At 38.5% G+C, this 137593-nt stretch overlaps 18 protein-coding genes, 1 long non-coding RNA gene and 1 other non-coding gene across 36 annotated transcripts; 11 read left to right on the top strand and 9 right to left on the bottom strand.

Annotated features, from left to right (window-relative positions):
* Positions 1-9306: 9306 nt before the first annotated feature.
* LOC131335277 (uncharacterized) lies at positions 9307-15500 on the top strand. Of its 3 annotated transcripts, none has more exons than XM_058370562.1 (12): positions 9307-9608; positions 11033-11140; positions 11238-11462; positions 11570-11652; positions 11738-11838; positions 11993-12116; positions 12209-12363; positions 12560-12696; positions 12809-12979; positions 13084-13308; positions 14685-14918; positions 15086-15500. In XM_058370562.1, exons 1-12 carry the CDS (start codon positions 9435-9437, stop codon positions 15221-15223), a joined length of 1875 nt encoding a protein of 624 aa, XP_058226545.1. In that variant the 5' UTR covers positions 9307-9434; the 3' UTR covers positions 15224-15500. The 3 variants fall into 3 exon arrangements, with proteins under 3 accessions (XP_058226545.1, XP_058226544.1, XP_058226546.1); XM_058370561.1 differs by having other exon boundaries at positions 9308-9608; positions 11024-11140; XM_058370563.1 differs by having other exon boundaries at positions 9497-9608; positions 11029-11140.
* Positions 15501-17844: 2344 nt separating this feature from the next.
* Positions 17845-28379, top strand: LOC131335276 (ribonuclease TUDOR 1). 2 transcript variants are annotated; one of them, XM_058370558.1, is made up of 18 exons: positions 17845-17987; positions 18145-18233; positions 19301-19465; positions 19563-19637; positions 19750-19857; positions 19945-20049; positions 21066-21272; positions 21382-21588; positions 21664-21771; positions 23020-23190; positions 23279-23476; positions 23732-24082; positions 24172-24399; positions 24476-24664; positions 24738-24815; positions 24910-25104; positions 25797-26174; positions 27854-28379. In XM_058370558.1, exons 3-18 carry the CDS (start codon positions 19316-19318, stop codon positions 28040-28042), a joined length of 2937 nt encoding a protein of 978 aa, XP_058226541.1. In that variant the 5' UTR covers positions 17845-17987; positions 18145-18233; positions 19301-19315; the 3' UTR covers positions 28043-28379. The 2 variants fall into 2 exon arrangements, with proteins under 2 accessions (XP_058226541.1, XP_058226543.1); XM_058370560.1 differs by having other exon boundaries at positions 19290-19465.
* A 2657-nt stretch (positions 28380-31036) lies between these two features.
* Positions 31037-35285, bottom strand: LOC131335275 (calnexin homolog). 2 transcript variants are annotated; one of them, XM_058370556.1, is made up of 6 exons: positions 34855-35285; positions 34363-34432; positions 31926-33055; positions 31767-31838; positions 31535-31648; positions 31037-31427 (listed from the first exon to the last, which is right to left on the bottom strand). In XM_058370556.1, the coding sequence occupies exons 1-6, from the start codon at positions 34948-34950 to the stop codon at positions 31284-31286; spliced, it is 1626 nt and encodes a 541-aa protein (XP_058226539.1). In that variant the 5' UTR covers positions 34951-35285; the 3' UTR covers positions 31037-31283. The 2 variants fall into 2 exon arrangements, with proteins under 2 accessions (XP_058226539.1, XP_058226540.1); XM_058370557.1 differs by lacking the exons at positions 34363-34432; positions 34855-35285 and adding an exon at positions 33264-33309 and having other exon boundaries at positions 31926-33145.
* A 5569-nt stretch (positions 35286-40854) lies between these two features.
* LOC131335274 (pentatricopeptide repeat-containing protein At5g61800) lies at positions 40855-42790 on the bottom strand. The gene has a single exon (XM_058370555.1). The coding sequence runs from the start codon at positions 42545-42547 to the stop codon at positions 40961-40963; it is 1587 nt and encodes a 528-aa protein (XP_058226538.1). The 5' UTR covers positions 42548-42790; the 3' UTR covers positions 40855-40960.
* Positions 42787-42868, bottom strand: TRNAS-AGA (transfer RNA serine (anticodon AGA)). Its single transcript has one exon. It is a non-coding gene; the product is annotated as a tRNA-Ser (tRNA).
* A 4537-nt stretch (positions 42869-47405) lies between these two features.
* On the bottom strand, positions 47406-55207 carry LOC131335272 (calcium-dependent mitochondrial ATP-magnesium/phosphate carrier protein 2-like). 2 transcript variants are annotated; one of them, XM_058370553.1, is made up of 4 exons: positions 54276-55207; positions 48293-49078; positions 48088-48178; positions 47406-47986 (listed from the first exon to the last, which is right to left on the bottom strand). In XM_058370553.1, the coding sequence occupies exons 1-4, from the start codon at positions 54703-54705 to the stop codon at positions 47794-47796; spliced, it is 1500 nt and encodes a 499-aa protein (XP_058226536.1). In that variant the 5' UTR covers positions 54706-55207; the 3' UTR covers positions 47406-47793. The 2 variants fall into 2 exon arrangements, with proteins under 2 accessions (XP_058226536.1, XP_058226537.1); XM_058370554.1 differs by having other exon boundaries at positions 48293-49091; positions 54276-54673.
* Positions 55208-56509: 1302 nt separating this feature from the next.
* On the top strand, positions 56510-58929 carry LOC131298763 (uncharacterized). Its single transcript, XM_058324235.1, has 2 exons — positions 56510-56864; positions 57089-58929. Exons 1-2 carry the CDS (start codon positions 56510-56512, stop codon positions 58927-58929), a joined length of 2196 nt encoding a protein of 731 aa, XP_058180218.1.
* Positions 58930-60491: 1562 nt separating this feature from the next.
* Positions 60492-64899, bottom strand: LOC131335271 (uncharacterized). 4 transcript variants are annotated; one of them, XM_058370552.1, is made up of 5 exons: positions 64574-64899; positions 61996-62858; positions 61403-61561; positions 61056-61286; positions 60492-60838 (listed from the first exon to the last, which is right to left on the bottom strand). In XM_058370552.1, the coding sequence occupies exons 2-5, from the start codon at positions 62827-62829 to the stop codon at positions 60698-60700; spliced, it is 1365 nt and encodes a 454-aa protein (XP_058226535.1). In that variant the 5' UTR covers positions 62830-62858; positions 64574-64899; the 3' UTR covers positions 60492-60697. The 4 variants fall into 4 exon arrangements, with proteins under 4 accessions (XP_058226535.1, XP_058226533.1, XP_058226534.1 ...); XM_058370550.1 differs by lacking the exon at positions 64574-64899 and adding an exon at positions 64038-64502; XM_058370551.1 differs by lacking the exon at positions 64574-64899 and adding an exon at positions 64038-64502 and having other exon boundaries at positions 61996-62855.
* Positions 64900-65679: 780 nt separating this feature from the next.
* Positions 65680-77376, bottom strand: LOC131335270 (uncharacterized). Of its 7 annotated transcripts, XM_058370544.1 has the most exons (6): positions 77034-77290; positions 76875-76936; positions 74544-75400; positions 73945-74103; positions 72776-73030; positions 71788-72067 (listed from the first exon to the last, which is right to left on the bottom strand). In XM_058370544.1, exons 3-6 carry the CDS (start codon positions 75393-75395, stop codon positions 71933-71935), a joined length of 1401 nt encoding a protein of 466 aa, XP_058226527.1. In that variant the 5' UTR covers positions 75396-75400; positions 76875-76936; positions 77034-77290; the 3' UTR covers positions 71788-71932. The 7 variants fall into 7 exon arrangements, with proteins under 7 accessions (XP_058226529.1, XP_058226530.1, XP_058226531.1 ...); XM_058370546.1 differs by lacking the exons at positions 71788-72067; positions 76875-76936 and adding an exon at positions 65680-65939 and having other exon boundaries at positions 74544-75421; positions 77034-77293; XM_058370547.1 differs by lacking the exons at positions 71788-72067; positions 72776-73030; positions 73945-74103; positions 74544-75400; positions 76875-76936 and adding exons at positions 65680-65939; positions 66295-66543; positions 67382-67540; positions 68036-68910 and having other exon boundaries at positions 77034-77282.
* A 2640-nt stretch (positions 77377-80016) lies between these two features.
* Positions 80017-84067, top strand: LOC131335268 (uncharacterized). The gene is made up of 4 exons (XM_058370540.1): positions 80017-80316; positions 81529-81787; positions 82228-82422; positions 83149-84067. The coding sequence occupies exons 1-4, from the start codon at positions 80120-80122 to the stop codon at positions 83542-83544; spliced, it is 1047 nt and encodes a 348-aa protein (XP_058226523.1). The 5' UTR covers positions 80017-80119; the 3' UTR covers positions 83545-84067.
* A 1231-nt stretch (positions 84068-85298) lies between these two features.
* Positions 85299-88433, top strand: LOC131298762 (succinate dehydrogenase assembly factor 2, mitochondrial-like). The gene is made up of 5 exons (XM_058324234.1): positions 85299-85555; positions 85632-85726; positions 85971-86097; positions 87870-87938; positions 88056-88433. The coding sequence occupies exons 1-5, from the start codon at positions 85412-85414 to the stop codon at positions 88200-88202; spliced, it is 582 nt and encodes a 193-aa protein (XP_058180217.1). The 5' UTR covers positions 85299-85411; the 3' UTR covers positions 88203-88433.
* A 4288-nt stretch (positions 88434-92721) lies between these two features.
* LOC131335267 (uncharacterized protein At4g14100-like) lies at positions 92722-95680 on the top strand. Its single transcript, XM_058370539.1, has 2 exons — positions 92722-93296; positions 95181-95680. The coding sequence occupies exons 1-2, from the start codon at positions 92816-92818 to the stop codon at positions 95363-95365; spliced, it is 666 nt and encodes a 221-aa protein (XP_058226522.1). The 5' UTR covers positions 92722-92815; the 3' UTR covers positions 95366-95680.
* A 1375-nt stretch (positions 95681-97055) lies between these two features.
* On the top strand, positions 97056-101559 carry LOC131335264 (chromophore lyase CRL, chloroplastic-like). 2 transcript variants are annotated; one of them, XM_058370537.1, is made up of 9 exons: positions 97079-97659; positions 97791-97840; positions 98453-98513; positions 98611-98646; positions 99067-99117; positions 99756-99848; positions 100659-100763; positions 100903-100995; positions 101107-101559. In XM_058370537.1, exons 1-9 carry the CDS (start codon positions 97477-97479, stop codon positions 101239-101241), a joined length of 807 nt encoding a protein of 268 aa, XP_058226520.1. In that variant the 5' UTR covers positions 97079-97476; the 3' UTR covers positions 101242-101559. The 2 variants fall into 2 exon arrangements, with proteins under 2 accessions (XP_058226519.1, XP_058226520.1); XM_058370536.1 differs by lacking the exon at positions 98453-98513 and having other exon boundaries at positions 97056-97659; positions 98611-98731.
* A 125-nt stretch (positions 101560-101684) lies between these two features.
* Positions 101685-103172, bottom strand: LOC131335265 (uncharacterized). The gene is made up of 4 exons (XM_058370538.1): positions 102776-103172; positions 102566-102624; positions 102024-102141; positions 101685-101931 (listed from the first exon to the last, which is right to left on the bottom strand). The coding sequence occupies exons 1-4, from the start codon at positions 102988-102990 to the stop codon at positions 101853-101855; spliced, it is 471 nt and encodes a 156-aa protein (XP_058226521.1). The 5' UTR covers positions 102991-103172; the 3' UTR covers positions 101685-101852.
* LOC131335266 (uncharacterized) lies at positions 102070-102560 on the top strand. Its single transcript, XR_009202484.1, has 2 exons — positions 102070-102212; positions 102412-102560. It is a non-coding gene; the product is annotated as an uncharacterized LOC131335266 (long non-coding RNA).
* Positions 103173-108011: 4839 nt separating the features above from the next.
* On the top strand, positions 108012-111750 carry LOC131335262 (uncharacterized). Of its 2 annotated transcripts, XR_009202483.1 has the most exons (7): positions 108296-108554; positions 110199-110457; positions 110689-110725; positions 110875-110980; positions 111076-111186; positions 111333-111542; positions 111677-111750. XR_009202483.1 is itself a non-coding variant. In XM_058370533.1 (6 exons), the coding sequence occupies exons 1-6, from the start codon at positions 108369-108371 to the stop codon at positions 111447-111449; spliced, it is 816 nt and encodes a 271-aa protein (XP_058226516.1). In that variant the 5' UTR covers positions 108012-108368; the 3' UTR covers positions 111450-111748. The 2 variants fall into 2 exon arrangements, 1 of the variants encoding a protein (XP_058226516.1); XM_058370533.1 differs by having other exon boundaries at positions 108012-108554; positions 111333-111748.
* Positions 111751-112309: 559 nt separating this feature from the next.
* LOC131335263 (uncharacterized) lies at positions 112310-119687 on the top strand. The gene is made up of 6 exons (XM_058370535.1): positions 112310-116581; positions 118213-118471; positions 118701-118737; positions 118867-118972; positions 119065-119175; positions 119322-119687. The coding sequence occupies exons 1-6, from the start codon at positions 116402-116404 to the stop codon at positions 119436-119438; spliced, it is 810 nt and encodes a 269-aa protein (XP_058226518.1). The 5' UTR covers positions 112310-116401; the 3' UTR covers positions 119439-119687.
* On the bottom strand, positions 119320-123940 carry LOC131335261 (pentatricopeptide repeat-containing protein At5g50990). Its single transcript, XM_058370532.1, has 2 exons — positions 123694-123940; positions 119320-122676 (listed from the first exon to the last, which is right to left on the bottom strand). Exons 1-2 carry the CDS (start codon positions 123827-123829, stop codon positions 121433-121435), a joined length of 1380 nt encoding a protein of 459 aa, XP_058226515.1. The 5' UTR covers positions 123830-123940; the 3' UTR covers positions 119320-121432.
* A 192-nt stretch (positions 123941-124132) lies between these two features.
* On the top strand, positions 124133-126877 carry LOC131298761 (protein MAIN-LIKE 1-like). Its single transcript, XM_058324233.1, has 2 exons — positions 124133-124361; positions 125812-126877. The coding sequence occupies exon 2, from the start codon at positions 125816-125818 to the stop codon at positions 126875-126877; it is 1062 nt and encodes a 353-aa protein (XP_058180216.1). The 5' UTR covers positions 124133-124361; positions 125812-125815.
* Positions 126878-129149: 2272 nt separating this feature from the next.
* On the bottom strand, positions 129150-130005 carry LOC131298760 (protein FAR-RED ELONGATED HYPOCOTYL 3-like). Its single transcript, XM_058324232.1, has 2 exons — positions 129988-130005; positions 129150-129872 (listed from the first exon to the last, which is right to left on the bottom strand). Exons 1-2 carry the CDS (start codon positions 130003-130005, stop codon positions 129150-129152), a joined length of 741 nt encoding a protein of 246 aa, XP_058180215.1.
* Between the last annotated feature and the right edge of the window lie 7588 nt (positions 130006-137593).

The raw sequence follows: 137593 nt of genomic DNA, 5'->3' as shown, positions 1-137593 counted from the left end.
TAGGGTTAGTAGGTCAACTGGCGGAGATCGTTACATCTTCCATATGGGTTACTAAGCTGAGTTTCTCTGGGCTTTTTGAGTTTTTTCTTGTTTTGTCTGTGTTTGAATTTTTTTCTAAATTTTTAGTTTTGTGTCAATTTTTTTTGACTTTTTGATCTTTTACCCAAATATTTTGAATAAGGACCACTTTTAATCTTAAAAAGTCGACTTTTTGAGATTAACTTTTTGAGATTAAAAGTGGTCCTTGATCAAAATATTTGGGAAAAAAAATTAAAAAAAACACTTTTTCAATTCGTTTCGTCGAGACGAATCAAAAAGTCAAAAAAAATTAGTGCAAACCAAACAAGTGCGAAAAAAATTTAAATAAGAATAAAATATTAACTTTTATAAAAAGTTAAGCAGAATGGAGCCTACTGAATAGACAAATAGTCCAACTTTATTCGGTCCAAATTTTAATCCCGGATGCACATAAAGAAAAAAGGAGAACTAGTGGACAATTGAAAACATGTGGCTCATTGTGGTATCCTTATCCTAAGAGCAACTCCAACACACTGTTCAAAAGATTTAACCAAAATGTACATTATTGAGCTATGTGGTCTTTTGGGGTAATGAGTGAAGAGAAATAAGAAGAGATAAAATTTACTAGGAACCGTGCGCAGAGATAGAGTCCAAAATCCAAATCCTAAAACGAACAAGACAGTAACTATATTTGGAGAGACAGAATGGCCCTTCAATTCTTGGTGCTAGCTATTTTTTGTGTGTGCGTGGATAGGAGCAATTTTCATAAACACGACTCTTCAAAATATATATATAAAAAAAAAAAAGGTATTTGATGAATGGGTCGCCCCTTTATAGTCTAGCAATCAAACGAGCCTCCGAAACAATTGAGTTTTAGAATATTATAAGGGAGCACTGTACGACAAGACACGATTAATATAAGAAGATTTGGCTAAACATGACATATTGCACTTCAAGCACGAAAACAAAATCGACTAGGCAATTAATGTGATTCGTTTGTTGACAGAAGGGAGAGCTAGCAGTTGGGAAGTCCAAACACTGATTGAAGAGGTTAAGGTGCGTTTAGTAACCTTTTCAGTTTTTTGTTTTTAAAAAATTAGAAGCAGAAACAGATTTATATTTTTATAAAAATAAAAATAAGAAACATGTTTGGTAATATTTTGTGTTTCTAAAAAAAAAAAAAAAAACACGGGGGAAAACACTTTTTTATAGTTTCCATAGTTTACAAAAAACTTTAAAAATTTTTATGAAAAACAAAAAAGTAGAAACTTGTTACCAAACAAGTTTTCTTCATTAGTTTTCAAAAAAGTAAAAACAAAAATCAAAAATTGAAAACAAAATGGTTACCAAACGCCCCCTAGTACATAACTAGCGACAAGGATGTTTGTATAGTATGGTGGAATCGTAATGCGAATTGTTGTCCCAATTGGGTATCAGAAAATACTGGTAGGATATATATATATATATATATATATATATATATATATATATATATATATATATATAGGATCCATTAATTCCCCCTCCACCTATAGCTGTATTTTCCTCAGACTTTTTGTAATTAAGTTGATTCAATCTGATTAATTTGCATGATACATGTGATATCCCCTCATTTCAACAAAGAAAAAGTTCGGCACATGCATTATCTCAAACACAAATAATTAAGATCAGAAGACAAAATACAAAACGGCTAACGAAATGTTACATGCATCACAAGATGAGGCATAATTTGCATTCCTAATGAAGACGAACACACGAAACTAGGAAGCGAAGGTGCCTAAAATAAAATGTAAAATTGGGTTGACAAGTCCCCTTTTTTTCAGTGCTTTCACCACAAAAAAAACGTTGATGGTCGACACTATGAGCCGGATCCGGAAAAAAAAAAATTTGGGGGAAAAAAAAAAAACCAAGAGCCCATTGAGCGATAGTTCAGTCTTTGTTTCATTGTTTTCAGTCTTTGTTTCATTGTATGCATATATTCTGTATAATCAATTGAAGATAATATCTTATAAATGTTACCGAACACACCTAAATAAATCGATAATATATAGTATTAGCTAGTAGAGTTCAATTTCTTACCGGCCGAGCCACCAACCCACCATTAACACAATTGAAAGTTTGTGCACATGCACAAATTGATATTCACAGATGTGGACACTGTGTTCAAAATTGTTTGATGAGTACGAGTCTCAAAAAACAATAAGGGATCCACGTACATCAAACGATCATAAATACATCGTTTGAATTTGTGTACATAAAGTTATGTACATACCATTGCAGGTTGTTGGGAAAAATATGCGGAATTTCCCATAAGTAAATCACGAAGGAAATAAATAAATGCAGCGAATATAATCCGAAATGCGCAAACCGCAAACCACAAACCAAACGAACACAAGAAATTTTTACGTGGTTCCCCCAAAGTGTGAGGTACGTCTATGAGACTGGAGTCCGATTCCACTATTAACAAATGTTCTTACAAATGGGTTTACAAAGAGATTCAAGATCTCACAAACAGCCTAAGGTGTATCCAACAATCACCAATAACAAAGAGGAAAGACCTCACCAAATAGATGAATAAAACCCTCCAATAGTTGCTAGAAATGGAGAGCGGGAAACAGAGCACAAACCAGCCCCAAATGTTGACGGAGATGATTGCTGAATATTGCTTCAAGAGAAAGAGAGAATGGCTGCCCCAATTGGTTCTCTTACCCACCGAAACACTAACACACAGTGCACTGACGGCCTGTTTGGATGCCGAATTTGGCCCTGGATTTGCTATGCGCCCGGACTACATCTCCCTCCCCTCCTCTAATCCAGTCTTTGGCTTTAAAAAAACCAACCCGAATTTGCCCCCTGATTTGGGGACTTTGGATTCGTAATCCACCCGCGGCCGGATTTGCTAACGACAAGGGTACCCCTGTGTTATGCGGGGCTGTGTAATGACCATTTTTGCCCTTGCTCTTTGTACTCCATCACGCGTGTGGAGTAGTGACAGAAACCAGACTGAAGAAGATTCGTGGAAAACAAGTCCAAATGGAGAAGATGATCGACGAAGAGAGAGAAAGAGAGAGAGAGAGTTATGGCCCGAAAACTCAGTAGATGAAAACTCAGCAGATGGATAATCGGCGGCGGCAGACGAAGAAGACGAGGGGGTTGCAGAGGTCGCTGGACGGAGAAGACGCCTTGGATCTGCAGGTGGGTTCTTTGGAAATGGAGAACTATGGCGGTGAACTGTTCTTGGGTAATGGGGAATTGTACATTTACCTATACGGGAATGACTTCGGTGTCCCCGGTCATTTTGAGGACACCATAACTTTTGGCATAACAAAACTATTATGAGTATAACCAAAACCTATTATGAGCCTAACCAAAACCATTATGAGCATAACAAAACCATAGCAAAACATAACTTGTTTGTTATGCCTTGGTTGGGTTTGGTTATGCCTCGGTTGGTTTTTTGGATATTCCTTGGTTATACATTGTTTGGGTTTGATTATGCTTGTAATGGGTTTTAGTTATACTCATAATGGTGAAATTATGCCAAAAATTACAGTGTTCCCAAAATGACCGGGGACACCATAGCATCATCCTTCATATACTGATGTAGTGACGTACATTTCTTTACATATATACACAGCTTCCCATTTTTTCACTTTTAAATTACATTTTTTAATTTTTCCGAAAAATAATATTTATCTCTAATGAAAAACATTCTAGAATGAAATTATTTTTATCTTTAAAATTAAATACAAATATCAATTTATTCTAATTTAAAATAAACCAATTTTGAGCAATAAAAAATCAAAGTGGGGTAATTTAGTCTTTTGACTTCTAATCCCATCATATCCACCCTCTAAATGCACCTTCTCAAAAAATCATCCAAACACTGGATTACAAATCCGCCCTTCTTAGGAGGTGTGTCCATCATTCTTATTTATCTACCCTCATTAGAGCATCTGCAATGGTACTAATCAAAATCAATAATCAAAATGTGCCACGTCAGCATTTGATTATCTATGTAGTCCATAATCAAACTTAACAACCTCTACCTCCACATTGGTTATTTTTGTATCCCTAACCAAAAAAAACTCCACAATACACAATGCACATTTGTCCAATCGCAAACGAGTTTTAATCACGCACCCGAACACACCAAATTATTCGTCTCGATGAGACGATTCCAATATGGGATGTTTTTTAGTTTTTGAGTTTTGAGTTTAATTGTTGAGTTTGGTTATTGAGTTTTGGTTATTGGTAAAAGTTGTTAGATTTGGTTATGGAATGGGTGAAATTTGGTTATTTACTAAAAGACTTGTAACTTTGGTTATTACAATGTGGGGTGTTTTTTAAGCATTGTTGTTAAATCTGCTTATTCACATCCATTTGCTTATTACAATGCGGATGCTCTTATATATCCATCCTCAAATCCACCCTCCTTCTATATTCATCCAAAATCAAATCTTCCATCCAAACGGGCCGTGAGCGTCTGAGCTTTTCTTTTTCTTTCCAAAGGCTACTAATAACTTTTTCTGATGGATTTTCCCCACGAAAACAAATTGAGGAACAAATTAGCTTATAGGAGAAGCTTTTCTGATCCCAAGAAATCATGTGCCAAACATGTGCTTCAAGGTGTGTAAAATATTCCATCAAAAACTAGCCCACAAAAATATAATTCATTTGGGCCAAACACAAATTGTTATTGGGCTAGAAAAACATTAGACGTCCACTAAGGAAGGAAGGGGTTCACGACAATAACACGGTATAGAGCAATGCTCGACGAATATAGAAAAACTAATTGGGGGGCTAATCCAATGCTAGCCCTGAGGGCAATTAGAAAATAGGGGAATTTTTAGGCCGGCCCGAAAAATTAGGTTTGGACTTAATTTAGTCCTGCACAATTATTTGTATTTTTTATTCCAATCATGCCCCTTCACGCGCATTAGCGCATGGAACTAAAGAGCATCTAGTATAGAAAAATTATCCAATGCTCCATGAACATTGGTGTATCATTAAAACATTGTTTAAATTTCAAAAAGTCATATCTTTTGTTGTAGATATTCATTTTTAAAAAAATTTATATTTTTGGAACCTATTCGACGATATCTACTAAACAAGATCCATATTGAATATGAAATTATGGAAGATTAAAACAATATCATTTACTATGAGAACTATTTATGAGAACTGTTTTTATGAGAATTGTCTCTATGAGAAGTGTTTATGATAACTATTTCTATGAAAACTATTCCTATGAGAATTATCTTTATGAGAACTATTTCGGACAAAAATATCCTTGGCTCTGTGAACTGGTTATGAGAACTGTCAATTCTCATAGTTAATTCTATGAGAACTATGTAAAATGACTATGTGAATGAAAAATACACAGTTCAAATAGTCTCAACACACACTAAACTATACAGTTCTCATAGAAAATACGTAATTGTCATAGAAAATACACAGTTCTCATAGACAATACTCAATTTTCAAGGAAAATACATAGTTTTCATAGATAGTTGTCATGGACAATACACAGTTCTCATAAAAAATACACAATTCTCTTAGAAAAATACATGGTTCTTATAGACAGTTCTCATAGAAAATACTCAATTCTCATAGAAAAATACATGGTTCCCATAGAAAATACACAGTTCTCATATATAATACACAGTTCTCATAGAAAATACACAGTTCTCATATAAAATACATTATTCTCATATACAGTTCTCATAGAAAAATACACAAAATTTCATAGAAAATACACAGTTCTCATGGATAAATACACAAATCTCCTAGAAAGTACTCATGAACTATGGTTACGAGAACTGAGACTATGAGAGCTATATTTTTAGAATCAATTCCTGAATTATATTATTTCGGACAAAAGTACCATTGGATATGTGAACTGGCTATGAAAACTGCCAAGTCTCATAATCAGTTCTATGAGAACTACTCAGTTCTCATAGAGAACTGGTCTTGTGAGCTGAGCTATGAGAACTGGCTATATGAATTGCCAATTCTCATAGTCAATTCTATGAGAACTGCTAGTTTTCATAGTCAATTCTATGAGAATTGACTATGAGAAGTAATTGTTCTCATAGAGAGGCTTTGTAAACTGGTTATGAAAATTAGACTATGTGAACTGGCTATATGAACTAAAAAATATATATTTCACATAGTTTTACGATATACTAAAATACACAGTTCTCATAAAAAATATATAGTTCTCATAGAAAACATATGGTTCTAATAGACAATTTTCATGGACAATACACAGTTCTCATAAAAAAATACGCAATTTTTATTGTCAGTTCTCATGAACAACACACAGTTCTCATAGAAAAATGCACAGTTCTCATAAAAAATATACACACGAATAAAAATTGAACAAAAATAAAAAGGTAATCAAATCAAATATAGTTATAAATGTTCTCACCGTCATGTCTTCAAAAAAGTAATCAAAGTAAAAAAAAGTAATAGTTCACATAGGAAATAAATTGATTTAGAATTGAATTTTTAACTGTCAAGTCTCATAGAAAAATATACAGTTCTCATAGAAAATACACTTATTTACATAGTCTCACCACACACTAAAATACATACTTTTCATAGAAAATACATAGTTCTCATAAAAAAATATACAATTCTCATAGACAGTTCTCATGGATAATACACAGTTCTCATAGAAAATACATAATTCTTATAAACAATTTTCAAAGAAAATACACAGTTCTCATAGACAATACACAATTATCATAGAAAAATACATAAATTTCATAGACAAATACACAATTCTTGTGGACAATATATAGTTCTCATAGAAAATACATAATTCTTATAAATAATTTTCAAAGAAAATACACAGTTCTCATAGACAATACACAATTCTCATAGAAAAATATATAATTCTCATAGACAAATACACAATTCTTGTGGACAATATATAGTTCTCATAGAAAATACACAGTTCTCATAGACTGTTCTCAAAGACAAATACACAGTTCTCATAAAAAAATATACAGTTCTCATAAAAAATACAAACAAAGAAAAATTGAACCAAAAATAATAATAATCAAAATCAAATATGAGAGGTTGAAAATACATAAATTTGACATTTAACAAAAAAAACATCTACAAAAAATTGACTGCTATTGACGGATGGTCCAGCATTCAACAAAAAAATCGATTGACATTCAATAAAATATTTAATCAACAAAGATTTATACCCTTGCTCCGGCGCCTCCAGCGTGGATCTCAAAAAATTTGTGTTCTGAAATTCGGATCTCATAGACAATCATCACGGACAATAACAATCATCACGGACAATAACAGTTCTCATAGAAAAAAAACACAGTTCTTATAAAAAATATACCGTTCTTATATAAAATATACAGTTCTCATAGGGAATCTCACAAAAAATACACAGTTTTCATATAAAATACACAATTCTCATAGACAATTCTTATAGAAAAATATACATTTCTCATTGAAAATACATATTTCTCAAAATTCAGAGCTTAACTTTCTACGGCTTTGTTTAGTTGTGAGTTTAGTTTAGTTTTGGTAGTGGGTGAAGAGAGAAATAGGGTAATGATTGAAGAGAGGGGTAATGATTAGAGAAAGATAGAGAGAGATGAGAAAGTAATGATTGGAGAAATAGGGTAATGATTGGAGAAAGAAATAGGGTAATAATTAAAATCTAAACTAAAACTAAAAATGAAATGGCAACTGAACACTACCTACATCATTATGAAAATTAGAACCATGTCTTCCAAACACGTGGTACGTACCAGTAATAGATAGGAAAGACATGATTATGGAGATGATGAGATGTTCCATCTTCGATCTCCTCGCACCAGTGTGAATTCGATCATATCTCGAAATTAATTAAAGACGGTAAAGACTGAATTAATTAATTAATTAACAACTCTCAGCAAATTGAATCCGCCATTGGCCTCAATTCTCTAACTCGTTGCCGCTCATGCGTTCGTCGTCTTGTTTATAGGAGTAGCTCCATCGAGTGGAAGCCGTCGCCGGTGCTAGTCCTGGCGAACATCGTTGACGATTCTCAAGTTGTCGCCGCTCGTGCAGTCATCGGTGTCATCCTCGGTGAAGGAGAGGAGCTGGCGCTGCTTGATGTAGTGGGCCTCGCCTGGTGATCGCCGCCTATGATGTTCACCGGTGATGTGGCAGAGGAGGACCGTGGTGGTGGCAGCGCAACAGTGATATTGTCGGAGAGGAGATGACAGCAGCGGCGGTCGTCGGCTCTGCTCCGTCATGGAGGGAGAGTGACAAAGAGAGGTGTTGCCGTGCTGGGTCTGGTTTGGGGGGGAGAGGAAGAGATGGGGGAAGGAGTTCAGCTTTTACTCGTGTTGGATCTTTGTGGGCAAAAAAGACATTAAGCAACATAACCGAGGCTATTTAGCTTTGACAAGAATATTCAGGGTTGGGATCAAACTGAACCTAAAACAAGGGATCGGCCTCTAATTTTCTATAGAAAATAAGACCTTCAGACAAATAAAGCTTTTATTACCTATCACCCGTTTGTATAATATTCTACTTGCGTCTGTCTTGTCCGGTCGATACATGGGGATGAAAAAGATATCAATAAGAACCTTCTTTTTTTTTTTGTCTTGTACATCAGTGGATCGGTGTGTATGGATTTAGGAATTTACTCCCTTTATTCGCAAAAAAAAGAAAAAGAAAAAGAAAAATTCACAACAATAAAAAAACAAAGAATTGAAGAAAAAGACATGATTAATTAAAGGACAAGAAGTATTTGTTATGTTATTGATTGAACTTAGTTTTCTTTACAAACAAAATAAAGTACTCCTAGTACTTATATGTTTTACATTTTGTAAAAAACATGTAAAATAATGAATAAAAAGAGACAAAATTTCTTGTAGGAGAGAGAGAGAGAAAGTTAAGGAGCGAGTTTTGTTTTATTCTATATATAACTACATTATTTTATAGATATAATATAGATTGATTTGGAACCTCCTGCACATGCAATCCACCATATATATGCAAAAATGAAAACACCTAAATTTCATCCTCGTGTCCTGATCAGCTTACGATGGACTAAATACTCCGTCTAATTACATACTTATAAGAGTTTGATTAAAGTCAGGAAAATCTCTCCGAATAAACAAGTATATCTTTTTGCGAGCAGGAAGTCAACTATTCACGTGACAAATCAACCAACTGTGTGTACTTTTATATTGTGTGTACTTTTATATTCGTAGAGGTAGCAATAGCATAGCATAAAACCATCATCCTATTTTAGTCTATTATTACCATTGCACTGCAAAACAAAGACATTCTCAGCCTTCAACCGAAACAGAACTCAACGAATTTCAGCCAGTCAGTCAGCAACCAAATAAAGATAATCCGACGACGCGGCGGTGAAGCCCGTCGACATGTGTCGTCGGAATCCCCTCTGCCAGCTGAAACGTCAATTGATGTCGTCGTTGTGCCTGTCGTTGCTTCTCCTAACGATCTTCGCATTCTCTGTTTCTACGTGTACCGGCGGCATTACCTCCCAAACTGCACCACCATCCCACCGTCTTCTCTCCGGAACCCCCCACAACGTGGTATACTCTCTCTCTCTCTCTCTCTCTCTCTCTCCGTATATATTTGTTCAGTATGCAAGCATACTTGGTCTCTGTTTCATTGAATTTTTTTTAATTTTTTTTTGGTTGAGCTTTTTTGGAAATTGATGTGGGTTGCCTCAGGGAGTCAGGGCCAAGCATGTTACTAGTTCTTTGGAGTATTAATTTGGTAAAAAAATGTTTTTTTTTTCCCTTTTATTTGCGAGATATTTGATGAACCAGTTAAAAGTTATTCGTTGTAGATCCGTTTCAAATTTCTCTTCCTGCAAGTATGGAAGGTCAACCGATGGATTGTCATTGCACGCTTTGGAATTTTCTTTGTGTTTCAAGTATGAAAGCTTAGACAAATTGTCTGGACCAGAAGTCTTTATTGTTAACAATGCTTGTGGTTCTAAGTTGTTTTTAGGCACGACTCCACTAATTTCGGGATCCAAAAATTAACGATTGAGCAAATCCCCTATGACCGTAATTTTTCTTTTAGGTAACAGTGAGATCTAATGTTCGAGCTCGGGAGCGTACGCATCTTATTAGTTGTTTTATGTTCTCACTCGGCCAACCTCATACTTTGTTAAGCTTTAGGCGTTGATAGGAAAAGGTTGAAAGCTACCGAGTAGGACCAGGTTGAATTTACATTACTGGTCCCCAAAATCTTAGCAGTGTTGTGCATTGGTTCCATAGTTTCAGTTTGAACAATGAACTGCCATTTTGCTTCATTGTGCTCCCTCCATCAATGTTCACGGACTCGGCTCTGGTTCAGTTCTTCCCCTCCAATCTGCTGTCCAGTTTCAACAATTTGTGGGTGGGGACAATGATCAGAACTGTTCGCTTTTTAGAGCTTATCAAGAACACTGGCCACGTCAAACTAATACCGTTTGATAGGATTTTTAAAAGCGTTAAGCTTCCAATAAATGTGTTAAATAGGTTGCAATCCAGTATTGCACACATTTTTTATTACTACAAGATTAATGTATTCGAAGTCATATCAAACGGTATCCGATCTATGTAACTTTTACATGGCTGATGCTTTCGACGAGCTCTAAAAAAGTGAACGGTTTCGATCATTATTGTGGATACTAGAAAGACCCACAAATTGTCAAAACTCGACAACGAACGGGAGGGGAACAACTGGACCTGAGCCGAGTCCAATGTTCACTAGTTTCAAGTGAAAAAGAAAACATTGACACTAACGTATTCAACTCTCGAATTTGTTTCACTTTTCATGACAACTACGCCACCTCATAAAGAGAACTGATAGCAAAATGCTCCCTTTATTTTCCATCGTATTCTACTTCAACCCATCTTCTTGTATCATTTGCCTTAACATCCATCAAAGTCAAGTTTAATCAATATCATTTGCCTTAAAAACTCCCTTTTGATTTCCTTGATTCTTAAATCAGGACAGTGAGAAGTTTGAATCCAAGAACTCCACTAAATGCTCGGAAAGGATTCACCGCACTTCACTCCTTGACAGAGCATTTGAATTACTCGATGTCACATTCTTCAACCAAACTGAGGTAAAAAAAAATAATAATAATTCAACTTTTAGATTAAGCCACTTGTGATCACTTGCTACACTTCTTTTGATCATCCTTGTGTCCATTCTATTTTTAGATGGTGGAAATTGAGATGGGTGTAAAAGAGTTCAATCAACCAATAGTCACAGCCAACAGGAAACTGGTTGCTTCTGAAAATGGAGGGTTGCATAATCCATCTTATTTGGTTTTCAATGGACATTGGAGTAGCGAACCAGCTCAAGATATGAGGAAGAAGTTTAGTTATCCTTCTTTATCTGGCGTACGTAGGCCTGAAAGTGAAGAAGACATAGCTTTCATGAGTGTAAGCACATTGCTCTCTGCTGGAATTTTGAATTTGGCAAAACTATGGACTGTCGTTGCGTTTCTTTTTGTCTACTCTTGTAAACATGAGTTTTGGGTGGTCATTAGGTCCTTGAACTGGGGCAACTCATTAGGACAAAACAAATCTCTTCGGAGGAGCTTACAGGGATTTTCTTAAGGAGATTAAAGAGGTAACAGTTTACCAAATACTAACTATTCCTTATCAATGTTAGGTTTTGTTTACTGCTCCGTGATTATGTCTTGGTAAACTTACAGGTACAATCCTGTTCTTGAAGCTGTGATCACGTACACTGAAGAATTGGCATATAAGCAGGCAAAAGAGGCTGATGATTTGCTCGCGAAAGGAGTATACTTGGGTAACTCGCGGTTCTAATCATCATAGTACCATTGTGGATTAACTTAGCCGTTTATTTTTCTTAGTTCTTCTCTCTTGTCGGTGGACTGCAACTTAATGTAACATGAGTCTTTAACAAACTTGATTTCCGATTTTTTGGTGTAATTAACTAATAGGTCCTCTCCATGGAATTCCATATGGATTGAAGGATATAATTGCAGTACCCCATTACACGACAACGTGGGGTTCAAGAACTTTCAAAGATCAAGTTCTAAATATTGAAGCTTGGGTCTACAAGAGGTACTATATTTGCCCGAGAACAGATATAAATGCAGTAAGAGTTCATATCTTGGTTGACATGAAGGTCCATGGTTTGCAACTACTTGATACAGGTTGAAGTCTGCAGGGGCAGTTCTGGTGGCAAAGCTCGTTTCAGGATCATTGGCCTACGACGACATCTGGTTTGGGGGCCGGACGAGGAACCCGTGGAATATTGAGGAGTACTCTACTGGTTCATCAGCTGGGCCTGCTGCCTGCACCTCAGCAGGTAATCTTTTTTTTTTGGCCTCATTGCCCCTGGAGGAGCTGCAAGAAAATTTATCCAAGAGGGCCGAAAATAGCTTGAAACAAGTGTGGCTCGTAAACTTGAGAGGGGGCAGGTGCTTCGCCTCTGGCTTCCAATCTTCTTGGTGGAGGGGGTGGGGGAGGGTTGAGCATACATTGAAACTGTTGGTTTATTGCAGGAATGGTTCCGTTTGCAATTGGTTCCGAAACAGCTGGATCGATCACCTTTCCTGCTGCTAGGTGTGGCGTAACTGCATTGCGTCCAACATTTGGTACTGTAGGTCGAACCGGTGTAATGAGCATATCTGAGAGCTTGGTATGTATCATCATTATCTTTATGTTGTGTCATCTTATCAGATAGCTGTTCTTAGCCTCTTCGGATGATTTTGTTTCTACAGTCTGTCATCTTATCGGGAACTTTTTAACAGGATAAGCTCGGCCCTTTCTGTAGAGGTGCTGCAGATTGCACGGTTGTTCTTGATGCCATTCGAGGCCAAGATCCAGACGATCTATCATCGAGAAATACATCCCTTGATGATCCATTTTTAGTCGACATTGCAAAATTAACCGTCGGATATCTTGGTGATGCTGAGATGGAGGTAAGTAACGTTATGGACAAAAAAAACAAAGAGTCTGCCAGGGGATTGCAAGTTAGGTTTGAAGTCCAGAAAATAAAATATTCTTGTGGTGATCGAAATTCCAGGTTGTTAGCGTGCTTCGGTCCAAGGGTGTTAATATGGTTCCCTTCGAACTGAATTACACTGTTGAATCCGTTCAAGGTATCTTGAATTTCACGATGGACGTGGATATGTTGGCTCACTTTGATGAGTGGCAGCGATCTAGCCAGGACGATGACTACGAAGCACAAGATCAATGGCCAGTTGAGCTTCGTCGTGCACGCTTGATTCCTGCGGTGGACTATGTTCAGGTAGGTTATCTAGCATCCAATAGTCACCGCTGCACAGAAATGTTTTTTACTGCAGAAAAGCAAAATCTGAAATTTCTAGGTTCTATAATGAGAATACGAGAAATTAAAATAAGGGTCTGTTTGGTTAATACTAATTTGACTATTTTGTGTCTGAATTTATTTGTTATAGACATGGGTCGTACTATGTTGATTCTATTTTCCTAAATTCAAAATTTCTGGAAGAGAAAATTTCTTTTATATCCCTTCGACTTTGACCAAAAATTTATTTTGGTCCTTCACCTTTTAATTTCGGCATAAAAATACTTCGACTTTCCAATTTTTTTCAATGTTATCCTTTAGAGATATATACATATATACACAAAAAAATAGAGTATTTAGATCAAGCACCCTACACACATCTGATAACGTTGATTCCCGTGTAGGCTCCTTCGTTTTTTTTTGTTATAGAATTTTTGGACTGCTCGGATCGGCCGTCAGATGGCCGGAGACAGCTCGGTGTAGGACTCAAAAAAAAAAAGGATTCCTTCTAAAGGATGACATTGAAAAAAATTGAAAAGTCGAAGTATTTTTATGCCGAAATTGAAAGGTGAATGACCAAAATGATTTTTTGGTCAAAGTAGAAGGGATATAAAAGAAATTTTCCCATTCGGGAACTTGTCAAATTTTAAGCAGTTTTAGACTTGTAACAGTTATACTGGCTAAAGGTTACGAGGTACGTGATTGCTAGGATATTGGATACCTGTTTTGATTGTTTCAAAATGTCATTACCATTAGGATGCACAACAAATTCAGGGAAGGCCACTGTAAAGTCTGTCCTAAAGAAGTTCCTCGTTCACCTTTTTTTTTTATAACTCAGGTGTTCGGGTCATCTTACTCGCACTTCGACTAAACCTGAAGTTCTCCATTCACGTTTGCAGTCAAACAAGGATGGAAGGGGTAACGGTAGAGTTAGTTGGTTGATTGCGTAGGAGACTTCGATTTTCTTCGGGCGAGGGTTCCTTTCTTATAGTGCTTTTTGTGCCCTCGCGGGGCGTTAATGGTCCACGTGCACGCATGTTTTTTTTTTTTTGGGCAAGTCTTGTTTATTCTCAAATTTGTCTATTCTTTGGAGTTGGCTCTTTCCCATGTCCTTGGCCAAATCTAGGATATTTATTCTAGACCCGTTCCATAAAGATAGTCTGAAACCAGTCAGGCAACCAATTTCAAATAAGCAGTCAAATATTGGTCCACAATGACTGCAGTTTTGTCAAATTGATTTATTCACACCCTGTTTTAAATTGTTCATTAGTTGTGAAGTCATTGTTGAATCTTTACGTAATGTGAGATAGTACGAATACGGTTATTCGATTTTTGTTATTCGGGTGATTGTCCAATAGGCGCAGAGAGCGCGAGGAAAACTAATTCGGGAGGTAAAGGAGAGCTTCAAAGTTGATGCATTTGTTGGCAATGCAACTGACTGGGAGAGAGTTTGTATGGGAAACCTTGTTGGCATGCCCGTAATCGTTATTCCAACAGGATTCAAAAACATATCGAATCCCCCTTCGAGCGGTACTCGTCGAAGAACTACCATCACGACCGGGATTTACGCTCTTCCGGAGCATGATCACATTGTAAGTCCATTTCATTCACAAAACATGTTATTCAACGGAATACGTAAATAAAAAAAAACGTGTCGAAATTGAATTAGTTTATTTTTGTTCAAAGAACAAAAGAATTATAGTTCATCCGAGATGTTGAGCCTTTTTTTTTAATTCCATTTTTGTTTGTCAATGTGAAGGCTTTAGCTTTGGCCATGGCTTATCAGTCGGTCACCGATCATCATAAACGACGACCACCTATCGATGATCTCGGACCAAATGACTCGATACCAAATCCTCCAACGGTGACCATCCCTCCTAGACAATTGCGCGGTTGAAGCCTCCATTTATGATACATATTGTGGGTCTATTCGATTGTTTTGCAGTTATATCTAGACTTGTAAATTTCATGTATTTTCCCCAGAAAAAAAGGGGGAAAGTGGAAAAGAAAATAAAAAGAAACTGTGCTTTTCATGTGTGGGATAGTACCTTATGTTATCTCCTTTTCACTTTTTGGACAAAGGATATGAGATCACTCTCTTCCCCATCTTTCCTTGTAATATCTAACCAAATCCCAATATTAAAGCTTCAGGCGGTTTTGCCGCCATAACGAAATTTAGTATCCTATTTATACAGAATTTCATCAGAATTTTGCAAAAGAGTCCAGCTGCCATAACATAATTTAGTATGGAGTTGAGAAAAATAACACTGAGAATTTGGAGTGGAAAAAAAATAAAAAATTTCTCTTTAGTTTCATTACCATCTTTTTTTTGACAAATCTCTTTCGGAAATTTATGATCTACACCCAATAAATATATAACCATCAAATCTATAGGGAAATGATTTTGTCACTCCATTTTTTTTGTTAACGCCACTCCTCTGCAAGTGTATTTTTGCACCAAAAATACACTTGCAGAGGAGTGGCATTAACAAAAAAAGGGAGTGGCAAAATTAGCGGCCAATCTATAACTCCATATTTCCCTTTCAACTCGGGCAATAAATATAAAAAAAAAATATGGGTCAATGTCTTAAAGTGCCACAATTTGAAAAGGGTCAAAACAAATTAATGGTTTTAATTGCCTGGTCAAACTATTAATAAGCGGGATAATCCATTCAAATTACAGCTAATATTTTCTTAAACTTGATCCAATGAGATGATGGTTTTATATTGCAGTTTTATCCATAATAAGAAGATAGATATTGAGAGAGAAAAAATGGTGAGTCCAATAAAATTCTGATATGTTGGCTTTATGGATTTTGACTTAATTTAACATTTGGATGAGATAATTTTAGATATTTTGTAAATATATATACTATAAGATTCTTACCATCCACTTTATATCCTTTTGCAGTTCACCCTTCACAATAACTACTAATAAAAAAAAAATTCAGTGCTTTTTAATATGACGAGAAAATAACATTTCATTATAACTTATGCAATATTTCTTACATCTGACGACTACATGGCATTTGGTTGATGTGGTAAATAGAGTAATCAATCAAGAGATAAAAGAGGCATTTTCGCATTTGGCAATTTTAGTTTCCCCCCTCTAAAGAGTATCCACAGTAGTATAATTAAAACCAAAAGGTTGCTAAAGTTAACAACATTTGTTCAAAAAAGAGCTCATATTGGAGTAACCAAATTTAACAACCTCTTAGCAACTCATCAAATTTTAGCCATTGGATAGTTAAAACTATCAATCTTTTGCCAATAATCAAATTTAGTTGTTCTCATATTTCCTCAATCAAGTACATTATCATAACACAAAAATCTTCTCTTTTTTCCATTTTCAACATGTTTTTAAGAAAAATACTTTTAAAAACAGTTTTTATTTTTTTGCAAAAACAGCTTTTTTCAATAACAATTTTTTATTAAAACTTTTTATTCAAAAAACTGTTCTTTTGAAAAAAAAACTTTTTTTATTCAAAAACTAATTTTTTAAAACTTTTTTCCCGAAAACTTTTTTTTATAAATCAAAGTTTTCATAAAACTATTTTTTCTTTTTCTAATAACCTATTTTATTAGTTTGAAAAAACTATTTTCTATGTCACAATTTCTAGATTTTTAATTATTTATTTTTGATTATTCCACTGTGCATGCTCTAATAATCTCAATTGCACGATGACAACAGTATACAACTCTATACCCGTTGTCTCATCGAAACACTACATAAACACGTCCCATTCTTGATCTAAATCACCGTCTGATTTTACAACACGACACCACATGACTAACGAGAAACCTCACAAAATTAATTACCTTCCAACATCGATCCAGATAGATTTCATTGGCTAAAAATAGTAAACGGTAAGTTCCTCTATAGACCAATCACAAATTCGTACCCAACCTTATATATTTTTAGCAAAGAGATCACACAAAAGTTGTGACGTGCAGAAGCAGTACGCACATAGGTGTTCGGACAAATAAACCACTTTGACTTATTTTTTGTTTTTATTCAAATTTTTTTCGTATCACTTGGCTTATTGTCATTTTTTTTGGGATTATTGTATCCTTACGTCAAGAGGAATCTAAAAAGTAAAGTTTTTTGACCGAAATTCAATTTTTTTTGGAATAAAGATGAAAAAAAATCAATAAGCCAATTTTTTCGTCTTTATTCAAAAAATATTGGATTTCAGTCAAAATTTTTAATTTTTTATATTCCTTTTGTCGTGAGGATGCAATAACCCCCAAAAAAATGACAATAAGTCAAGTGATACGAAAAAAATTTAAATAAAAATAAAAAATAAGCCATTATAACTTATTTGTCCGAACGGGCAAGTCTAATACTCTCTCTCTCTCCACACTAAATTCCCGCTGTCATAAAAAACGGAGCCAAATTTAAACCTGTCCATTTTTCACCGTTCCCATGGAAAGTAATTTTCGATGGTTTTGAGGTGGACTGAAAGAAGAGAGTTTATTGGCGTTTTCGGTAATTTTCCACAAATAGAAGGGCATATCTCTCTCTCCTCCCTCCCCTCTCTCCCCCAACTATATATACACCCACCCCTTATATATACACACATACATCAGCTCCAACTATTTCCCGATTCGCTCCCCCCTCTGCTCCGCCGTCCCTCTCCCTCTCGGACCATATCTCCTCGGTACTCTCTCTCTCTCTCTCTCTCTCTCTCTCTCTCTACACACACACATAAGCATATGATATATCTATACAACACATATACATCTATGCACGTATAAATTAGTGTATCAAATTTTGTATCAGCAGTGCAATCTAATTCTCTATTGGCTCGAATTCAGATAAAGTTGATACGATCGGATCGACTTGGTTTTTCTCTTATTCGGATCGATCCAGAGCAGGCGCCCTTCTCTTTGCACTGATCGACCAGGTAACCATTTTTTTTTTTCCTCTCCAGATCTCGCTCCCTACGCGTGCATGCACGTGCGCGTAGCTGTTGAATTTCAGCTCCTTTAAATCTCTCCGTGTATGCTACATTAAGTTGATTCGCTATTTCCAGATTTGCATGTGTGAATTGTTGAGAGGCATTTGTTCTTGATGTAGACCGGTGATGTTCTCTGCCTTCGCGTTGTTTTGTGAGTCTTTGAGTGTGGAAATGACGTGTACACATCGAATCTCCGTTGGAAGATGTACTTATAGGCCGTGGATGTCGTTTTTCGAGGTTTTGATTGTTTTATTGTGTGTTATGTGTTGCGCATCTGAGATTCGTTCGAGCGGATTTTTTCGTGAAGATATAGGTATTAATGAAGCTATAGAGAATGTTCGACTGCGTTTTTGGAGAATGTTTTACTTCGTTATTTCCATTGGACAACGCCGTGTTGGTCGTTTTCTTGTGTTCGCGTACCCTAGTTTTGTCGTGTGATAGTTAAATAGTTGACTTTTTCTAGGCCGGTTTAGGTTTTTGACTTAGAGCGGTAATTATGTTTACTCTGGTTTTGTCAGGTGATAGTTAAAGATTCGATTTTTTTTTAAGCTGGTTTAGGTTTTTGAGGGAGTGTGGTAATTATGTTTGTCCCGTTGCGGCGAATAAATTGTGTATTTTCTGTCCAGGTCTTTGACTTGGGTACTTGTGATTGGAGCATATTCAATGTGTTAAATGTGATAAAAAAAAACTTATTAAGTGAAGAGGCCAACAAAGAATGCTCTATACAAACGCTTAAGTGGGACTCATCTACCTAGTAAAAATCCTGATAATTCCGGGTCCTAGGAGGCCCGAAGAAAAGAATAGATCCAAACATAACTTGTTCCATAAATTGGTAGTGTGTTATCTTAATGCTTTGATACTGTTGTCTTAGTATGTAGCTCTTCATGAGCTCCAAATGAGCTTGTGTCATGCAGTTTTACTTTCCTCATTTAGGTGTGGTATCTTATAGATTTGAGAACTAAGAAATTTTGCTACCATTGGAGGATGTTGACATGGATATAGTTTTTCTTCAGATCTGAGCTGTTGCGATGACGTCAACAGCTGGAGCCACAGGATGGTTGAGAGGAAAGGTGAAAGCCGTTCCTTCTGGGGATAGTTTGGTGATAATGGGGAGCAGCAAGGCTGAAATTCCCCCTGAGAAGACGATTACTTTGTCATCCCTTATAGCCCCAAAATTGGTAAGTAAATTTAACTTGCATTACATGTTTCATATTCAGCCTTTTGTATATCAATTTGTTTGTTTCTATATTTATCCTTCTCTCCATTACATTATAGGCGCGTAAAGGCGGTGTGGATGAGCCATTTGCGTGGGAAAGCAGGGAGTATTTAAGGAAGCTTTGTATAGGAAAGGTGCTAATGTAATTGCATGTAGCTATGATGGCTATTTGTCATCTTTCTGACTGATGCGTGTGTAGGTATTGCTGCAATTTTCCAATCTGTTTCGATTGTTGTTTTCCCACAGGATGTCACTTTCAGAGTGGATTATGCTCTACCATCACGGGAATTTGGGTCTGTCTTCCTTGGAGAAAAGAATGTTTCGTTGATGGTTGTTGCTGATGGCTGGGCAAAGGTTTATATCGCTTTTGTATTTGTTATACATCTCTAACAGCGTATTTTGTTTCTATACGTGGGCATAAACTGAATCTGGCTGGCGCAGGTTAGGGAGCAGAGTCAACAGAAGGGAGATGCTAGTCCTTTCTTAGCAGAACTGCTACGCCTTGAGGAGCAAGCCAAGCAACAAGGGCTAGGGCGTTGGAGCAAGGTTAGTCTATGTTCATTACTTTTGTTTGTTTCGTTATATCCTGTTATCCTGTTCTTTTCTAGGACATTCGAGCAGTTATCTGTTTTTGTCATTCAGGGAAATATTTTTATCTTTTTTTGACCGGCTAGAAGTGCTTCCCATAAATAATGGCAGCTACTTTCGGCAGTTACTCTCAACTCATTGATTTTGGCATGCAAATCACGTGTAGAAAATTTGTTTAATGTATGATTTTTTTCCTAGTAAGAAAACTTTGATTACACACGGCAATTACCCTCCATAAATGTAGGAGAAACCACATCCATTGAAAGCAATATTCAAAAGAAGGAAAACTTTTATGTTGACAGACATGAGCTGTTGAATTTGGTTTGTTTCACTTGGCTAGACCATAGTGGTCATGAGTTGGAAGTCATTTGATTTAAGGGTCTTGTTTCATAGTTTCAGTTAGCGGCTTACTGTATAAATGTTTCATGTGGAAATTTTCAACTGAAAGTGAGCAGTATTCCGTTGAGAAAGCATCCCTTTATTCTATTTAGGAGGAACGTTTATGCCCCAGTTGTAACTGTAAGATGCTGGATAATTTTCATGTTTCTCTTATCATTCCGTCCTATAATTCGTTAATAAACATCATTATCCATTTCTATTTTTTTTTATATTGGTAATATAAGAAACTATTTTATATATCAAAGAGAAGGATGCATGTTATTCAGGGCTCAAACCTCGCATTGGTTTTGTACTGCCAGGATGAACTTCGTCTTTGTACATATTATGGTCTTCTTGTGTGCACAAATTGACGTTGTAGTCGTCATGTTTGTGAAGCTTTAAAAACCTGAACAAGGTTTAGGGTGATTTATATTCTTTTTCAACTTTATCTGGAATAACTTGATTTTCCGTCTTATGCTAAACGCATGCCTTCATGTCCTATCCTTGGGTTTGTTCAAACTTATTAGGTGAAATTAACCATGACTATTTAGTAATGGATAGTGTTAATGCCTGTTTTTTCTAACTGCTTCTGGCAGGCACCAGGTGCTTCTGAGGCAGCCATAAGGAACTTACCTCCCTCGGCCATTGGTGATGACAGCAACTTTGATGCAATGGGCCTCTTAAATTCTAACAAGGGCAGCCCCATGCAAGCTATTGTGGAGCACGTTCGTGATGGAAGCTCTCTTCGTGTTTACTTGCTTCCAGAATTTCAGTTTGTCCAAGTGTTTGTTGCAGGGATCCAGGTACGAATTTGAACCTAATCTGTATTTCCTTTCCGAAGGGTTTTAATTGGTATTAGCATTCATGGTTTCTACTCTTATCCTTTTTCATTATTCTTTCATTTCTAACCAGGCACCATCAATGGGAAGAAGGGCAGCACCAGAAACTTTTGTCAGAACTGAAATGAGCTCTGATGACCTAAATGGGGAATCTTCTGCTGAATCTCATACCCCCTTGACATCAGCACAGAGACTTGCAGGGTCCTCAACTGAAGTGTCCCCAGATTCATTTGGAAGGGAAGCCAAGCATTTTACAGAGATTCGTGTATTAAATAGAGAGGTGAGGTAATGTTTTTTATTCGTCACTTTATCCATTGCCTCTTCTTAGATGACTCAAATGATTTACCCCATACAGGTTCGCATCGTCCTTGAGGGTGTTGACAAATTCAGCAATTTGATTGGTTCGGTGTATTATCCTGATGGTGAATCAGCAAAGGACCTGGCGCTGGAGCTCATTGAAAATGTAGGTCAATATGGTGCTATTATGTTCAAATTAGAATGTCCTTGAAGCATAGTTTTCTGATGATATCAGTAAATTTATCATTTTGATCCCAATTACTACCATTCATTCCCTTTCTTTTGTCAATTATGTCATTCTGTTTTGTTCTGGATTATCTCTTCGATGCAGTGTTATGGCTTCCTCCACTGGAAAGACTTGGGTGTCTTAATTTTGCAGCGTGACGGTGGTAGATATGATTTTTAACCCAACTTGGCAGACTCTTGGATCTATTGACTTGTCGGCCACGTAATCCTTAGTTTTCAAGCTTTCTCTAGACATGAGAAATGGTTGACGACCATTTCTTAAATTTCCCTGCAGCTTATGTGGAGTATCAACTTCTTTTAAGAAATTTCTTTCACTTAACAATTGTATTACTGTCCATGAAGTCCAGTATGCCACGGAGGAAAATAGATGCCTTCTTTTCTATTTAGGCCTTGGATAAGGCTCTTTTTCCCTTTTTCCCCTCCAAAGGTGTCCTGAGCAACTTGGAAAGATGGCCACTAATCTTTTATTTTGATCATTTAAGAGTTATGTTTCTGATTCCTTCAAGATGGTTATGTGATTTAGTTGTTAGAAGCAACTTGAAGTGCCGAGACAAGATTTGATATGATTTTTGGAATTCTGTGTAGTTCTGTCTTTCTGGTTGCAATTCTCATCTATGGACCATTCTGATTTGTTGAGCGCCTTATGCCTTACTTGTTGATTTCTTCTGTGGTTGGCTGGTTGCTCATTGAAAGTTTCTATTTCAAAGACTAATCATTTATGTCATGTCTTGTTGTTTTGCGGAAATGGGATGGCCCCATTACATTTTATAGAACAATAAGTTGAAAAAGATGTCATCTGTCGAGAATGATTTGGTAACATGAAATCTGTCTTTTAAATGATTGCAAAATGGGTTCTTAGTTGTATAAATTCCATGATAATATGTCAAAAGCCACATTGTTATTTGATCAGCATCCCAGACAATCTCCTCACTTGCACCATGTGGTGCTTAAGCTACTCCATTGTCCCCAGGTCAAGTCTGGTGCTAGTATCTCCTACTTAAAATGGAATATCAGTGCTCTGATTATCTGTTCATTTCTCTTGCCTTTTGAATTACGTTCTCCCCTTATTATAGTATTTGTTTAATCGGCCCTGTTCATATTCTCACGGACTCTCAGTATCTTAACACTTCCAACTTCCTCTCATTTCTGTATATTTTTTGTTTTGTAGGGTTTAGCTAAATATGTTGAGTGGAGCGCAAGCATGATGGAGGAGGATGCCAAGCGGCGGCTAAAATCTGCAGAACTTGAGGCAAAGAAGACCCGGTTGAGATTGTGGACAAACTATATTCCTCCTGCTACAAATTCCAAGGCAATTCATGACCAGAATTTCACAGGAAAGGTTTGTTACTTGTTCCAGCATATGCACTTTTGAAGTCTTGATGTTTGAATTCTCTTACACTTGGCTATTTACATTTTTTTTTCTCTAGGTTGTTGAGGTCGTAAGTGGGGATTGCATCATTGTAGCTGATGATTCTGTCCCGTATGGCAGTCCATTAGCAGAGCGACGAGTCAATCTCTCAAGTATCAGGTGTCCCAAAATGGGAAACCCTCGTAGAGATGAAAAACCTGCTGCCTACGCCCGTGAAGCTAAAGAATTACTTCGAACGCGTCTCATTGGTCGTCAGGTATATAGACATTGCCTTTTTCCACTGGTTTTTTGTTTTTGTTTTTCGTTTTCATTTTTATTTTTATTGGCAAATGAGATGTTATAGAATAGTAAACAAACAGTGTAAAAGAAGGGGAAAGCCCTCAACTATTACAACAAAAGACGATAAAACCACTAAACCAAGCAAAAATAAGGAAAAGCCTTGCAGTGCTAAACTTATGGTGGGAATCTCATAGGATGGGAGTAGTTATAATGTGGTGATGTATTCTTTCAGGTGAATGTTTCAATGGAGTATTCCAGGAAGGTTGGCATGCCAGATGGACCTGGTGCTGCAGATTCAAGGGTTATGGATTTTGGATCAGTCTTCCTTGCATCTCCAGTTAAGGTCGAAGGTGATGATGTTTCAACACCTCTGCCTACTGGAGGCAGTCAACAGCCAGGAGCAAATGTTGCTGAGCTGTTGGTTGCCCGTGGCTATGCGAATGTGATAAGACATCGTGATTTTGAGGAAAGGTCAAACTATTATGACGCCCTTCTCTCAGCTGAATCTCGTGCCATTGCTGGGAAAAAGGCGATCCATTCTTCCAAGGACTCTCCAGTAATGCATGTAGCAGACTTGACGACGGTTAGAAGCTAACTTGTTGCTAGCCTTTTCCTGTTGTGAATATCCAGGTCATCAAATTTGACTTTCTGGATTGAAAATGTCTTTTTTAGGCGTCAGCAAAGAAAACCAAAGACTTCTTGCCATATCTTCAACGGAAAAGGATGCCTGCTGTTGTTGAATATGTCCTCAGTGGTCATCGGTTTAAACTATTGATTCCCAAGGAGACGTGCAGCATTGCTTTCTCTTTATCCGGTGTCAGATGCCCCGGACGTAATGAGCCTTTTTCCGATGAAGCAATTGCACTAATGAGGCGAAAGATAATGCAGAGAGATGTTGAGGTACTGTGACCCTTTCAAACCTTTGATTCGTTAATTACTTTCTGCTGTTGTTTGATCCTTTTTCGTTCATGTTCAGATTGAAGTAGAAACTGTTGATAGAACTGGAACTTTCTTGGGATCTTTGTGGGAGTCCAGAACTAATATGGCAGTGACACTCCTGGAAGCTGGCTTGGCAAAGCTTCAAACTTCCTTTGGCACGGATAGGATTCAGGATGCTCATCTTCTTGCGCAGGCTGAGCAGTCTGCTAAAAGGCAGAAGTTAAAAGTAAGAATCAGACTGTATTTCATATGACAATTGCTCTTCAGTGTACTAACGAGGCTGTGAATTTCTTCGGCAGATATGGGAGAACTTTGTGGAAGGGGAGGAAGTTCCTAATGGTTCTACTGCTGAAAGAAAACATAAAGAAGAGCTGAAGGTGCTTATAATAGGATTATCATTGAATATCCCTGCTGAATGTGTTACAACTTATAATTGATTACTAGAGGTACTAATGTAAAAATCATTTTCAGGTTACTGTAACCGACGTTTTGGGTGGTGGCAAATTTTATGTCCAGATAGTTGGAGATCAGAAAGTGGCATCCATTCAGCAGCAGTTAGCATCTCTTAGCCTTAAAGAAGCTCCTATCATTGGTGCTTTTAATCCTAAGAAGGGTGACATTGTCCTTGCACAGTTTAGTGAAGATAATTCCTGGAATCGGGCTATGGTAAGGTGTCTAAATAAAATCTTACACTTCTGAGCAGACACTTGTATACCCAGTAGCAGAAAGAAAAGTTGGCATGAAGGGGACGCTTAGTTATTATAATATAACAGACATGACTCAAAGTTTCGGACATTACTCAAAATTTTGGACATGGCAACGCAGTGACTTGAACACTTAGTAAAATTGTGCAAGTAAATATATATTGCCATTGAAAGAGGGGTCAATAGATATTAACATTCTGAAGCCATTATACTTGCACTCAATGAAGGTTCGGTTTTGTGAACAGAGAAATATTTGGGCAGGTTTGTTTGGCCGGGTATGCGGATTGGATTGGACTATATATCGAAGGATACCACATATCCGGTTTTGTCTTAACTTTTTAGGTCCAGATTAGATGGGATTATAGATCCATTCACTACTTGTCCAGTCACAAAAATAGGCCCTTTGCTAATTTGATAACTTATCAATACCAAAGGAAAAACGTTTGATTTGTGCAATCTTGAGTGGTAGTGATGATTCAAACTTAAACATGTCCCTGGGGAAACCAAGACTTTTGTTTAGTGATTCATTAGTGTTCTCCTTCCTTTCGTTAACCTGAAGATCTAGAATCCTCTTCTTTTGAATATTCTTCAAGAAAACAAAAGTATACATTCAATTCTTATGGTCTTTCTTTATATGCCATTTGATTTGTGAAGATTGTAAATGCACCTCGAGGAGTTGTCGAATCACCAAAGGACAAATTTGAAGTGTTCTACATTGATTATGGAAATCAAGAGGTGGTTACTTACAGTCAGCTGCGACCAATTGATCCTTCAATGGCCTCTGCCCCTGGACTTGCTCAGTTGTGCAGCCTTGCGTACATGAAGGTTCCAAGCTTGGAGGAGGATTATGGGCAAGAAGCAGCTGAGCGACTCAGTGACCACACACTACGTGGAAAAAATGAACTCAAGGCCATAATTGAGGACAAGGATACCTCTGGAGGGAAAGTGAAAGGGCAGGGTACCGGGACTATCCTCATGGTCACTTTGATTGATACACACACTAATTCCAATATTAATGCTGCCCTGCTGAAGGTTTGCACCCTTTCTTGACTTTGTTTGAGAAGTTTCTTCTTTCTGCCTGCCTTGACCCATAAGTGTCTCCGTATTATTGAAAATTTATTATACCAATAAATATAGCTGATAATTGATTTGTCTTCTGCAGCAGAAGAAGTATATAGTACATGGGTTTTGTTTTTTTCCTGCAGCAGAAGTTGATCCTTTGTGTGTCTGTAAATGTTTCTTCTAACTTTATGACTGGTTTTGGGCCTTTTGGCCATGTACTTGTTCCAATTTTCTTGTTGTTGCATCATGTATGACTGCATGTATATGGTTAAAGGAGTTGTGGTAGGTAGGCACCCCACACAAAATGCATTTGTTTATGCGTACGAATCTTGAAAACAGAAGTAGTAATAGGTGGGTCAGATGGGCAAATGGATTTATGCATCTAACTTTAAGTAGTTCGATTAAATCTGCATCCCTATGACCTTTGAGCAGAATGCATTTCATTGTTTCCAAATGCTTCCTTCCCCCTGTGCTAATTTAGCTTGTTTATGCTGCTTCTGTTGCTTGAAATACTAACTTTTCAAATTTGGTGTTCCATAATAGATATCTCCTGCATCGGCTTCATATAACTAGCCTGACATAAGAGAATTTGATTGTGGCATTCTCAATTATCTCATGATTTAAGATTTTAGAAGTTTTGTGAAAACTGGTTCATTTACTTGCCAATTTGTGCACCCAGTGTCTTCCCCCCCAAACCTCTGTTTTCCTCCTGAAGAACAACATAGAGGTTGTACATTAGTTGCAATTTAGTATTTATAGCATTCTACTCCATCGTCGTCTCAATATGTATTTGATGTCCTTTCAGCTTCCATAATGTCCTTGATCACCAAAGAATGAAGGAGTGTAGACTAATATTTTTTAGGGGAATTTGCACTTACACGCCTTGTACTTCAATTGTAAGCACTTACACCCCTGTAATTTGAAGTGAAAGAAGGGGAATTTGCACTTACACCCCCCCTGTATTTTTACATATATTTGAAGTGAAAGAAGGGGAATTTGCGCTTACACCCCCTGTATTTTTACATATAGGGGGTGTAAGTGCTTAAAATTGAAGTACAAGGGGTGTATCTTCAATTCGGTGATAGTAGAGGGGGTGTAAGTGCAAATTACTCTATTTTTTACCATTTGAATTTTGGAGATTGTAGAGTTCCCTCATTGACTTGGCCTATCAACGATGTGATGCTATCCAAAGCATGATGCACAAGTTTATTCCATAAGTATCTAATATTCGAATATTTTTCTTAGTCTACGGCCTATTAGAAATTGAAATTTTGAGTTTTTGGCTATTTGAAGACTGTCCCCATACAGGTTATTTTTTCCCATTACCCCTTCATATTGAAAATCCTAGTTCCATGATTGAACTTCATCTTGAAGTGGCTGCTCTTCTCATTGTCGCTTGTTTATTTGTAATGCGGTTGAACAAGCCTGCTTCTGTTGGTTCACTGCCTCGGCTATTTTTTGACCTACTAAGTACTAATTTCACTTGAGTTGTTGCTTAAATGCGCATTTCTCTGTGGTTGCCATTGCTAGAGGCCATGTTAAACATCTCTCTCTCTCTCTCTCTCTCTCTCTCTCTCTCTCTCTCTCTCTCTCTCTTGTGTTTCGGTCAGTGTATAGGTCAGCTAACCAAAACTTGTGAATTTCTGCAGGAAGGGCTAGCTAGGCTGGAAAAAAGGAAAAAGTGGGAGCGCCCGGAGAAACAAACAGTACTCGATGAGTTGGAAACATACCAGACGGAAGCACGGAAAGATAGGCTGGGGATGTGGGAATACGGAGACATCCAGTCAGACGAGGAGGATAATGCTCCACCTCTGAGAAAGGCTCTTGGAAAGAAATAAGCAAAAACCTTGGTAAGTTATCTTTGAGGATGAAAAAAGACCAATCTGGCAGCCTTAGAAGAGTTGAGCTATAGGCGTTTTGTTACATGCTTCTGGAGAAACAAACCCTAGGATCAAACATTGCGGCTTGAAGTTGCTTTAAGTTAATTTTGTTTGTTATAGTTTGTACTTTTTTCCTGTGAAATTGAGAGAATTTTCATCGGAAGTTGGGGGGATATTTTATTTTTTTATTTTTTTTCTATTTGTAGAACTCTTAATAAGGCAAAACTCCACCTTGATGTCGGAACCAATGTATTTCTAGAATAGCGAAAGGTTGATGTTCTTCAGATCATTTAAATTTGTGCGCTATGATAATCTGCTTCCTAGCCTGCTATGCTATTGAAATTTTGTACTGTACATGTTCTTTGTTTAGGTACAAGTTGCTTGAATCCGGGATATTGCAAAGCAGCTCCCTGTAGAGCACTGTAGGGCGCATCCGGATCGATCGTCCAAAAGTGTTTTCAGGAGTTCAAATTGAACAAACTCTTTTAAAGAAGAGTTAAGAGAGTTAGTTTTTAATCCGCACCATTGATTGTTGAGATGGACGGTCTGGATAGGCCTAGCAGGGCACTCTAAAAGTAGTTGTATTGCAACATCCCTGGGTCCCCAAGTTGCTCTCTGGGTAACTTATCCATGGGAGTATTGCAACATCCCTGGGTCACCAAGTTGCTCTCTGGGTAACTTATCTAAGGGAGTAGCTGTGCCCGTCACATTTCCGAAAAGCAGTTCAAATATTTTTGTTTTTAAAATTTGCATGTATCAATATTTGAATACGAATATTGAAATTATGATTCAAAAATTTAGTTGATTATACTAATTTTGTGCGGAAAAAATCAGTTGAGGAGGTAACTGAAACAGAGTTAAAAGGCTCAGTATCCAGTTTTTTTTTTTGAAATTGCAACCGTTAAAAGGCTCAGTTTGAACAAAAATGGGAATGGTTTGTGATTTGCACGGTAGAAAGTTAATCGTGATTACTTGCCCAAGAACATGAAAGACGATTCTTTAAAAAGAAATATACAACCGCCAAAGTTACTCAAGTTATTTGGATTCAATGTCTTGGGGCACCCCGTGTGGTGTTCCAAAATCTTTCTCAACTATATATTTCTGTCAATTTTGTGGGTCCCGGTACTATGTGTATGAACTCACAAAAATACAAAAAGTCTAGCTACACAACATTCCAAACATAACACTGTTCACAACCCCTCGCATACATGTGGGTCCACACACGCTTAACATTATTGACGAAAATATGTGGTGAAGAAGGGTGTCACGACACCATGTGGCGGTGCCCAAGACCACTGATAATATCTCGGTTATTTGGTGCAGAGGACTGAGAGGAATTAGGAGGACAAGTGATGAAGCCAATCTTGACTCATGCTTATTAACGGTGGCTCACTGATTTCTTGCCACGGACTCTGGATTGGCCTGGAGTTAAGTTACTGGAAAAAATTATTCAGTGTCCCTGGGATACCGACATACCGTCATGTGGTGCTTCAGATCCTTTAGTGTCCCTGGGACACCGTCAAGTGGTGCTTCAGATCCTTTTTCCACCACACATTATGCTGGGTCTAATATAAAGTATATAAAACCCCACCACCACGTGTGGTGAAAAGAGGCTCAGGACACTAAATAATCGTTGAATAGTCACTCAATTAAGAGTCTTATGACCCATATAGGAGTACATGTTAAAGAGCTTCAATCGTTCTCTCAACTCCAATGGTGGTAGTATATTTTGGGGGCCAAAGCCCAATTTTAGCTTGCTATAGTATTTTTTGGATATAGTTTGTCCAAACTGCTCCAGTAGTGACAAAGCTAAAATTTAGCTACCTTTTCCAACAGCCCTCTTCTACACATGGTTGATTTTACAAAGAGAGCCTTCATAACAACTAACACATTAGTGAGTATTTTGACAATCAATAATAAGGAACACAACCAATAATTGTACTAAAATTTTACCATGTCCAAATCAAGATTGCATGATCAATCCGTGGTGCACCGATTGCACATAAGCCGTATGCTTTTCGAAATGCTCTATCTTTTCTACTGTTCCGATAACATATAATGTTACCTCTGAGGTTTCTACTCCCCGCAGTTCATCCATATTGTTAACATATAAAGTTATTTCTGAAGTTCTATTCTCTGTTACTCCTATTTCATTCATACTGATAACATAGAATGATAGAAGTTATTTGTGAAGTTCTGAGAATTGTACTGCTAACAAACTCTCTTACTCATAAACATGACTTCAATCTCTCTCTCTCTCTCTCTCTCTCTCTCTCTCTCACTGCCAGGGACAATAGCAGAAACTCAAGGATCTCTCTGTCTCGTTGTCACACTCTACCATTAAACCAAGGCCCTTGTGATTTTCAATAACCAAACGGCGATTATAGCGACTTTGGCGATTGGAAGTTGAGATTTTCTCCTAATCTCTTTTTATCTTGTTTGATTTGTTGAAATTCGATCAGAAATTGTGAATTTAGGACAATATCAATTTGGGAGTTGATTTGTGTGTAAAATCTGTCTTTGAATTTTTGGAGAACTTTTCTATTCTTTTGGAGTTTTGCAGTTGTTTTGATTTGGATATTTGATGGTTGAAATTGGTGAAAAATCTAATGTGGCATAATGGCCAGAACCATTTTTGGCTTCTGCAGCCGAATTTGGCCAAAGAAATGGCTAAACCATGTTTTGGCTACCATTTTGATACCCATTGGAGCTATTTTTTTGACCTTCAAGTCAAAATACGACCTTAGCTTCAATATTGACTTGCCGTTGGAGATGCCATAACAAACTCGTGTTACGTTATATAACTAAGGGTGAATTTTACCTAAAAAAAACACGGGAAATTTCACTAAACATGTTCACAAGTTATATTATTAAGTTTCTAAAACAAATAATCAAAAATTTCAACTGATAAATAATAATACACAAACAGGACCAAACATGAAGCATAAAAAATCTTCAAATCCGCATAATACGTTTCCATTTAGTGCAGGAAAAGAAGTGACCTATTAGAATCCGATAGATCATCACATTTACAATCTCATTACATCCATTGTCTAAAACAAACCTGAATACCAAGAAGAAGAAAAAATTGCAGACCTTGTGATTTTGAGAGAAAAATTCAGCTTAGGAGACAATTTGAACAAATTCTACCAAAAGTGAAGCTAACGATACTATCAACTCTCTCCCTCTTTCTCTCTCTCTAAGTCTCACGCCTGGTGTTCCTTCGACGAGGAGGAGCAGCAGCGTCTTCGTTCTCATTCTGCTCTTGCTTGTCTTCGCTAATCCCTTGATTGTCAGAAGTCTCGGCTACTTCTGGGGTACTTGTCTTCTCACTCACTTTTGCCTGGAAACAGGAACCCACCAGATCATTAAAATTAGACAAAGCATCTACCTTTTATCAGCTAACGAAAAAGTGAGTAAAATAAGTCAATAATAGAATCAGAAACTCACTGGTTTCTTCCCACCAAAAAGAATCTTGAACAAAACCGTTAACACAACCACCACGATGGAGACAATGACGCCAATTGTGATGTTTGGTTGTTTCTCTGCCTTCTCGATGAGATCCTGGAAGGAAAAACTTAATATTAGAACAAAGCACCGATAAAAACAGAGTAATGGTAGGATAACAATCTTGACTTCCACAAAAAAATTCTAGTTAACCCGTCAAAGAATCCCGACTTACCAGAATTTTAGCCTTATGTTCACTCAAGAAAGGAACATCAGCAATCTTGTAGAGGGCATCAAACACTGCCTTCTGCAATAGTGAACTCCGAATGCTTAGTGTTTAATAGAAAAATTACGATGAACCAAAAACAATGAATAAAACAAGCCAACCAATTACCTGGAAGCCCTTGAGACCATCCGAAGCTCCAGCAGCTGCTTCCTCAGCCTTCTGCTTCTCTTTCTCAACTTCAAATTTTGGTTTCCAAGCAGTCACCCTGTATGACTCTGCAACTTTCTCATCACCAGCTATCAGAATATTATCAAACAAAATACCGTCTTGCATTGTCCAAATCTCAATGCCGATTGCAGCAATGGGCTCAAAATCAGGCGTGTCAAGTTCAAAGTAGTTGGGGTTTGGAATTTGCTGAGGTTTCCAAATACCCCTGTAGTTAGGGTTGTCAATAAGTGGTGCGTGCCATTTTCCCTTGTAAGCCGGATTACTCTTCATTGGTCTCTTCCACTCCCCACAACCAGGAGCTGTCTCACAGTTAGGGTTGTCAATCTTTGGTGCCTCCCATTCACCATCTTCCTCATCATCCCAATCTTCTGGTTTTGTTGCCTCAGGATCATCAATCTCTTCAGGCTCATCATCTAACCATCCTTCGGGTTTTACAGCTTCCACATCTTCAATCTCCATCGGGGCATCCTCATCCCAGTCATCTGGTTTCACTGCATCTGGATCTGGAATTTTTGCCCTCTCATCCCAATCCTCAGGCTTCTTGTCATCTGGGTCAGGGATCGTCTTAGCAGGAATAAGTGCTGGCTCAAAATCCTCTGAAGAGAGGAAACTAGCCTTCTTCTTCTCTTCACCATCGATGAGGATTCTCAACTCATTACTAGGCTTCAGAATAGCAGTGTAGACATGGGTTAACTTGTCAGATGGCACAGAGGGTGGATTCTTGAGGTGGTGTTCAACATACTCTCCACTCTTGGGGTTTTTATGCTTTAGAATAAAGTGAACCTTGTTTGTGATCCCACACTTATCAGGTCCAAACATGATGGAGTAAGGAGACTCGTTATCAAACCCCTTAGCTGTCCACCCAGCTTCCTGAGGTCGGAGATATTTCAAATATGCACCGCCGCACTCGAGTCCATTTTGGAGGCGAGTTTCGAACTGAAGGACAATAGTTCCATCCTTGAGCTTCACAGGCTCATCGAGCTCCTTCACTATCGCAAACTTCCTGGCCTTCTCACTCACAAGAAGTCCATAGTCATCATGTCCCTCGCTCTTTGCATGTTTCCATGTGCCTATTATCAGACAACACAATAATGTGAATTCACAACTTTCAAAACCACCCAGGCTATGCATCACTTCGATGTTCAACTTTTTTTTTTTTACTTTGAAAAATGGAGACAGAACAGATGAGACAACACAATAATGTGAATTCACAACTTTCAAAACCACCCAGGCTATGCATCACTTCGGTGTTCAACCTTATTCCTTTTCTTTTTTTACTTTGAAAAATGGAGACAGAACAGATGCCCATGGTGCTTCCCAAAATTTACAACTAACAAAATGAATGCCTTGACAGCTTCCTCTTTAACTACATTGGCGTCATATACATACAGCGCAACATACTAATACTATGACAAGACCACATAATTTTCCACATAAGGGCTTGCAGGATGAACACTTCAGTCTATTAAAGTAAAACTGGAAGAGATTGATCTTTAGTCAAGTTGCCTATTTGAAACGTAACCATGTTATGCCACTAAACCATGTTAAAGACAAAAGGCAATACCCGATGCTTATAAACGCAGAAACTTACTACTGGCAATATTTGTAAAATGCTGAAAGTTGTTTCAATCATGGATCATCTGTATAAGAAGCATAGAAACTACTAGGCAGTGTTGGAATGTCAGAAATATGTGATATCTAGTTTCTTTAATTTGAGAAATGGACAAGCTCCGAACAATTGAAGGACACCTGTGTCTGACACATGAAACACCTTGCAAGTTTGAGTTTTGGAGGAAGTAACTTGGACCAAAACCCTAAAATAAACACAGTGTAGACTTAAGCCTACTAAGCATTGGGGTCCTTGCATCTTTGTTTGTTTTAGACATTACAAAAGCTACATAAACATCTCACCCTTCTAATGCAGATTAAAGATTCTCCTAACGGTAGTGTACTACTTCGGTGAGTCTGTCTGCTTTAATGCTTGATACATTCCAACTTCAAACAATCATCATCCTTACAATCCCCATATCCATTAAAAACGCATTGTATTTCCAAGTTTCCAGGCAAAAATACCAACGTCAATGATAATTTCCCGAAATGGGCTTGTATGAGAGATGGTTATGCTTTATCCAACGCATCAGTGTTTCCAAAATTGAGGCAAAAATACCAACTTCACCTATATAACTTCCTGAAATGGGCTTGTATGAGAGATGGTTATGCTTTATCCAACGAAAACTGAACACGTTTCATCAGCAAAACAATCAAAAACAGACACGAAGAGAGCTACTAAAGGCTTTAGGAAACAAAAATTAACTACAACAACTCAAACAACACCCACAATATGAAAATACAAAACAACAGAATTTCCAAGAAATACCTTGGTAATCCCCCTTCTCAGACGCGATCCAGCTCCCCTCAAACGATTCATCAAACGACTCGTAAAATATCTACACCATCAAACACAAAACTCTCAGCAAAACATGTACACACATTTAATATTTTTACAGTCCATTATAAATCTACCATCATCATATCGTAAAGGGAACACCCCTCTCGGTGCAAACCGCTGTTACGAAGCGGGCTCACATTCCTAATTTCCAAACTACCCCTTCACCTATCCAAAGAAACTGCCAAGAAGACCCATTCTCTCCTCTCAAATCTCAGATTCCATTACGGATCAATCTCAACTCAATATTTTTCTTTTTTGATAAGCACGCGTCCGGGCCAGCTTGCCAAACTAAACTCTCTTTCACATAATACGATTCGGACACGCATCGCGACGCGCCTAACTGCATCGGAACACACAACTACACACGCATCTGAAGTAAACAAAATAGTACGAAACAAAAAAAAAAGAAGGGTCTCTCACCGGATCGGACGCAGCGCAGAGCTGGGCCGACGCGAAGAAACCGAACAGCAGCAGAATGCCAAATTGCAGGCCGACCCTCCGATTTCCTTCTCCCATCACTGAACTCCGACCCCCCACCGCTTCTGCTGCAGTAATCCGCGAGATCTGAGATCCGCACGACTGCGAATCGTCGAGCTGAAACCCTAATAAGTTTCGACGAACGAGAGAGTGGTTAATCAGATTTGGAGCTAATCTGGAGACTGAGGTATTTATAGATCTTGGGCCGGGTGGCGTCGAGTTGTTCTAACCAATAAAATCGTGTTCTACGTGCGTTGAGCCAATGGGAGAGAGCCACGTATGTGTTTCGTAAAACGACCTCCTCCTAGCGTGTAGCTGAAGCGCGGTGGGCGTGAAACTACATGGTACGAGGTCACGGCTCCGGTTCAGTTCCTTCCCCACAGGTCCGCTGTCTAGTTTCGACAATTTTTGGGTCCTTTCCGTGTCTGTGATAATGATCGGAACCGTTCGCTTTATGAAATTCATCGATAACACTAGCCATGTGAGAGATCATGTGGATCCGATACCGTTTAATAGGATTTTTAAATGCGTTAAGCTCCGATAAATGTGTTAAATATTTTGCAATCCAGTATTGCACACTTTTTTTATTACTACAAAATTAATACATTTTGAAATTGTATCAAATGGTATCCATTCTACATGAACTTTTAAATAGTCAGTTTTTTTAACAAGTTTCGAAAAATGAACGGTTTCGATTATTATTATTATTGGCCCAAGAAGAACCCACAACATTGTCAAAACTGGAAATTGGATAGGAGCTGAGTTCTTGTGTTGTCTTCGAAATATTAATTACTCCTTCCGTCCCAATTTATTTGCTTACTACGAAAAATTTATCAATTTAATGAGTCAATCGTGTGTAGGTTTTCAAATTTACCCTTCAAAAGTGAAAAGGAATACTTCAATTTGAGAAAGTAAAAAGGAGTGGAAAATGTAAAATTGGTAGTTTGCCAAGTCTTTGTGGCTAATTTTAGAAAGTGAGCAAACATTTTGAGACAATTCAAAATAAAATATTGAGCAAACATATTGGAACGGAGAGAGAGTGTGTGTGTGTGTGTGTGTATATATATATATATATATATATATATATATATATATATATATATATATCGGGATGGTTCAAGGGACACCCAAAAAAACACCTAAAAAAACACTCCAAATCTCAATCTCATAGTTCTCGATCAAATTTTTATGATCCGAACCGTTCAATGTGTGCAGAATGTGATTTTAAGGGTGCTTGCGACAAAATAGCAAAAAAAATGACCGGGAAAGGTTTAATTTGAGCAGTTTTTATTTGAACCATTCAAAAAAAACTGTTCGAAACTGTTCGGATCAAGCCCTTACCGGTCATTTTTTTTGCTGATTTCTCGCGAGTACCCTTAAAATCACGTTCTGATCACATTGAGCGGCTTGGATCATCAAAATTTGATCGGGAACTATGAGGTGTTTTTTTGGGTGTCCCCGGAACCGGCCCGTATATATATATATATATATATATATATATATATATATATATTAAAATTTCTTTTTAATTTCTTATCAAATTATTTAATTATTTAATTTATCTAACTAGATGAATTAATAAAATAAAAATATTTGAATAAACTCATATACTTATTTACTGTCCTCTCTATTAGAGGAAAAGAAAAAGTAAAAACATATGAACAAAGAATGCGTTAATAGTAAGTTATAATCATTGACGAGTTTTTAAAATTTTGATCATAATTAGTTAATTTTTATACTTTTCTCATCAATATTAATATTCAATCTTGAACATTAACAAAACTAATGAACTATCTATAAAATAAAATAAAATAAAAAAGAAGAAGGAAACAAAACAGAAAAGTTAGGCCAACGAAAGTTCTAGAAGCAATTTACTGTACCATTTTAGCTGACACCACACTAAAAGTAAAATCCATTTACTTACCCAAAAAAAAAGAGTAAAATCCATTTTACTGTATGTCTGAAAAGAATTGGAAATTACACGTGTGACCAAACAAAAGTACTTTTCATACGTTGACATAGAAAAGTATCCTTCTTCCCTACTAGGATTCCATTTTTCTTTGTACCCGTGCTTAATGCCAAAATTATGCTACTTATTGTCGATATCTTGGGTCAATTTCAAAGGGTAGAACACATTAGTTTTTGAGAGAATCAACAAGTGCAATTCTAGTACCAAGTTGTGTCGTATCTCCCCTAGAGAAAAAACTTATTCACGGAGGAGCCGTAAATAAATTTTACGGCGCTCAATCTCAATCCTCCAAAAGTATTTTGAACGATCTGAAATAGAAATAATCTATCAACGGCGCAGAACCGTGAATAAGTTTCTCTTTTCACCTAAGATCTTCAGTAGTTAATTTTGTTCGTGCTGTTCTTGTTGATAGGTGGTAGTTGTACAGATTTGTTTTAGGCCTTGGTGGTTGTTTTTCTGCCGGGGGGAAATGCCACCCCTACATCACAAAATCCTACGCCCTTGAAAATACATTTAGTGTCCTTGGGGCACCGTCACGTGGTGCCCCAAGTCTCTTCTCCACTACACAATTGTGATACGGTCTATACACTTTCTCTTGGCCCCACAATAATGTGTGGTGGAGAAAGAGCCTGAGGCACAACGTGACGATGCCCCAGGGGCATAGAATAATCTTTCGTCCTCCAGACTCAATCCTTGAAATTCGTCTCATTAGGAGTACACTGGACTGAGGGAAATAAATTTTTGTGTTGGAACAGAGGACCATGACCCTGCAACACTTGTGGAGAGAGCAAGGGAGGCCATAGTGGTAGAGGGAAAAAAGGAAAAGATGGAGAGTTAACAATGCCCCTATTTGTATGCACTTCATGGGCATATGAGACCAAGTTGTTATAGAAGAAGCATTTTCTTCAATGATTTCTACAGAAACTTCTGCCAAGCATCACAAGAAGTCAGAAGAACGAACCGGAAAAAAAAAGAAAAAGAACGAAAGAGCCAAGCTGGGATCTTCCAAATTTAGGTCATTTGCTTGTCCTAAAGCAGAAAAAACTCCACCTTCTCATCGATTGGTAGGCTAAAAATGAACAGCAACCAAAAAGCATTTCACCCAAAAGAAAAAGACAGAGCGAGGGGAAAAACACTATGTCAAGTACCAGAAACTTACCTCCAAGGACTTGATTTTCTGTGACCAAGGAATTTCAAGAAACAAAATCACAAAAGTTACTTCTGAGTTTTCTGATATAAAAGCTGTCATGAAGAATGGAATGTTATCCTAGTCGATAGTGATCGCCCGCTGGATGAGGGGCATCATTTCTCTTTGTTGCTTGGGTTGTCCAACAAAATTTTCCAAGCAAATACGAATAGCCAGCTGAATTTCCATTTTCTCGATGAGGATACCAAGGGTTGGCCATAACTGTCATTGTACTCGGAGGGTTTCCACTACCTTTCCATTATTGGTTTTTTAAGATCCCATAAACCCGGATATATCAAAAGAAGACATGAGTCGTCAACACCAGTATTCATGAAATGTTTGCATACATGTTAATAGATAAATTTAGACCAACACAGACCACTTAGATGGTCTAAGTTAATTTTGTTTGTGCCAACACAGACCACTCCTTCATTGTTTATGTACTATTTGTTTGCGCCAAGGTAGCGTTAGATAAAGGCAACTTTTGAATTTCTCCAGCATATGGATGCATATTTCACCGAAAATGCTAGAGACAAAAATAACTTACCTTTAAAGTGCCCTAAAAAGAGCAACTAGTGGTTGAGATTCACTTTGATGTGTGAGACCCAACCATATGCACTAGCAACTTTAGTTTGCCAAAACAAATGAAGGTACCTAAACAAGAAAATATATGGTACCTGAATATGGGAGACCGAAGATGTCAGAGGTACTCCTCTATCTGCACTCCATCATCGAAAGGATACTTTTAAGCCAGAAATCTTTCTGAAGTGCCATCAAGACTTCATTCTTCAACATCAGTGCAGCCGGTTAGTGTCGTTGTATATCACAAAGTCACTTAGAGAGCCTTCATTGTCCTCGCAGGCACAGTGAGACCAACTGTGTGGAATATTGGAAGCCTTTGAGGACTACTGTCAACTGGAAACTTCAAGCAGATGGTTTAATAAATGATCATTGACTTCTTCCTCACCGCCTTACCTTGAACAAATATGCAGGGATGATTTCCCTGACTCTGGTTGAAACTATTAGGATCCAACCTTTGTCACCTTCTTACATTAGTATATCTCATCTCTTCCGAATAATTTAGGCCATGTAATACCAAGCTAATAAAGTGGCTACTGCTCAAATTGCACTGCATTACTGGGAATACAGTGCTTTGTACAGTAACTTCCAGGACTGTAGCTTAACGCTTGATAAATAAGGAGCAACAATATTGGATGGTCTTAATCCCAATTTCAAATGTAAGAGAATGCAAGTTTAATAGCTTTTTCAAGATCAATCTTTCATAACCTGAAAGGGTCAGCCTGGTGGTTTGGGTAAGGAACTTAGGTTTGCTCATTTCTCGGTCTCAGGTTCGAAACCTCTAAGGTGCTAGCAACTTTTGTTGGGCCAGTCATACAGAGCTTCAAGTCAACTTTAATCCGGATTAGTTGAGGTGCGTGTAAGCTAGTTTGGACACCCTGAGTCACTAAACTCCCTCTTCACCATGGGCGTTCCACATAAGTCGGGAGGATTCAAATTATACACGTTGAAGAAGTGTCGGACATGCTTTTAGGAGCTTGAGCATTGGTGTCCAACACAACACGCCTTCTCTGACATAAAATTACACAAATCTCCATTTTTTGAAGCTCCAAAATAGCACAATATAGGATCAAATAGATTAATTCCAGTGGGTTAGGACTCTCTGGCTTTTCCGTAAGTGGTCCCCAAGTGGAATATTAACTAGGGCTGCACATACATCGGGCCGGACAGTGCCAGGTTCGGGCCGGGCTTGTACTTGATAATAACGAGACTTGTGCATGCCCAAGTCCGGTCCATTAGTAATTGGGCTTCATTTAGTAAAACCTAGCCCTCTTGAAACTTTCATTTCCCAAGCCCGTCCAACTAAGCCATTTATTTTTCTAAGTTGTAGTATATACAAGTATAAGTTAATGATCTCCACTCTTATAAATAAGAGTTTACAATCATAATAATTATAGTTACACGTAGACCAAAGAATGTGTACATGAATGTATTAGAAAAAGTGTATTGTGTATAAATGGATATAGTAGTAGTTTTTATTTTCCTTCTTAATATTTTTTGATAGTATAAATATATTATGCACATCATTGTTACTATTTTATTGGGCTGGGCTTGATTTTAAGAGATATTCCCAAGCCCATCCCATTAACTAAATGGGCTTAAAAACTCAACCCAATACAATGGGCCTATAAATACATCCCAAACCCGTAAAAAACAAGCTGGGTAGGGCAGATTGGCGGGATAGCGGGCCAGTGTGCACCCCTAATCTTAACTCTTAAGTGGGTTCTCTGTGTGTTGACTTTCTAACTGATATTAAGGAGAACAAAGGCTAAAGAGTAAAGGCAGTAAGGCACAAACCAACAAACTCCATAATCCATATTTATATCCACCCTTTTGACCTTGGAGTTGAGCAGGGGTCGATATCCAATACCTTTATTTCCACGTTTGCCAACTAAAGGCTGTGAAGCATGGTACTAACATGGAAGCAATCTCAGCATCAGTAAGAGGAAGCTAAGACTAAGCTTGCATGTTTCTATTACCAAGAACAATTTTAATTTTCTTCACAAGAATTAGAATTTCATTCATGATGGGGCTCTTTATGAAGATCAATTAGTAGTACAAGTACTGTTATGACTACATTTTTTCAGCTTGTCCAATTCATGCAATCTCTCATATGTAGCAGTCACTTCTTTATTACTTACTTTTGGGCTATTCATAAGCATTTTCTATAAACTTCCCCGACAGTTTTGAAACTTTTGAGGTCTCGACATAAGTGCGAATGAAGTTCATTTTTTTTACTATTCTTTTTCATAACACAATCATGAATGATACAACAACAAAAGTAACTAAAAGATATATATATATTCAAAATTTCCCTAAAGAGCTTCGAATTGATGCTGTCCAATACCATTTAAAACAAAGCATATCTCATCAGTTAGAGGATGCAAGCTATCTCCTGCAACAAATTCGTGTATGACCCCATTCAATTGAATCAAACTACAACCAGCATTCTTCTTGACCATAGTGGAATCCCTCAATCTCCTTATCTTTGCTAAGTCATCCCACCGCCCCTCATTGGCGTAAATGTTTGCCAAGACTGAATAAACTCCCCCATCTTCAGGTTTTATCTCCATCACATGCTCAGCTGCTTTCTCCGCAATTTCTACATTCCCATGTATCCTACATCCACTGAGCAAACCTCCCCACACGAACACATCGCCCCCCATTGGCATGTCCTCTATCATATCCATCGCTTCTCTAATCAAACCAGCTCGCCCAAGCAAATCAGCCATGCATCCATAGTGCTTGAGCTCTCTAGAAACCCCATAGACAGACTCCATCTCTTCAAAAAACTGTCTGGCTTCAGTAATAAGACCCGCATGGCTACAACCAACCAAAACAGCCAAGAAGGTCACCCCATCGGATTGAACTCTGGCCTTCACCATTCTTGAAAAGTAATCAAGTAATAGCTGGCCGTGACCGTGCATAGCAAGCCCTGTTAGCATTGCATTCCACGTGAACAAAGCCTTTTCAGTCGTCATTTCAAAGATTTGCTTAGCAATTTCAATGCACCCGCATTTGGCATACAAATCCACCAAGCCGGTTGACAAGTATGCATCCACCTGGATCCCCTTCCGCTCAATATACTCATGTATAGTTTTCCCTTTTTCTAGCTCCCCTAGTTGCGCACAAGCCGAGAGAGCCGAAACCAACGCGATATTATCCGGAGAAACATCTAAACCGATCATTTCATCAAACAATCTAATGGCCTCCTCAAACCGGTTCAGTTTTGCATACCCGGCTATAACTGTCCCCCAAGACACCGCATCTCTCACGGGCATTTCATCAAACACTTCACGGGCACGCGTGGTCTCACCGGCCTTAACAAACCCATCAAGCAAAGCATTGTACGAAACCACATCCCTATCAGAACTTTCATCAAACACCTGATACGCACAGTCAATCCTACCCATAACCGAGTACGCACTAATGAGGCAATTGACAACAAAAACATCACTAGAATACCCAAACCGAACAGACTGACAATGAAGAGCTTGAGTCAGCGAAAGCGATCGGTGGAGCCCGCAGGCTTTGAGGGCAAAGGGGAAGGTGTGGGCATCGGGACGGATACCGAGGCGGCGCATCCGGGCGAAGAAGAGGAGGGCGTCGAGGGGGGAGGAGAGGAGGGTGTGGGCCCGAATGACGGTGTTGTAGCAGAAAGTCGATGGGTTTTTGATCTGGTTGAAGATGGCGAGGGGGTAGTGAATATCGGAGAGGGAGTGGGGGGAGAGGAGGGAGGTGAGGGAGTGGAGGATGGTGGTGAGGAGGAGAGAGGAAGAAGGATGGAGAGAGAGGAGGCCGCGGGTGATGGTTTGGGCGTGGACTTGGTGGAGTTGTTTGATGGTCTTGCAGTGTTTCGTTGTGCGGAGGAGGTTTGAGGATTGCTGGCATATTACCCGCATTGATCTGCTGCTCTTTCATTCTCATTTTCATCTCAACAGTGATTCAAAAAAATTGAACTTTACTTCTGGTTGCATATTTCTAAGATTACAAAACTAAACTAAAATCTGTAATCAATCAATTTAAGAACTCTTTTGAAGATAAATAAAGACGTGGAAACTCATTGAATCCAATCGACAGACACAGAGAGAGAGAGAGAGAGAGAGAGAGAGTGGGGAAGTAAGGAATGGAAAATGAAAAACGTGGACGGCAGGATTCGAACCTGCGCGGGCAGAGCCCACATGATTTCTAGTCATGCCCGATAACCACTCCGGCACGTCCACCGTTTTGTCCATATGCAAGGGACTTTATATTAATTGTATACAAACTTGTTCAGGCATGGATGCCTGTTAGTATTCCACTCGACTCATAGTATCAGACATTCTGCCATTATTTCCCACTAACCTAGGACTTGTTACACTTGCAAATATATACATGTCTCAAATTCACATCCCCAAAGTGATTCATTGTCGATATTAGTTTTCACTCTTTCTTGAGATTATTACTTCATGATCGATGCACGTCTAATAATTATCTGACATATGCGGAATGGAAAACTACATATGTCCAAGAGATAAGTTGGATGAAGCCTTAGAAGACCCCTAACAAAAAAAAAAAAAAGCAAATAAATTTGCAGTTTTCTCTACATAAAAGGGTAACAGAAGGAAGGAAACACAAACGATACCAAACAGATCTAGCTTAACTACTCTTTCTCAATCATTCTTCAAAAATAATCTAGAAACCTTTTTTTTTTGGTAAATATAATCTAGAAACCTTGAGCTTGGCTCAACCCTGATTTATGTCAAGGGACATACATTTGGTGGCTTTCAGGGCAACCTGTATTGCTGTGAACTCTAGTTTGGTTAGAAGGTACTGGTGATTTTGAGTATCAAATCCCTCTATATACCAAAATCAACATACATTGCACAAAATTAATCTTCTGCCTAGTGCCTACCATGGATGCAAACTATATACTACCATTTCAGCAATATTCTAAAATCTCAAATTTGGACCTTTTTTGTTTCGAAGTCGTAGAACATAAAACACGCCCGAAACACCCCTTGCCGTGTGTGGGAGCGGATTGGTAAACGAGCAAACAGAGCCGAGCAATGAATTGTTTAAGTGGAGTTTGAAATTTTAACGAGCTCTGAAAATATGTTCAAGCTTGTTTTGTTTATCAGGCGAGCTGATCTCTACTCAAGTAACGGGTCTCAAATTGCTAAACGAATCAAGTAATAGCTCGTCCAAGATTAGTTTGAAAGGTAAATGTGATGCATAAAATGTTCGAGCTTTGTTTGAGTACATGACAAAGTAATCTAGAGCAAGTTTTTAATAAGTGAACACGAACTCAAACTTTAGCAGCTTGATTCATTATAAACCTTTAACCACATGTAAATGGTAAGGAGCCTAGCCCTTACATAAAAAAGATCACACAAATCCACCGGAGCCAACTCTTAAGAGTTTTGGGTTACATATTTCTCATCTCAAGTCTAGGCACTTCGTGAGGTCATGTCTCTAACATGATTTTAGGTCTGAAATCGTTTTCCCACTTGTGCTTCTTATCCAAAGTTGTTATCAAAAAGCATGGTTGGGGGCCATTCATAGGTTATGAAACAAATCTTCCGATTATTATTATTTTTTGACGGTCAGGATGTCCGGACTAATTTACTCGCACTTCAACTAAACTTACCTTCAACTAATCCTCTCCTTGGTCCGGTCAAAGTCCGTCATCTACACTGAAAATTTATAAATAATTACTTTCATGCGATCTGACTCCAAGAATCGAACCCTAATGACGTTTAGCATCTTGATGTCTCCCACTAATTTTATTAGTGCCTTTGGACGCATGTAAGATGCTCCAAGAACAATTTCAATGGGGTCAATGCCAATAAATGGACGGCCCAAAGTGATTGTCCTCTAAACTCAAAGAGAAAAAGGACAATATCTTACTTCTAACATTCTCCACTTAAACCTTCTATTTTTGTTCGCTATTAGTCTATTCTGCTTTAACTAATATTTCCCTATTTGTTTATCCTTTAATTACCTTCTTTTGACAAGGCAATGACACTTGTAATCCAACTTTTGGCCACCCTTAATATTATGATATCTTTGCTTGCAACTTTTTCTACACGTGGAATTATTATGACTAATCTTTCTCTCGGTCTCTCTGGATTTATCTTTAGCTCATTTAACAAGCAAAAAGATATTCTTAGTGGATGATAACTGATAAGTATGACCTAATGTGGGAATAATACCATGGGGACCATTTAAAATGTGATACCCTTTTTCCTCTTATTATTTATTTATTTTTCATCTATTCTAATATAGAAACTAGAATGAGAGAGAGTACTTTAGTGTGAATAACTTTTGAAGCTCATTCACAATAGCGATTTTCACAATTGTCCATCTAAAAATGAAGTTCTTACTATTGCTTTTAATATGCCATTAAATAACTATTACAGACAAAATGGTACAATTGCCTGAACCAACTGCCCACTCTCATATCTGATATCCCACTCCCACATCCCAATATTCACATGCACACACGTGTGTGTGCCCAACTTGTAGTATTTAATAACCACGATAGGGTTACTTTGGCATGCTATATATACCAAGTAGTAGAGGAAAGAAAACAAAGGCCATCTTCTCTCCTTGTTGGCTCTGCATATGTGAATTCTTGAAGGCCTTGTGGCGATAAGATGGGGAGAAAGAAGAGGAAGAAGAAGATGACTGCGATTCGATCATATGTGGCTGGACTTACCCTTTTCCACATGTGATTCCACACACACAAAAAAGGGTATAAACGAAGGCAAGTCAAAGAGGCAAAGGGAAGGCAATGCCTTTCTTCCAGTTTCTAACTTTCTATGGTTTTTCCACTTTATTTTTTTTTTCCAGTGTTCCTTCTCAGGCTTGAACTGTGTCTGTTTTTGCTCATTGAGAAGTCTTGTTGTATCTTTGTGATTTCTTTCCCGTACACTTTGGAAATTTTATCTTTGTGATTCCGTGTGGCAGTGGCAGGGTTAACCAAAATCCATTTTGTATTTCCATTCATTCCCAACACCATTAGTGGCTACCCTGTAAAGCTGGAAAATGGGATACCTCCCTTGTTCTGAAATAAATGGTATTTGGTGAATATATATGTATCCTGAAATCCTGCTAAGCGTCTCAGAACGGAATAGAAAAAGAGGTAAAAAGGAAATCCTGCTAGGTAAAAACGAAAAACAAGACATATCTATGTACAACAATCACAAATGAGGGGATTCAAGGATTACCCTGCTTGGTCTTCACATTTCGCCATGACAACAAAGCTTCCCGGACAGAGTTGTAAATTTTGGTAGGGAGGGAGCAAGAATCTAGAGATCTCTTTTGAAAAATTCTCACATTATGCTCACACCAAATACTATAGACAGACAGAGGGGGAGAGTTTGAGCCTGAGGACACACTTCTCGAAGCTATCCCCTCTAGACTGCGCAATAAACCAATCAACTTCATCACAACAGCATTTCATGGTTCCTCCACAACAAATCCAACCAAACAGATTTCGAGGACGGACATTCAAAAAATAGATGGTTGTGAATTTCTTTCTAAACTACCAAGAGTACACAAGACACAAGCAGCATCATGAATTATCCCCCCGTCAACATCCTATCTTTAGTACGTACTCAGCCTTCGAAGCATAGCTAGCCAAAGGATAAAAGCCCACCTGGGCGTATGCTTCTTGAACCACACCGCATCACTCCATTCCTGCCTAGGGTAGACCACCCTAATAGCAGACCAAGCAGATTTGATATTGTAAGTACCATGTTTGGAAGGAACCCACACCACTGAGTCCTCTGCATTTACATCAGGAAGGAAACCATCTGGGGTTAAAGCTTTAGTCTCCTGAGTTACTACATCTCTCCTTCCCTGCCTTTCTTCATAAGTGCAAGTGTGTGCATATCTGGTGTCTGCCAGAACAGAAAGGCCAGAAGACAGAACATTTCTCATGGTTTAGTCATCCATCTGCAACCAACCTCTTCATCTCCTGGTGTTTATATCCGGTATTAGCAACCGTAGTTCCTCCATGCCCCGTCCTCACCAATTCCCCCAAGATTTCTATCAAAATGGAAGAGCCATGAAGTGGATTTTGCTTTATTCCATTAAACGGATTGCGGCTCATTGCCTTCAACGGCAAAACAATGAATCATGATGTGCAGAGGTGATTTCAAAGAAATTCAACCATATGTGGGTCGACTCACAAGAGATGCAGCTAGCTCACTAACTACTGTTCTTGTCTGATATTTTTTTCCCAAGCAATATAATCTAAGGTAACCATTTGCAATTCAGGTTACTTTTCAATACCTTTCTACGAGCTAAATGAAAAATGGGAAAGAAGGTTAAGAACCTCCCAACAACATGCAGAACCATACATATTTATCGGTGATTTTCCAGAAGTCGCCTTCTCCTCTCTGTCCCTGCTGCCGCTTGTTTCGTTCTCTGTTTCCTTTACCCTAATCCTTCAAACGGACACCTTTACCACAAAAAGATAGAACTGGGATTCTCCTCTGCCTTCTCAAGACAGAGACTCAGAGAGTAGCGATTCATAAGTTAAAAGCCACTGGAGACGGGAAAACTACGCAACAGTCATCCCTTCTGTGCTTCCTCACAGTCCCCAGTTTTACCAGTGGGAAGGTGCATTAAGGAGCAAATGACATGGACATGAAGGACATCCAAATAAATTACAACACTAGACAACTTTATCATAGACTAATGGAGAAAGTTTTCAATTCCACAACTCTCCGGAAAATGGAAAAAAAACTAGAAGATCATTTAGCCACGAAGTCAGTGGAAAGAGGCATAAATATACTATAAGACAAACCAGTGGACTGTGGAACAATGTCTTACACTTATCCGCAGCTGTTGTTAATAAATAAACACTAACCAATGTGGACTACAAAAACCTAGAAGTATTGCACATATCCCTTGGTATTATCATCTGATAATACTCTCAGTTCTCCGCGTGGTGAGTTAGGACAAGCTTAAAAAAACCAATGTGGACTACAAAAACCTTTTGCACGTATCTCATGTGAAATTCAATATGATGTATACACTTAAAACAATCATATCAATTATTCAATTAGTATTCTCTGTCTTCCATGTCTTTTTCGTCATCAGCAGTACTAGTCGGGCTTCAACACTTGAAGCCATCAAAAGGTGGACCACAACATCACTACCCAAGATCTAGACTCTTTTTCATGGCCTCATAAACCAGATACGTTATGCTTGCAGATGGTACGACTTTTAGAAGATTGGGGAAAAGCCCTTTGTAGAAACCTCTAAAACCTTCATGCTGAAGTGTTCTCCGAAATACATCTGCCATTCCAGTGTAAGCATCATTTGTATTAGAACGCTGAGCTTGCAGTCTGAAGAGCAAAAACTAAAATCAGCACCAGCAGAGAGCATATAAAAATAACTTATTGAAATAAACACGGAAAAACCCCCCCGGTGCAATTAGGACTTGTACCTTGTTCTGACAACCTGCAACGGATAAACACATGTTGCTCCAAGAGCTCCCGAAATAGTCCCACATCCTAGTTGCACAAAAGGGCCTGGTTCTGTAGTAAATTGTAGCCATTTAAATGGAAACAAAAACAATAGCAAACGAGCTGAAAAAATAGTAAATGTGATAGACATAGTAAAATGAGATATTCAGACAGAAGTTACTGTACCAGCATCATGAAGGATATATCTCCTTGACATGTCTTTCAAGGTCTCATAGGCAGCTAAGTCAATGCCAGCATAAGGGACAATACCAAGAAGCGATGGTACAAGCCCTCTGTAAAAGGCCCTAGGTCCTTCTTGAACCCATATGTCCTTCCACAGTTTGCCTAAGCTAGGAACCTTTCCACCTTCCAAAGCACAAGTCTGTAATCGAGTTTTAACAAGATCCATGGGGTAGATGGCAGTTTGGGCCACCGCGCCTGCCAGACCTCCAGCCACAAGTCGACCAGAAGTTCCTATGTCTTCTTTTCGTTCCCCTTTGAAATCACCAATGGCATTTTTCAACATTTCATAAGCATAGAACTTTATGGCACTTTCAGGTGCAACCTTCAAAACATTTAGCCCATTACCTCGGAAAAATCCTAAGAACCCACCCTCCCTCCATATGTTCTTAATTGCAGGAACTATAGAAGTGCGTGTAGTTTGTACTTGCATAATAACCTTTAGGCGATCAAGAGGAGCTGTAGCAGTACGAGAAGCAGTTCCAGCAACAGCCCCAGCAATCAAATATCTACTTGCATGGACATGCTTACTAATGCCTTGTGGAATAACAGGTTGTTCACCTATATCTACAAGATAGGCTCTTTCCCAGTAATGGTAGATGTTTTCAATAGTTGCCTCGTGGGGATACAGTAAAAGAAAATCTCTCCATTCCTCAAAAGTTATAATTCCGTTGTTGTCTTTATCAACATGCTCCACAAAACTTGCAAGTTCGTCATCTTCGATTTCTATGCCTGCAGAAAAGAGCTGCCTTGGCTTATAAGATGAAGACAGCACAACAGATATTCATATGTGCAAAACATTTCCACTTAAATTCATATTATGGACATTATCTTTAGATTGGATGATTTCTAAAGACAATATTTACCAAGACCCAGATGGAACATGGCAAAAGCATTACGAAACAGGCTCTATAAAAGTCTTTGATTGCTATCCCACAAAAGTATGACAGAAAAATTCCCAATTGGCATCCGACAAAAGTATAACAGAAAAATCTAACGGGGAACCCTAGAATTGTGAGGAAGATGTCAACAACATCAAAACCACGCTGTATTCTCAACACAAAGCAAGTACATGAACTGTCCAAGGGAGCAACTATAGCAAAGTTCATCTACAATGCCCCACAGCAAATCACCCTACAATTTTAAAAAAACAAAAAAAAAAACCCAATGGCTTGAGATGTGTAATTATCATGATAAGAAAAAACTAGGAAAATGACACGTATAGAATTCTGAAATAGACACAGCGAGGAGAAAATAGATGAGATGCAATCGCAGCAGAAGAACCTTACTACATCATCGGCATCACCGACTAGATCAAACCATTGGTATCTGATCCAGTGCAACTTTAACTCTCTCTTCTTCTTTTTTGGTCAACGATGACTTTAGAAAATAACAAAGATAAAATAAAAAATAAAAAAAAGGCTCACACTCAAGCTTCAACTCCATGGAAAAGGTCCCTGTTAGGACAAACCAAAGTCAAAATTTCATAGCAAGACTTTAACTAACAATACCACTTGTTCTTTTGATGTCCAGAATATTTACTCCACCCATCCAGTTATACATATACCTTTAAGATATGCTTGACCAAAGTTGTCAACCAAATTCTAGAATCACCATTCATCAACTACTGATCACATTCAGTATTTTTAGTTTTTATGTTCATATTTTCTCCAGTAACTCCCAACGAACTAATCTGAAATAAAAACACGTTACCCTTTACCAATCGAAACTCCCGAGTTCAACCAAAACAAACTCCTCAATTCAAAACTACTGGGATCTAATATCCAAGTCCATCCTGTTTAGGATCCAAATCTATTGGAGTTCACATTTTCATCCTTCCGCGCTCTATCTATAACCACATTGAGCAGCTCCTCAAAACAATTTCTATGGTCTGGATCTGATTCTGTCCATAATGGAAATAAAGTTTCTTGGGAAGTTTGCGTAGCGAAGTCTCACATTGCTCAGCTACCAAAGTGATATGAAGTATATAAGCTTAAGGGCACCCTCACTTCAATAGCCAGCTTTTGGAATTGAGTTCTACCCAAGATCGTGTAACATGGTATAAGAGCTAGGTACCAGAGATGGGTAGGGTGCATATCTTTGGCCTGTACTCAACAGGTGCTGCTAAATGAGCAAGTTGCGCGTGAGGGAAGGTGTGAAGCGAAGTCTCACATTGCCCAAGTACCAAAGTGATATGAAGTATATAAGCGTGAGCGCACCCAAGACCCAGTAACAGTTTTGTCTCCCAAAAACAAAAACTGGGCTTAGGCAAAAGAATACTGGCTTCGTCTCTCAACTTCTACTTTCTGAGGTCAATGAACTAAAGGTGAATTGTTAAAGGTTATATATATATGGTTAGGCATTCCTTCTAACTATTCCTAGACTTTGAGGAAAGTTCTCAAACTCAAAAGTATTGCAAGGCCCATGAAGCACCGACACGCCTAATTGGGAGCCGTATCCATGTCGGATATGCTTGTGTCTCAAGTAGGACATGTCAGGGATCAATATACAATGTTAAAAGCCTAGTCAGGGAAAATTATGATATTTAAAGAAATATGACGACAATGGTACTAACTAATAAATCTCAATCATAATGTTTAAAAAGTAAAAAAAGATGTTAGGAGTTTGCCCCACATCAGTTAATTACTTCCTCCAAAACTAGTATATGAGCCTGGGCGGCCTCTCCACTCATTACCAATTGGTTTTGAGTTGGATGCTTTAACATGGATCAGAGCTAGGGTTACGCAGAATGTGTTCCCCTTGTTTGTGCCATTAAGTGCACCATTGTTTGTTGTGATTCATGTGTAATGGATCAGTTGTTTACCTCTCCACGTGCGAGTCGGGGGTTGCACATGCGGGGAGTGTTCGAGTTTGCCCCATATAGGTTAATTACTTCCTCCAAATCTAGTATATTTGGTTTTGAGTTGGATGCTTTAACAAAAGGTAAGAACTATTACGTGTACGAGTATTTTTGGTTGTTCCTCGTTAAAATGTCAAATATGAATAACTACTTGTTAAAGCATCCAATTCCAAACCAATTGGCAAAGAGTGGAGAGGCCACCCAGGCTCATATACTTGTTTTGGAGGAGATAATTAACCGATGTAGGACAAATCCCAACGCTCCCCCGCACGTGCGACCCCCGACTCGCACATGGAGAGGTAAACAAAGGATCCACAACAAACAACAGTGCATTTATGGCAAAAACAAGGGGGAACAATTTCTCTAAAAACCTAGCTCTAATACCATGTTAAAGCATCCAACTCCAAACCAATTGGCAATGAGTGGAGAGACTGCTAAGGCTCATATACTAGTTTTGGACAAAACCCAACACTACTAAATCTTCTATCCAAAATGAGTACACAGATATGTTTTGCCATGTGCCCCTGCCGTGTCTATGTCCCTAATCCCTGTATATGTGGAATTCTCATGTCCCATCTTCATATTTGTGTCTGTGTCTGTATTTGTTCTTATTAGGCTAGACCACGGGATGGCTCTTAAACTTCGTTATGATTTGACAACTCGCTTCCTCTAGCCCCCTTTACGATCTTTAGATCTCGTAGCTATCCAAAGTTTTGGAATTCCCTTGTGCAAAGTCTCTCATACCATTTTCCAATGATCATTGGCCTCGACCCTTCTTCCCTCATTTTCTTCTGAACAAATCCAGAACTGACCAAGTGATCTGGGGCTATCTCCCCCATCCGCAAATGTTATGCTACTACTACTTGAGAAGCTCTTCGGGTTCATTTTTCTATTGTTCCTCCAGTTGGGGTGGGGAATCAACCTCAAAACCTCGCTCCTGTGAGCGTGCTCCCAACTAGGATATAACCTCTCAAACACATAAAGCCCAAAAGAAATAAACAAAAGAACGGATACCGAATAAGAGAACATACGTATTCATAAGATACTAGAATAATATCAACTCAAATATGCTCATGTTCTTAAAGACAGTATTACCATATTCACGAAAACAATATTTTCTGTTGGCATGATCTATGAATTGACATGTATACTGGGACTAATAACAAAATAAAACATTTCGAGTATCTATTTCTTTATTTACATCAATATGTTATTTACATCAATATGTATACATGTATATAAGCTCTTATAGACCTTCACCTTCCCAACCTTAGATTCTTCTATATCATCTCGCTCCCCGCACCCGCTCCCACTTCGTGCAACTAAACTCTGTTGTTTCTGTAATGACTTTCTAGTAATTATGTAGTCTCCTGGATAATGGGCAAATTCAGAATTCAGAGGTGATTCTTTCTACAACACTATTAGAAAGCTTGAGTAGGGTTATATTGTTATAATGCCCTTACCCTTTCGGGCAAGAAAGGGCCTTAAGAGTTCCTGCCCGTGTATGTAATTGTGAGAGAGAGAGAGAGAGAGAGAGAGAGAGAGAGAGAGAGAGAGAGATGTAACAACCAAAGCAAAGAGGATGGACCTTTTCGGCTGTTAGTCAGAATATGATCTTTCGCCAAATCCTAAAATATAAGTGTCTGATGTTTTCAGACACCTCGAAAAGTTGTCAATGACCAACTTAACAATGCCATTATGTTTACTAACTATCCATTCAAAGTTCAAACATATGTTAGAGGGTTTATAATATCTATTTTGTTTAATAAGAATGCCTCAGGTTCCTCTTTTCTCTGACATTGAAGCGATGCCAATCCAACATCCTACCCATGATAGATTCAGGAACTCAACTTTGGAGCAAGAAAAACCATGTGGCCATCAGGCCATGTTACCTAAATGAACATCTCAACAATTGGCATTCTATGCTGGAAAGAAGAAATCCAAGGACAAGCAAGCGGGAAACAACTTGATATCCCTGCCAAAGCCTAAAATTTCCGCAATTCGGGTTACGGGGGAAAAAAATACAGAAACAAGGTTAAAAATTTGTTTCTTTAATCGCTAATTCTCATCCGATTTCCTTCTGAAATGTCTCAGCTTATGCCTACCTCTTACCTCTCATTCCAGTAATGCTACCCGGAATCACAACTGCCCAATTCTCCATATAACATATATTTAACCTAATATACAGCAAAATTCTCATAGTAACAACTAGAATGCAGGTAAGCTTCATACTTCTACCATGCAAAAACCCATAACGGAATCGCATCGCACTAATTTAAATCGCCACAAACTACGAAACTCTAACTTCACAATTGCTACTAACAAAAGTGCAAATTAGAGTGAGGAACTACGAGAAGTAGTATACCCATTACGACACCCTAGTTGTATATGAATTCTCAAAGCAACAACCAGATTCTAGAATGCAGGTACGCTTCATGCTTCTATCATGCAAAACCTGCAACAAAATCACATCCCACAAACATCTTAATTGCTTCTAGTTCTAACAAAAGTGCATATCAAACCCCAAGGGGTTGGCCTAGTGGTCAAGGCTTGGGACTTAGGGTTTGCTTCCTCCTAAGGTCTCACGTTCGAAACCTCCCAAGTGCTATCAACTCCTTTGGGGTCAGTTCTATATGGAGTTTTGCTCCGAATTTTATTGGGCTCCCCACAAGTGGCAGTAGGACAAAAAAATTTGTGTACCAACCATATCTATATATCTTCTTGTCGTAATTAGCAGTATTCATGTAGTACTAATTTTAGTTTTCTATGATTAATAACGTAGCTAGTCAATTTATTCAATGAAATTAAAAACTAGAATTTGTTGTGCCGTGCCCTTTCATGCCCGTGCCATGCCCTGCCCTGCAATGGCCCGGCCGTTTGACACCTCTACTCAACACCCTAGTTGTATAGGAATTCGCAAAGTAACAACTAGAATGCAGGTACGCTTTATGCTTCTATCAGGCAAAATCCGCAACAACATCACATCCCACAAACATCTTACTAATTGCTTCGAGTTCTAACAAAAGTGCACATCAAATAGAGTAGGAGGAACAACGAAAACTAGCATACCAGCCTTAAGAAGAGCATCCAAAAGCTCCTCCGGCAAAATGCACCCATTATGCTCCACATCAATCGCCTGAAAAATCCTGTACAGTTCGAGCTCCTTATCATCCATATACCTCCTGAACTCCTGGTAATCCACGCGCCCGTCCCTGTTCCTGTCACACACCCTCAAGAGGTCGTTCGCGTACTTGTACTCCGCCGGTATCTGCAGCGCCGACAGCCCCGCCTCGATCTGCCCGTAATCCAAGTACCCCAAATTCGCCACGTCGAAGAAGCTGAACAGGCTGCGGATCCTCGCGTCCCGCTCCTCCTTGGTCTCTTGCAATGCGGACAGCACGTGGTCCATCGATACCGGGCCGGATTTCTTCACCGGGTTGCAGCATCCGGGTCTCCGGTTATCCCTCGCCGCCGGAGCTCCTGCCGCCGCCCCAGACATTCAAACCCTATAAAAACGGAGAGATCTGAAACGTATCTATCGATTGAAAACCCTAATCATCGTTCGGTGTGGAAAGTGGAATAGGGGCATGAGGCTTGGGAATTTGATTCTGAAGGCTTGGAAAAGAAGAAAAAACGCGAACAGTGAAGGGAATATGTGACGGATATTTTGGTGGATCCGGCTATTTGACCCGGTTCGATGGTTTATTATTCTTGAGTCAATAAAGAGAGTCTGATGGGAGGAAGAAAGTACACCGTTGAACTGGAATTTTAGAGAGAGAGAGAGACCAGACAATGGGCGATTTTTTTTCAGACAATTTGTGAGGAAAGTGACACGTGCAGAAAGGGTATGGACGGTGATTCGATGGGGCGCTACTGTGCGTTTTTCCACACACTGTAGATATAGGTACAGGTTTCTGTCTGTAAGAAAATCAATGGGGGTGAGCTGGGAGGAACTGGAAAGATAGGAGAGAGAGAGGGAGAGAGGGAGAGAGAGTATGCAGTTGCGCTGGTACAGTTTGATAGGTTCACATGAGGGTGAAAATTCGGGTTCGACCGGTCTAGGTTTGGTCCTGGTCTGTTTCGGTTTTCGAAAGGTTCTTGATTTTGTTACTCTTTTTTTGTTAACGTCACTCCCGTGCAAAATCATTAATAAAAAAGGGAGTGACGAAATCATTTCCCTTTCGAAAGAGTAAAAATTGTGTTTCCTGGTTCGATCGGTACCTAAAAGCAGGGGCGGACTGACAGTAGGGCACGTGTGGTCACGTGCCCCACCCCTCTTTAAAAAAAATATTTTTTTTTTTTTGATTTTAGACGAAATAATGCTCCTTCTTTTGTTCAGTTGTAACTTGTTCCTCTTAGCCCAAATCACAAAAACCCAGGCGCCGGCCCTTGCCCACTCTCGCTGATCGGCGCTCGCTTCCCCCTTTCGCTCACGAGTCACGAACGACGGAGAACTCACCTTGCCTTCGCCGGTCTCCGGTGTATCTCGCCTCGCCGGTTCCCTCACCAATCGGCAATCACCAACCGAACCAACAACCGATCTGCCCTAACCAGCGATCTGCCGAGATTTGTCGAAGAAACTTGAATTAGTGATTAAATCAAGGTCTCTCTTTCTCTCTCTCTCTCTCTCTCTCTCTGTGTGCAGTGTAAAAAAATTGGGGGTCGTTTGATACACATGTTTGAAAATCTTGAGATAGTAGACTAATAGTATCGAGGGCGGAGGGGGAATTGGCCCAATTGGGAGACTTACGGATTTTGATGGCTCGAGGATGGAGGCCATCCTGATAGGAAGTGGTTCGAATCTGTTTGAATGCATTTTTTTGCTACTGATTAAACACAATGGAACAGAGCAGAAATATATACAAATATACAACATATATGTAATATGTTAACAATTCTCAAATTCTCTTGTTGTCGGCTTGGCTGTGTTTGTCATCCAATAAAAGAAAAAACTTTCGTTTCTCGATCGAATATACTATGTTTGTTGTTGTAGATTGAGCCTTGAAAGCTTTCTTGTATATAATACTGAGTATGTAAAAAACTGTGTATATATATAATATTCCATAGACTATAGTTCTCAATTTTCATAAATCATAATCTGAGTTGGGCTTTGACTGTTGGATAAACTGTGTATATGAATACATTGTGGTTGCCGAAAGAAAAAATTTGATGGTTTATTACATTTTTTTTTTGCAATATGAAGAGATACTTCAAACCAATAGTACCATTACAAATATCCCAGTTTGAGGAAGGAGAAGATAACTCTCCGTCGTAAAAAAAAAGCAGTGTAGAAATTAATGTAGATGACATTTGTTCTGGTCCTCTTGTGGAAATCAATGTGGGAGACATTCCTTCTAGTCCTCCTCGTGTTGAAATCAATTTGGAAGACGTTTCTTCTAGTCCTCCTCGTGTGGAAATTAATGTGGAAGACATTTCTTCTGGTCCTAGTCGTGTGGAAATCAATTTGGCAGACCTTCCTTCAGATCCTGGACTACAACCTTGCATTATGGGTTACAGTCATAATCTCCGAGACCAAGTTCGTAGACTATATTTGCAAAAGGGTCCTTGTTAGCCTCGTGGCCACACTTTTCCACAAAAACAATTTGGAAGAAAGCGACGACGCTTTCTTGGGGATTGATTTGATGATTTTCCTATATGGTTGGAGTATAGCATAGCAAAAGACTCCGCGTATTGCCTATGTTGTTATCTATTCAAGCCGCCGATTGGAGATCTATCGGGTGTTGACTTTGTTTGTGAGGGCTTCTCTAATTGGAAGCATAAAAGGAGACTTCGAGTTCATGTGGGAGGCCCAAATAGTAGTCATAATCAAGCTTGGGATAAATGTCAAGACTTGTTAAACCAAAGGCAACATATTCAAACAGTTTTTGAAAACCAATCAAGCCAAGCTCGAATCGAATATCGAATCCGCTTGAATGCAACGATTGATTGTATACGATTTCTACTAAAACAAGGACTTGCATTCCGTGGTCATGATGAATCTGAAGATTCAGAAAATCAAGGAAATTTCCTCGCACTCTTAAGGTTTCTTGCCGATCATAATGAAGAAGTCAAAGGAGTCACATTTGACAATGCTCCACAAAATCTTAAGTTAACATCTCCCAAAATACAAAAGGACATTGTCAGTGCAGCGGTGACTGAAACTATCAAAGTGATTGTGGGAGATTTTGATGGTGCACTTTTCTCCATTTTAGTTGATGAAGCTCGTGACATATCAATCAAGGAGCAAATGGCCATTGCAATACGCTATGTGGACAAAAGGGGAAATGTCATTGAGCGGTTTTTGGGTATTGAACATGTTGCCAATACCAATGCTCTCACACTCAAGGAAGCTATGGAGAGTTTGTTTTCTAGACTTGGGTTGAGTTCATCCAGATTGAGGGGACAAGGTTACGATGGAGCTAGCAATATGCAAGGTGAGTTCAATGGTCTTAAATCACTAATACTAAGAGATAGTCCTAGTGCATTTTATGTTCATTGCTTTGCCCATCAATTACAATTAGCTCTTGTGGCCGTGGCAAAAAATCATGAGCAAATCAACTTGCTTTTCTATTTTGTTAATAGAGTGGTGGTGATTGTTAGTGCATCATGTAAACGTCGTGATATTCTTAGGGATAACCGAATACTAGAAGTTATGAAGTCACTCGACGTTGGAGAGCTATCAAGTGGGAAAGGCTTAAATCAAGAAACCAATCTAATATGTGCGGGCGATACACGTTGGGGTTCTCACTATGGCACTTTAGTGAGATTGGTCAATATGTTTTCATCAGTGATTGAAGTGCTTGAATTTGTCTCCGAGGATCGTTCAAACACAGATCAAAAAGCAGAGTCAAATGTGTTGTTGGAGAATTTGCAATCTTTTGAATTTGTTTTCAATCTTTATTTGATGAGAGTGATATTGGCCATAACATCAGAGTTATCACTAGCACTTCAAAGAAAAGATCAAGATATTGTGAATGCGATGGCTTTGGTAAACATGTCAAAGAATAGGCTCCGAATGATGAGGAACACTGGGTGGGAATCCTTACTTGATGATGTTAATTCTTTTTGCGAAAAAAAGGAAATTCATATACCCAATATGGATGACAAGTTTGTAGCTCGAGGGCGAGGAAGGCGCAATGCTTCACAGATCACAGATTTACATCATTATCACGTCGAGTTATTCAACACTGTTCTTGACATGCAACTTTCAGAACTAAATTCACGTTTTAGTGAGGCAGCCACTGAGTTGTTGCTTTGTGTGGCATGTTTGAATCCTTGCAACTCCTTTTCTAGCTTTGACAAGAAGAAGTTGATTCGTCTGGCCGAATTATATCCCAATGAATTCTCTCCAGTGGAACTTATGGTACTTCCTGATCAGCTTAACACGTATATTTTTGACATGCGCACCAGTAATGAGTTCTCAAGCTTAAATGGAATTGCTGATCTTTCTAGAAAAATGGTGAAAACCGGAAGAGATAAAGTATATCCTTTTGTTTACTTGCTTTTGACTTTGGCATTAATTTTACCGGTTGCCACCGCAACAGTTGAAAGGGTATTTTCAGCTATGAACATTGTGAAAGACCGATTGCGGAATAGAATGAGTGATCAATGGTTGAATGACAGTTTAGTGGTCTATGTAGAGAGAGAGATTTTTATTGGAGTTACGAATGAGACCATCATGCAACACTTTCAAAACATGAAAACTCGGCGGGGTCTACTATGAGAGGACTAAGGACGCATACATGTTTGATAACTTTTTGGAAGCATACATGTTTATGAACTTTTGAAAGCTTATATCATGTTTATAAACTTTTGGAAGCCTATTTGTTATAGATCTTTTTGCATAACGATCAATGTTTGAGCCTAATGTTAATTATATTTGGATTGCTTTTTTTTTTGTTTAACATTATGAATAATAGCCAATAGGTGCCCCCAGTAGTGAAATCCTGGGTCTGCCACTGCCTAAAAGTACTCCCGAATTGAACCGAGATATATATACCGGACTAAGTGAGACAATAGTAGTCTTGGCTAGGGGATTCGATAAATTGTGTTTCCCGGTTCATTCGGTACGTAAAAGTACTCCTAAATTGAACCGAGATATACATACCGGACCGAGTGAGACGATAGTAGTCTTGGCTAGGGGATTCGATATTTTAGTAGTTTTGGATAGAAATCTTGAAACTCAACCCGAAAAAATCGACCAAGCCAAACCACCCCAAACTGATTTCGGTTCACCAAATCTTTTTTAACGAAATCGGTTCGGCCTGCCATCCCTGAAAACCCCTTGCCAAACCAAACTGAACCGATTTATTCCCCAGTTTTTCATGGTGCAAGAAGAGTGCCTTTGGACTAAATTATTTTATGAAGACAGCTGGTATTATTTAATTTTTAATTATATTTTCAGTCTTTTGTCGTAATTTTGATATTACATGTTCGTCTCTGTAAGAGTAATAAAAAAAAGTATAAAAACAGAGATATCAAAGTTAACAAAAAAAATCATATAAGACAATACTAAAGACACTAAAAAGATTGTCTTCTCAATTTTTTCGGCTTCAGCTTATATAAGACAAACGATTAATGCCAAAACATTGATCCAAATCTTAAACTCCAAAAATTAAGGGAAAAAAAGACTCGTTAAAAGGACCCAAAAACTAGACCATAAGCGACTATACTAAGTTACTAACTGAAAACTGTCAAAAAAAAAAAAAAGAAGTTACTAACTGAAAATATAGTGATTTTGGTACAATATTATAGAAAAATCTGGTAGTATCAATTACTTTTAGTGAAGTGTCAAAATATTTGACAAGAAAACAATTAAAGATACGCAAAAAAAAAAAGAAGTGCGAGAAGGAAAAATGTATGGTGCAAAAGAACACTTTTCTATAGAAAATACTATCATTTTTTTAGCTTGATTAATGTACCATTCCTTTCTGGGAGCAAAATAATCAATTAATTCCTCCTTTATCATACTAGTAGGGAAAAACTCTGAAGTTTTATGATTGAAGAAGCATAATCAAGTTTCTATTTTGTTAAACATGAGGATCACGTGAGATAAACTGAAGCCAAAAAAACAAAATAGAATTTATTGCGGGTCGTTTGAGGATCCGAGTTGTTTCTTTTATAAGTCTCGATATGTACGTCAATCAAGTCGATCGGAAATCAATTTCCATTTGATTGGACCACATTGTTTACCTTCACAGCAATGCACAGTCAGGCTCGTTTTTGCATAGGTGATCTAGACATCGAGTTCTACAAAATGAACGGCCGGGACGATTGTGCAACTTGTTTAGCTTTTGAATCAAATTTGATTAACGAATGCGGAGGGCAAAATGAACCAGTTTGGAGATGACAAAGTTTCCATTGATTTTGTACGACATAATTATTACACGACGATGATATAGTATCAGCATACAATGTCTATGAAGATGAACCGCATAACTACAATCATGCGACGCGAACATTGTGATTGATCGATAGCAAGTCTTCAAGTTTTACGTTGTGATTGATTGGTAGCCAGTCTTTCTAGCTCTCCATTTCCGGTACGCAACAGCAGCAACAGCGATAGCTATGGCAATTCCAAACAAGAAGGCTACACCCCAAAGGAGAACCGGAATTGTCATCACTTCATGCTTCTGAAAAAAAGGAAGGAACATCGAAGGCTCAGAGACTCGAGAGTAATTTGATGAAAAATTAGGAGAGCCGTTGATGCAATATCATCTTTGAAGCTTATCGATGATACGAAACATGTCAAAACGCATTTAAGTCTCTCAGCGACTCAAAACTGTCAAATACAGGATATGGCTTAACGGCTATATAATTAAGAGAGAATAAGGCTAATCGAAATCTTACTTCAACCGGCGATGCATCAGCGACCAAGATGGAGAAAAGTCCCATAACTCCAGTATGCCTTTGGCGGCCCATACTGTAATTAGATACCAGAACCAGAGTCTCCCCAGTAGATATTTTGACTGATCCCGGATAAGGATAACAGGTGGACATTCCGACAATGTAACCAGTCTCGTTTCCTGCTTCACTTCCTTCTCCATAAGTTGGTATTGAAGAGCAGATAACTCGTCCATCCTAACTCAATCAAGCAAAAAATAAAAACAAACAGAAAGACATGAACACCGTCAAACACCTTGACATAGATAATAAGAACGTGTACAAAGAACGGGATTATTTATTTTGGAGAGTACCTCTCCATAAAGAGTTGAACCAATCCCTCCCGTATGCTGGTGTCCAACACCATAGATGACACTACCACCAGTGGGCATAGTCAGGTTTACTCTCCTGCTATCGGTGCAACCATCATTGGTTTCACCAGCCGCAGAGCAAGACTCAACATCATACTCCACCTGCATCAAAGCAAGTTCAATCGACTTGGCATCTAAAAGGACAAATCAAGGAAAGACAAACCAAAAATCTTATATTCGCTCGGCTGTTCACTAGACTTCCAAACTGATTTCCTATTTGTTGTCTTCAAAAGCTTTATGATACTTGGCATTCTACCACATCATTTCGTCAGGACAGCTTGACTTATAACAACCCTTATGCATGCCTGAAGCCCTACATTTCAATATCTACTTGAAATCCATAAATGTTTTGAACTTTTTTGTCATTTGGCTTGGGTGAGTCATGTCATCTAAGGGATAGTTATGTGCCTGAGTACGTACTTTGGGCCCTGTGTATCTGCTCTTAAGCAGGATCTGGTTTCTTCGGTAAGTGTTAATCTAGATCCTTAAGTGTAATATTTCCAAAAACTGGGAGAACATAACAGCAAAAATCTCACCAGGCAATGATGTTCTGTAGCGTGCCCCATTGAAGCGTCCACCTTTTTCCAGGTATCAGTCACGTCGAATACAAAAATTTTAACAGGCTTAATGGAAGTATCCCAATCAACCCACTTAACTGTGTATCTCATGAAGAGGCTTCTCTTGACACTCTCAAAGCCTTCTTTTACCCTGCACTGAGTCTGATAATGACAACATTCCATGCCGCCTGTGTAACCAGGACTCAACGGTTTGCCATTTTCATCCCTTGTGGCATTATAGAGATCACACCTGCACTCAGTGCATCCCAACCTATCTTCCACCCCTCGTGTGTCAATTGCGTGGACATTCAGTAACCATTTCTCCTCATATCCAGGAGGAATTTCCGCCGGATTACCAACTTCTATACCATAAGGATCCGGCACATGTGTGGCCGTTCTTCGTGTTTCTGAACCAGAGCCAAAATATTGCCAAAGACCATTATCACATAGTCCAGAGTTTCTCACCTTGATAAGGTCGGTGTCATTGGCTTCTTGAACTTCAACGCCCTTACGTTGATAATATCTATACACAACCCAGTGGTGGAGATAAGTTTCATGAAGGGGGATAGGATTCCCCACCTCATCAACTACTTCAGCATTGAAACTCTTAACAGCAATATGACCTCTCGGAAAGCCAATATCGTAGTAGAATTTGTTCTCCACTGATCCCGGTCCAAGTACAAACTCGGGCGAAAAAAAGACAGCTGATCTTACACTATTTTCAATTGTCACACGAGCTTGTGAATTTGGAAGGCTTAAAGCCACCAGTAGAGTTACTAAACAAGGCAACCACACTTGCCAAAGATGAGCCATTTTGTCCTGCTGATGTTAAAATCTCTCTTCTGAAATCACAATGATCAGTTGTATTACAAATACGCAAGGGCGAGAATTTTGTAAAAGCGAATAAATTGAAGAACACTGCTGCCGCCAAGAACAGCAAACAAACAAACAAGCAAGTACACAATTAAAAGGATGACTGAATGCCGGTAATCTTGCCGTTCACGTGAGTAAGTAAAGGATCAACAAATTGCGTTCAGTTTTTGGGTTATAACAGAGCTATATGACATGAAATGTAACTAACAGATACAAATTGTGAGAGATACAAATAGAAGGCAATCATAACCACAACATAAAAGTCAATCATCAGTTCTTGAATTTCACTATTGATGAACTAACAGTAACAGATACTGCCTGCAAGGAAATGTAAATTCCATGGGAATTTCATTAAAAATCACAAATTGCATTTGTGGTGTTGTATTTACAATTTTTTCCTATCCCAAAAAGATGGAGAAAGCATTGAACGCGGATTTAGATATCAGGAATGATGAATACAAAAAAAAATTACAAAGATCATGTATTGTGCCAAAGAACTAGTATGCAATCGCGATATAAAAGCTGATGTGACTATGGGAATAAGAAAAAATAGTCAAGAGATCACACAGAAATCAAATCTAATGGAGAACGAAGGTCAAGCTCCCCTCCATACCCCCAACCTCCTTACACCTCCATACTCTCCCTTTGTGGGCCTGTAGATGATCCAAACTGTTAATTTCGTATATCCTCTGAGAATAACATATGTGCAAAAAATTAGTTTCATCAGATATCGGCAGTTATGTAAACAACTCATATAAAATGGATAGTAAAGTACGTATAAACCAAAACTTAAGCCATACATTTTGTGACCAGACACGTGAGTTCCTAATGTCCGATCATATTGATTTTTTGCATAGATATTCTTCTCTGCTAAATGTACGAAAGTAACAGTTTGTAGCATGGGAGTCAGTCTACCACGGGCCCACAAGGGAAGAGTGTGGAGGAGTAAGTAGCATTGGAGTATAGAAGGGAGCTTGACCTGGCAAACCACAAAGCTAAATCAAGAAAATTCTCCATAAGAAACAGGCAAGGGAGGAGTAAGGAGGATTGGGGTACGGAAGGGACTAGCTTACCAGGCGAACGAGAAAGCTAAATGAAGAATTTGAAACAAAAGACTGCATAACAGATGATACAACAGATGCACATACCCAAAAAGGAGAGGAAGATCCAGAGGTCTTAGAAACTTTCCATGGAAAACAAACTCTTAGCTAGAGAGAATTAGTATAAGTTTACATAGGTTGAACCCTCAAGTTTTGTTCAACCCAAAGCCACAACAAATTGAATAAGTTTGATCAAGTCAACCCATATAAAATAACAAATATAAAACCAATCTTCACAGTTGACCCCAAGGGTAGTAGGGGAGCCTCCCTGTACACGCTAACGTGTTAGTGGATGGGCACAGTACTTGCGGCATTCCCAGGTGATACACAAGATGAAAAGAAGAGAAATTTTTCGGTGCTGGGTAGATTACAGTGAATAGATTATTTTTAATTCGCATTGTCCAAAATATTTTTTGGACGGTCCGAATGTGTCGAGCGAGCACCAGTCAGCCGTACCCACCAGACATTGAAAAATTTCTCACGAAAGAAACTTAGTATTAACAACAATAATAAAATACACACACCATCTCTTGTTTGAAAAACATAGGAAATCACACAAAAATCGTCTCATCTCAGTCACTAACATTCATTCTTTCTCCTAAGTCCTTCCAAAACCCAGAATCTGAAGGAGCATATTGGCGGGGCCGCCTCAATCTGCTGCGGCCAATAGTCCAAGACTCCAAATAGAAATACCCTGCATTTGCTGCATCGGAAAATATTGAAGAACTCCCTTGGGTAACGCTTAAGCAAGGCCACAACAAGAGTAGAGTAGACCAAACGAATTAAATTCAGAAATGTGTGGAACGTGATTGGAATTGGGTGGCCTGCGACAGGGAATTGTTTTTATCCTTCATCCCCGCCCCAAATGGAGTACGGGATCCTCACGCAGAATCAAGGATCCAAACTTCAAATTTCTACACTTTCCCTAATAAAATCATGGGTACACCACGTCGTGTGGGATCCCAAGACTTAGCCCGCAATTCGTCCGAGTAAAGTTCGCGGCCCTGAGGTATTCGAGTTATGCGGCCGCGTGGTTTAGTTCGGCTAGACGAAACCCAGAAATTACAGAACCTTCTTCTCTGGTTCGTTCTAATCATGCCTATAACGACTTGTAAACTAGGGCTGAAAGAAAAACAAAAAACCCAACCGATCAGTTTGGTTTTCGGTCAGGGTAGGGCGGGTTTTTTCCGCTTCGGTTTGAACCGAACCGATCGATTTTTGGTTCGGTCTCAGTTACCTGAAAATTTCTCCGGACCAAACTGAAATACATAAAGGACTTAAACATCAGTAAGCTAACACACGCATAAATAGAGGGAGGAAAGTGGATTATCTGGCTCTCTCCGGCGCTTTAAGCGACGGAAACGGTGGGGTTCGAGGGGGAAACGGAAGTTCAATCGTACGGCAACAGAGCTCCAGCAGCGGCGGTTCGGGGCTGGGCATTTTGGGTGGTGCTTCACGGTGCAGGGCCAGCTCCGGGTTGGTCACAGTGAAGTGGATGGTTGAGTTGAGATGATGAATGGTGGTGCTCCAGTGGTGTTACAATGGTGGTTGATATTTCTTCAGTATAGGCAAATCTTCAACTCGCAATTCAAATTGAATTTTCAGGATTCAAGGCAGCCGCGATAAACTCATACAAATTTGAGTACGGAAAAGGTACGAGTCAATGACATGAATTTACAAGACGAACGAGTTTGGAGATACAAAGTTTTCACTTATTATAAGCCATTTTACACATACATGATTTAGCATCACGAGACTCAGCAAAGAGTCCATGAAGATGGCATTACATAATTGAAACTCCATACACTCGAGTTTCTACGCTAAAATTGACTGGTAACCATCCACTCTTTCATTGCTTTTCCGGTAAGCAACGACAACAGCGATAGCTATTGCAACTCCAAAAAAGGCTACACCCCAAAGAGCAATCGGAACTTTCATCTCTTCACGCTTCTGCAAAAAAGAAACACCATTAGAGATTAGTACATTCGTAGATTTTTCTATCGACGAAGTAAAAGATTTCATCCACTTGTTGAATAAAAAGCTTTTGACAGTAGAAGTTTGATCTGATGGAGGAGTGATTAGAATTTCTAAATTCAAAACCTTCTGATTGTAACCATTTTCTCCGAAGTTACTCCTTTGAACTTATGATGTGTTTTGTGAACGTCTACGACACGAAAAGGTGTGTTCCCAATTTTCATATCAGAAGTGTGTCCAACATGGATAAGGCACAGTTCCGAAAGTACCCTTGTTTTTTACATTGGACCGCATAAAATTGTCAAAAGAGTCGGGGTTAAAAAATCTCAACTGGAGAAACAAGGAGAGAATCAGACTTCGGTGATGCATCGGCGACCAAAATGTAGAATAGTCCCATTACACCAGTATGCCTTTGTTCCCTACTGTAATTAGACACCAGAACCAGAGTTTCCCCATCAGATATTTCGACAGATCCCGGATTTGGATAACAAGTAGACATTCCTACAATGTAACCAGCCTCATTTCCTGCTTCCTTTCCTTCTCCATAAGTTGGTATTGAAGAGCAAATTACTCGTCCATCCTAATCCACCACACATACAAACATATAAAACACACATGAATACCACCGAAAACTTTGATGTAAAATACTTTCATAAAGAACTAAACCGTGCATTGCAACTGGGAAATTAAACACAAATAGAGGTTCAATAATGTCAAAAGGAATCACCAGTTGCTGCTTGCAGTAATAAACTTACTCAGAGAAGTAAACACTGATGAAACAATTGCAATGAATTACACCTCATAGAGGAGTGAAGACTGAGGACCCATTCCGAACTACCGAATGTGAGACTAATACACGGCTCAGGTGCTACAAGCCATAACATATGGTAACCAAGTAAGGAGACATTAAGCAAACAACTTTTCCTTCTCACTAATCTACACTACGGCATGACTAGAGCCATAAGCAACAATGAAAGAGGACAATTTTTAATTGCCTCGACAGGATTCAAATGTTTGGATCAGATTTGATAGTATGTGATGACAGAAATTTCCAATCAAATTTCTGAACATCAATTACAGATAGAACTGACAACTGGTGTTTTTTACATTGAGAACAATAGAACATGGAATATGCATGTTTAGTTACAATATACTAGTTTGCTTGGTGGAGGCATCATTTTTCAGAATTTTATTTTTGCACTTTCTCTATGGAAGTAAAGAAATAATTCAGAAAAGCTGAAAGTTAATTATGCAAAGTTTAAGTTTTTTTTAGTCCAATGATAATCGTCCCAAAAAGTTAGCATACTTTAAATGGACAAACAAACTGGAACATAGGGACTATCTTTTATTGACAAACGATTTAGTTTTATGAGGTTGAAGGGTCGTATAACAAACAAGAAATTAACGTTAAAAGTTACCTCTCCATAAAGAGTTGAACCAATCCCTCCGGTATGCTGATGTGCAACTCCGTAGACGACAGTACCACCAGTGGGCAGACTCAGGCTTACTGTTTTGGTATCAGTATAAGCATCCTTAGTCAAACCAGAGGAAGAGAAAGACTCAACGTCATACTCCACCTGTTTCAAAGAAAGGTAAAGAACTCAATCTACCTCATCTAAAAGAACGAGCGAACGAATGACAAACCCAAAGTCCATATAAACATGGGTTTCCGGTGGAAGTTCTCCTTACTTTCCCACTTTCTATATATGAACTTATGATACATACATTTCTACGAAAGATCATGTTTTGCCACTGCTTGACTTCTATATAACCCTGTGAATCTGCTTTTAAAAAGGATCATGTTCTTCATTCTTTTTTTAAGTCTGCGCTATTCCCTAAATGAATTGAAGAAAGTTGGAAAGGCGTCAGAACCTCAGCCCCTACCAGCGTTAAACAGGATCTATTAAGTGTGATATATTCAAAACCAAGAACAACATAACCATGGTCCATAGCAAGTTTATCATTAGCATAGAAAACCGTCCACTAAATGCTAGTACGTGACATCGAAGCAATGCCTTCAAACCATGTCTTCAGACACACCAAATGTGTAAAAGCAAAGTAAGTTCACTCACCAAGCAATGATGTTTTGTGGGGAGTCCCGTCGTGTCATCAACCTTTTTCCAAGTATCCGTCACGTCAAATAAATAAATTTTAACAGGCACAACAGAAGTATCCCAATCAACATACTTAACCGTATATCTCATGAAGAGGCTTCTCTTGGAACTCTCAAAGCCATCTCTTAGCCTGCACTGCGTCTGATCATAACAACAATGCAAGCCGCCTACGTAATCAGGCCTCAGTGGGTTGCCATGTTCATCCATTGTTACATTATAGAGATCACACCTGCACTCAGTGCATCCCAACCTATCTTCCACGCCGCGTGTGTCAATTGCGTGGACATTCATCATCCATTTCTCCTCGTATCCAGGAGGAATTTCAGCAGGATTACCAACTTCTATTCCATACGGATCTGGAACGTGTGTGGCTGTTCTTCTTGTTTCAGAACCAAGGCCAAAATACTGCCCAAGACTATTCTCGCAAGGTCCAGAGTTCCTCACCATAATCAAGTCAGATTGGTGAAACCCAAATTTCTCACTGTATGTCGGAACTTCAACGCCTTTCCGCTGATGTACTCTAGCCACAACCCAGTGGTGTAGATAAGTTTCATGAAGGGGGATAGGATTCCCAGCCTCGTCAACTACTTCAGCATTGAAACTCTTAATTGCAATATGACCGGTTGGAAAGTCAATATTCATGTAGTATTTGTCAACTACTGATCCTGGCCCAAGTACAAACTTTGGGGATAAAAAGACAGCAGTTTTTATGCGATTTTCGCTGTTTACACGAGCAAGAGAACTTGGAAGGCTTAAAACCACCAGTAGAATTCCGAAGCAAGGCAACCAAGTTTGCGAACGATGTGCCATTTTCTCCAGTTGAAGTGAAAGCTCTGCGAGTGAAATCATAGCGATCAACTAAATTTGAAATGAACATAAAAGCCAATGGTGACAATCAACACATGAAAGAACACCACCACCAATAGCAATAACAACAACAAAGAAACAAACTAGCAAGCGAGCAACAAAAAGACTAATGAATGCAGGGTTTTATACAGATTTTTGCAGTTTACGGAGCAACTTGTGAAGGATCTTAGTTAGTTGTTCATATTGGTCAGGTAATAACAGAGGTAAATCATATGAAATGTAACTACCTGCAGTTTATTTTACAGGTGCATGCTACAAAGTGGCATTAAAACCGTTTTACTCTAACCTCAAATAAATTAAAGAATATTTTTCCAACAGCTATGGAACAGACATCCAAGATAAGCCATGTTTGTCTTGGAACAATTCGCTATCGGGAAAATCGATTTTTCGGAGACTAAAATGGAACAACTTGGAACACTGAAAGCCAAAAGAGGGCCGAAAATAGGAAATTTTATTCACAGATTTCATTAACACAGCCTAAAGATTCCTCAGTCAACCATTAGGAAAACAGGTATTAAAAGATAGACATAATTAAGTAACGAATCCTGGCACACATAATAGGGAAAAAAGATTCATCTTATAAATTTATTCATCAGAATAGAACACTAATCGATCACCCTCCTTAATTGCTGAACTAACAGATTCTGCAAGAAATAGCATGTGGGTTTAATTAAACCTGTAAACTATAAGAAAAATACTAAGAATTCCAGTGAATTATACCAAAAAAACCTCAAAGGTTACCGGTCCTTTGGATTGTGATAAAGGGGAAGAAAAGAAAAAAGTAAGCTTTCTCACCAAATCTCACCACTTTTGGTGAGGAATGGTGAGAAACAAGATAGACCAACAAAAAAACTCACCATTCCTCCTCCTTTCTCTCAATTTCTCACATGTTTTCTCCATTTCATCAAGGGAGAGCGTTCTCTTTTCTTTTCTCTTCTCACTATTTCTCTCGGGGTTAGTTTCGAGTAGTTATTCGAGTAAGGAAAAAGCCGTGAAAATACAGAGAAATAAAAAACGATTGGATAACAAGAATGGCAAATGAAGAATTTGCGACGAAAGAGAGCATACCCAGATTAGATAATTGATTGATAGACCCAAAAGGACGATGATTCAGAGGTCTTAGTTAATTCCCATGGAAAACAAACTATTTTACCCCTATTTTGGAGACTTAAGTTTATATAGAGGTGGAGTCCTCAAATGGGTTTAATTCGTTGACAACGGGTTCAACTCAATCCTGACAAAATTCCATAGTCATGAGAGCATTGCTTACGCCATCACCCGTTCCCAAATGGAAACGTGGAAGACCAAATAAGCACAGAGAGAGAGAGAGAGAGAGAGAGAGAGCAAACATGAAAAGCAGAAATGCTATACACACAGCATTTGTGCACAGATTTATTGTGGGGTTCACTACGGGTTCCACATAAATAATTCAAACCGTTCATTAAATGTAAAACATTTTTTTAAGGGCCTTCGCAAAAAATCAACTCAATCCGATACTTACAGATGCTCGATTCAATCATTTAATTTTTCATTCGAATTTCAGGATAATGAAAAGTTAGATGATTAAATCAAGCACTTATAGGTATCGGATTGAGCTGATTTTTCGCGGAGGCCCTTGAAAAAATGCTTTACATTTAATAAACGGCTCGGATTATTTGTGTAGGACCCGTAGTAGGCCCCACAATAAATCTGTGCACAAAATCTGTGCACAAATGCTGTGTGTGTAGCATAAAAAAAGTAGGGTAAGCAATGACGTTGAGTGGGGCGAAATTTTAAAAAGTGACAAATAATAACTGTGATCTGTGTTTATATTTAGAAAAATGACAAGAAAGTGCAAAACTTGGATGAGAAGTAAATGAGAAAAGGCCACCAGAATTGAATATCGCAAATTCGCAGTCATACACATTATAGTAAATTGCCGGCCACGTTGATTAAAAGGACAACAAATGCGTGCTAGAGTTGGGGTCCGGACAACAAATGCGTGCTAGAGTTGGGGTCCGATCTCTTTTGTCTCGAAAATTTTCGTGCCTCTGTACAGAGGGATTTTTTGATCGTTGGATATTGTGTGGTTTTCTTTTTATGTTTTAAATTCAACTGTTGAAAACTTTTTGATCGTTGGATTGTGCGATTTTCTTTTTATGTTTTAAATTCAACTGTTGAAAAATCTCTTGGCATAGAGGCACAACAGTTTTCAGCACAGAAGATCTTGCCTCGCTAGAGTTTTAATACACGGAAGTAAATAAAATTGTAAATTATGAATCGTTCAAATTATGTCCAATTAAGGTGAAAGGTAGATTTCATTGTTCGTTTTTTGTAATAATCTAGACCGTTCAACTTACTTTAATAAACGCACGAGACTCCCGTTTAGGGTTCCTGAGCAAAAAAAAAAAAATCACTTTTTGGCCTAAAAAATGGTTATTTCTCAAAATAGTTGGATAAAAGTAAAAAAAAAAAAAATATTTTTTTGATTCCTCTCTTCGAGACGAATCAATAACTCACAAAAATTTGACACAAAACTAACCAATGTTAAAAAAATTCAAATAAGGACAAAATTTTTAGATTTAAGTTGAGTTTAAATTAAGTTCATAAGAATGCAGACTTAAGAACTTTACGAATCAATTAATTTCCAAATTATTCTCTGCAATACAAAAAACAAAAAAGAGAGAAAAAAAAAAAGAAAAAGAAAAAGGGCAGACTTGCAGATCAAATAAAAAATAAAAAATTCATCATCTCTCAAATTATTTCCCCCCTTATCGTCCCCTCCGGGGGTTTATCTAGCATGCTGTCACGCTCATTTTCTAACTGTTGTACTCTACAACAGCTACACAACGATCTCCTACAAATTTCCAGCATAAAAGGTGCGAATTGATTAAACAAAATTTACAAAACCAACGAGTTTGAGATACAAAGTCTTCACTTATTACACGCCATTTTACACAAAATGGCAATGAAGAGGATTACATCAATAAAACTCCCTCCCTCGTGTTTCTACATTTCAATTGACTCGTAGCCATCCACTCTTTCATCCCTTTTTCGGTGAGCAACGACAACAGCGATAGCTATCGCAGCTCCAAAAAGGGCTATACCCCGAAGAGAAATCGGAACTGTCAACTCCTTGTGCTTCTGCCAAAAAAAGAAGCAAACATTAGAGGCTCAGAAGCAAATATTTATCAGTGAAGATTGGCAATTAGAAGGTTTTTAACCATCAACATTATGTTCTCGACGAAACATATTATAGAGTCTCACTAAAATATTTTTTGGTATAACAAAGAAAGGGCATCTTGTTATGGTGAATATGTTCTCTACCGTGATCTCCGTATTATCCATGAAGTTTCTGCTATTCTGTCTCCAAACCTTACAAAAAGGTTCCCTTCAGAAAAGATTTATCAATGCATTTATAAGCATCAATCGGGAGTGATTTGGAGTATGGGCAAGGGGCACAAACATGACGCCTTACAAAATACGGTTCAATTCTCTGCCCACAACACACAACGAGAACATGAAATTGTGCTCCAAGTACCATTCATCAGATTTCCTATCAATGAAGTTAAGGATTTATCCAATTTCTATACAGTGGGAAGGAGGTTGAATAAAAAGTCGACACTAAAGAGTATGATGGAGGAAGGATTACTATGTATAAATTCAAAACCTTCTCATTTTAATCATTTCATCCCAAGTTACTCCTACGAACTTGTAATGTGTTTTATGTCGGTCGACACAATGAAAAGGTGCATTACCCTTTTTCATATCAGACATTCCAACATAGATAAGAAGCCCTTTCGAAAGTACCCTTGCTTATTGTCAAAAGAGGAAGGGTTACAAAAATCTTACTTCATCAGGAGAATCAAGGAGAGAATTGGACTTTGGTGATGCATCGGCGACCAAAATGTAGAATAGTCCCATTACACCAGTATGCCTTTGTTCCCTACTGTACTTAGACACAAGAACCAGAGTTTCCCCATCAGATATTTCGACGGATCCCGGATTCGGATAACAAGTAGACATTCCTACAATGTAACCAGCCTCATTTCCTGCTTCCTTTCCTTCTCCATAAGTTGGTATTGAAGAGCAAATTACTCGTCCATCCTAATCCACCATGCATACAAACATTGAAAAAACACATGAATATCATCAACAAGATTCATTTAGAATACTTTCATAAAGAATTAAACGATGCATGCCAACTGAAAATTGAACACAAATAGAGGTTTAATTATGCCTAAGGAAAACAGAATGTAGATACAAAGACAGTCACCATTACATACAAATAACATTTTATTTCGACCTGTTCTGAATCTCTAATACAAGCGATGGCAAAAGGAGTAAGCGTAAACAGTTTACTCAGAAATGTAAACACGTTGATGGAACGACTGCAATGAATTACACCTTGGAGATCCCGACTATTCAAGGAGACATTTATGCATGGATCAGGTGCTACAAGCCATAATAATAATGAGACATTAAGCACATAATTTTTCCTTCTCACTTATGTACACTATGGTATAATAACTAGATTACTAGACACATCACTCGGAGCCATGAGCAGCAATTTAGAAGGACCATTATTAACTTCCTCCACAGGTGTCAAATGTTCGGATCAGATTTGACTATATGTGGCATCAGGGATATTTTTAATCAAATCAAACTTCTGAATATCGCTTACAGAGAGAACTGCCTAACTGGTGTTTTTCAGATTCAGATTCAGAAAACATGGAATATGCATGGTTACAGTATACTAGTCTGCTCGGTGGAGGCATCATTTTTCATACTTCGGTTTCTGCCCTTTCTCTATTGAAGCAAAGTAATAATTCGGAGAAGCTGAAGGGTGACAATGCAAAGTTGAAGTTTCTAACTGTTGGATTAAGTTCCCAACATGTTGGATACCATAAAATTGACAAGCAAATTGGGACAGAGGGACTATCTTCTATTGATAAACAGTTTAATCGTATGAGATAAGAAGGCTGTGTATAACAAACAGGAAATATAGCGTTAAAAGTCACCTCTCCGTAAAGAGTTGAACCAATCGCTCCAGTATGCTGATGTGCAACTCCGTAGATGACAGTACCACCAGTGGGCAGACTCAAGCTTACTGTTTTGGTATCAATATAAGCATCCTCAGTTACACCAGCGGCAGAGAAAGACTCAATGTCATACTCCACCTGTTTCAAAGAAAGTTCTAAAGAGTTCAATATACCTAATCTAAAAGAACAAAGGAACAAATGACAAACACAAAGTCCATATAAACACGGGTTTCCAGCGGAAGTTCTTACTTTCCCACTTTTTTCTTACAAAGATATGATACATGCATTTCTAGTAAGTCATTTCATCAAATAAATTCATGTTTTGCCACTGCTTGACTTCTATATAACTATGTGAATCTGCTTTTCAAAAGGATCACGTCCTTCATTCGACTTTTGGTAAGCGATAAACAGGATCTATAAGGTGTGTATATTTTCAAAACATGGACGACAAAACGATATCTTATTCATCATTAGCATATAGAACCATCCACTAAATGCTTGTACGTGACATCCAAGCAATGCCTTCAAACCATGTCTTGAGACACAACAAAATATAGAAGCAAATTTAGTTCACTCACCAGGCAATGATGTTTTGTAGGGAGTCCTGTTGTGTCATCAACCTTTTTCCAAGTATCCGTCACGTCAAATACATAAATTTTAACAGGCACAACAGAAGTATCCCAATCAACATACTTAATCGTATATCTCATGAAGAGGCTTCTCTTGGTACTCTCAAAGCCATCTCTTAGCCTGCACTGCGTCTGATCATAACAACAATGCAAGCCGCCCACATAATCAGGCCTCAGTGGGTTGCCATGTCCGTCCTTTGTTACATTATAGAGATCACACCTGCACTCGGTGCATCCCAACCTATCTTCCACGCCGCGTGTGTCAATTGCGTGGACATTCATCATCCATATCTCCTCATATCCAGGAGGAATTTCAGCTGGATTACCAACTTCTATTCCATAAGGATCTGGCACGTGTGTGGCTGTTTTTCTTGTTTCAGAACCAAGGCCAAAATACTGCCCAAGACCAGTCTCACAAATTCCTGAGTTCCTCACTATGATAAGGTCAGATTGGTGAAACCCAAACTGGTCATTGTACTTTGGAACTTCAATGCCTTTGCGTTGATAGTATCTAACCACACCCCAGTGGTGGAGATAAGTTTCATGAAGGGGGATAGGATTCCCAGCCTCGTCAACTACTTCAGCATTGAAACTCTTAAGTGCAATATGACCGGACGGAAAGTCAATATTCATGTAGATTTTGTCCACTACTGATCCTGGTCCAAGTACAAATTCTGGGGATAAAAATACAGCAGATTTTATGCGATTTTCAGTGTATCCACGAGCTAGTGAATTTGGAAGGCTTAAAACCACTAGTAGAATTCCGAAGCAAGGCAACCAAGTTTGCAAACGATGTGCCATTTCTCCTGTTGATGCAAAAATTCTGACTGAAATCATAGCGATCAACTGAATTAGAAATCCACAGCATAAAAGCCAATGGTGGCCATCAATACATAAAATAACACCACCACCAATAGCAATCACAACAACAAAGAAACAAGCAAGCAAGCACGCAACCAAGAGATTAATGAATGCTGGGTTTCACGCAGATTTTTGCAGTTCATGGAGCAAGTTGTGAGGGATCTCGTTAATCTCTTATATTGGCCAGGTACTAACAAGGGTAGATCATCTATTCAATCTGAAATGTAGTTACCTGCAGTTTATTTTACAGGTGCTGCATGCTACAAAGTGGCACTAAAACCCTTCAACTCTAAGCTCAGATAAATAAAAGGATGTTGTTATTGCAACAACTATGGAACAGACATCCAAGATAAGCCATGTTTGTCCTGCAAAAATTCCCTATTGGGAAAATTGAAGTTTCGGAAACTAAAAGGGCAAACTTGAACATTGAAAGCAATGGGCCAAAAACGAGGAATTTATACAGTGCCCCATGCCCCTTATCCACCACACATTGATCTGGGGCCCAAGACCAAGTGCAAGCCACATGAATGCATGGCGGAGGAAGGGCCTTAGACACCACGTGGCGGCGCTCGGATAGTCTCTCCAAAAACAGGATCATCAAGGCTGTTTTTGGGTCTTGGATTGTAGAGGGAAAAGTGAGGGAAAGAGAAAAGGTAAAGATACTACTTCATCGTATTTACAATTTTATGCCGTTCTTTGCCTTTTCTTTTCCCTTCATTCGTCTAAGAACCAAGCGCAGCTAAAGATTCGTTAGTCAACCACTATGGAAACAGGTTTTTTTTTTTGATCCGTGGAAACAGGTATTACTATCGCAAATTATCGTAGCTTTTAGCTTAGCATTGGAAATTAATAGACACTCCAAGAAAAAAACAACGAGAAAAAAGCAAAGCATAAGTAATCATAACGCTAGCCGTGACGAGACTCTCCATTCACTATACAGTCTATACTACATGAATAAGGTGAAATTATACTATAAGAGATAGAAAATCCTGTTTCATCGTTTAGATTAACATTGTAGACAAATCGATCACACTCCTTAACTCTATAATTGGGATGAACTAACATATACTGCAACATGACATGGAAATTAACCCCAAGGGATTGGCCTAGTGGTAAAGGCTTGAGACTTAGAGGTTTGTTTTCTCTTTAAGGTCTCATATTTAAAACCTTTCAAGTCTTATCAATTCCTTTAGGGCCAGTCCAACGGTAGAATTTGCTTCGGCTTCAAGTGGAGCCCCGCTAGTAGACGGTGGGTTTAGTCAAGAAGGTGGGTTTAGCAAAGGTGCGCATAAACTAGTCCGGACACCTAATTAAAAAAAAATGAAGTGGAAATTGCATATGGGTTTAATTAAACCTGTAAATTCAAAGAAAAATACTAAGAATTCCAGGATATTATACGGAAAAAACTTCCAAGGTTACCGGACAATAGTCACCGTGAAAACCGAATACCGACGGCACGTCAGAGCATAATAACTGGGTTTCTGAATAGTTGATCGGATAATTAAAAAAGTCAAGAAAATACAGAGAAATTCAAAACAAGACTGGTAAATGGAGAATTTGAGACAAAAGAGAGCATACCCAGATGAGATAATAGATTGGTAGACCGAAAAGAACGATGATTCAGTGGTCTTGGAGAATTCCCATGGAAAATAATCTACTCCACTATTTACCCCCGCTTTGAAGACTTTGGAAGTTTATATGGGTGGAGTCCTCAAATGGGTTTAATTTTTTAACAATGGGTTCAATCCAATCCCAACGGATTCTACAGTTATGAGAGCATTGCTTACGCCATTGCCCCGTCTCGGATTGGAGAATTGAAAGACCAAATAATATACTATAAATAGGAGTAGCATTTTCCTATACCGTATACTTGGTCGAGAAGTTGATCACTTGATTGTGAGAGAGCGAGTATCGGTGCGGTTGGATAATGGTCCACGTCGTCAAAATAATGATTTAATTACAATTTAATCTCTTTTGTCAAAATAATGGTTCAATTACAATTTAGGCCCCGTTCCGGAAAGGAAAATAAGTCCTTATTTTTTAAGAAGGCAATTTCAAGCTCAAAAATAATGTGTTTACGCAAATTATTTTCGTATCAATATGGATCTTGTTTGATAGATCTCATTGAGATCTTTAATACGGTGCAAAAAAAATTGAAAATTTATTTTTCATTTACATTATTTTTGAGTTTGAAAATGTGAAATAAGTACTTATTTTTTAAGAAGTTGTTCTGGAACGGAGCCTAATCTCTTTTAACAATGGGTTCAATCCAATCCCAACGGATTCTACAGTTATGAGAGCATTGCTTACGCCATTGCCCCGTCTTGGATTGGAGTAATAAAATACGGAGTATATAAATAGGAGTAGCATTTTCCTATACCGTATACTTGGTCGAGAAGTTGATTGTGAGAGAGCGAAGTTGATTGTGAGAGAGCGAGTCAGCCCATACTCGATACGGTAAGCAATGACGTCCAAGGAGGTGAAATTTTCCATGAGATAGTACTACTAAGCGGGGCCATGAGATAGTACTACTAAGCGGGGCGGCTGCTGCCCCAAGGGGGCGGCTGTGCCCCGTTTGTGGATCCACCCTAGTCTCGCTCTGATGATCAGAAGCGTTCACTTTGTAGAGCTCGTCGAGTAGAATAACTATGCAAAAAATCAGCTTAATTGGATATCATTAAGTGCCTGATCAAAACCTTTTTATCTTGAAAAAAAATGGATTCGAAACACTGGATCAAATCTACTGTAACCCATGGACCGAGAGTTATATGGGCTCCGATTAGGCACTTAATGATATCCAATTAAGCTGATTTTTTGCATAATTGTTCTACTCGACGAGCTCTACAAAATGAACGCTTCTGATCATCAGAGCAAGACCGGAATTGGCCCACAAAAAGGACACAGCAGGCCCCCGCTTCCCTACTTTAGACATTAGAGCATCTCCTGTGAGTTAGTGAGAACAATGATAGGTACTACTCGTTGGAAAGGGCAAAGCACCTCCGTCATGACGCATATAGACCCCGTTCCAACTAACCTTCCTTTTTAAAAAGTTCTTTTTCTTCAATTTTTAAACTCAAATATAATGAAAATGAAAAATAATTTTTGAATTTTTCTTGCACCGTATAAAAGATCTCAATGAAATCTATCAAACAAGATCCATATTGGTAGGAAAATTATTTGCATAAACATATCATTTTTGGGCTTGAAATTACCTTCCTTTTTCCAAAACCTTCTTTTTTTAGAGTTGGAACACCTCCTAAACAAAAATAAAAATAAAGAATTTTACAATGCGGAATTAAGATTTTATTTCAACTCTTGCGACACCAATGCTGGTTGACTTGCTTCTTTGTTGGACCCAACTGCTACAACACACCAATTGCTGCTCGACCATAACACACCAATTACTGGTTGACCGTACCTTACAATATTCCGCGTACCTTACAATATTCCGCGGTGCATGTTTCAATAACTGAATGTGAACTATCTATTTGCTCTCTCTAAGTCCCTCTCTATTTTTTTTTTTTTTTTACAAGAGTCCCTCTCTATTTTGTGAATATAGAAAAATGTTTTTGAACTAGAGAGCATAACATACATACATACATATACATGGTGTAATATATCATACTGGCAGATTTTTCGGCTAAAAATCAAACTTCCCGTAAAAATCTGTCACCCAAAAATTTGCCAGTATCTCCCAAAACTTTAAACACAAAACTTTCCAAAAATCAATACATCAAATCTTTCCAAAAATCCTCCCTCGCCTATTAATCAATTGACGTGTATATTGTGTTGATTTTACAAATCCGTAGAAATTATCCTTTCTGCTGGGAGACGTTTCCAATATAAGCCCCAGGATTGCACAGTATTTACAAAATATGCCATTAATTTGTATGTGAAGGGTAAAGAAATTTGGACCGTTGGATTTGTTTGTATTGATAGATAAGATTTGTGTCAAGAAGAAATCTAAACTGTTGAAAGAGAATATTCATTAGGAATATTCACAAAGGCCTCCCTATTTTATAAGATAGATTAGTGTTTGTCCGTGCCTGCGGCACTATGCATTCACTCTTAGAACCCGTTCCAGAAACCTTCTTATTTTATAAGTAGTACTTATTTTGGTGCTTTATTTCACAAAACTCAAATAAGTAGCTTATTTTCATATTTTCAAACTTAAAAATAATGTAAATGAAAAATAATTTTTCAATTTTTTTTGCACCGTATTAAAGATCTCAATGAGATCTATCAAATAAGATCCATAGTGATAGGAAAATTATTTGCGTAAGCACATGATTTTTGAGCTTGAAATTACCTTTTTAAAAAATAAGTACTTATTCACCCTTTTGTAGAACACACCTTATTATTAGACAAAAAATAAGTTCTTATTTCGGTTCTGGAACGGGCTTTTATAGTGCCGTAGGTGCGGACATTTTTGTAATATAAACAAGAGTAGTGCTACTGGTAGTAGCTGCTGTACAGATCCCCTTTGCGCCCGCCTCGGGTCCCGCAAAGATGATCGGAGCCGCTCATTTTTATTAGGGAGATATCTAGTACTATTTTATTTGTGATATTTTTTTTTTCTAAATAAACTTTCCCATGTCTCTCTCGAACCAGCAAGGGAGAAGAACTGATTAAAATGAAGGAGTGACTGCAGACCCACGAGTCACATGACCATGGAATCAAAGAGAGAGAAAGAGATAGAGGAAGAAAGGGATAGCAAGAACGAAGTCAAAGGAGAAGAGAGGGAGTCTCAGAGGCAGAGAGATAAGAAGGAAGAAAAGCGAGAGAGGGCCAAGGAGAGGAGGGAGAAGAGGCGCCAAGAGGTCTCTCTCCTCCGCACCATTCCCTATTCCGATCACCAGAGGTAATAAATTGAATGCTCCTATTTCTACCCTTTTCCCCTCTGATGCATACCCACCTGCCCCTTGGGTTGAGTGATTTGGTGAGAAAAGAGAAGAAAGGATTAGAGTTTCTCTTAAAATCACTCATTTGGATTGAAAAATTTGGTGAGAAATGGAGAGAAAAGTACCAAAACGAAATTTTTTGGTTGGCCCCTTCTCCCTGGCTCCCCCTTCTGCCTCATCATTTCTCAGAATCCAAAGGGCCTCGCCAAGGCCCCAGGTCTGAAGCTTTTTGTTATAAGCTCAACTTCTTTGAATTTCAAGTTGCAAAATTTAGAATTCTAGAGGAACATGGCGTTGGAGTGTTTTAAGTCTTTGTCGCCCAAAAAAGTTGTCTGATGGATTAACTGGAGTAAAGTGTAGGCCGACAGCATTACCGCTTGTTGAGATTTTCGAACCTGTCTTGTAGAAACTTAGGGCATATTGTATCGGTTGGACAACTAATGAGGGGTATGTAGGGGTAGATGAGATCCCACCGGACTTAGTACATCTCCCTAAAGTATTCTATATCCCATGTTGTATGCAGTTGGTTGTCCAACGAACATATAATGTATTCAAACTCCGGAAGTGCAATTCTACAAGATTTGTCAAATCCGGCTATCAAACACGCCCTTAATGTGCAAAAACCTTAGCTTACCATGAACTCATGGACCACCATTGTACCCTGGAACACTCTGCCTGTGATTCGTTCCAGGAAAGATTCCAAAATTCGTTGTTGACTTGAAAAGCTATTTTGAAAATATCACCTTATCAGATTTTTGAGTAAAATTCCCAATAGGGAGTTCTATATTTTTTGTTGTTTTGCCCGGAGTGTTACACTTTCTCACGTCATTATTTTAGAATGCCATTCGATCATGTCTTTGATATGATCACTTTATGGCATCAAGGAACTTAGAAAACTATGCCAATTAGTTTTAGTATTGCAATCTTTGTATTGACTATGTTCTTGGAAATAATGGAGAATGGTATCACTTCAACTATGCATCTAAGTGTTCCCCCTAAGCAGTTTCGTAGAGATGTTGCCAGCCATGCATTGCATACTATTATCAGTACCAACTACAATTTTCGTCCAATCTTTGAAATCCTTTTCATTGTCAATATTATTCCCTCTTGCCTGTTCTCCTCCACCAATTGATTGTTTAAGCATAACCTGTTATCTGGATTTGAGTTTCTAGGTGGTGGTCGGCAGATACGATTGCGGTAGTGACTGGTGCAAACAGAGGGATTGGGTTTGAGATTGCGCACCAACTTGCAGTGCATGGCTTGACAGTTATTCTGACATCAAGAGATGCTGCTGTTGGTGAAGAAGCAGCGAAGGTCTTACAAGAAGGAGGTTTGAATGTGCTCTTCCATCAGCTGGATATTGTGGGCCTTTCATCAATCAAAGTGTTCACTGAATGGCTTCGACAAAACTATGGTGGTGCAGATATCCTGGTATGGTGTCAATAGCATGGCTTTTACTTCTGGTGTTTTTTTCCGTGTTATTCACTCAGTGTTGTGCAGTGTGGTATATGTTGAACTTGTGTTACCTATTGCTCGGTCATTTTTCTGTCTGTGCATCTTATTATGTCTTTCCCATTTTTTCCTTTTCCTTTCTTTCAGAAATGGACTCAGGTTTCATTGGCGCAGGAAGCACTTTAGGCATGAATTTCTGAATTTCCATTGTTAGAAAACCATCTCTGTCTAACAAGGAAAATGTAGTTTCAGAACATAGAAAAGTGTATGAGGGACGTGTAAACTTGTTTTTCTTGAATATTATCTGTTTTATGTATGTATTGTTTTGTTTTTTTCACTCAGGTATAGTCATACAATTTCGCCGTCTTGTAGGCTCTTTAGGTGCTATATATTGTAAGTGACATTAGAATCTTGTACAGGTAAACAATGCAGGTGTTAACTTCAACCTTGGAGCTGACAATTGTCTTGAGTTTGCTGAAGATGTCATTCACACCAACTATTTTGGCACCAAAAACGTTATTCAAGCTATGATCCCATTAATGAGGCCTTCTACTTCAGGCGCTCGCATTGTCAATGTTAGCTCGCGGTTGGGAAGACTTAACGGAAGGCGAAATGTAAGCAAATACTTTGATTTGGTTTTACTTTCCTTGCTGCTCCTTTTCCTCGTGTGTGGGATAGTAGAGAAAAGAGATGTCTATTTGTGTTGGATTGCGTTCCAATCTTGCCTGTGGAACTACAGAGAAGTGTTGCTAGTTTGCTGATAGAGGTCTTTTGCCAAAGAGATATGGACCCCAATTAGTTTAAACAAATATCCAGTTTACAGTAGCTTATAACAATCACGCTTTGTGCTAGTGGAAGAGGTGATCTTACATAATTAAACAAAAAACATAAAGCGCAAAACAATATTCATCTTTCTGCCTCGTGGTTGGTACCTATTAGTATAAAACTGGCTCCTGAAAAGGTTATGGTGAACTCGCGATTTCTTTTCTTCCATCGCATCACTTGGATATAGTATGCTTAACTTTCTTTCACATCTTTAAAGCCGCAGACCCTTCTGTCCTTATTAGTTTGGGTGTAACTATGGCGGTCGAAGAATAAATATCCACCATATGTTAAAAACTTGTAGACTGTAGCCCACAAAAACATGGGATATGCAATCCATGGAAGGTGTGGTATTATTAATGCCTTCACTATTAATCCAACAAGACGTTATTTATCCTGTGGGATTATATCCCTTAACTATTACTCCATCAAACAAACAGGGCCTGTTTACATTCGATATACTTCATCATCTCTCCTTGCCAACATATTAATATGATCAAATTTCTTGACTATGACAGAGAATTGGAGATCTCACTCTAAGACACCAACTGGAAGATGTGGACTCACTATCAGAGGAACTAATTGACGGGACCTTGACTACATTTTTAGCACAAGTAAAAGATGGAAGTTGGACATCCGGCGGGTGGCCTCAAACATATACGGACTATTCAATGTCAAAACTTGCGGTTAACGCGTACACTAGGCTAATGGCAAAGATGCTTTCAGATCAGCCAGAAGGGCGGAAGATATGCATCAATTGCTACTGCCCGGGCTGGGTGAAAACTGCAATGACTGGTTGGGCGGGCCATACTTCACCGGAAGAAGGGGCTGACACTGGAGTCTGGCTTGCACTGCTTCCGGATCTGTTAGTGACTGGGAAATTTTTTGCTGAGAGACGCGAGGTTAGTTTTTAGAAACAGTAGGCTAGAGGATGGAGTTTCCGTTTCTGTTTCATCTCCCCTTTTTCAGCAAACGGCTAAGAAGGAATGATGAGAAGTGGTGCGAAGAAAGTGAAATTCTGAAAAAAGAATTCCTTATTTCTGTCTTTTCACTGTTGAATTGTTGTGGCGGTAGAGCCTCGAATGAAGAGTTAAGCTGCTTTCTGTGGCAATATTCCGCATAGTCTTGGGTGCCCAACTCGGGATAATCATTTTCAGGATACTTTACCAGGAGTTCGTCGAGCCAAGATGGGTCTACTCCTCTCTCCCAATCTTCAGTTGTTTGTTCTTTATGATACTGCTCAATGCGGCCGTTTTAGCGGAAGAGTAGCATTTAGGTATATGTATCATTTTCCAATGTAGTTTGTTCAGGTGGACAGTGCAAAGTTTTGAGGAACTAGGACAAGTAGGGCTGTTAAATAAACCGAACTGTTCCAGTGTTGAACCCTGTTATAAGCTCATTTAAGATCGATCGTTTAATAAACAAGTCAAATTCGTACATGTGTTTTCAGTTTGTTAAGTATTCAAATCAATTTTGAATGTCCTACTTTGCTCGATAATATGCTGCTTTACTCGAGTTCGCCTCATAAAAACTACCAATGCATTATATTTTGATATTACTTTTGAATTTGTAAAATCTTCAAAAAGGAAAAAAAAAAAATTGAACTATTCATTACTCCACTTATTGGACTCGTAGCCCAGGACAAAAATCTAAATTTTCATACGAACATTCAAAATTCTAAACAATTTTAAAAATGTAAAGTGTACAAAAAAACCGTCATATGAAGTCAATATTGGAGGAAACATTTTCAAGCCGGTTTTTTGTTTGCTAGATAAAAGAGGTGGACGAGAGGATAGGATTGTGCCGCTTGGCAAGGGTTGCTTCGCAACATCCCGGGCGATGTTTGCATTGGGAGATGTTGCTAAGTGGGAGTGCTTGGTAGCGGTGTTAAGCTGTCAATCCAGCCGTTTATCTCGAAAATCGACAACTTAAATCTTAACCGATCAATGGACAATTCAAATTTGCATGCACTCAGATTCAATCCTAAACGTTCACGTCGCGATGAATGGCGCTCGGCATCTTGCTGGGCGGCATCCCCGGGCATGTTGGTTCACTGCAGATTATCAGAAAGTCTACAACCACCGCATTAAAAATGCGGTGGCCGGCCACCACACGCTGTGTGGGGTCCACCCAGATCCCGCACGGATGATCCGATACGTTCAATAATTTAAAAAAAAAAAAAACTAAGTGGGTATCTGTTTATACACGTTTTTTGTCGCAAAATATCACCTTGATCCGATATGTGTAGATGCTCGGATCAAGCTTCTCATCTTTCTTTACACCAAAAAACCAATCTTTCCATTTTTTTTGACTTTCTAAAGATGAGAAGCTTGATTCGAGCACCTACACCCATCGAATCGAGCTGATATTTTGCGATACCCACTCGATTTTTTTAAAAAAATTATTGAATGGATTGAATTATCCGTGCGGTGCTCAGAGTGGACCTAACACAGCATGTGGTGGCTCGGCCACCTCATTTTTGGCGCGGTGGCTGTAGTTCTGCTCGCAGATTATGTGGTGGCGTGGTGGCGTGGCCTCAAGGCCCCCGCATGATAACGTGTGTTTCCACATTTCCCTGAACAAAGGGTCCCACGCTGAACTAAGCCGTCGCCCACGTGTATCCGTAAACAGATCGACACGTTCCACCCTTAAAATCGAACCCACGACTCGCAGTCGTACCGAATCGCCACTCTACGGTAACGAACGCATGCCTTTCCCTCTCCCTCTCCCTCTCCTTCCAGACTCCAGAGTAGCAACACCCAGCATTCGTTCCAAAAAACCATGGCGAATTTCCGAAGACTTCTGCTTGGTATCTCTCGAATCCTCGATTCGACGGTCACACATGGTCCCACCACCGCCCCCAGCCTCTCAATCCGCCCCCACACTCTCTACAGGTACCCTCTCTCTCTCTCTCTCTCTCTCTCTCTCTCTCTCTCTCTCTCTCTCTCTCTCTACATATGCAAACACATTTATGTTTTCCTGATTCACTTTATTGGTTCAGGCCTTGGTGCGTTCGTTTTCGCGTGCTTATTCGTACAATCAACCTTTAGATATTGACCTCTCCAACGAAGAAAGCAGGAGGCGCCTATTTAACAGGTTCGTTACTCAAGTACAAATTTTTAACGGGTTAAAAAGTTCGTAAGGAGCCGGAATTATGGTATCTAATTTTTGCATGTCAAAACTTTATATCCAACTCGAAATTAATCAGCGATGAATAAAGAGGTTCCAACGATATAGTAAATTAAGCGATCACCCATTTTACTTCCAAGCAACGTGAGATTATATTTCCTTAACATTGCGAATAACTTATTCACCTAACTTTTTCTATATGCGAAATTAGGCTGTTGTATAGGAGCAAGCAAAGAGGTTATATTGAGCTGGACTTGGTTTTGGGGAAATGGGTGGAGGACAATATCAACTCAATGGATGAAAATGGGATTAAATCCCTTTTTGATGTTCTTGACCTGGTAATTTTTATTCTTTACGCACACACTTTTCGTTTTGTTGTTGCCTTTGCGATTTGCAAGTCTTGTCGTGTAGTTATTGATGTACATTGCAAAGGCGACTTGAGTGTTGGTGGTCTGAATTTTGCTAATTTTCTTCGTTCTAGTTAAATAGAAAAGGCTATGTAAAAGGAATGTGCCAAACTGAGTCGGTCTTGAAAACCGAAGTATTGATAGGAATACCGGGGCTTCAAATCCCTCAGCAAGGGATTCACGATTAGCGGGTTAGGTAAACTAAGCAAGCGAAAGGTATTCTACGTGTTTTATAACTGCTGAAATTGGAGGGGGGGGGGGGGGGGGGGGGGGGGTGGGTCTTTAGGTGTTCTCTTAGCAAGATCTCTAATGTTTCTTCGAGTACTTGATGAAAGTTCATATTCGATCATGGTAAGAAGGTATTGGTTGAAAATGGAGCCGTACTTGCTGTTAGTCTCTGGAACTTGTTTGGGATCTTTTGAGCTGAAACCCCATGCGCTGAGATATTTAGCTATTTTTTTGTGATGTTCTGGATCTAGTTATGCCAGTCGATACATCTGATCTTATCCTATGTATAGCTTTAGCTTGATTTAATTAAGGCTATACGTCTATAACTTTCAATTAGCTCTGGAGTGATTCTAATTTGAAAAGATTTTCTTCTCTATCATACCAAAGATGGGTGCGCAGATCAAAAAAAGTTTATCGTTATACAGTTTTTTTTTTGATAGGGAGTTATACAGTTAGATCTTGTTCAACATTTGTTATATAGCACCTTCCACGCTAGTTCATGAATCTTTGCCTCTCCATGCACGGCCCATGGGGTTTGTGTTAACTTGTATGCTTTAATACAAAGTATTGTTCAATGTACGTCTATGTCTCCATTCCGGTATTTAGAGATTTTTATTTATGGCAAGCATTCTGGTTGAATGAATCGTTTTCCTTGAAGTTATAAATGAACCCGTCAGCCACCATGCTTTGCAAACTCTCCGTCGTTGTGTTAGAATTGCTGGGCTTATGCTGAAGATAAAATGCTGGGACGCTTAAAACCTTGTATTTCTTACCATAGTGCATTATTAAAAAATGTAGGACCAAGCCATGGCCTTTGATTCTCGAAAGATGAAAGTTTTATGTCATTCGTTATTTCATAATTGTACAGTGTCCAATGGAAACTTGACAAGTTTAAGATCCCCTTTTGGACAGGAGATGTGGTGGATTAAGGTGTCTAAAAGACTAAAACCAACTAGTTTATGTACTTTCAGTGGTAAGGTTTTCTTCAGGTGATCACCGTTGACATGGGCAGGTAATACGAAGTGAAACTTGAAACTGTAGTTTTTAATGAAGATTTTCGGACTCCATCTCCATTGTTCTGCCTTATCAGGAGGTCCTTATTTCTGCTGCCTGCCTCACATGATTTTCTCTTCAGATAGCACTTAGCCAACCCTACAGTGCACTGGGTTCAAATTGCATTAATGCACTCGCTTGAACTCATAAACCGCATGATTTAGACATGCCATGGTTCAACTTGAAGCTGCCGGATGCTATACAAGTCTATATGGCCAGTTCAGTGGCTCTCTACCAATTTGCCACAAACCCTTCCAATCTCCTAATGCCTCTGTTTTAGTCTTCTTGTCACTCTTGAATCATACGCAAATGCTAGGTTTATGGCTTTTGGAACATTGCTTTGATTATCCTCTCAAGTGGTTCCTACAACAGAAAGTTGACAGAGTCTTTTGAATCATGTTGTTGTCGTATCTTATATGCAGGAAAACCCAGATTTGTGGAAGTGGCTCTCTGGCCAGGAGCAACCCCCCGAGATAGTAACCTCAAATCCTGTGAGATATTTGATAACAAAATCCAGATAACCGCAAATTTTGTCTGCTTCTTTGAAATATACTCATTTCCTTTCTGCATGCTGATACATATGTCATATGTGCTACTTTGCGATATAGGTATTCTCTGCGGTACGTGACAAGGTCATGAACAACCTCGACAGCCATGCCGCTCCTGAGACGCGAGCAACGCCGGGAAAAGAATGGGTAAGAGGATGGGATGATTTTAAGAAAGGGAAAGACAGCCCTATCACTGGGAATCAGTAGCTCACTGCCTCGGACCCTAGAACATTCAGTAAATTGTGTTTCTTATGCTAATAAAGAATGCTAGTTGTGATTATAGAAACCCTGCTTGTGATATAGGATTCATTCCTGGTTGGTCTATGTATGAATAAGAGCTAGTAGCTATGGTGAAGCCAAGAGAAGTGAAAAGCTGGGAACTGTGTGTTGCTTTGTATAATTGATTTTATTGCTGTATGGATAGAGTTGTGCTTCAAATGCCTGATCTTCTCCCATATTTGGAGCAAAACTTTGTATGGACCGGCCCAAAGGAGGTTTCGAACCTGAGTACGCCTTCCAATTGGAAATGTTCAGTTCGGTGATGCAAATGGATCAAAACATGATAAAACCTGACTGGTTTTACTCATACCCCTATGTTGTAACGAAAGCTATGACTGCAAGCTAAGAACAAGAATACCCCTATGTTGTAACGAAAGCTATGACTGCAAGCTAAGAACAAGAAATTGAAAACTAAACAAGAAATCACAAAAACACAAGACATACATGGTTTTCCAAGATGGGTACATCAACGGGCATACATGGTTTTCCAAGATGGGTACATCAACGGGCGAGGAGAGAGAGGAGTCACTAACCAACGTGAAGAAGAGATACAAAGAGCTGGCTGTAATCCGTAATTTTAGAAAGGCCACAATATGAGAGCTCAAAAGATAATTCATAGAAGTCCCCCAAAAGTACTATTTATAATAGCCTACAAAAACGGAAACAACATAATTAACCAATGTAGGACAAAAGAATACAAGGCATTCCCAACACCCTACTCTTAAAATATACATGTAGCGGGTGCCCGCGCGATGCGTGTGCAATTGTAAGTGTTTGCAACAGAAAATCAACTTCTACTTCACACAAATTTCCGTCGAGGGAAAAAAAAAACGATTACGTGTTTTGCTCACATGTGTAAAACGTGGCAAACATGCGTTGCACACAAATTCAAGGGCAGAGATAAAGGGAAACCCACTTAGACTTGGTGTACACTTCAAAATACCAAAGAGCCAATTTTTGAGGAGTCGAGCTCCCCTCCATAGTTCCATCCTCAAGCTCACATTGATGATCTAAACACCATTAATATCATATATCTTGCGAAGAACTTTCTGAAAAGGAAATTTTAATCCCAAAGAAGATTTACAGGGAACCACGCAAGGAAAAATACATTTGGATTCATTCCGGGTCCCACAAAAATGTAGAAAAATATTCATAAATTTTTGAATATTATTTTACTAGGCACTGTAAAAATTCAACTCCAACAGATATCGGTAAGTATTACTTTTGAATTTGTAGGGGCGAAACTGCTATAAAATGATATAAAAAAATTTATGGATATTTTTTTAGAATTTTGTGGGACCCGGAATAGGCCTAAACGCGTTTTTTCTTGCGTGGTTCCCTGCAAATCTTCCTTACGAATAGCTGGGCTCAATTAATTGAGGCACGCTTAGCACACAAGTTTTTAAAAAATCACTCCAGGGATAGAATAACGAGCAGCAAACAAACCCCAAGCGGTTTTGGTGGCCAACGAAAGTTAAGAGTTTCTTCACTTCTAAAATTTCAGGGATCGGAACCTCTCAGGTGCTGTCATTTTTAGTTGGGTCAATTCATATATGACTTTGCTCCGGTATTAATTAAGTCCCACTGGTGGACGATGGGACTGATTGTCAAAGGATTAGTTAGAACGCACGAAAACTGACCTTGTCAAATTGAATTTTAAGGGAAAATGAGAAACAAAACAAAATGAGGACTACTGTTACCACACCTCCAACCAATCAACCCCGAAACTGAATCTGGATATAGTCCAGGTTTCACGATAATAAGGTAGGTATGGTTTTGACAACCAAATCTAGTCTCTCTCGATTGTCTGGACCAGCTAGCGTGCACCTTGGTCACTTGTGGGCCAAAACCTTTACTTATCCAAGCATTGTAGAAAATCCCACTTGTAGAAATTACCTTTTCAGAAACTACCAAATGTTGTTCTAGTTTCCTATCATTTGTAGATGCATCAAGATTCGTCCCACATGTATTTGAAACCTCTGGATTTTCAGTAGTAGGACAACTGATTGTCTCTTATGTACTACTCACATTTGAGAAGCTCTTCTCTTTTGGCTTTCTTATATGAATCACTTTAACAAACAGCTTCTTAACACCATTCAAGGCCTCCATTGCATTCCTAGCTTCTTCATGCGACCTGAAATTGACAAATCCAAAACCCCTTGCTTTCCCTGCAGAATCTTTCTTGATCAAAACTTTAGAAACCTCCCCAAAGTCACAAATCTCGAATGTCCTCCATAACAGATTTGTCTATATTTTTCACATACAGCTGGTTTGCAAACTTTAGTTTCTCATGGTTATTTCTCTCTCCTTTCTTTACAAATATAGACACATACAATTTTTTTGCTTCCAGTATTGTACGGAGTAGAGCACTACGAGCTGCCATAGATGAATCTTCTGACTCGAACTTGACAAACCCAAAACATTTGCTCTTCCCTTGTTCCTTACGAGACTTTCTTGACGGAAGGTCACTCTGATGTACACACGGGGCAGATGGGCCGCCAAAATCTCCTTTGGTAGTTGCTTTAATGCTCATTTCTTGCAACACGGCCAAACCCACAGCTTGATCCAAAGTATAAGGTTGAAGCGGTTGCACACCTGCTCCTAATTTCCCCTTCAAGCCCACATACGAAGCAGCTTATCAGAAACATTTCCGACACTCCTTCAGTTCTGTTGGCTGGTACGAGAAATCGCTTCTGATATTCGCCAACCGTGCTCCATTGCCTCAGGTCGATAAGTTCGTCAAACACCAATTGAGTCGCCCAATATGGGTTAGTAATTTTATCAAACACCTTGCAAGCACAATCCCAAGGACCAAATTCATCATACATGAAACTCATACCTCTTTCGACGCATGCTGCACAAATCCTCAATGTTTTACCCCTTCTCATTCCAATTACTACTACTACTACTACTACTACTACTGATAGAGAGAATGCATCTATTTCATGATGTGAAACTGAAAATATGCATTCCAACTGATGAAATTTCAAGCTCTGAACACACTTAGCCGTTGCACCATTTTTGCTTCTTGAAGCCATGTCCTCAACCTCGACTCTCGAATGTTTAACAACACCTTCTAACGAACAATTTTCTTGAATTTGTCCTTCGGAATCACCCCTTAACTTCAGCCCATCAGTCCCTTCAATACTATTCCTTCCCACCAAGGGCTCACTCTCTCTGACAATTTGATCAAACGGTTGGAGGGCTTGTAGCTGCTCCTTCTTTTGTTTCATTTTCTTCACAACTTCGAATTTACAAGAATTATTCCACCGGGATCCCAAATGCTGGTCCGTGTTGCCTCGGCGGAAAAAATTAATAGTATGATTGAATGATCACCTGAAACCCAAATCTTGATTGTTTCCTCAGCCCAAGCTCGACTTGGATTTTATAACGGACAACGAGAGAGAAAAAAAAATCTTCCCAGTTGTAATCCAGTGTACACGGCTCATTTTTTTCCATTTTTTTTCAAAATATATCTTCTCCGATTAAACATCAATAGATATCCGATCAATTCAATATAAAAAATAATTGTTCTAATTTGAAATTTGTACAATGTGGACGAATCGGATCATCAAAGTAATTCAAAAATGAGTTTGAAAATTGCCAAAAACCGACTGGAATCCTTCTTTCTCAGACTTCGCAAGTTGAAGATGCGAAGTCTAGTCAGTAAGAAATCGCGCTTCCTAAACCCGCGCCCTTTTATTTTTTATTTCGGACGTCTTCTGTTCTTCATAAAAGCGTTCTTTCCGTAACACGATTTCGCAACTACCTCGCAATTTGAAGACGCGAGTTCCTCGCGTTCTTCATGTAAGCGCCGTAACACGATTTCGCAACTACCTCGCAATTTCAAGACGCGAGTTTCTCTTAAATTTGCTAACAGTTGAAATCAAGTTTGCCCAGCTAATTTTTTTTCATTTATTTCCCAAGGATACATCCGGGATCTAAGCCTCCCGCACGTACTATGATTAAGCCCATGTTTTGTTAAAATTTTTAAAAATGTTTTTTTTTTTTGTTTTTTTGGGACCAAAACTCTGCAAAATTTCGGCTACCGGCCGTATTTCCTGAAAAGTCCGGTACCGGCCGGTATTGGGACTGGAACGAAATTGGGGGTTAGGGTATCGGTTCTTCGTCAAAACGGTACGTACCGGCCGGTACGGAACGGTATCCATAACTATGCTCGCAGGTTAGAGATGCGAAGTTTATAAATACCAAACTCTCATTCCGTACACCGCGCTTCTAATTTACAGTACTCCCTTCGTTTCAAATTGAATGACAATTTTTGATATTTGTGCCAATTTCAATTCCTAATATCTTTCAATATGAATTTCAAAAAATATACAATATGAATCTTGTTTAATAGTTTTCGATTAGTTCTATTATACAAAGTTTTCAAACTTATGAAAAATGACATAAATTTAAAAAATTATCATCCGTTTTGAGATGGACGGAGCAGTAGCAGTCTTGTTTTTTGGTCCGCAGCTTTTAGTCTTAACTCTCAAGACTCTCTAGTCTCTACCCAGAACCACAAACAAGCCACGACTATGGCCTCCACCCCTATCATTAACAACCCCATCTCCCTCTCTCTCCTCACCCTCCTCCTCCTCCTCTCTCTCTCCTCCCTCTCTTTCTCATCAACCCCCACAACCCCAACCCCATGGCCCCACCAATTCCACTCGCTCCTCTTCATGAACCGCAGCGGGACCCTCCAAGCGCTCGACCTCTGGTACGACTGGCCCAACGGCCGCAACTTCAACATCATCCAGAACCAGCTTGGAACGCTCACCTACGACCTCGAGTGGAACAACGGCACTTCGTTTGTGTACACCCTGGACTCGAGCCGGGAGTGCCGTGTGCTGGCCCTCGAGGTCGGTATCCTCCGGCCCGATTGGCTCGACGGCGCGAATTACCTCGGGCAGCGGTACATGGACGGGTTTCTGTGCAATGTTTGGGAGAAGGTTGAGTTTATTTGGTACTATGAGGATGTGATTTCTAAACGGCCTGTTTTTTGGGTTTTCTATTCAGGTTTGTGTTTGTCAATTATTGGGTATTGTATATTTTACGTTTAATATCTGCGTAGAGCAAGTTCACCCGTTGGTGCCGAAATAGAACTGCCAAAGCCATTTATTAGGTCGCTATAGTGTCAAATAGCAACAATATAGCAATGCTACTGCATGGTTTGGGGCCATTTTCACACAATCTCTGAATCGGACCATTCGATTTTTTATCGGGGACCATTAGATTAAACTCTTCTCATTTTTCCATGCAAATCAAATGACTTCAATAAAGTGGAAATTTCAGCAATTGCCAAAGTTGATGCAAAACTTGGCATCAAGAATTGTATTTGCCAAAAGGGTGGTGATGGTTTGCCATCCTTGATGTCAAATGTTAGCTTTGGCAGGAAATTTAGCAGGTGGACTTGCTTATTGTATAAAACTAGGTGATCTACTGATCTTCAACCATGATATAAGCTTTATGGCATATGAAACTTGTTAATCCATAACTTCAACATTTACTCGTATTCCTCTCTCAGACTTTCATCTACTTCTCAAATAAGTAAAAGAACAGATTAGTTAAGAAGGGGAAAAGGAATACAGAAGAGTAAATAAATGAAGTTGCCCACCACCTAGTAGTGTAGTGTAGTAGTAAGGTGCTGACTCTTTAAGTAGTTTAGTCACTAGTAGGATATGAGATTGCGTCTGTTGGGGGACTTTTGAACTTTGAAGAGACTTGGGACCTATACGCGCGTCTAGTCCCCAGTCAGGGTTGGGGATAATGTATAGGCTCAAGTCCGTATTGTTGGACCACTTCGAACCCTAGTGTGCAGCACTGCTTTGTTAGATCGAACTAGATCCCCCTTGTCCTCAGCAGATAGGGGCTCCTTTTATCACACCCAAAGATGGTCGCCATGTGCTATCGCCCCCTCCTTTTTGGTTGAGGAAAAAATTGAAGTTGCCCTGTGAACAAATACTACCTTAGGCTGTGTTTAGATCAAGGTTTAAGGATTTGTGGAGCGATTTTTCGAGCGAAACATACCTTCAATGTATGGTAGGGGTTGGCCCTCCATTTTTCATTATCAGCAAATCCCTCTTCACATGCTTGATCCAAACACAAGGGTTTTGGATTTGCAAAATGGTCTCCCTTGAAATGGGTGAAAAAGTACATGAACTTAATTTGATATGATTTTGAGTAGTGAAGGAATTCATGTGTTTTAAACTCAAAGTTGAATGAGTTTATGTTTAACCTAGGATCAGAGGAGTGGGCTACGCTGTGCAAAATAATATCCGCCAGTAATTATATGTTACAACTACCATAAAAGTATACCATCATTTAACACTATAATCACACTTTGCTCATATTCCCGTTTATGAAGTTCCGCCTATTGCCCAGAGTATGAGGGAGTGACGGGAGTAAATAATTTAAGTTGCTCCGTCAACAAATACTACTTCAGAATCTAGACTGTGTTTGGATCAGGAGTTAGGATTCGTGGATTTGTTTGTCAAGGGAAATGTACCTTCAATTTGTCCCCTCCGTTTTCTTTTACATTAATCTCTCTACAAATGCTTGATCCAAACACAGCCCTAAAGATTTTGGATTCGCAAATTGGTCTCGCTTCAAATTTGTGGGAAAGAATATAGAAACTCAATTTGATTTGATTTTGAGTAGTGAAAAACAATTTTATTTTAAACTCAATTTTGAATTGAGTCTAGGATTTTATTTTAACCTATCTTAATTCATTACCTCTCAGCTATTAGGCGATGGGTTGCCTATATTTGCATTTCTGAATGTGAACTTGGTAGCAAAAGGTCACCTAATTCTGAATCGTCCTCAAACATCCTCTCGTTGTTTATGATTGAAGCTGAATGCACTTTTTTTGGGGTTTTGATAGTTGGGAGTCTTAAATTGCAGGATATTCTGCACATGTGATGACATTTGAGGTAGGAAGAGTGCTTGAAGATGCAAGGTGGCAAGCCCCCGTATATTGTTTTGAGGAGACCGGGGAGAAGAAGAGTCCACTTATTGAATATGTGGTTAATGTCGGTCTTCATGGTCGCTTGATGAGAGGCGTGATGAATACTACTAGTAGTCTTTGAGTCGTGCATTTCCAGGAATTTCTCTTTACGTTTTATTCTGAAAGCTCACTGAATCACACTCTACGCGAAGGAAATAAAGGGTTGGATAAACTTGCTAGAACGGGTGTTGATCAAGAGGACAAGATGGTGTCCCTAGTCGCCCCTCCAGACAAGATCATTCCCTTACATGAGGCCGACATGGCCGGTGTGTCTTTTGGGAGATTTTAGAACCTGTTTGTTTTTCTGTTGTACCCCACCAATATCCATGAATCAATCCTACTTGTGTTTACAATTTGATCCATTGGCTTTTAGTTCTCAGTTCTTAGTTACATACAACTGGCCTTGGATCCATAACGTCCTGCTAACCAGATATCAACTCTTATCTTCATCTGGTAAAACAGGGTCCCCCATGTGCTTCTGCTAGTATGTTTTTCCAAGCTACTCTCACTTCAGCAAATTTTAATCAGTCATTAAGTTGCCAGCCAAAAAGAAAACAACAAATGCTAGACACAAACTCTCGAGAATCGACATTTTCAAAAAAAAAAAAAAAGTTCTCGAGAATCACTACAACAAGAAGGGAAAGTGTAAAGCAATATTGGTACTAAAATTCTGGACTTGTCGAATTTGGTGATGAACAAATTGATAAAAACGGCTTATGAGACACATTATAGATAGACCCGACTCTGAGATTTTTTGCAGTCCTAAGCGAGGTATGAAAATGGGGCCTCTCATTGTTTTGTATATATATTTGTTGTTCGATACAAGAAGCCAAATGGCCTTTTGGTGGAGCGGCAGACCGCTTGTAACAACTTTTGGGTTCCTAAGGTCGTGAGTTTTAATCTCATAACCTTACCGTTATTAGACACGCAACATACCACTAAACTATGCTCACTTATTTGTAAAATACTTTTTTTTTATCCGCTTATTTTAAAACTTTGTAAAATACTTGACATGCATAATATCTAATATATTCCGTTATTTGGCGCCTATTATTGGGCCTGGTGGCCCCAGGTGGTCTTCTGGTGGGCTTAAGCACATGGCCGAGCTTGGTTACAAAGTTGTTTTCCCAAAGATAAAAATTTTATGTATTAGAAATTGTGCCAAGTAACCAAAAACGTGGTTTTGTTTGGTTTACATTTTAGAAAGTTATTTTTAAGAGTTGGAATGATAATGAGTAGAGAGAGATAGAAAGAAATATTTATTGGAAATTGTGCCGAGAGTTAAAAGCAACTCTCAAAATGTTAAACCAAACGGAGTGACATCTTCCAGATAAATGAATTGCTAATTGAATTAATCTTCTGTTATGCATTTGCACAAATGGAAAAATGTCGGAATGCCATCGAAAATCGTATTCTACATCTTCCAGATAAATGAATTGCTAATTGAATTAATCTTCTGTTATGCATTTGCACAAATGGAAAAATGTCGGAATGCCATCGAAAATCGTATTCTAAGAGGAGAGTGTGCACGGAGAGGTAGAGAGAGCGCACAATCCGATTTCAGACTTTTAAGTGTTTAGATTCAGAATAACTAAATGCCTGTCTTATTTTTTTATGTTCATCCACAATCAACTAGAATGGGAGAACCGGGACATTTGGTCCAACAGTTGTGCAGCCGTAGTTAGGCACATACTGTGCGTTCATAACAAAGAGTATGTTAATACCAAAATTACCGGTATGGGTTGAGTTTTCATGGGCGTGTAGATTGGGCTGGGCTGAACTGGACTTGGGGGGATTTGTTATGATTATCCACACCACAAAATCTCCAAACGAGTCAAGCCATGCGAATGCGTACATGTGCCACGAAACAAGAAGAAACAAGCGGTGGTAGGAAGAGGTGTGACCCCCACCCTGCGAATCACTAACACAAGAAGCAAGTGGGGGGTGGGCCGGTGGGGTAACGGCGGTGTATGTGTTGCGTGTGCCTGTAACTTACTGCCCGACGGACACCCAGAGCTCGAAAACTCGAGTCCATAAATACTACTAGATTACGGAGGACGAAAAAGGAGTGTGCTTTCCCCCCCCCCCCCCCCCCCCCCCCGCATATCTCAGCTGTATTGAGAGATTGATGGAGGGCAGCAGGATTTATGGGCCGAGGAAAGGGTAGGCTAGCGGGTAGGAGAGGTTGGGAATATGGGTACAGGCTCGGGTTCGGGCTCGGAGTCGAACGAGAATGGGTGGGGCGGAGCAGGTCCGGGAGTGGTGTTGAAGACGCTGGTGGTGATTGGTGGGGCAATCTTGCTCAGGCGTCTCACCAAGTCCAACACTCGTTGGGACCATACCCACGTCGTCTCTCGCTCTCTCACCGGCCAGAAGGTGCTCTCTCTCTCTCTCTCTCTCTCTCTCTCTCTCTCTCTCTACATGTTTGTGTGTTCTTTCCTCATTTGGTTCTGCTTGTACTTTTCTGCTGATTCTTACTTGCGATACGTTATGATGTTAATTGACAGTACTCGAAAGAGCAAGCAGCTAGAGACCCTGATAATTACTTCAATTTAAGGTACTTTTTCTTTAGAAAAAAGAAGCAAATCCTTCCCACTTGATTGTTTACTATGTTCCAATGCTTAATTCGAATTTGACCGGATTGAGATACCGGTGCAACTCCAGCACTTGGTTGTATCATGTATGTTTGTGTATGTGGTTGTGTGAGTGACCATGCAAATGTCCCTACATATCCATGCTACTACTAAACAATGCATATTTATTTAAGTGCAGTGTTTTTACAGTTATTTTTACTTCTCTTTTAGTGCTGGTACTTGTGTGCAGTTGTTTCGTTTTGCAGTGCCATAGGCCCAAAATTTTTAGGACTTTTCTAGACTATCCACTTAATTGATTGTTTTGGTTTTAAATTAGTGGCAGGTGATTTTTTATACCATTATTCATGTTTAACAATGTTCTTCACGAAATTGAAGAAACTTGAATTTGGTTATCAGTTAGATTGCCGGTTTTGCAAAATCTTGTGTGTTTTTGTAAGATGAAAGGATCGGAAGAATTTCATTGCTCTCGAGAGAAATTGCATATTTTCATCATGTTATTGAAGAACTTAGAAGATTCTTTTAAAGGGCTACGATTTTTTCTCTATTTCATTTTTGTTTGAACTTTATTTCTGTAGATGGCTTTCATGTCCAGCTGCAGAGATGGTGGATGGTTCGGAGATTCTATATTTTGAAAAAGTCTGTATGCCACCCAATGGAATTTCGCTTTCCAATTTTGGTTCGCATGTGAGAAAATTATGGCTTAATGAGGTACATCTTTTGTTGCCCTTGGCAGGCCTTCTGGAGGACTCCTCATAAGCCCTTTCGTCAGGTATACCACTATCCTTGCTACCCATCCAACCTACCTACACACATTTGTCTTCTTGTTTTTATGCATGTGTTTGAGGAAGCAAAGGGTACACTTAATTCCTCATTTTCCATCTTTCGGTTTTCTGCAGTTATTTTTCGTTTTAGTCCCATAAGCAGTTTTGTACAGACTGAAGTTCCTTTACACCTGAGACTTGGCTTTTTTGCATGCATGCATTGTATATCAATGGAAAGGTACTTTAAGCAGTTTTTCGCATGTGTCATCTTTCAGACTTTTAGTTTTATTGAGTTTTTTTTTTTCCTTGCTTCATGGTCCCTTAAATTTGTTCATGAAGGTTTCAGCTGTTAGAAATCATTAAGGGGAAAGTGTTTTAAGAAGCTAAAATAATGCTTCAAGAAATTTCTAATGGCTTTCTTCTTGCAGAGATTTTTCATGGTGAAGCCTTGTCCAAATGAGATGAAATGTGATGTTGAGGTGGGCTTCAAGTTCATTACATGTTTCAGTTTTTTACTGTTTTTTCATTGCTGGAATTATTCCAAGTCATGCTACGCAAATGCACTACTCATCACCTATGAAAGTTAGGATCTAGTATATGGACGAGTACAACTTTACGAAGAGATTTTATTTGTTGAAGGTCATTTGATTTTTTTTAAAATTAATTCCCACTCTTCCCTGCATCCTCTTTGGCTTCATATACAATTAGTTAACTGTTGTTTGTTTTATGGACTAAATGGGGCATAAGATGTTGGGGGGCCTCTGAGAGTCCTCATCAGTTTCCTACTAGAACCTATGCTTGATTTGATAGTTTTCTTACAAGACTCATCTATCGAACATGGCCCCATAAATCATAATAGTTGCGTTGGTACATCTTTTGGGGCGATCATTGGATTCCTTTCCATATGCTTTTTGTACTGTAACTTCGTACTTCAGTATTCTTAATCCAGTTTTGCATTTCTATTGATCCATGTTTCTCATATGACTATTATTTTACTTTCCCTTTTCTTTGCCTGGTAGGATTTGAATTTTTCTTCCCTTGTCATTCATGAACTTCATATGATATTTGTTGCGACAAATAGCATCTCTTGTTTCTGACTCGTACTCAATGACTGCAGTTAAGTACCTATGCCATCAGAGATGCAGAAGAGTACAAGAACTTCTGTGATCGCCCAAAGGACCAGCGATCACAGCCAGAAGAAGTTATTGGGGTAAGCTTTCAGGCACATCAGACCATAATCTTGAAATACATAACATGAACTTGGATTCTCTTGACTTCCATGATATTTTCTTGTGATCAATGCCTGTTATCTCATAGGGGTGAAGTAATTTTAAAAATGCAAATTATGGTTTTTCCTTCTAAGGAAGTGGTTCCACAAACTTCTCATGAAACTAAATTAAAGGACCTCAAAAGTAGATTGAAGAAAGATAAGTGCAGCACCAATTTGGATGTCTACAACTCCTAAGGATATAAGCGAAGCAATGCATATCTACAAACCTGAAAAAAGTTCCTGTGTGATATATTGGAGAAGTCAGTGAAAGGATCTCAGAGACCCAGAACCCATGTTTGCCTAATGCATAAAACAGAGCTGGAAGACATTTTTTGTAGTTTTTATTTTTATTTTTTATGATTCAGGTATCAACATGAAGGAAAAAGTTGTCATCTAATAGAGATTTGTGCCTCCAACACACACACAGTAGAAAACTGTGCAATGACCAGTAGATTCTAAGCTATGAAAAGAACAATATATTCTGTTGAAAAATTAAACTGCGCTGTCACCTGGGCTAATGTTCCATCATGGAACATTCCATACCTGGTGCATCTGGATGGTCATGTTGCAAAAGTTTGAAACTATAAGGTTCGTGAGTAATTGCTGCTACGAACTTTGGTCCTCTGCTAATTCCCTGTGAGATTTTGTGTCCAAAGTAAAATTAACCTTATTTTGAAGACTTTTGGTCTAGTACTTCTATTACCGTCATTGTCACATAATTTGACATTGAGTTGTTTGTATCATGGGCAGGATGTTGCAGAACATTTGACAACTATCTATCTCAAACGTTGTGAACGTGGCAAACGCTGCTTATATGAAGGTTCAACTCCACCAGACGGATTTCCTAATACTTGGGTATTTGCCTTGTGTTACTGTCTTCATTGCTTTGTCTGTACTTTTTTTTTTTTCTTGGCTATTCTGTTCTTGGTGAAAGCTGTAATACTCTTCTCATAAATTACTGAAATTTACTATCTCTCTCTCTCATTGGTGACAGAATGGTGCAACATACTGCACCTCTGAACTTTCAGTCCTGAAGAATAATGAGATACACTCATGGGATAGGGGCTACGATGATGATGGAAACCAAGTTAGTTTCGACACATTTGTATTTCCCTTTGAACGCTTCTACGCATTATTACGTTATGGAAACCTGGCTTCAGAATCGATTAAAGGCTCAGTTCTTTTTCTTTCGTTGCAGGTTTGGGGAGTTAACGGAGCTCCTTACGAATTTAAGCCTGCACCTGCTTCAAGTTTTGTTGACATGTTTCCTCTAAATTTTCCTCCTCAGTCCATGGAGAAAAGGATAGGGGGTTCATTTGTTCTCCGAGAATGATCGCCTTTAACTTACAATTACGATATGTAAATCGAACTTCGTTTATTCTTGTAGTCTTTCAGAATCAATTCACATGCTCTCCTTCCATCAATGTTGCTCAGAATCTCAGATACATTTTCAATACACATGATATGCAGCGTGGGCTTCAAATGAATAGGTTTTCTTTCATATTTTGCTTGATGTAGTTCACCATCCTCAGCTCTGTGGACCTTAGGACTGTGTGCATCTTAGATTCATGAAAGGATTTGTGAAGAGAAAAGATTTGCCACACTGCAAGGGTTTTCGCACTGTAATTCGATTATTCAATTTTCTTTTTCATCTAATGCGCATTCTATTTTATTTTTCTTCAATTTGACCGATGCCTCCTACTTGTAAAGCTACTGGAGTAGATACTTTCTCGACTGCTGGATTCACAAGGTTTTTGCCGCTTTGGTAGCATCGGGTTTCGCACAAACAAAATTTCACATTTCAGATGGAGGAAGAAAGGAGCTAGCGTATACAATGCATTAGTATGCATTCTATGAGTAGAAATAAATGGAATTACTACAAGATTAGTTCTGTAAACACTCTATAGAGTTCAACCGTAATACTTGTTGCAGCCTTGGCACAGCTCAGAAGGTACTGTTGAGGTAGAAGTACAACACAGCAAGAGCAGCAGCCCCAATCACAATTGCAATTGGCAACGCTTTCCTGTACCCCAGTTGATGAAATACAAAGTGAGAAGCAGATATGGTTAACTGTAATCAGAGAGAGAGAGAGAGAGAGAGAGAGAGAGTTGTTACCCTATAGCTTCATCTCTCTGGAGCTCAGCTTTCCGGGCCTTCCGGACGTCGGTGGCATTAGCATTCTTGGATACAGCAGGTGTGTACTCCCTGAATCTTCTTTTCGGAGCTCCACAGACTGAAAAAAGAACAGTTTGACAGCACTAGTAATGAACTCTCCCTAAACAAATGCTATTTAGACATTTTCAGGTCGACAAAAGCTTCAAACCCAGATCCTCTCTTCTTCTTCTTCTTTTTTTCAAATTTTAAAATAAGAAAATATGGTGTTAGAACTTTGCTCATATTGAATGGAACCCTCATTCTGATATTAACCTATAATTGCAGCACTGCATTTTGTGCACTTTTCTGGGAAAAAAAAATTATAGATTTACATACTCACTATTTGAAGGTAAGCCAAATTTGCAACTTCAAAGCAAGCAAGTATTGATTGTTGGAGAATTTCTGGTTGTATTAGTTTAAAACATTGTTCCTTGAGTAGAATTGGCTTTCCTGTTGCTCAAACGAAAAGAAAATATAAACCGCCCAGAAAGTGGAGTAAAGACCTGGGCAGAAGTAGTTATCAGATAGCTTCTCAAAGGGTGTTCTGTCACTGTATATATACCTGCACCCAATCAGAGAACCATGAACATCAAATTTCTTAATGAACTGTTACTTCCCAATAATTTAGCAATCCCCATACACCTGAGAGAGAGAGAAAGAGAGAGAGAGAGAGAGAGAGAGAGAGAGAGAGAGAGAGAGAGAGAGAATTGTACCCGCAGTCACGGCAAATATAGGATTGCTTTGAAGCTAGGCGCATGGAAATCCTGGGTGCAGCAGAAACCCGAGGCGACTGCCAACAAGGACGAGGAGGAGCGAAACGATCCGAAGGGCGGCACAACCCGGCATTGCTGCCTGTAGGGGATAACAACACGGAAGCTGTTGGCATACAGTTTGTGGCTTGAAGCCTTACGGGTGACTGAAGTGCCATTTTTCTCGTATATTTGCTGCTGCTGTTGAGGTGACAGTCTCTCTCCTCCTCTTTCAGGAGTGAGAAAGGAGAGTGAAGAAGAGATGGGGAAGATAAGAAAGAGTGGTGGAATCTTGAGGGTAATTGGAAGCGTGGATGTCATGTTCCCCACACAAGCTCTCTCTTTCCCTGGCCTACCATCACATTTTTCGTTGCCTTTTCTTATCTTTTGATGACATGGTCCTGTTATGTCCAGTTGTCCACCCCTATTCTTGTACTAAAAATTTCCTTCACTTTTCTGGGTGAAAATTTTATTCCAGTACCATTTTTTCCCCCTGGATAAAAATCTAGGCTTTTTTTTAACAACATTATGAGTGCAAATTAAGAACGAGAAAAGAAATCAAATTAGGAATCACACGAGACACAAGGTATGTGTGGTTGTCGAAGATGGGTACGTCTATGAGCGAGAAGAGGGAGAGGAATCACTATGGAATGTGGAGAAGTGATACAAAAAACCTGTTATGATTCGTAATTCTATAGATGCCACAATATCAGAGAAAGGAGGTAAGGAATAAAGGATGAAACCCTTTTCCCAAAACCCTTATTTCATAATAGGGTACGAAAACCGGAACAAAATAACAAACGCGAAAAAAAACTGTTCCGCTGGTCCAGATCACCGTAACTCTGGCCTGAACCAGAAGACCAGAATTTCTTTTCTCGTGCCAAGCTTCACTAATACGTTAACCTCCCGTTTTGAACGTGCGAGAATTACACTTCAGTAAATTCGGCATCGCGCTTTGAAGATACGAGTTTAAAACCATCCAAAACGGCTACATAATGGGCCCTCTATGTCCCAGCATATAAAGCCCGATGATAACTTTGGGCTTTGAGGCAAAGAAAAGATGGGCCGATAACGGCTAATTTGTCAAGCGGCTAAAAAGTAAACGTGCCGATCGAAATTTTGCATTCCAATTTGGCCCAATCCAACACCTGTGTACACTTTGAGTAATCATTCAGAGTTTCCGGAGTGTCATGTGGCGTTGCCTATGTAATACTTTCAACCATTTACGTAGCAATATTATGCGGTGGAGATCTTATCATCCCCTTTTGTTTGGTGATTGGAAGACCAATAGCGATCCACATAATGCGATGACGATCTTTTACTTGCAAAGAGTACCACATGGCAACGTCACATGATACTAGCGGTTGTGATAAGCAATAAGTTCCATAGAGGCCGAACATTCAAAACCTTAGGACCACTAGGGATTATGTTTGAATTCCGATCATTACTTTCAGGGTCTTGAAATTAGTTTGAAAATAATTTTAAAACCCGTTAAGTTATTAAACTAAATTTAAATAATCAACTGCTCGGCTATTTAATAAGAGTGAACCTACTAAATATTGCATCTTCTTCTTCTTCTTCTTCTTCTTCTTTTCTTTCTTTTTTTTTTTTCTGCGGGGGGGGGGGGGGGGGGGTTGGGGTTAAATTCACTTAGTTTAGCCTTTAGAGGTCTTCTCAAATAAAAAAAGAAAAAGAAAAAGAAAAAGAAAGAGATTAGTTTAGAGTCTTCAGACAATAATGGCTTTTCATTTTCAGAAATTTAATGAGCTCAACAAATTAGTTCAGAAATTTAATGAGCTCAACAAATTGGTTGGCTGGTCCCCGAATACTTTATCTTGGGTCCACAACATTGAATTCTCCTTAGTATTGAATAAATTACGGGTCAATCCAGATAATTAGTTCATATTCTTGAGAACTTCAACCCAATTTACAAAGGATTTTGATATTCACGCTTTTATTTTTACTGATGACGCTTCATTTTGTTTATGAAGTTACTAGTAATTTCACATTAAAAGAGGAGTGACATAAATAAAAAATGGAGCGCGAAAATCAATTTCCTATACAAATGCACCATCAAGGAGAAGCCCATACTTTCGTACCTAGATTTGCAAGTAAATAAAAATGGGTCATATTCCTTAATGAGAAATAAATGGCAATTTTTGGACTAGCCCATTTTTCTTTTCTTTTTTGAGCAAGGGAACATGTGCATTCTTGTGATTTTTTCGGTATTTTCTATTTTTCATAATTTTTGTTGCAATTTTTAGAATTAATCATTCATCTCAACGAGAAGAATCAAAAAAGAATAAAAATAGGAACCTATGTTGAAAAAAATTCATATAAGACAACACTTTAGGAAAAAAAATACAACTTTTTTGATACTTTTTTCGTCTTTATACAGTGATCTTTTTTGGCTTTTGGTAATAATTTTTTTTAATTTTTTAGACTCCTCTTATCATGACAGATGATTAATCCAAAAAAATATCTGACAAATCTAACAAGAATTTAAAAGAGACGATCGGAAAAAACACACAAAACGGGGAAAAAAATTTTTTTTTCAAATGTCAAATTCATTTCATAACAAGCCCAAAGGCAATACAGACTCCATTAAAGATACAAGAATGAACCAAAACTACCAAGACTTCGACACAGGCACCCCTTGCAAAAGCGCAAGACCGACGAAACGCCTAGATTAGGAACCAATCTAGGTCCAGGTAGTAGAGAATCCCAACGGACCCCAGCTCAAACCCGATGAGACGCAAATGGAATCTGGACGGCACCATGACCGTGGACCAGCACCGCGACAGACGAAGCAACCACAGCAACTGAGAACCACCACCGAGAAACCCAACGAACCAAACTCCAAACCATGGAGACTTATTTTCCCACCACCAACACCCATCGGATCTAGAGAAACCAGACCGATACAGACCCGGACTGGAGAACCCAGCCGGTAAGCCGGACAAACCGGCAGAAAAGAAAAACAAAACAGAAACAGGAGGAAAAAAAAAACCCATCTAACCCTAACCCCAACACAATATTGATTGTTGAAAAATGTTTATGACGAAGAAAGAAGAATGAACGAATGCTTATGACGAACCTAATTGTGTGTTGATTGTTGAAAAATGTGCTTTCTTTCTCAGCAACACAATATTGATGACATACCTAACTTGAAGGTTTTTTAAATCATTATTTGAAAGTTGATTTGTCTCAAATTAGCCGAAGAGTCTTATTTTTTCCTTTTTGTAATTTTGTCAACTTTGCGTCAAGTTTGAAGAAAAACAGTAATATTGACTAGATGAATTTAAAAAAATGAAGAAATCGACCAGAAGCTAACAACTACAAGTAAACTATAATCGGGAAAAAAATTATGAAAATTAACTTTTGACTTCTATTTTTTTATTGTTTATAATCATTTATCAACTGACCATTTGAATAAAAAATTCTATAAGCAACGAATTAGTAAGTATTATATTTTATATACCTTTGGTCACACATATTAGCTTGTAAGCTATACTTGACTGACCAATTTGAATTTTTTTTTTTTTTTTTTGACAAGGCCTTTGAATCTTGTGTTGCTTAAAAAATTAACTAAAGTGTTAAGTTTAAATTTTAATTGTTTTATTATTGAACGGCTGACTCTAATCAAGTCAGATCGAGTAACAAAAAGTGCACATAGAGTTATAACTTCATCTAAGATTTTTCAATGACGAACTTAGGCCATGTTTCCACTAACAATTCTGGATAACAAGTTATGGCATTTTAGCTTGTCATTCAGACAAAACAACAAGTTTCGCTCTCATCTACAACTTATTAGTTAGTGGAAACAACTTAACATTTTTCAACAACGCTCTCAACAAATTTAAAAATTTTCAACAACTTATTAGTTACTGCGACGACCCGAATTTTTACATTGCCTCAAAATAAATACGTCTCTAATAATTACAACTCTCCAGAACAAATATACATGGTGGCCCCACTATATAACTCTCAAATGATGAGATTATAGTACTAAACTTTTAGTCGTTTTATATGACTAAATTAAGAAGGTTACATGAGGTGTCAATCAAAATAATGGAAACAATATATGTGTCATTTAACGTACACTTAGCTTGTGAAGTGATCAAAAATCCCATCATGAGGTGTGTACTCAACAAGTAAGTTTCTACTAATTTGTCTAATTGATATACTGTAGAGAAAGAAAAAGAACAAAATGAAAAACTAACTAAAATAAATAACAATAAGTACTTTAATATTTAAATTAAGAGTGATGTATTATGAGAGAATGACGTGTCTCGTAAAACGAAAAATAAATACTTAAAAAATAAGATCTTTACCGAAAACACCCCTAAAATTATATTTAAACTTGTTTATAACATCACAACTCGATTGAGTTTTCACTTAAGCAATCAGTTGTACTCCATATTTGAGTAGCGTGAACGCATATATAACAAGTTTAAGGTATATCCCAACGAATTTGGCCAAGTTAGCGTGAGAAAATAATCCGTGTTGTCCTCCATGACGTCATGTTCAACTGGTTCTTTAGAACACTAGAGAGTTTATTTGATTATTAACTTTAGGGCCCCGGAATCAGCCGAGGTGCACCACAAGCTGGCCCGGATATCCTGTTATAAAAATATATGTATTAGAAAACAAAGTTTTGACTTATTTCCATAAGTAGGTGTTTTGAGAGAAAATCACGCAACCATGACCAAAAAGAAAAGAAACAAGAAAAATGAGCTTTCAAACGTAGTTTTGTTTGTTTAACAAATTTTTTTTTTAGGCAACTTTGGTTAACAAAATGTTGGATAAACGGTCTGAGATAAGAACCATTATAGAGAATAACCTATATTATCATGTCCCCTGTTTGGTTAAGATCATTTTGGACTATCACTATCACAAACTTAATATTTCTGTAAGTAATTTTTCTATTGATCCCTACTCCTCCTAGGGATTGCGCTCTCTCACATTCATGTAATATGATGTTGTTTCGTGTCACACTACCTTAGTGTACTTTTCTTTTCTTATCGGGACACCTACATTAGATAAACGGTTCGGACCAATCCAATCTCACCTCTTTTTCAGTATCAGGTAGACAACAAACATGGCCTTAGAATAGTCAGTAACCAGGACAAGTAGCTAAACGTCCAAGCACCTACCGACTGTGGATGCCCAAATGACCTGGCAATTATTTTGGGTGGTTGAAAATCTTGTTGTACTACGCCCTCTGCCATAAAAATCTTGTTGTACTCACGAGAAATTATTCAGTGTCGAGCTGGTATATCTCACATGATACCCGCTCGACGCATCCGAGCCATCTAATACACTTTTGAACGGTTTGGATTGAAACTCACTCACTCCTCTCATCCCAACACTTTCTCTCTCCAAATCCGAGCCGTCCAAAAATGTAATGAACGGCTCGGACGCACTGAGCCGGCACCTCGTGATACCCGCTCGGCAATGAAAAATTCTTCCTAACTCATGGAATACACATAAAAACTATCAAAAGAGAGCAGAGCTCTGTATCAGGTTTCTATTTTTCCATACAAGAAACTGAATCATGGAGCAAAGAGGGGAGGTGTCCCTTAGCCTTAGGAAGAAAACTGAATCTGAAGAAACAACAGCAAAAGAGGAAGCAACAACTGATAAGAGAGATGGGGAATGTGTCAATGGAAGCAGTAGTGCAGAGCAAACCAAGATTATCCTCATGAGAGCCTTTGTTGAAAAACAAGATACCTCTTCCAAGGTTCTCTCTCTCTCTCTCTCTCTCTCTCTCTCTCTCTCTCTCTCTCTCTCAGAAAATGGACACTGTTCTTTGAGCATCATGGGTATTAAACCTTGGTTTCCCTCACATCTGTGTACCCAAAATCTGCCTGCCTTGGAGTGATCATCGTAGTTAAACTCAACATATTTGGGTACACAGGAAGAGTTTGAGTACATAATCAACCCCAGAGAATTGGCCTGGCGATCCCCTCATATGGTTCGATTCTCTTTGCCAGCGACTCTTGGGCCGTCTCACCCGCACATGTAAGCATGTGAAACAACTGCGGGAGAGGCTATAGGGATTAGTCCAAGGTGCGTGCGAGTTGGTCCAAGACACCTAAAAAAAAAAAGTCTGACATAGTCCACTGACATGATCCATGCTTTGGGCAGAAACCAGATGCATCTGTCCATCCTAATTCCTAAATAAAGGTCAAGTACTATAATCCTACAAAAAGGCCAAGTACTATAATTCCTGTATCTATCTATACCATTCTGTCTTCTTTCTTTGGAATTTCGTCCGAATTTTTCTTGCCATTTTTTCTATGTGCAAAGGGTGTCAGCTTAATGCAACCGGAGCTACCAGACCTCAATATGCCTTACATCCCCATGAGGCCTGAGATTTTGAATCCCTGAAGTGCAAAAATCTTAAACCTCGTAAATCGTAACTCACATTTTGGCAACTCCTATTCCTGTAATTATAGAAGAACGACACTATTGCTCAAACTGTGTAGTGGTTAAATTGAAATTTGAACCATAAGATTCCAACGATTTACTTAAGCAAAATCAATCCAGATGGTGTAGAAAATCTCTTGGTGTGGTACATACAATCTTCTCATCCTCCTTGCTGGATCTCGTAGGATTGTCGAATCCCTGATCTCTAACCATCCTATCTGATCAAACATGAGCCTGGTTTCGTTTTGTTTTGTGATGTAACTTTAGTGTCCGGGGCCTCCGGGCCTGAAATACTAGTTTTGGATAGGCTAACAAAGGCAGATTAGTGTTGGGCAACAAAACCAAACACATGCACGCAATAGCACGAAGAAGAATCAAGCAGACACAAAGAGAGCAAGACACAAAGATAGATGGGCGAGAACGCTTAAATCAGCGGCTCACCAGTTTTGACTGTAATAGTAAACGAGGAAGAAGAGTTAGAAAAAGGAAACTGGGAATAGCAACATTATGTGCTGCTAGGTTTTGCAATAAGCAGAATTTGGTACTAATCGAGTTTTTCAAATCGAACAATTGAGCACCCGCATCTCCTCCTCTTGGGCTTTAGCTCATTCCATTATCATCTACTCTCTCTCTCTCTCTCTCTCTCTCTCTCTCTCTCTCTCTCTCACTTGCTTCACAATGATTTTAACAACCCTTCGTTTAACGCCGCAATTGTTCTTCCTCGAGCATCCTAGGTTGCTAATTAATAAATACTCATTCAGAATGGCTTCTATGAAACCTATTCAAGCATTGACCATTCCAACAAGGTAAAGATTGTAACCCTGTAAAGCGTAAAGCCATGACAGTATAACAAGCAGAAAAAAGAAAGTCTATGGTTTCATTGGGAGCCACATTCTTCATATACTGGATGAGATATCACTTATGATGTCGAATATTCCTCAATTTGGATCTGCAGGATGTTGACGATTATATGATCAGAAGGTTTCTCCGTGCTCGTGATCTGGACATAGAGAAAGCTTCTGCCATGTTCCTTAAGTACCTGAATTGGAAACGGACATTTATCCCTACCGGTTGCATATCCTCATCAGAGATTGCTACCGACCTAGGACAGAACAAGGTGTTTTCTCAAGGGTCGGATAAAACAGGACGTCCGATAATGCTCATCTTTCCTGGAAGGCATTTCCCCAGGAAAGGAGGTCTAGAGGAATTCAAACGTATGTTCCCAACTGAATTTTCTAGATGATTAGATTATGATGGGATTTTCAGATATTGAAGTTTCAGTTCTGGGAATATTTTGAAAAAATAAATAATTGTCTTTCACTTGTTTGCGAATTATAACTTCTTCTTTTTTATAACGACAATTTAGTTGTTTTTGAAATGCAGTTTACTAAGCAAAGTTGGAACAGCTATTGGTTAATAGACTGAGTAACCTCTTTTTTATACAGGTTTTGTGGTATTTTCTATCGAAAAAGTTTGTTCTAGGTTATCTCTCTCTCTCTCTCTCTCTCTCTCTCTCTCTCTCTCTCTCTCTCTCTCTCTCTCTCTCTCTCAGATTTTGCAACTACTTCAAAAAAAGAACTCATAACATAGCCTAATTTGCAGAAAATATATGATGTCACTTTGATGTTCAGGATGCCAGAAGGACAGGAAAAATTTGCTGTTATTGGTGATATGGAAGGATGGGGATACACAAACAGTGACGTCCGTGCGTACCTGGGAGCTCTTACCATTTTGCAGGTTTGGTCCTTCACCATATATACCGGTTAATTCTGCAGTTCATATTCAACTCAACTCAATAATAAATATCTCAAAACCTTGTTGTAACATGGCAGGACTACCATCCCGAAAGACTTGGGAAGTTGTTCCTCCTCCATGTGCCTTACATATTTATGGCAGTGTGGAAGGTTGTATATCCATTTATCGACGACAATACAAAGAAGAAGGTTAGACTTGGAAATTCCCTGTTTTCATGCAAGCTAGCCAGCCACAGTCAAATATCATGCAATATGTCCAACTATACAATTGAAGCTTACCATCGCATGCATGAATTTTGTAACATCTCGGTGAACTAACCATTCTCTCCCCGCAGATCATATTTGTCGAAAACAAGAAAATGAAATCAACTCTGCTAGAAGATATCGATGAGAGTCAGCTTCCGGAGATTTATGGAGGCAAACTACCATTAGTTCCCGTACAAGACAGCTAATTAGAGCACTATTACTTGGGAAGTCCCTGTAGAACTAATCATGCACCTGCATTCATATATTTCTGTCAACCATTTCCATAGCGATATCATGCGGTAGAGATATTATGCGGTAAATTATTTTGAGTAATTTCCCAGAGTACCGCGTGACGTTGCCTACGTGATACTCCCAACCATTTCTGTAGCGATATTATGCGGTAGAGATCTTAATTATCATCCCCTTTTGTTAGGTGATGATTGGAAGACAAATAGCGATCCACATTATGAGATGGCAATCAATGTTTTACTTGCGGAGAGTATCACATGATAATGTCGCATGACTCACATGGTACTAGTGGTTGGGAGGAAGCAATAAGTGTTTTTCTATGAGGTCACGGGTTCCATTCCCACGGAATCCAAACATTCAAAACCGAGTGCCACTAGGATTTATGTCCGGCCGTTATCTTCAAAGCCCCAGAATTAATCGAGATGCCCGCAAACTGTCCTAGAGTTAGAGATGGAAATAGACCATGCATCTGCTATAAGGTAAGTTGAGTTGGAAATAGACCATGCACAAATTATCAAATACAGTAAGGAACAAGTATAACTACTTTATAATAGGTTCACGTTATGGAGTAAGAAATTATTAACCTTATCTGAAAAAATGAGAACAAGAGGTTGTTTGCTAATTGGTACGTCGAGGTGCGTGTAAATTAATTAATTTGCTTTTTCCTGAATTATCAACCAAAAACACTCGTGCAGTCGGCAAAAAAAAAATAAAAATGTTTAGAGAAGTTATTACTCAGCTCATTCATCTTGTGAGGATTAAAAAACTTAAATTATTCAAGATCGGCTCGTGTCCGGTTCTATTGTAGCTCATTTGAGACTAACTTGCTTCATAAGTAAGTTAAGTTTGGAAATATTTTTAAAACTCGTTACGTTATTAAACTAAATGCTTCATAAGTAAGTTAAGTTTGGAAATATTTTTAAAACTTGTTACGTTATTAAACTAAATGAGCTCAATGGAACCGGACACGAGCCGATCTTAAATAATCAACTATACTGGGCTATTTTAACAAGAGTGAACCTATTAAGAGCCCATTCCAGAACAGTTACACCTTCTTAAAAGATACTCCTTCTGTCCCAATTCACTTGTCCCAGTTCTATTCTAACTGGATAAAAAAATTAGTTATATCTTTAAATTTGTAATGAATTTTTTATCCAATATGGATCTTGTTTGATAAATCTTGATTTGTTTTATAATACAATGTTTTCAAAATTACCTAAAACATTATAAATTACAAGATATAATCAATTGAAAAGTAGCACGAACTCCCAAAAGTGACAATTAAATTGGGACGGAGGCCAATAGTACTCCATAAGTACTTATTTTATATTTTTAAACTCAAAAATAATGTAAATGAAAAATAAGTTTTCGATTTTTTTGCACCGTATTAAAGATCTCAATGAGATCTTTCAAATAATATTCATATTGCATATTTTTAGATTTCAATAAACCAATCATTTTTTAGCTTGAAATTGTCTTCTTAAAAAATAAATACTTATTTGACATTCGGAAATGGGGCCTAAATAGTATAGAGTTCTTCTAATAAAAAAAAAAAAAAAATAGGTTAGTTTAGAGTCTTCAGACAATAATATGACTTTTCATTTTCAGAAATTTAATGAGCTCAACAAATTGGTTGGCTGGTCACCACTTTATTTTGGGTCCACAACATTGAATACTCCTAGTACGGAGTACTTATTTCTTTTCTTTTCTTTTTTGTGCAAGGGAACATGCATGTGCATTCTTATGAATTTTTTCGCTCATAACTTTTTCCTTTATTTTTTATTTTTAGTAATTTTTTGTTTGATTTTTCATTGTAATTTTTAAGATTAATCATTCGTCTCAATGAGAGGAATTGAAAAAATATAAAAATATGGACCGATATTGAAAAAAGTTCATATAAAAAGACGCTTTAAAAGGGGAAAAAAAAAAAGGACAACTGTTTGATATTTTTTTCGTTTTTAGTGATTTTTTTTTCTTTTTGTCATAATTTTTTCTCTTCTTGTTGTGACGGATGATTAATCAAAAAATATTAGGCAAATCTAACAAAAATTTAAAAGAGACGAACAAAGCACACACAAAAAAAAAAAAAAAAAAGTTTAAGTAGCGAATGCTTATGACGAACCTAATCGTGTTTTGATTGTTGAAAAATGTACTTTCTTTCTCAGCGACACAATATTGATGACCTACCTAACTTGAAGGTTTTTTAAATCATTATTTGAAAGCTGATTTGTCTTAAATTAGCCGAAGAGTCATATTTTTGCCTTTTTTAATTTTCTCAACGTTGCGACAATTTTGAAGAAAAAAAGTAGTAATAAATTGACTAGATGAATTAAAAAAAAAATGAAGAAATCGACCAGAAGCTAACAAGTAAACTACAATCGGGAAAAAATTATGGAAATTTTTGACTTCCATTTTTTTATTGTTTGTAAACAAATATCAACTGACCATTTGAATAAAAAATTCTATAAGCAACGAATAAGTAAAGTATTTTATATACCTTTGGTCACATATATTAATTAGCTTGTAAGCGATACTAACTGACCAATTTGAATTTTTCTTTTTTTTTTTGACAAGGCCTTTGAATCTTGTGTTGCTTACAAAATTAACTACCTTAAAAAAGTGTTAAATTTAAATTTTATTTGTTTTATTATTGGACGGCTAACTCCAATCAAGTCGGATCGAGTAACAAAACATGCAGAGAGTTATAACTTTTCAATGACGAACTTAGGCCATGTTTCCACTAACAATTTTGGATAACAAGTTATGGCAATTTAGCTTGTCGTTTAGACTAAACAACAAGTTTCGCTCTCATTTACAACTTATTAGTTAGTAAAAATAACTTGACACTTTTCAACAACTCTCTCAACAAATTTAAAATTTTTCAACAACTTATTGATTACTGCGACACCCAAATTTTTACATTGCCTCAAAATAAATACGTCTCTAATAATTACAAGTCTCCAGAACAAATATATACACGGTGGCCCTACTATATAACGTACTCTCAAATAATGAGATTATAGTACTAAACTTTTTTAGTCGTTTTATATGACTAAATTAAGAAGGTTACATGAGGTGTCAATCAAAATAATGGAAACAATATATGTGTCATTAACGTACACTTAGCTTGTCAAGTGATCAAAAATCCCATCATGTGGTGTGTACTCCATGGAAGTTTCTACTAATTTGTCTACTAATTGATAGTATACCGTAGAGAAGGAAAAAGAACAAAATGAAAAACTAACTAAAATAAATAACAATAAGTACTTTATTATTTAAATTAAGAGTGATGTATTATGAGAGAATGATGTGTCTCATAAAACGAGAAATAAATATTTAAAAAAATAAAATCTTTACTGGAAACACTCCTAAAATTATATTTAAACTTGTTTATAACATCACAACTCGATTGAGTTTACACTTAAGCAATCTGTTGTATTTGAGTGGAAGTAGCTGCAAATGGTAGCGTGAATGCATATATAACAAGTTTAAGGTATATCCCAACGAATTTGGTCAAGTTAGCATGAAAAAATAATTCGTGTTGTCCTCCATAACGTTATGTTCAATTAGTTCTTTGAAACACTAGAGGGTTTATCTGGTTATTAACTTTAGGGCTCCGGAATCAGCTGAGGTCCATCACAAGCTGGTCCGGATATCCGGTTATAAAAATATATGGATTAGAAAACAAAATTTTGACGTATTTCCATAAGCAGGTGTTTTGAGAGAAAATCACGCAACCATGACCAAAAAGAAAAGAAAAGAGAAAAATAATAGTAATAAGCTTTCAAACGTAGTTTCGTCGACCAAATTTCTAGAAATTGACCCCTCGGTTTTTGTTTTGAATTTTCTTTCTGTTGAAATTTTGCATCGAGGATTGACCTCAACTAGTCCTCCACCGTTTATGGAAAAATCACAGCTTTTTACATTTCAACGGATGAATTGAAGGTTCAAAGAACTACCCTGTCTGCCTAATAAGTACCCACTAAGGCCATGTTTGGTTGCAAGGGCCCGACCTACTCAAAAACAGGAAAACGGAATTGGTTGCGTGATTAAGAAACATTAGGGAAAATCACGCATATTATCGCGTTCCGTGTTTCGTTAACAATTTTTTTTTTTGGGTAACTTTGGTTAACAAAATGTTAGATAAACGATTTGAGATAAGAACCATCATGGAGAATAACCTATATTATCATGTCCTCTGTTTGGTTAAGATCATCTCGGACTATTACTATCGCAAACTTAATATTTCTGTAAGTAATTTTTCTATTGATCCCAACTCCTCCTAGGGATTGAGCTCTCTCACATTCATTATGATGTTGTTTCGTGTCACATTACCTTAGTGTACTTTTCTTTCCTTATCGGGACACCTAAGTTAGATAAACGGTTCGGACAAATCCAATCTCACCTCTCTTTTTCAAGTATCAAGTAAACAACAAACATGGCCTTAATTACAATAGTCAGTAACCAGGAAAAGTAGCTAAACGTCCTACCGACTGTGGATGCCCAAAGGACCAGGCAATTATTTTGGGTGGTTGAAAATCTTGTTGTACTAAACGCCCTCTGCCATCAACATGGTTTTAATGCCCTCCAGTTGCCAAAAGGCCTAACTCACGAGAAATTTTAAAGTGTCGAGCGGGTATATTCCACGTGATATCTGTTCGGCGCATCCGAGCCGTCCAATACATTTTTGGACGGCTCGGATTGAAACCCTTTCATCCCAACACTTTCTCTCTCCAAATCCGAGCCATCCAAAAATGTAATGGACGGCTCGGATGCGCTGAGCGGGCACCACGTGGTACCCGCTCAGCACTGAAAAATTCTTCCTAACTCATGGAATACACATAAAAACTATCAGAAGAGAGCAGAGCTCTGTATCAGGTATCTATTTTTCCATACAAGAAACTGAATCATGGAGCAAAGAGGGGAGGTGTCCCTTAAGAAGAAAACTGAATCTGAAGAAACAACAGCAAAAGAAGAAGCAACAACTGATAAGAGAGGTGGGGAATGTGTCAATGGAAGCAGTAGTGCAGAGCAAACCAAGATTCTCCTCATGAGAGCCTTTGTTGAGAAACAAGATCCCTCTTCCAAGGTTCTCTCTCTCTCTCTCTCTCTCTCTCTCTCTCTCTCTCTCTCTCTCTCTCTCTCTCTCTCTCTCTCTCTCAGAAAATGGACACTGTTCTTTGAGCATCATGGGTATTAAACCTTGGTTTCCCTCACATCTGTGTACCCAAAATCTGCCTGCCTTGGAGTGATCATCGTAGTTGAACTCAACGTATTTGGGTACACAGGAAGAGTTTGAGTACATAATCAACCCCAGAGAATGGGCCTGGTGATCCCCTCATATGGTTCGATTCTCTTTGCCAGCAACTCTTGGGCCACCTCACCCGCACGCATAAGCGTGTGAAATGACTGCGGGAGAGACTATAAGAATTAGTCCGAGGTGCGCACGAGTTGATCCGAGACACCCTAAAAAAAAGAGTCTGAGATAGTCCACTGACATGATCTAACACATTGTTTGGGCAGAAACCAGATGCATCTGTCCATCCTAATTCCTAAATAAAGGTCAAGTACATAAAGGTGAAGTGCTATAATTCCTGTATCTATCTATACCATTCTGTCTTCTTTCTTTGGAATTTCGTACGAATTTGTCTTGCCATTTTTTCTATGGTTTGTGCAAAGGGTGTCAGCTTAATGCTACCAGACCTCAATATGCCTTACACCCCCCTGAGGCCTGAGATTTTGAATTCCTTAAGTACAAATATCTTTAAACCTCGTAAATCATACTAACTCGCACTTTGGCAACTCCGGCCTATTCCTGTGATTATAGAAGAACGACACTATCGCTCAAGCCATATCTACTTTCCTCTTCAACTGTGCGGTGGTTAAACTGAAATTTGAACCATAAGATTCCAACGATTTATTTTAAGCAAAATCAATCCAGATAGTGTGGAAAAACTCTTGGTGGTACATACAATCTTCTCGTCCTCCTAGCTGGATCTCGTAGGGCTATCGAATCCCCGATATCTCTGATCAAATAAGCCTTGTTTCGTTTTTATTTTGTGATGTAACTTTAGTGTTCGGGGCCTCCGGGCCTGAAATACTAGTTTTGGATAGGCTAACAAAGGCAGATTAGTGTTGGGCAACAAAACCAAACACATGCACGGAATAGCACGAAGAAGAATCAAGCAGACACAAAGATAGATGGGCGAGAATGCTTAAATCAACGGCTCACCGGTTTTGACTGTAATTTTAAACGTGGAAGAAGAGTTAGAAAGAGGAAACTGGGGATAGCAACATTATGTGCTGCTAGGCTTTTGCAATAAGCAGAATTTGGCACCAATCAAGTTTTTCAAATCGAACAATTGAGCACCTGCATCTCCTCCTCTTGGGCTTTAGCTCATTCCACTATCATCTACTCTTTACATCTCTCTCTCTCTCTCTCTCTTCACAATGATTTTAACAACCTTCGTTAACGCCACAATTGTTCTTCCTCAAGCATCTTAGGTTGCTAACAAATACTCATTCAGAATGGCTTCTATGAAACCTATTCAAGCATTTACTATTCCAACACGGTAAACATTACCATGTAAAGTGTAAAGCCATGACAGTATATAACAAGCAGAAAAAAGAAATTATATGGTTTCATTGGGAGCTACATTCTTCATATACTGGATGAGATATCACTTATGATGTCAAATATTCCTCAATTTGGATCTGCAGGATGTTAACGATTATATGATCAGAAGGTTTCTCCGTGCTCGTGATCTGGACATAGAGAAAGCTTCTGCTATGTTCCTTAAGTACCTGAAATGGAAACGGACATTTATCCCTACCGGTTGCATATCTGCGTCAGAGATCACTACCGACCTAGGACAGAGCAAGGTGTTTACTCAAGGGTCGGATAAAACAGGACGTCCGATAATGGTCGTCTTTTCTGGAAGGCATTTCCCCAGGAAAGGAGGTCTAGAGGAATTCAAACGTATGTTCCCAACTGAATTTTCTTGATGATTAGATTATGATGGGATTTTCAGATATTGAAGTTTCAGTTCTGGGAATATTTTGAAAAAATAAATAATTGTCTTTCACTTGTTTGCGAATTATAACTGTTTTTTTTTAAACGACATTTTAGTTGTTTTTGAAATTCAGTTTATTAAGCTGAGTTGGAACAGCTATTGGTTAATAGACTGAGTAACCTCTTTTTTATACAGGTTTTGTGGTATTTTCTCTCGAAAAAGTTTGTTCTAGGTACTCTCTCTCTCTCTCTCTCTCTCTCTCTCTCTCTCTCTCTCTCTCAGATATTGCAACTACTTTAAAAAAAGAACTCATAACATAGCCTAATTTGCAGAAAAGATACGATGTCACTTTGATTTTCAGGATGCCAGAAGGACAGGAAAAATTTGCTGTTATTGGTGATATGGAAGGATGGGGATACGCAAACAGTGACGTCCGTGCGTACCTGGGAGCTCTTACCATTTTGCAGGTTTAGTCCTCCACCATATATACCTGTTAATTCCGCAGTTCATATTCAACTCAACTCAATAAATATCTCAAAACCTTGTTGTAACATGGCAGGACTACTATCCCGAAAGACTTGGGAAGTTGTTCCTCCTCCATGTGCCTTACATATTTATGGCAGTGTGGAAGGTTGTATATCCATTTATTGACGACAATACAAAGAAGAAGGTTAGACTTGGAAATTCCTGTTTTCATGCAAGCTAGCCAGCCACAGTCAAATATCATGCAATATGTCCAACTGTACAATTGAAGCTTACCATCGCATGCATGAATTTTGTAACATCTCGGTGAACTAACCATTCTCTCCCCTGCAGATCATATTTGTCGAAAACAAGAAAATGAAATCAACTCTGCTAGAAGATATCGATGAGAGTCAGCTTCCGGAGATTTATGGAGGCAAACTACCATTAGTTCCCGTACAAGACAGCTAATTAGAGCACTATTACTTGGGAAGTCCCTGTAGAACTAATCATGCACCTTCATTCATAAATTTCTGTCAGGCAATATTTCACCTGCCTCATGCTGTACTAGACCATTAATAGGTATTATATTGTTGAGATTCAAAGTAAAACCATAGACAAATATAATGTGTTAGCCTTATGTTGATCAGCCACGCATATATTGTTGGAGGGTTGTATCAGCTATTCAAATTTATCAGCTAAATTGGAAAGATTTCAGTATGTTCTAAGTAGAAGCTCCGGGAAACGAAAGGAGCTGCAGACATTTTAGCTATCTTCAGGTATCCTGTGACTCTGGATCAATATTGTGGTGGGGTTAATCCATTTTCACTTTCACAATGCACAGTGATGGCATCACCAGGGGGGTAAATTTTTGTGCTCGTAGCATTACCCAGACGTGTATGGTTTCTTTGCTGGCACCACCTGCTGGGAGGTCCAACACTACAGCCACTATGTCCCAGAGCATGCTAGAAGCACAACCCTCAACATCAATTACATATGGAATAGTATTCAGACAACCCACAATATGATCTGAAACACCATACGATGATCACTACTAACGGTACACTACCCTGTCATAACCTGATTGAAGAAAACTAGCTCTGAATTGGAGCTGTCTTAATAATGTGAACAACCATTTGCAAACACTATAGGGTGGCTTGCTGATCAAACACTTTGAACTGCAGATGCTAATGACCAATGATCATTCATGACATCAAAAATGGGAAGCTAACCAGTTTACCCTTTAAGGATGAAATCCTCAAGCACGGTTTACACACCACACGGGATAAGTTTTGATAGGCAGGATGGACTAAATAAGTCAGTGTAGTAAGGCTGAGGATTGCTGGTATAGAAACACACACACACACTGTGATGCACATTAAACGTAATAGAGATGTGTAGGATTTTCTCCACGAAATATATATTTCACAACATGTAAAAAATCAACTTCTTCAGAAAGCAACTCTTTCGACGGACATGTAAAACCTTGCTGAATGCCTTTTACAAACAATTTTACAACTCTGACTCTAATCAATATGTAGAACAAAACTATGGAAACTATATTCTTGCTCATTAGCTGGAAATTTTCCAAGAACTTCTAGTTTAGAAAGAAGTAAGGGACTATGGGAAAGAAATTCCGAGTCAAGATAGAATGCTCAGCAATTATCTACAAAAAAAAAAACTAGGAAACAACACCACAAACACATATCAGGATCAACCATACAAAGCACAGTTATTAGCAACCTTGAGGTTCCTTGGGGCATCTTGTGTGGCTTCATTTGGTTCCATCTGCATTAGCTTCAACGATGAACACCCTTGAATCCCAATCATGCCAAAAATATTGTCCCTACTCGACTGTGCTTATGATCTAATTTCAGCAGGTGCTATTCCCCCGTATTTGGCATCATGGGTTCTGCTTATATAACCACAGTACCAAACCCAAATGATAGCATTTGGTCACTGAAAAATAACTTTGCAAGTATTAAATGTTGAGTGCTCATAACTTGCGACTGCAGCAGTACAAAGATTCACTGCAGTTCAGAAGCCGAAATCTATCACTTTGTTTACATCTAGATCTCCTTCGAAAATCCAATGATGAACCTATTGCCTTTGTTGCATAGGATTAGTGTAAGCATTCCAAATGTCAAATTAAGGTGCTTCATTTTATCAAAGTATCTCAAATTTGGCTACCAATAATCTCCACAAGTACATACACCACCCTCAAACCGATGGAAACGGATCCAGTCCCTCACAACTATAACCCTGTATAGTATCTTTGAAACCACTTTCATCCAACAATGACAGTCAAGACAAGTCCGGAGGTTTTTAGTAATCTGGATCGCCGTACCAGGGCTACTTTTCAAGATCCCATATGCTAATGCCAGTTTCTCGCTGTGGTAATTCAAATTTTCCTCCTTTTCCTCATCAGAAACATCCATCAATACCAGCTCTTTTGTAGGAATAAATCACTCCATTTTGGTCATCCGAATCAATCCTTCCAGCACCTTGTATATTGCCTCTCTTTCCAAGTGTGATTGATCTCCAGCTTTGAATCGATGAATGACACCTGCCATCTCAATCCAACTCTTTCCACTATTTTTACGAACTCCATTCTTTTTCATTGTGTCTCTCACTCTCTCAGCACTATCCCACTTGTTTGCAGAACAATAAATATTTGACAGTAAAACATAATCCTCACTCTTAAGTGTTTCAATTTTATTAATAGCAACTTCGCCCATGACGGAATTCTTCTGAGTTCTACAAGCACTAAGAAATGCCCTCCAGATAACAACATCAGGCTCCATTGGCATTTCTTGAACTATAGCATAAGCTTCATCTATACAGCCAGCTCTACCCAAGAGATCAACCATGGCTCCATAATGCGCAAGCTGTGGCTGAATTGCGTAACTACTCATCAAATCAAAGTACTTGCAACCCAGTTCAATCAACCCACAATGGCTACAGGCAGTGAGAATTCCGACAAAGGTTATACGATCAGGTGAAACCTTTTCCAACACCATACGCGAGAACAGTGCAATGGCATCTAAAGCAAGCCCGTGAACTGCTAGACCTTTAATCATAGCATTCCAAACAGATACGTCATTTCTCTGAATAGTTTCAAAAATCTCTTTTGCAGTTTCAATTCTTCCACATTTTGAGTACATATCTATAAGTGCAGAACCCAATATGTAATTTATTGCAATTTGCTTCTCAATTAGTAAACCATGTATCCATTCAGCACGATCACGGCCTCCTAGTTGCGCACACCCTTTAATAACAGATGCAAAAGTAAATGCATCAGGTTCATTATTTAAGCTCAACATCTTCTTGAATATCCTTAAAGCCTCCTCAAAACGTCCATTTTTCACAAAACCGCCAATCATTGAGTTCCATGAGACTACATCACGGATTGGCATGTCATCAAATACCTTCTTGGCAATATCAATTTCTCCCATCTTCATAACAGCCGCAATAATCACATTGGCAGAGATCAGATCAAAGTCCCAACAGTGAATTTCTTTGAGAAGCTGACTGACAAGATTGGAGCAACCACAAGATACGTATACTGATATGAGAGACGATATGAGAGTTTGATGCATTCCATAGCCAATTTTAATCATTCTACCGTGTGTTCCAGTTGCAGCTCTTAAATTAGAAGAGAGTTTGCATGTTTCAAGATTATGGACGAGCGCCTGATGATCTGAAATGACTGTGCCATTAAGGAGAATCACTTTAAGGGGAGACAAAAAAGCTTGATATGCAAACTATATTCAACAAAACAGTGTGAATCTAAACAGAACCATCGGAAAAAGAGTCAAGACCTGTGAAACAGTATAATAAAATTATATTTGTGGAAGAAACTATGACAATGCTTGTGTGCAACGTTTGAAAACAAAAATACAATAGAGAATGGAATTTTTTTTATCTATAAACTATGTTGAACAGATTGTTCTCAACGGATGAACTACCCTTGCTCAACACTCCACGAATAGCTACGGGAATGAAACCTTGTCCGGGAGGTATAACTGTGTACAAGAATTTTCCCTCGTAATTCAAGTTATACTGTATGCCAAAAACTCTCATAGTATGTGTCAAATACTGTGTGCCAACTTCTACTCGCCGTTTGATTCTAGAACCTTTTGCTTTCTGTTTTTCACATTGACCTACTTTTTTTGTGTTTTACCAAACACAATGGAGTTATTGGCAAGAGATACAAGCCAAATTAGGTCCAAGATAATTATTTTCAAACTGCTTTCCATTTTTTTCCCCAGAAGATACAAGCGAAGTTAGGGCGTTAGCAAGTTAGCATGAAGCATAGCTCAAGTGGTTTGGTTATACACTCATACTCTAGGTTTCAAGGGGAGGCTTGGAGTTCGAGCCCATGGAAAAGCATCGAATGCTCGGTTGTGGTAACGGTAACCTAACACTGTATAAAACTAGGATGCAGGGTTTTAAACCAATACAAATACCCCCATTTTTTAGGGTACAGAGTCAGTAGAATCTCAATAGAGTACAAAGAAACACATGGAACCAGTAATTTGGATAACTTAGAATTCCATAAGGTAGCTCAAAGACACAAACTTTCCTATCCAACTTATATTGTCAAAGTGAATAAAACCACCAAAATTTCGAAAAGTGACATATACAGCAGGTGCCAATGAAAAATTACACCTCAAATTCAAAGCAAGTTGAGAGAGAGAGAGAGAGAGAGAGAGAGAGAGATGACCTGAATCTGATATATGAAAAGGTGAAATTGTTGTGGAATTACTGTTGCTGGCTATAACCTTCCCCATTGCTGTGTTGTTCCGACGGCATGAAGATGATGAAGAAGAGGCAAGTCTTTTCACAGCAATTCTCATCATTTGCGTCTCTACTGTATCGATTGGGAATCAGAATCATTACTCTGGTGACGAAATTTGATGACGCTGAATTTTTCACATTTTTTCTGCTGAAGGTTTTTCCTTTTTTTTTTTTGAAATTTATAAATACAACTGCGAATTTACTTCATATAGCATTTTACTAACTTAAACCACAAATCTTATAAAAATTTGCTATCATGCAACCACAAAATAGTTGTGAACTTCCGAAAGTATCCTTCCCTCCTTCAACCAAGTACTTCGGCCAAAAATTTCAAAACATCCGCTCTGTTTTCTGAAACTCACTTCTGAAAACCACTGGCTCTGAAAACCCTCCCACCCCTCCATTCCCCTCCGCTCCACTTTTGAAACCCACCCAAACCACCACCACCACCATTCCCTTCCCCCTTCTTCCCGCTCTTCTCCCTCACTGCCTCCGTTGTCTCCATTGTCGAAGCACCACCGCCACACAACAGCAAGCACACCACGGTGGCATCACTACCATCACCATCATCGTCCGACCCAACTCCTTAAAAAGGTAATTTTGGAATCCCTAACTGATACAATCAGATATTAGAACTTGATGTTAGGTTTTCTGCTCAATTATTAGAGTCCGAAAATCTGGTGCCATATTTAGACATATGAACTTGAAATTTTAAATTTATTTTAGATGTTTGAAATTGGTTTCTGTGACAGATGTCGAACTTAAGAATCTGATTTTTTACTCTTATTTTAGATGTTTGAATCTGAAATAAATCCCCTTTTGTTTCGGAACTAGGTAATTGAAAATTATTGTGGTTCCTCTATGTTCGTTATATAGGTTTCTAATGAACTGTAAATAACTTTGCACACCATGTGTTCGTTGAAATTCCTAAGAGAAAAACCAATGTAGAAAAGAGGACTAGTTGATCCGACACGTACATATTACCTTTTGGAAGAGACTCCATTAGCAGATGCTTCATTATTTTTTTCCTGTAATCATATTAAGACTGTCCAAAGTTCCCTTAGATCTTTTGATCGGTAGTTTTTCCTTCCCCTCAGGCAACTTCCCATCTGCTTCTTGGCATGTGTTCAATAGTGCCTTAACCTATCAAACTTTATATGCTTTTCTGTCATATTATGCTAAGATGAAAACAGATACATCTTGAGGATTAAAAACTATATATGTCCATCATTGTAATTTCGCACTAAAAGAAAGCTTTTTGTGAGTGAGCCCTTTTTTTTTTTTTTTCCCTTTTCTAAGTTTCATATGAGAGCTTCATTTTCATGAAGAGACAAGTCCTCAGCTTAGGCCATGCAATTAATGTCCTCCTGTCCACCAACAATTATAAAATCATGGCCATCGTGCACAACTTCTAAAGCCTTGTTATAATCTTCAGTGGTACCCTTTCCTAATTATCTCAGTTTGAATACAATACTGTGAAAAGATGAAGCTCAAGGTATTGTCAACAAAATATTTCTCCAAAACAAAGGTTCTTATTTAATTCACAAGGAGCTACGTGACTGTCCAACTTCTCATGGGTTTCAGCCTAGAACACATCCTAGGTTGGAAAAACACAAGGAAGGCAAAAGAATCCACAACGTCATGCAATCTACAGATGCATTGTGCATAAGATGGATTCACAGACGATATCCACATTCAGAAATTCAAAGAATAATGAAAGTAAACAATAGAGCAGTAAGATACGAAGTGTAATGGTATGAAGGCAATAGTATTGCCTGCGAGTTTCATATTCTTTATTTTTTCCTTTTCATGGTATGACACTTATATGCGCAAACTTTTTTTTGGGCAACAAATGAAGGCCTTTTCCACTTTGGTACTAGGTTTTCTGTGTTTCTTTCTTATGATATTCTTCCAAGAATGAGTCTTATTTGCTTGCACTGTGTGAGATGTTCTATCATTTAGATTTTTGAAAATGATTTTTTTGACAGAAAATGAAAAGGAATCCATGTGCTAAAGGTTGATTGCTCTTAATTGGTGAATACAGAAAAATGAAGAGGACTCGTCCTACTATTTCAGCAAGGAAGAGGAAGGCTAACCAAACTTTAACTTCAGAAGTTGGAGAAGTTGGAGGGAAAGGACGACGACAGAGGCAGAAGAAGGTTGTCATAGAGGCTAGGGAGGAGGAGAACAGGCCTGAGGTAGAGCAACAAGTGAAGGAGGATGCTATAAAGGCGGAGGAGGAGGCCAGGCCCGATGCACAGGCAGAGGAGGATGAGGCCAGGCCCGATGGACAAGCGGAGGAGGAGGCCGGGCCCGATGCACAGATGGAGGAGGAGGCCAGGACCGATGCACACATTGAGGCGGTAGAGCCAGAAGCCGAGCGACATGAGGACGATGCACATACCGAGGCTTCGATTGTACGCAGAGGGCGAAGGGGAGGGCGACAACAGAGGCAGAGGCATGATGAGGTTCCGGTTGGTCCAGAAGTTCCAAGCTTGTTAAAGGATTTCAGGAATCATGTTGCAGCTGATATTTGGAATGGTAGGGAACGACAGTTGTTGAAAATATATAACCACTCGCGTTATCTAAAAATTTGGGAGCTACCGACAACCAATCGTAGGTTCATGGGTAGAGTTACAGCTTCAGGGTTGCTTCCACTCGCTCAAATTACTTACAAGTATTGCAACAAGGTGTTAGTGTCTTCATTTGTGGAGAGGTGGCACCCAGAGACAAACAGCTTCCACTTTGGGTTTGGGGAGATGACCATTACACTAGAAGACGTGTTGTATCTTGTTGGGCTCCCAGTTGAGGGGTTAGTTGTGCATGTAGAGGTTCATAGTAGGGAGGATTGTGTTGCTCTTGTGCATAGATGTCTTGGTGTGACAATGGATGAAGCGAGTGACGTTGTTTCTTGTGGTGGTGTTGAATTGCACTGGTTGAAAAATAAATTCATGAATGTGGGAAATGATGCCACGGATGAGAGGGTGGATTATTGTGTACGGGCTTTCTTGTTGTACCTTCTCGGGACCACACTATTTGTGGACAAGACTGGAATTAGGGTGAATGTTTCCTACCTCGCTCTTGCAATGTTCAGACTGGAATTAGGGTGAATTGTACTTTTTATAATTGGGACATGAATTTTATAGATTTGGGACATTAATTTGGACACGGATACGGACACGTTAAACTTGCAATGTTCACATGGATTCTGGATTACTAAATATATGAATTATGTGTACTAAAATGCAGGCATGGATTCAAGAGCATTTTCCTATGTTCCAACATGCTATGAATGCAAACTATACGGAGGAACTACCACGGGCAGCATGCTGGCAAAGTCGTCGAGAGGCTAAGTCGGCCACCACAATCCGCTACCGTGAGATGTTGGACGATGTGAAAGCTAGTCAGGTAACTAGAATACATACTTGTAAATTTTATTGAACAAATCTTTCAACTTATGCAAAATTTGGTGGGCAGGTGGTTTTTGACCCGTACAGAGAACGTAGGCAAGTTGTGGCAGCTATAGCTTTATACACTGGCTGCATCTGCTGCATGATCGTCGTTGAGCCCTACCAACCGGACAGAGTTTTAAGGCAGTTCGCCCTTGTGCAGTTAGTCCCTGGGCCTCCATTAGCCCCGTTGCGGGGTACTAGAGGATCTACGTCTGCTACCTACAATGTGGTGTACGAGTATACAGATGCTCTTTTGCAAAATTGGCGTGACCATATGCTGCGTGAGGACAAGCGAGTTCCGATTACACCTGGAATCCCTTGGGAGTCACACCATAACTACCTTCCGTGGTTTAGGAGGGTCTCACACTTGAAGGTGACACGTGGTCGTGGAGATGAGCATAATACTGAGAGTGCAGAGGAGCGGACTGCAGCGGCTTTGGTCCTTTTAGACAATTGCTTGAGTGAAACACATATTTCCCCGTTTGACATGAAAAATACGCTTCGTGAAGTGCAGAGGATTTTGAGGGGCCAAGATGCTGCGCACCCTAGCACACCAAGCCCTAGCTCGGGTAGTATTTTCACTAGGCACTCTCGGCGCAACCAATTCACTTGACACATGGTCTATGGTGGATTAACTTTTGTTTTATTATGGATGAGTAGTACTATATTTTGTTCATGAGGGGCATATTTTGGACTAGTTGGCCGTGGTAGTTCTCAATGGATGTTATTTATTTTGTGTATTATCTGATGATGTGGTAGGATATCGAGATTGGCGAATACTATGTTCAATTTCTTGGTGCCATGTTTTTTGGAAATATGAAAATCATAGGTTGATAACAAATATGTTGCTAATATATGTTTGCTTATTCGTGTATTTGACAATTGCTTGCGGGTACAGGTTAGCAGAAAATTAAATAAATAGACGGCTGCCAAATTTGTTTTTCCAACATTCAGATGTTAAAATTTGAAACTTCATGTAAATCTCAAACACTAGAGTATGAAAATGTACCAACATTTCAGATTCTAGAAATTGAACCCAACCGAAGTCTTTACCAACATACTTTCAATTTGTAGAACTCGAAATATGACATCAACTTCATACATTAGAATGTGATAGTCCTTGAAATTTCAAATTCTAGAGTATGAAGTTGTAGCAACATTTCAGATTCTACAAATTGAATCCCACCCATTCTTTACCAACACAATTTCAATTTCTAGAACTCAAAATATTACACAAACTTCATACATTATAGTATGAAAATCAGATTAAATTTCGTGCTCTAAAGTTTGAAGTAATACCAACATTTTAGATTCCAGAAATTGAACTACATAATCTGAAATACATAAATTTTACCAACCTAGTCTATTTTGAATATCTCCGCAGTTGCCACACTGGTGCCTACTCTTCGTAAGGCATTGGTGATTTGATAAGAAGACGAGCACCACGTGAAAAACAGATACTATGAGGTGGCTTATGTCTGGCATGATCATCAAATAAAAAGTGATAATAATTATGGTTTGAAATTAGAATTTCTTTGCTGACGAAAAAATTTGGGACGGAGGAAGTACTTGAAATGACCTCCAACTTTCCTTTCACGGATCCAAAACTATATACGAATATGAAATTGAAGAACAAAATCAGAAATTAAAGTATGAAATTTTTTACTAATTTTGAATTCATCAGATTGAACTATTTCTCAAATTTCATGTACTAGAGTATGATTGTAAGTGGTTTTTCAAACTCTACAATCTGAAAGTTCTTGTCTGACTGCCAACATTCATCCATAAGTATCAGACTGCCAACATTCATCCATAAGTACCAAAATACGTACAACTACAAATTGTCAGATATTAGGATCCAAAGTGCAATCACCATTCTAAAACAAAATAGAAGCACAAAGTATAAGATACTTTTGACAAATAAAAATGCCTAATCCACATCGATGACCTCCTTTGTTGCAACGTCATTGCCAATGATCTCCTTGAACTTTTGAATGGCCTTGACATATGGTACAGCCCAATTTTTTGCTATAGAGTCACAATAGATTGTCCAAACACTTCTGATGGCATTCATAAGCGCCAACTCCCTATCCGTGACGATAACAACCCGAAGTGCATCAGCATCCATCATGCCCTTTAACTTCTCCAACACCCAAGTGTAGTTTTCCGCCTTTTCACACTCAATGAAAGCAAAGGCTACGTTAAAAGTCAACTCCGTACATGTTACGCCAACAATTTGCAGCAATGGAAACTTGTACCTATTTGTCTTGTACGTGCAATCCATCATTAACACTCGAGGGAAAGCACGTAACATCTCGCCAGCGCAAGGGGGAGCCCAAAACAAGTCCGTAACATAACTAAAATGTTGTAGTCGAGCCATTAGATGTTGCATTTGAGTTCTCCCAGCTTTCTCTATCACTCCGTACTTATGTCGTGCATTGTACACATGTTTGATTGTCGTGACGTTCGAAGGATCATTGCCCTTTAACTGACTTAGAATTTGTTTGGGTTTAACCATAGAGACTGACAAATCCACCAACATGGCAGTTTGCTCCGCCGACAACCTTCCAGGATAAGAATGCCCCTCCAAGTACACCGCTAGGGGATGATTGTGAGTGCCATTGTGGACAGAGATAGTCCAACCATCATTGCCCTTTACACCTTTCAATAGAAATGGGCATTCAATTTTCTTTGTGCCCGTGGAACGCGTCGTCCTTTTCTTCACAGCTACCTCCTCCCCCAAAGACTTCTTCACAAACTTCCTATACTTCCCGCTCCTTTCGCATGAAAACCTCAATCCTTGGTTTGCGATTCTTAATAAACTTCTCCGAGGCCTTAATGATAATGACAAAGCCGTATCGTTTACCCGTAGATCTTGTCCACTCTACTAATTCTTTCTCGGACAAAAATACCTGTAGAAAGATTAAAAAAATATTATCATAACCCGCACCATAAGGTTGCACATGAAAAAAAACTTCATGGTTTGAAACACTCACCTTGTCCGTTGTGAAATGCTCCGTATAATCATATAGTGTAGGAGTGGGAGTAGGATTAGTTGCGGGTCCTATATGACTACCAAATGTTGAAGTGTCATCCTAGAACACCAAAAGAAAAACCAATTAAACACACTCTGCACAATATTCGAACTCTAAAGTTTAAAATTTTGGCAGAATTTCAAATTTTAGAATATGATATTATCGGCAAGTTTCGAACTCTAGAGTTTTAAATTTTGTGATAAGTTCAAGTTTTAGAATATGATAGAAGTTTCAAACTCTAGAGTTTGCAAATTTAGCATAATTTTGAATTTTAGAATCTGAACACATCAGGACAAAACCAGTTTAAAAATGGGGGAGTGATTGTTATCTACAATATTCAAACTCTAGAGTTTGAAATGTTGGCATAATTTCAAGTTTTATAATCAGACAATCATGCCAGACCCAGATTTAAAATGGAGGAGTGATTATTGTCGACAAGTTTCGAACTCTAGAATTTGAAATTTTGGCAGAATTCCGAGTTTTAGAATATGATATTGCTGTCAATTTTCAAATTCTAGAGTTTGAAATTGTGGCATAATTTCAATTTTTAGAATATGATAATGTCGGGACAGAACCAGACTAAAAATGGAGGAGTAATGAGTTACCTTGTGCTGTGATTTTGGCTCTGAAACTACAACATCCATGGCTCCCTCTTCTTTGTCAACTTCCATTTCCATTGCACAACCTTCCAATCCCCAATCAAAATGCACGTTGCTCCCATATGTTGGGTTCAAGACTTCTTCTTTATCAATGGAGGGAGAGGAAGCAATGGAGATTTCCATTGAGAGTTAGGAGGTGTGAGACGAAAGTTTGAAGGCAGATGTCGACTGGATTTATGGTGGAAGGTGGGAGCTCAACAATGGTGGTGGCCTGGAATGGAACCAAAAGATTTCCCCCGGAAGGAGATAGGAAAAAATGGAGGGAAACGTGGGTGGGTTATGGGGTGTATGTGTTTTTTATGTGGTTATATGTTTGTGGTTGTATGTAATAAAAGTAGGGGCATTTTTGTCCATTTTTATAAGGGCATTTTTGTCCAAATATTATTTACTTAAAAACAAGTTACATGCAGTAAATTCGCAGTTGTATTTAGCAGCACCCTTTTTTTTTTATCCGAGTTCTCTCTCACTCTCTCTCTCTCTTTGCTGATGGTGGAGAGAGACGAAAGGGGAGAAGGCATTGTGGGCGGGCCGGCCAGACTAGGCCCAGATCAACTGGGAAGAATATGGCGAGATGGGCCAAGACGTTTAGTAGGCCTCAAGCAGACGGGCCATATTAGGGCCTGATCCACCGGCATTGTCGGGCTGGGCGAAGTCTGCAATGGGACTGATCTATCAATGCTAACAGATACTGCCTCCGTCCCAAATTGTTCCTCCTGTTTCACTATTTGGGACCTTGAAAAAATTTGTCTATACTTTTAATTTACATTGATATTTTTTTACAGGTCTCAATTAATTTTGTTAAACATAAATGTTGAAATCATAGAAAACAAAATAGATTGTGAGTTATAAACAATTGTTTGAGTCGCATGACTGCCCAAAAAGGAACAACAGTTTATTGACATATGGAGTTTGATTGTGTAGTTCGCCTGATTAACATGTAGCGTCCGTTTGACATGAAAGTATAAGGTTCAAGTAGGAAAAGTAGAAGTATCAGTTTAGATGGAGATAACGTCTGATCCCTAAAAATACACAACTATAAGAATCAAACGCATGTAATTTTAGGATCACATAACCACCATATAAAGGATCCTAATCCCCTAAATATCTCAATCAAAAATCCTATAAATATGGCACCTAGCACCTTAATAAGAGGTTCACAATATATATATATATATATATATATAGTTAATTTAATCGGTGGAGGGTCCATGCCCATGAAAAATCTTATGCAGGGAAAGACGCGTAATCTGTTACTACTATTTTATTTGTCAAAAATGGTCCGTTGGACATAATCGGCATATTACGTTAATAATCCGTTCCTCTAAGGTTTCTATTTTTTAAGCACTTATTTTTTGCTTTACAAGACAGCCAGATCATGCTCTCATAATATATCACCTTAATTCAAAAAATAAATACTTATTTAAATTAGTAGAACGCACATAAATGGAGAATTCTATAAGAACGGTGTTTCCTTTTTGTGTCGACAACTTTGAAAAGAAAATGCAAGAGAAACTTGAGTGAGTTGTTCCTCATTTACCCCCTCCTTTTCTTTTCTTTTCTTTTCTTTTTGTGTGTCCGGGTCAAAGGGGAAAATGAATAATCATTAACTCGACATGGGGCACAAGACGGGCTCGATCTCCTATGTTTCGAAAATTTATGTACGGAGGAATTTTTCTGCCATTAAATTGTGTGTGTGTTTTTTTTAATATTTTAAATTCAACGGCAGAAAAATCTTTCAGCTCATAGGCACATATAGGGGTGTGCACGGATCGGGAGGGTCGGGTTTGGCCCCGACCTGACATGTTGGGTAACATCATTTCTGGCCCCTTACCGAACAAGTATTAAGAACCGTCTGTAAGCCCGATTTTTTTACTTCGGGTCAGGTCCGACCAAAACCAAATTAATCTATATGAATTGGTTTGGTTGGGTAAGAAACACAGCACCCCAAATCGAAATCTGATTTTTAACCAAAAAAATAAACCCTTGTCCGACCGAACCACATGTTTGGTCCCGTCCGAGACCCTTCGGGTCGGGTCGGGTCGGGTTACGGATTTTTTGCACACCCCCTAGTCACGTAGGGATTTGGGTCCGTTGTACGAAAAGGAAAACGGACAAAGCAAAGAAAAGAAAAGGCCAAAGCAAATTTGAGGAATTGAGAGCAGCTTCTTCATCACTGACCCCCCCGCCCTTTGCCTGCTTATGCAAAAGTCTCTCTTCTTCTATATCTATATTATATTATAAGCTAATTTTTTCGTTTTTATTCAAAAAAAATTAGATTTCGGTCAAAAAATTTTACTTTTTAGATTTCTTTTATCGTGAGGATGCAATAATCTCCAAAAAATTGACAATAAGCTAACTGATAAGAAAAAAATTTGAATAAGGACAAAAAATAAGCCACTTTGACTTATTTGTCCGAACACCCTGTACCAACACTGATCAGGCAGCCAGCCAAGCTGCAAGCAGACAAAAAATCTCTAGCACTCCCGTACACTGCGTCGACAGTGACGTGTCGACTGCTGATTCGTTCAGTTCATAATCACTCTCTCAGGTTGACCAAATTGAATTTAATTCACCTCTTTTTTGTTTTTTTTGGAGCGGTTTAAACTTCAAATTACTACCACTACTAGTCTAGTAGTAGTACACTGTAGTAGAGTGTGTTCTCGTAAATATTCTTCTGATTATTTTACACTAAATAAAATTGTAATGAGATTTTTTAAATAATAAAAGTCATAGTATTAAATTATTTATGGAGGCGAAAAAAAATTAATGATAGTCTCAGTAATGAAAAATAGCAGCGGGGTCTCTTCCTCATCCTCTCTCTCTCCTCGAACCCGAAGAAGCGTTTTGGGGGGAACGAAGACCCAAGCCTAAAGATTGTACTCCTATGAAGCAAGTAGTAGTTATATTGAATTTTTTTACATTGGGGTAAAGATGAAATGAGAAATAAAGGTGCTTATTATTAATTACAATGAGAAATAAAGGTGCTTATTATTAATTACTACTATCATTGAATAAGGAAAGAAACAATTCAAGAGCAAAACAAATTATCATCTCACATTTTTCCTAATTGGGATCATAACTGTTCACAACAACAATGAAATATGAAGAATGAAAGTAGTGGCAGAACCAGAATTTTCTCCTAAGGTATGCCACACCAGTGCAAATATGGTTTTTGGATACAAATTATGGCGCACGACCGGTACAACACAAAAAAATTATGGCGCACGACCGGTACAACACAAAATTCATATGCAAATTATACTAGTATTGCATTGATAGGGGTGTTTTTAGAAAAAACTTTGGACTACAAATTATTATATTTTGTCATGTTGTACTCACACGAACCCACAATTTCTTCCTCTTGATTTTTTTTCCTATTTTTCTCCTCTAATTTTTCCTTTTAAACAGCGCCCCCCCCCCCCCCCCGAATATCATCTACAACTTATGAATTAGGGGAAACAACCTAATATTTTTGGACAACAAGAAATTATCCATAACTTTTTGGTTAGCGGAAACACCCTTGATGAAGACAAACAACTTATTTAATTTTCTTCATATTTGTTAGTTTTTCTTCAATTTTTTGTGAATTATTGCTTCGTCATGACAAAAAATAATCTAAAAGGTAAGAAATTACGATCAAAACTCAAATTTTTTGAATAAAGACGAAAAGAATTGGCTTATTTTTGTCTTTATTAAGTAAAAAAGAAGTTGGATTTCGATCATAATTTTTCACTTTTTAGATTTATCTCATCATGACAAAGTAATAATTCATAAAAAAAAAAAACTAACCACTACGAAAAATAAAAAATAAATATTTGGCTTATTAGACCGGCCTTATATTCTAGCCCCAATGGTTAGTTTGGTTGGCATGGATTTACTTCCCACACTATTGATCAGGTCGGGTTTCATTCTTGGAGTGAGACTGCAAGAAAAAAAAAAAATACTGTGAAATGCCTTTGACCGCACGAAAGAGAGATTTAGTTGAGGTACGTGTACACTGATCCGAACAATCGGACTACTTCTAACCAGCAAACCCAAAAAAAAAGAAAAGAAGGAGCCCTTCGTGTTGGTTAGCTAGAGTAGTTGGGAGGGCTCTACCAGCAATGGGAGGACTGCAATTGGAAATCATGGCGAGGGGCTGAAAAGGTACATACAGTTTTATACTATTTCATCAGAATCTTTATTTACAGTGGGGGGTGGGGTTTTGCTATGCTATGCTACTATGATAGGAGTAGTATAGTAGCAAAATACAGGCTAACTGTGGGTGGCACCACAATCCAAAAACTAGTCAGAGTGTTCTTTCGAAAGTACAATTTAAAACAGCCTTTTCCAGTTGAGAGAAAGAAAAGAAAAGAAAGAGAGAGATTAGATTTTAGGGTTGATGAATCTCTTTTGCTTTAATTTCTTTTTCCAAACCGTGTACTTGCCTGCATTTCGCTTAGCCAATACTCCTAGGGATCCGTTTGGATGCGAGATAAAGATTTAGGGTATTAGTTAAGAAGGAGAATAAGATGGTAAGGGGTATTATATAAGAAGAACGAGCCCACATTGATGTGACGGAAGATTAAATAGTACTTGGTTTAGATGATACATAAAATGGAAGAAAATGTTATTTTGTAGTTGAAATAGAAGAGAAATGGGGTATTTATCCCGATCCGGGGTATTATGTAATAACACCCCAAAACCTTCCCATAAATAATCCTCCCGCCGGGAGTATTAGAGAGTACAAGAGAATCCGGAGCTTAGCTAATACCCCTACAAAATGTGTTCCCAAATCATATCTTAACCAAGGGCCCATGATCTTAGGAGGGGTATTATTAATACCCCTTCGATAGCCCCCATCGTATATAGAACTAGATTTAGAAAAATGCTAGTGGTGATCAAACTTCATTAAGCGGTGATTAAAGTTTAGTAAGTGTACACGTTGAAGTGTATTAATCATGTACTGAAGTTCTAATAATTCAAACATTAATTCTAACCATCATCTAGTGAACGATTGATGATATTAATACAGATATATAACTGTCAAGTATTCGGGTTAGATGTGTGAATAATTTTCTATTGCTGATGAATCTATGAGATGAGATCGCATGTGACATTCTAAATTGGTATCACCTCTTTTTGGGGGTGAACGTATCATTTTTTGAATGGTAAGGTACCTTAGAAGGATAAACTCATAACCAGACCTTATTCGGTTAAGAATTTTGAATTTTAATTATTATTTTATTTCTCTATAATTATTATTCTCATTTTTCAATATCGTAAAAGGACAAACTTATAGCTAGACCTTATCCGGTTAAGGTATCGTAGGGATGGTGATAGTGTTGGTAGGTTTGATGACCCAGCATGGACACCTCTCATTAACCAACATTGCTAATTCTCTAATACTAGTACTAATTATCAATTTAAACAATTAAACGAACATTACTAATTCAGAAGTAATTCACTAGTACTATTACTAATTACCTATGAAAAACTATTAGGCCTCGTTCTGTCAAGGTTATTATTTTTAAAGTTCTTACTTCCTATTTTACGAGACAGATCATTCTCTCACAATACATCACATTTAATTTAAAAAATAAGTACTTATATCTCTTAAAGGAACGAGGCCTAAATAATGTATTTTAGAAAACGAAACACATTATAGACCCCAAGATGAGTACTCTCCTATTCCAGCTTCCCCAGAGCAAATGGTAGCACAGCTGAGACATCGACGGATTCTAAGCCCTTGCGGGAATGGAGCGACAGAAGTCTTGAGAATGCAAGAGAAGGTCACGGCGAGACGAGCCTCAGACCAAATACTAGTACAAACTACAAAGAGACTCACCGGTTTCGGAAACAAAAGATCGGAAACGGAAAACAAAATCCAAAGGAAAGCTGTGTAAGAACTAATAAATCTACGCGCTTCACTAAATGCTGTAGGCCGGGGAGTCTAATTTGATCTCATTTTCATCTTCAAACTTTGAAATTACCTAAAGCAATGGCTACCCAGATAAAGGCTACAAGTTTCAGATTTAGGCTTTTCCAGACTGCAAATGGAAAAACCCCAGTAGAGTTCATCGATTCTAACTCCCACCCTTTTACTACTTTACTTTTGATCTCTCTCTTCATGCATTGTTCTATGTGCATTTTCCTGTGATTGTCAAATCCGTGGCCACTTTTGAGTAAATGGGAATTTTTATTAGCATATTCTTCTAGTTATGAAAATTTTTTTTTTGTGCCGAGTGGGTATCACGTGGGATATACCTGCTCGGCATTGAAAAATCTCTCTCTAGTTATACATGTAAAAGCTTCAATTTTGTTTCCCATTTATTGTTTCAACCGTTTTATAGATTCAGCTATCATGCCGATAAAAAAATTTATAAAAAAAAAACCCCTTTCTTGCTAGTATTAACGCTTATTTTTTAATATTTCCAAACCATCTTATTCAGAAAAAAGATGTTGAACTAAGCGAGCACATTGATGACGAAGTGAATCAAGCTAGTGGGGGACCATGATGTCCCTTGGTGAGGAGCCGTCTAGCTGAGAAAAAATCTGAGCCGTTCATTATCGTATATAAACGATTTGGAAAGGGTCAACACCCATACAAGGGACAACAAGGCCCCTAAAAGGTTCTCAAAAGCCAAAAGAATGGGTTGAAACTGAAGAATTACGAAAATATTACTTACAACACCACATAT

The sequence above is a fragment of the Rhododendron vialii genome, chromosome 8a (genome assembly GCF_030253575.1).
Source record: "Rhododendron vialii isolate Sample 1 chromosome 8a, ASM3025357v1".
In the NCBI taxonomy this organism is placed as follows: domain Eukaryota; kingdom Viridiplantae; phylum Streptophyta; class Magnoliopsida; order Ericales; family Ericaceae; genus Rhododendron; species Rhododendron vialii.
The sequence above is the reverse complement of the archived record's forward strand: the minus strand, read 5'-3'. Positions and strand labels throughout refer to the sequence as shown.

Excerpts from the sequence above, each read along its gene's own strand:
- LOC131298762 (XM_058324234.1), top strand. The coding sequence starts at position 85,412 with ATGGCGAATTTCCGAAGACTTCTGCTTGGTATCTCTCGAATCCTCGAT. Across the intron at positions 85,556-85,631 it reads CTCTCTCTCTCTCTCTCTCT|GCCTTGGTGCGTTCGTTTTC; the intron begins CTCTCTCTCTCT and ends TTATTGGTTCAG. Across the intron at positions 85,727-85,970 it reads AGGAGGCGCCTATTTAACAG|GCTGTTGTATAGGAGCAAGC; the intron begins GTTCGTTACTCA and ends ATGCGAAATTAG.
- LOC131335265 (XM_058370538.1), bottom strand. The coding sequence starts at position 102,990 with ATGGCACTTCAGTCACCCGTAAGGCTTCAAGCCACAAACTGTATGCCA. Across the intron at positions 102,625-102,775 it reads TATATTTGCCGTGACTGCGG|GTATATATACAGTGACAGAA; the intron begins GTACAATTCTCT and ends GATTGGGTGCAG. Across the intron at positions 102,142-102,565 it reads TGATAACTACTTCTGCCCAG|TCTGTGGAGCTCCGAAAAGA; the intron begins GTCTTTACTCCA and ends TTCTTTTTTCAG.
- LOC131298763 (XM_058324235.1), top strand. The coding sequence starts at position 56,510 with ATGACATTTGTTCTGGTCCTCTTGTGGAAATCAATGTGGGAGACATTC. Across the intron at positions 56,865-57,088 it reads TTTGATGATTTTCCTATATG|TTTTTGAAAACCAATCAAGC; the intron begins GTTGGAGTATAG and ends ATATTCAAACAG.
- LOC131335263 (XM_058370535.1), top strand. The coding sequence starts at position 116,402 with ATGGAGCAAAGAGGGGAGGTGTCCCTTAAGAAGAAAACTGAATCTGAA. Across the intron at positions 118,738-118,866 it reads CTCGAAAAAGTTTGTTCTAG|GATGCCAGAAGGACAGGAAA; the intron begins GTACTCTCTCTC and ends TTTGATTTTCAG. Across the intron at positions 118,973-119,064 it reads GAGCTCTTACCATTTTGCAG|GACTACTATCCCGAAAGACT; the intron begins GTTTAGTCCTCC and ends GTAACATGGCAG.
- LOC131335261 (XM_058370532.1), bottom strand. The coding sequence starts at position 123,829 with ATGATGAGAATTGCTGTGAAAAGACTTGCCTCTTCTTCATCATCTTCA. Across the intron at positions 122,677-123,693 it reads TTTTCATATATCAGATTCAG|TCATTTCAGATCATCAGGCG; the intron begins GTCATCTCTCTC and ends TTAATGGCACAG.
- LOC131335277 (XM_058370561.1), top strand. The coding sequence starts at position 9,435 with ATGTGTCGTCGGAATCCCCTCTGCCAGCTGAAACGTCAATTGATGTCG. Across the intron at positions 12,364-12,559 it reads TGCTGCCTGCACCTCAGCAG|GAATGGTTCCGTTTGCAATT; the intron begins GTAATCTTTTTT and ends GGTTTATTGCAG. Across the intron at positions 12,697-12,808 it reads TGAGCATATCTGAGAGCTTG|GATAAGCTCGGCCCTTTCTG; the intron begins GTATGTATCATC and ends ACTTTTTAACAG.
- LOC131335274 (XM_058370555.1), bottom strand. The coding sequence starts at position 42,547 with ATGCGGGTAATATGCCAGCAATCCTCAAACCTCCTCCGCACAACGAAA.
- LOC131335272 (XM_058370553.1), bottom strand. The coding sequence starts at position 54,705 with ATGTCTGGGGCGGCGGCAGGAGCTCCGGCGGCGAGGGATAACCGGAGA. Across the intron at positions 49,079-54,275 it reads GGATGCTCTTCTTAAGGCTG|GCATAGAAATCGAAGATGAC; the intron begins GTATGCTAGTTT and ends TCTTTTCTGCAG. Across the intron at positions 47,987-48,087 it reads TTGCAGGTTGTCAGAACAAG|ACTGCAAGCTCAGCGTTCTA; the intron begins GTACAAGTCCTA and ends TTTGCTCTTCAG.
- LOC131335267 (XM_058370539.1), top strand. The coding sequence starts at position 92,816 with ATGGCCTCCACCCCTATCATTAACAACCCCATCTCCCTCTCTCTCCTC. Across the intron at positions 93,297-95,180 it reads TTTTTGGGTTTTCTATTCAG|GATATTCTGCACATGTGATG; the intron begins GTTTGTGTTTGT and ends CTTAAATTGCAG.
- LOC131298761 (XM_058324233.1), top strand. The coding sequence starts at position 125,816 with ATGAAGAGGACTCGTCCTACTATTTCAGCAAGGAAGAGGAAGGCTAAC.
- LOC131335276 (XM_058370558.1), top strand. The coding sequence starts at position 19,316 with ATGACGTCAACAGCTGGAGCCACAGGATGGTTGAGAGGAAAGGTGAAA. Across the intron at positions 20,050-21,065 it reads GGCTAGGGCGTTGGAGCAAG|GCACCAGGTGCTTCTGAGGC; the intron begins GTTAGTCTATGT and ends TGCTTCTGGCAG. Across the intron at positions 24,816-24,909 it reads AACATAAAGAAGAGCTGAAG|GTTACTGTAACCGACGTTTT; the intron begins GTGCTTATAATA and ends AATCATTTTCAG.
- LOC131335275 (XM_058370556.1), bottom strand. The coding sequence starts at position 34,950 with ATGGGAGAAGGAAATCGGAGGGTCGGCCTGCAATTTGGCATTCTGCTG. Across the intron at positions 34,433-34,854 it reads TCTGCGCTGCGTCCGATCCG|ATATTTTACGAGTCGTTTGA; the intron begins GTGAGAGACCCT and ends TTGATGGTGTAG. Across the intron at positions 31,649-31,766 it reads AACATAAGGCTAAAATTCTG|GATCTCATCGAGAAGGCAGA; the intron begins GTAAGTCGGGAT and ends TTTTCCTTCCAG.
- LOC131335268 (XM_058370540.1), top strand. The coding sequence starts at position 80,120 with ATGACCATGGAATCAAAGAGAGAGAAAGAGATAGAGGAAGAAAGGGAT. Across the intron at positions 81,788-82,227 it reads ATGGTGGTGCAGATATCCTG|GTAAACAATGCAGGTGTTAA; the intron begins GTATGGTGTCAA and ends AATCTTGTACAG. Across the intron at positions 82,423-83,148 it reads GACTTAACGGAAGGCGAAAT|AGAATTGGAGATCTCACTCT; the intron begins GTAAGCAAATAC and ends TGACTATGACAG.
- LOC131335264 (XM_058370536.1), top strand. The coding sequence starts at position 97,477 with ATGGGTACAGGCTCGGGTTCGGGCTCGGAGTCGAACGAGAATGGGTGG. Across the intron at positions 98,732-99,066 it reads TGTGTTTGAGGAAGCAAAGG|AGATTTTTCATGGTGAAGCC; the intron begins GTACACTTAATT and ends TTCTTCTTGCAG. Across the intron at positions 100,764-100,902 it reads ACGGATTTCCTAATACTTGG|AATGGTGCAACATACTGCAC; the intron begins GTATTTGCCTTG and ends CATTGGTGACAG.
- LOC131335262 (XM_058370533.1), top strand. The coding sequence starts at position 108,369 with ATGGAGCAAAGAGGGGAGGTGTCCCTTAGCCTTAGGAAGAAAACTGAA. Across the intron at positions 110,458-110,688 it reads AGGTCTAGAGGAATTCAAAC|GTTTTGTGGTATTTTCTATC; the intron begins GTATGTTCCCAA and ends TTTTTTATACAG. Across the intron at positions 110,726-110,874 it reads ATCGAAAAAGTTTGTTCTAG|GATGCCAGAAGGACAGGAAA; the intron begins GTTATCTCTCTC and ends TTTGATGTTCAG.
- LOC131335270 (XM_058370541.1), bottom strand. The coding sequence starts at position 69,844 with ATGGAGAAAACATGTGAGAAATTGAGAGAAAGGAGGAGGAATG. Across the intron at positions 67,541-68,035 it reads CCACAAAACATCATTGCTTG|GTGGAGTATGACGTTGAGTC; the intron begins GTGAGTGAACTT and ends TCTTTGAAACAG. Across the intron at positions 65,940-66,294 it reads ATTCTCTCCTTGTTTCTCCA|AAGCGTGAAGAGATGAAAGT; the intron begins GTTGAGATTTTT and ends TCTTTTTTGCAG.
- LOC131335271 (XM_058370552.1), bottom strand. The coding sequence starts at position 62,829 with ATGGCTCATCTTTGGCAAGTGTGGTTGCCTTGTTTAGTAACTCTACTG. Across the intron at positions 61,562-61,995 it reads CTACAGAACATCATTGCCTG|GTGGAGTATGATGTTGAGTC; the intron begins GTGAGATTTTTG and ends GCTTTGATGCAG. Across the intron at positions 61,287-61,402 it reads GTTCAACTCTTTATGGAGAG|GATGGACGAGTTATCTGCTC; the intron begins GTACTCTCCAAA and ends TGATTGAGTTAG.